Source organism: Thalia democratica, chromosome 7, assembly GCF_965202585.1.
Source record: "Thalia democratica chromosome 7, ktThaDemo2.hap1.1, whole genome shotgun sequence".
Classification (NCBI taxonomy): domain Eukaryota; kingdom Metazoa; phylum Chordata; class Thaliacea; order Salpida; family Salpidae; genus Thalia; species Thalia democratica.
In genome coordinates this window covers 44,910,967-45,022,411 of record NC_139171.1, presented here as the reverse complement: position 1 = coordinate 45,022,411, position 111,445 = coordinate 44,910,967, and the positions used below count along the sequence as shown (strand labels likewise).

General features: G+C 26.4%; 2 protein-coding genes across 5 annotated transcripts; both read right to left on the bottom strand.

Annotated features, from left to right (window-relative positions):
• Positions 1-14,084: 14,084 nt before the first annotated feature.
• Positions 14,085-78,079, bottom strand: LOC145840571 (spectrin beta chain, non-erythrocytic 1-like). Of its 3 annotated transcripts, XM_082947872.1 has the most exons (45): positions 77,991-78,079; positions 75,907-76,067; positions 71,083-71,234; positions 69,136-69,309; positions 68,857-69,029; positions 66,400-66,515; positions 66,225-66,337; positions 65,632-65,761; positions 65,105-65,280; positions 63,219-63,377; positions 62,788-62,951; positions 61,692-61,830; positions 59,260-59,419; positions 57,402-57,646; positions 55,972-56,172; positions 55,399-55,518; positions 54,843-54,896; positions 54,521-54,651; positions 53,932-54,062; positions 52,311-52,440; positions 51,945-52,167; positions 47,940-48,137; positions 47,598-47,717; positions 47,208-47,405; positions 40,891-41,172; positions 40,614-40,748; positions 37,523-37,732; positions 35,228-35,393; positions 34,928-35,066; positions 34,615-34,723; positions 34,300-34,448; positions 34,075-34,213; positions 33,292-33,627; positions 32,371-32,565; positions 32,032-32,211; positions 31,582-31,826; positions 31,092-31,315; positions 29,147-29,349; positions 28,613-28,795; positions 27,811-27,947; positions 23,372-23,554; positions 15,667-15,789; positions 15,508-15,601; positions 14,750-14,839; positions 14,085-14,442 (listed from the first exon to the last, which is right to left on the bottom strand). In XM_082947872.1, exons 1-45 carry the CDS (start codon positions 78,035-78,037, stop codon positions 14,386-14,388), a joined length of 7,194 nt encoding a protein of 2,397 aa, XP_082803998.1. In that variant the 5' UTR covers positions 78,038-78,079; the 3' UTR covers positions 14,085-14,385. The 3 variants fall into 3 exon arrangements, with proteins under 3 accessions (XP_082803998.1, XP_082804001.1, XP_082803999.1); XM_082947875.1 differs by lacking the exon at positions 23,372-23,554; XM_082947873.1 differs by lacking the exons at positions 75,907-76,067; positions 77,991-78,079 and adding an exon at positions 74,358-74,591.
• Positions 78,080-95,174: 17,095 nt separating this feature from the next.
• LOC145840286 (COP9 signalosome complex subunit 4-like) lies at positions 95,175-101,139 on the bottom strand. Of its 2 annotated transcripts, XM_082947484.1 has the most exons (4): positions 99,134-101,139; positions 98,474-98,572; positions 96,549-96,745; positions 95,175-95,489 (listed from the first exon to the last, which is right to left on the bottom strand). In XM_082947484.1, exon 1 carries the CDS (start codon positions 101,124-101,126, stop codon positions 99,900-99,902), a length of 1,227 nt encoding a protein of 408 aa, XP_082803610.1. In that variant the 5' UTR covers positions 101,127-101,139; the 3' UTR covers positions 95,175-95,489; positions 96,549-96,745; positions 98,474-98,572; positions 99,134-99,899. The 2 variants fall into 2 exon arrangements, with proteins under 2 accessions (XP_082803610.1, XP_082803611.1); XM_082947485.1 differs by lacking the exon at positions 96,549-96,745.
• Positions 101,140-111,445: the final 10,306 nt, after the last annotated feature.

The following is a 111,445-nucleotide window of genomic DNA, read 5'->3' as shown; positions in this document are numbered from 1 at the left end:
AAATACGTAATATTAAACCCAACTGTTATAAAACTATATAATGTTTGTAATTGCTAAGTCTAAATTAGATAAATTAAAGTAAAAATACAAAATAAAATAACAAATCATATTATAAACTACTTACATGAAACCAAGGAATTACTAATCATTCAAAAAATATTTAATAATTACGTTACAATATTAAGCTGTTATATATAGACATTAGGACAAGCTATTTAACTTATACTACAATGTTAGATAAGTTATATTTTATGTTTGGAAAAATTAGTAGAGCGCTTTAATTTAAAAAAGGCAATATGTAATCTATTGTGAGTAAAAAGGTAAAACAACAAACATTAATTATTCGATTAATAAGTTAAACAATAATAAAGGTAATAAAAGCTATAAAATCTTGGTATATTATATACTTTTATTAAATTTTTATTATGGTTTAATCTAAATTATAGCAAAATTAAATTAGATACAATTAAAAAGAAATTATATCTAAATATAAAATGTTTTAAAAACAAAGCACAAAAATCAAACTTGTTGTTAACCTTTCAAAGCCCTGACCAATAATTAAGTTACAGCGCCATACTTAAAACCACCATGACTTAAACTACATACATATTATACAATTAATAAAATAACTAATTATTGTTTTAGAAAAGAGCAGTTGGGTGTCTAATTAAGGATCTTTTACAGATGTTTTAAGTATTTAATGATTAAACTATGTAATAAATTACGGGCTTGTTTTTAATATGAAAGTTAAAATGTAAAACATAAAACAACAAGGTGGTTATATGCTAAGTATAAACCTGCAGTAAAAAGACCTCTAGCCGTTCTATTGGGCGTAGTAGGTAAAAAAACACGGTTTGTCTGTGACTTGAATACAGGTTTCCAATTAAAATTGGAACTTAACACATAAAAAGTATGAAAAAGTTTTAGTTTGAGAACAAAATAAAATAAAATTTTACTACGCCCAATAGAACGTCTAGAGATCTTTTTACTGCAGGTCAATACCTAGCATATAACCACATTGGTTTAATGTAAGTAGTTTATATTATGATTTATTATTTTATTTTGTATTTTTACTTTAATTTATCTAATTTAGACTTAATAATTACAAATATTATTTAGTTTTATAACAGTCGGATTTAACATTACGTATTTTATCTATTATTAACCATTGACCTATAAAATCTACAGCAATTATTTCTATTTTTAATGGACATATGTATATACCTATTTAAGCTTCTATTCTTTTCTTGCAGTATTTATTTTTTTACAGAGCTCCGTTGAAGTTTGTTAGTCTATTAAAAAACCGAAACATATAATAGTGTAATAAAAAAAGGTTTCTGTATAATTTATAATTACTATATATTCCAGTGAACTTGTTTCGCTAGGATCTTTTGTTAAAAAACGCTTGAATTTATATTTTTGAATAGTTATAATCTAGATAATCATAGTATTACCAAAAAAGAGCTTCTTTACAACAACTTTCAAAACATTTTGCCCGTCCTAAAAGTTAAACGAATCTCGGCTTAGGGTTTCAAACCTGATTTGGGGCAACAAGACCAACGGATATGCTCGAAAAAAGGTTTGAGCCACACTACATACTAGTGCATCGGCCAAGAAAAAGTCTTCAAGTAAACAACGTGTAAAAAGAAAGAAGCGTCATAATAAATTTCGGGGTGAAGTCAAATCAAAAACTGAAACTAAAAAATAAGCCAATCACACTATAGATAATAGATTATTTGTTAACAAAAGAGTGCCTCCTAAAACAAAAGAGCGTTTGCTTTAATTGCAAACTAATTATAACTATTCTTGTCATCAATGACAGTCAGCAAATAGCAAAAGAAAAAGTGAATGAAATTGCAAATTCAAAGCGCACTCGCTTTAAACAAAAAACTGCGACTTTTAACTACGTTTTAAAATTCTACTCAAAATAACTCTACGAAGGTTTTAAAGCTTTAATGCTATTGGCATTTCCTCCTTTTCGAGAGAGCATATTTGTATAAAAACTCAACGCTACGCATGATCTAGGCTTTTAGAGTTTTACTGTCTCGCAGTGAGCTGTTTAAGCTATCGCGGCTTTTCGCTGTACTTAGCTTATGAATGGTTTTAATCTTGTTTATCGAATTTAGATAGCTTTATAAGTTTAATTTAAACGAACACTTTGTTTTAAGCTTCTTTGATTCATGTTTTTTAGTCTTTTAAAAGAATTGATAATTAGGTTTATTGGCTTTATGTTGTATAGTATTTTCTTACCTTAATTTCGCAATTTCATTGTAAATATAACTCATTACCACAGACTCGAATTACGTTTAACATTAGTGTAAGTAATTTATTAATTAAACCTTTAGTAAATAGTAAGTAAATCATATTAGTTTATTTAGCAACTATAGTTTACTCGTTATCTTGGAGACATCTATTATACAAGTTAAAGCACACGTTGCGTTATAAACCAGGCCCCTAACATTGTATAAGTAGACCCCCGGTTAGCGATAAAACTCTACGTATGAATATGTATTAAACTCCTTATTTCAAGCCGCGCTCGGCTATATATCGTAATATGCTGTTATGCATTGGAAATGCATCCCTAATAATAAGTAGTTTCTTGAAAATCAACATGAAACTAAACGGCCAATCATTAATCAATAAACTTGCGAGTTGCAAGTCACTTGTAAATAATTGTAAAATGCATTGTTCCTGATGTAATATAAGTTAGATAAAATATTTTTTATAACTGGCTTGCAGTTATTTCACTGCTTAATTGGTCCACAGGTTGTATACTTATCTTTGAGCAGTTGAAGTAGTTCATTTATAGCTAATTTGTGTTGGAACTTACTGCTTATTGGAATACAAGTTCTGTATTTGGCTTTGAGTAGTTGAAGCAGTTCATTTGTAGCTGGTTTGTATTCAAATTTACTGCTTATTGGTACACAAGTTCTGTATTTGGCTTCGAGTAGTTGATTCAGTTCAATTATAACTGGTTTGTATTTGAATTTACTGTTTAATTGGAACATAAGTTGTATATTTGACTCTGAGTATTTGAATTGGAACCTAACAGTTTGTTTCCAGTTTGAAATAAAATAATGTTTTTAACTGCTGATATATGCAATTCAATTAGGGCTTATATTAGTTTGAAATATTATACTGCTAAGTTTTATATTTGACTAGTTTTCCAATTTCTAGATTTTTATTTATTTGTATTGGTTTTAAAGCAGAATAAATTCGTGATTTAAAATTGTTGCTTGTCTCGATTTTATTTATTGATTGAAATTGTGTTAGACTCAAAGCTATATCTAACATGGACCCTAATTATAAACCCTCTCCAGTCTGGATGTAGCTAAGCTACCTTCTAGAAAACCTTCACCACGGTTTAGCATGTCCACTAATGTGACCACCACTCCGGGTCCATGACTACTACACCTTCGCAAATTTAATGGCGTCCTCGACCAACACAAAGAGCTGAGCTTTGTTGACAGTCAAGAAGAAGTTAAGGGTCTAGATGAGTTAAATTTGGGTCAGTCTGGAAAGCCTGTTTCAGAAAATATTTATAAAGAAGTGCCAAAAAACTGAATGTCTGCAATTCAACATGACAATGAATTCAAACAAAGGCATCTTAAATATTTAATAAAGCAACGGACTATATTAGATACACTTAATAGTGAAATCAGTAACATAGAATTAGAAATTAAGAATATGTTTAGTAGTAACTCGAGTAGTAACTCGTCAAACACTTTTAATTTTGAATGTCCACCAATTTATAGGCATATAAACTCACGCAAGTATTATATAAATCAGAAAGTTGCTGAGCTAAAGAACAATTTGAAAGTAGACGAAACAAATTAACCAAGAGACGAGCTCCATTTTTTTGAAGAGTCATGTAATGTTAACGACATTCACAACACAAATGACAAGTATAAGATATTAACGGCAGTATGGCCTGCAAAAGACATCAAAAACTATTGGGCTATAACTGAGGGTAAAATAAATCTTATAAATCTTTAAAAGAGTTTTTACTATTCATTCATAGTCATTTTCGAAGAGTTTATAGGCTTAAACCAGAATGGACAACAGTAAGTGGTCTAACATTAGAAATTGAGGTAAAAGAATTAGAGAACGAGCCCAAAAAAGTTATTAACCGAACTAAGTTCCTTTATTTACATTTAGCCCAAAAAGAGTTAAAAACCAGAATGAAAAGAAAATTGTGCCTAGATGTCGAAAATTTAAGATCAGCTGTAAAAATACCTGTGATGTAAAACAACAGCAAGAGAGGGATGAGGGTAATAATCTGAACTATTGGAGAAGCCCCAACAAACATTTCAAAGGTTTTCTTTGCAAAAAAATAATCAATACATGCATTATCAAACAGATACCCAAAATCATGAATATGAACATAGAATGCATCAGGCTAATGTAAAGGATAATAGTAGCAATGTTAATTACCATAAATTCAGCAATGATGGTAAATTCTATAAAACTTTGGATAATTCATAGAATCGAAAAATCTTCCCAACACATCAAAGCTGGAAAGAAAGAACGTTTAATGATGATCGGCTTAAGAATTGTAACATGGCTGGTACATTTGAACCCTATAAGCCAAAAAAAAGGTCGACCCATCCTGTTCGAAATGAGAGGCAGAAAGGATGGGAGTGGTAAACCTCTCAATAAATTAGTTTCAACCAATACTCATTTATAAAATCCACTCAAACACATACTTTTGAAACTAAGACTAAAAAAATAGTTAGTAGGAAAACCTGATGCCAGATTAGGAAACCACAAAGCTACCCTACATCAATGTTACATTAAAAGTTCAGGTCCCACGAGCAGTGTCACTGGTTACAGCAATGTAATTAAGGAGAAACGATGGATTTTTAAAATAAAGAAACAATTGGCAATATATACAAATACTTTATCTCAAGGTCTTCAATTTGTAGTAGATTCAAAAAGCAATATTTGCTTTTTATTAGATTCGGGTAGTGAAATATCACTAATTCTACAGTCCCTTATCAATCGAATTAATAGATACTTTCCCTGTAAAAGTAAAGTAATTCAAGGGATAGGAGACAAGGATGTTATACATCCCTTAGGTACAGTAAGTATACTTGACATTAAGTGACTTGGACAGTTGGAACCTATTAAACACGAGTTTTAGGTTACTAAAGAACATATAAACTATGGCATTATTGGTTAAGATATTTTAGCAAATTACCAATTAACCTTTCAACATCAGAAATAAAGTCTTTAACATCTAATAATGTAACCAAACTTTTTAAACCATCAGAATTACCCGCGCAGTTAGTCATATATGTTAACAAAATTGAAAACATGGAACAATCTTACTGTAGCTTGGAAGAAGAATGTGAAAAACTATTGAAAAAACTACCTGAAGTCACCACAGAGCCAGATCATAATTTGCCACCCAAACACAATCATTTTCTGGGTATCATTCAGTACAAATACAAACTAAAAATGACTAAAGCTCGGAGATGCAACGGTACAAGAGAGGTAATAAGTCAACATTTTTCTAGTCTGTTAAATAGAGGTGCGGTAGTACGAGGAAGCGCTACTGCTGGAGCCTCGCCTGTGACATGTGTACCTAAGAAAGACAAATATTATTTCGGTATAGTTGGTTAATATATTCGGGTATAGTTGATTATACAAGTTTGAACAAACACATTCGCCCATTATCTTATCCACTACCTCGGATTAATGAATTGTTTGAAATAATTGCAGGTGGAACCAAGTTCTTCAGCACCTTTGACCTAAAGGAAGTATATTACAACCTCCCTATTGAGGAATAGTCTCAAAAATTAGCAGCTATTATTACTCATAGAGCAGTCTTTATTCCAAGGCGTTGTACGTTTGGCTTGAAGAATGCCTCAACCCGTTTTCGACAAATGATGGATGACATGTTTATTGATTGTAAAGGGTACACCTACATATATGTTGATGATATATTAATATTTTCTAAAATATGGCAAGAACATCTTCATCACCTAAAGCGGGTCTTAAAAGTCATTTCTTTAAATGGACTGTGCCTGTATACAGAGAAAAATGTTTTTGCACGATCTTAGGTAGAGTTCCTAGGACATAATGTTGAGATTGAAGGGATAAAAATACAAGAAAAAAAAGTACAGGTTATTAGAGACTTCCCACTGCCCAATTTAAGGAATAATTGAAACGTTTCATAGGCATGTTTTATTTCTATCACAGATTTGTGTCAAATTTAGCTGAAATAAAAATTTACCCTTTAAATGAAATTTCAGGGGGACCTAAATCTATTAATAAAAAAATAAGTTCTTAACACAGCTCAAATTTAGGCGTATAATGAAACTATGGCCACATTTGCCAACGTCGTGACACAATATTTAGAAGATCAGGACAGGCCTCTAATATTGACCACAGATGCGTCAAATACGCATGTGCGTGCTGTCTTTGAAAAAAGGGTGAGGAAGCGGAAATGCGTCCTTTGGAATTAAAAAAAAAATACCACCCCTTAAAACCGTCCGATTGCCATTTTATAAAGAGCTTCGCGAACTTTATTTGAGCTTAAAACACTTCAAGTACAGAATAATTGGGAGAAACTTATCATTCAGTTCAGATAACAAGGTACTGGTAGGGGCTATTTCAAACGGGTAGCTGTCAAATTTGCACGAGTGTACAAAATTGCACGAGCGCACAAAATTGCACGAAGATACTTTTGCACGAGGGGATAAAATTGCACGATGGGTCAGTTTTGTACGAAGACACTTTTGCACGAGCAGAAAATTTTGCACAGAGACTTTTTTGAACGACTTGTATTTTTCTTTTTTTACTATCACTGTTACCCTTAACCCTTACCCTCGGTCAGTAACTTTTTTTTCTTTTAATTATTTTTCAATTAATCTTTTAATTTATTTTTCTGTTTTTTTAATATTTTTTTACTCTCGTGCAAAAATGTAACTTGTGAAAAATTGATCCTTAGTTAAAAGTTGTCTTCGTACAATTTTGTTCCCATGTGCAATTTTGTGCCCTCGTGCAAATTTGTCTTCATGCAGTTTTGACAAGTTCCCATTTTAAACACAATAAAAACCAATAACCTATGGAGCAACGTTACATAATATTGATAAAAGAATTTAACGCAAAAATTGAACACATATCTTAGGTCAACAATAAAGTTGCAGATACTCTTAGTAGACCACCATCCTCCATGCACATAAGGAGTAGAGGGTACGACACTGATTATAGTTAACCCATAGATACTAACTCTGTAACCAGCGAAGCCGAAGATACATCAACTAATGACGAACCAAAGTGTCTAGGTCCTGACTTCTTAAACAAAAGAGAGATTGCGACACTCCAAGAGAAGAATCCTGGCCTACTAGACAACGCGTTGAAACTCAAAAATAATGTCGAGTATATTCACCCTGAAAATCTGGCAATCGTTGAGAAAAATAAGCGGGTTATCTTACCAGACCAACTTCGACTTATGGCATTTATGCGGCTCACCAGGTGCTACATTTAGGTAAAGATAAATTTATACTTGCTGTCTCAAAATATTATTGGTGGCCTTCTCTAAAAGAGGATGTAGAACATTTGGTAAGGTCGTGCATAAAATTTCAAGCAGTAAAAGTACCTAGGCACAACAAGCCAAAAACTGGTTTTTACCCAAACAGGACTAAAAGATTCCAGTTTTTACACATAGATCTTGTAGGGCCATTAGATTTAGCTTCAGCAGGCCATAAGTACGTGCTTACTTTAAAAGACAGAGGAACTGGGTTCGAAGTAACAGCACCTGTCCCTGATAAAAAAGCAGACGATTAAAAACGCTATTAAACAGTCTTAGTGGAGGTATTTTGGTGTTCCCCAAAAAGTGGTAAGTGATAACGGGAAGAAATTGGCAAATAAATTATTAAAATAGGCTTTTAATCGGTTGGGGTTAGATCATCGCCATGTCGTTTTCTAGATTTGTATTTATTTGTATTGGTTTTAAAGCTGAATAAATTCGTTGTATAACATTGTTACTTGTCTTGGTTTTATTTGTTAATTGAAATTATGTTAGACTCAAAGCTATATCTAACATGGACCCTAATTACAAACCCCCCTCCAGTCTGGATGTAGCTAAGCTTCCTTCTGGAAAACCTTCACCGCGATTTAGCATGGCCACTAATGTGACCACCACTCCGGGGCATTCCCTTCGCGAATTTAAACGCTTCAGTAAACTATCTTAATTTTTATTCTCTCGGTGAACAAGCAGACAATACTTACAACAAGGTTGGTAATATTTGAATTTATTCATTAGGAGATTTATTTGTGGTGTTACTAACTGCATAAACAAACTTTCTGGTATCCATAAAAAACCGTACCATTAAATTCGACCCTTTATAGCTTAACTTTTTTTGAAAGAATAAAAACTATTAGAGAAAAAAAATAAACATGCTTAGCAGTAGACTAGAAATACCATATAATAGCTTAATTTGTAAATAAAAACATATTTTATGTACAAATAAAGGTATAAACAAGGTTAAATGTTGTAAAATAGCTGAATATTAGTTTAACGAAACTTTTCTCAAACAGATTTTACTTCAATTATAAAATTCAATGTTTTATTATTATTCTTCAAATTATTCTGTTATCCATTTTATAAAACTTTTTTAACAAAATATTTTCGACATTTTTGTGTTTTATTCGAAATTAGTATTATAAATTTTTTTTCAATAATTTTTACCGTACTTTATAAAAAAGAAACAACTAAAATATTTTATAAGAGTTAAAAATAAGTCTGACAAAAAGGTTGAAATTCATAGAATTTTTCAGCTAAATTACATTAAAAAGAATAACAGTTTTTGTTTCTTAACTATTTTAGTTCTACCTATAAGCGTTGTATCAGATCAGGTTGCAGGGTTGCCACAGATAGAGCTGAAAAAATTTATAGACTTTTCTAAATCAAATTCTTATTAAAAACCGATTCAAAATTACATAATCAAAGTTTTGAAAGACTTTTAAGTAATTCATAAAATTCAATAAGACCCTGATAAAGTTAGAGTTGCGAAAGAAAAGTTTTTTAGATATAACATTTACAAAATTAAATTTTTAAAGATGATAAACTTTCTTATTAAAAGCATACTTATATCAAATTTCCTGATTTTTCATTAATTTTTTCCTGATATTGTGTTTTTTATTTAGGTTTTTCCTAAATTTCCTGACTTTGCTGCAACACTTAGGTTGGTAAAAAGAAGATTTTTTTTTAATTATTTTAAAACTTTTAAAAGTCATTGCACGGCGTGTCAATAAGTTTAACATGCTTTTGCTTACAGAAGGTAGTTTAATATATTATTATATTATCAACTACTAATGTTTTTAAACGGTTACTTTTTTTTGTATTCTGATAAACCTTTAAATTTGTTACTTGGTTTTTAAAACTACTAAAACTTATTGAGAAGAATAAAATAAAGTGAAACTAGTATAAAATAGATTAGAATATAAGCCTTAAAAAATTAACGACAACTAAGTAATTTTTTATGAACACTTTACTACTTGTACTGTTTATAAAAATTTACCTTATATTAAACAATTTAAAAAAGCATATTAGAGTTTATTTTATTTAAATGCAATTAAAGTATTGGTATTAAGCCATTATTAGCACTTAACAAAAAATTTATTAAGATAAGTTTGAAATTAACTATTTCATAACGTAATATTAAATCTTTTTAATACTTTAAATTAGTTTCTTTCAACTCATTTGTTCTGTACTTCACATCTTTTTCTTCCATTCATGTTCTTTAATGTGTCATTTAATTGTGTTTTTCTTTTTTTCTCAAGATTTTTAGAATTTCGACTCGCTTTTGAAAGTTTGATTTTTTTTCTCAATTTTTGGTATACAAAGAAATTTAAGATTAAAAAATGTCTTAATAATATATAATAACAATAACAAGTTGTACAGATCCTTTCTTTATTACACAAACAAATGTTTTGTGTGTTAACGGATTAATTATTTATTTTTATAAATTCTAGTGAACTTGTTTCGCTACGATATTTGTTAACAAACGCGCAAATTTATAATTTTAAATAGTTAAACAATTTATAAAAATATTAAATAGATACTGTAATACTACACTGAATATGTTTTATAGTAAATAAAATTTTAAATAATACAAATTAGATTAGTTTATATGAATAGATTTTTTGTATATAACAAAATTTTATAGTTTAATTAGTAAAATTCGTTTAAAGCTTTTTTATTTCTTATTGCTTTAACTCAAGTTATTTTTTCTAAAATTTTCGAATTTCAGTATTTTATCAGTCCATAAAAAATTATTCTCAGGAAGTTAAAAAAATTATACAGGGGTCAGCAGTCTTTATTAGTAAGCTAACTTTTCTATAAATAATTAATTTCTAGTCCGTGTTAAAAAAATTTTTGGAGGATCAACACAAAAAAGACTAGAGAGTCGATAATTTATAGGTTGATTATTTTAAACTCGATAATATTAGCTTAATCAGTTAAAATTTTTGCTGTTGAATTTTTAACAACTAAATTAGAAAATATCAAAAGTTCTCATGAAAATAATACAGCTTATAATTCAGTTTAATTCGAAAACATATTTGTTTTAAAATCTGCCTAACTATTAAAAATGTTATCATATATTAGTATAAGAACGGCTCTATCCTATCTTCTTGAAGCTTTTGCTATGTTATCTCTGAGAGAAAAATAACATAGTTTGTTATTTAAAATTCAATAAAAGTCTACTAGAATAAACTTTTTAATACTATTATTAACTTAAAAAGTCATAAAAAATTAAAGTATCTCAAACTTCACAATTTATTTTGTTTATGTAGATTCTTTTGTATTTGATAGATAGTTTTACAATTTCTTTCGAAAAATCTATAAATATAATTTTTTTTTTTTATGTTATGTTTAAATTAGGCAGTCTTTCTCACGTTTATTCTATAATTTATACTTTTTTGCTAGTAGTAATCGATAGGGCTGCGAAAGGTTTTTCAAAAAAAATAAAACATTCAGATTTTCTAATTTTAGTCCAGTTTATTTACATAATAAGTTTTCTGTTTATTTTTAGTAGAGAATTATATTTCTAAGTAAAAACCGGTCTTAATTAGTTAACAATATTGAAAAGATACTGTAAAGCTACATTAAATGTGGTTTTTTTAATAAAAAAGTTAGTTACAATAAGTTATACAAGACACACACTTTCAAAAACACTAAATATATTTCGATCAATTCTCTTCAGTAGAGTACAATGATAACAAATAATAAGATTTTACACACATATATAATAACCAAGTAATCATAAAGTAATCAAAATATTAATAAAAGACAAAAGCAATTAGTAAAAGTTGAAACCAAATAAGTCCATTTTCGTTATAATTGATCAACAGTAAAACTCAAAATAATAAAATGAAAACAATTCTTATAAAATGTTACGAAAATAAAGAAACAGTATAGTCAAAATCTTTTTGCTTACATAAAACAGGTTTCCTTAACAAAAGTTCTTATTAAAGAGAAAAGTAAGTTCAATAAGAACTTTGTGTCATCGGGCACACAAAATTTGTTCCCCAGAGTTGCTACTAATATAAATCAAACAAATCAAAACACTATTAAACAAAAACGGTTACCCACAAGAGTTAGTTAACAAAACAATACATTTACATGTGAAAAATTTAGATCGAATAAAGACAATAGGACCGGAAAAATGTGTAGTTACTTTAAAATTTCCATTTATTAATAAAAGCTCAGAGATGTTAGAAAAGAAAGTTAGACAACTAGTAAGAAATACCTAATATGCAGCGAACCCTAGAATTGTTTTTACCTCTAAACCAATAATAACACCAGGTGGTAAGGATCCAGTATCAACATTAAATAAAAGTGTGGTAATCTACCAGTACAGTTGCTGTTGTACAGCAAGTTATATTTGATTAACAACTAGACATCTAAAGAAGAGAATGAAAGAACACATACCAAAATGTGTAGAGAATTTTTGCCTGTCAGATAAGAAAGATGATATACCGGTTAAGCTTTTAAACGCATCTAAACGTTCATCTATTTCAGAACATTTAGTTTATAATCCAACTTGTGCAAACAGTTATACTATAGATAGATTTAAAATTATTAAAATTTGTAGTATTGTTTTTGATTTGATTAAATTAGAAGCCATTTGTATTTTGTTAAGGAAACCTGTTTTATGTAAGCAAAAAGGTTTTGGCTATACTGTTTCTTTATTTTCGTAACAGTTTATAAGAATTGTTTTCATTTTATTATTTTGAGTTTTACTGTTGATCAATTATAACGAAAATGGACTTATATGGTTTTAACTCTTAATAATTGCTTTTGTCTTTTATTAATCTCTTGATTACTTGGTTATTATATAAGTTTGTAAAATCTTATTATTTGTTATCATTGTACTCTACTGAAGAGAATTGATCGAAATATATTTAGTGTTTTAGAAAGTGTGTGTCTTGTATAACTTGTTGTAATATACTGGTCACTTATGTTCCAATATCTAAAAAAGTTAGTGATAACTTTTTTTAGTATGAAATATTTTTCGTATCTAATATAAATTCCATTACTTTACATGTAAAAATTATAAGCTATTGAAGTGATTTTTGTTCGAAGTTCCAGATTTTTTTTAAGTTTCTAAAGATCTAGGTTTCTTTACCTAAATTGTCGGATTCCAGGTTTATATAATAACTAAAATAAATTCCATAACTAAGTATAATATTGAGTTTAAAAAAAAGTGCAGCTTTAAAGTATTAAAACAATCAGTTTGATAATGCATTAATAACAGTTAGTATTAGTTGTTGATAGAGTTAAAACATTTTTTTCCGTTGCATAACTTATTTTAAAATATAACAAAACACATTTAATTTTTTTCTTAAATTTATTTGACTACTTTCGAAGTAAGTCTTGTCGAAAATTGTATTTTACTAAATTAAACTGAATTGATTTAAAACTGTATTGTATTTTTAAGTTTTAAAATATAAAAAACGTAATAATTTAGTTTAAAATTCTTCAAACCCTTATTGTCATCTCTCTTATATTAGTTTATATTAATTCCTTATTTAAGCTAAAGCCCCTTTCAACACTTGCCTGGTCATTGTGAAGCACAATCACAGGCCTCAAGGACTCTTCTTAATTCTTTATACTTGCTTAGGATGCCCAGTGTGTCAAAAGAAAAGCTGTCTAAACTGTGATTTTCATCAACAAAATTTTCAAAAAGTGTTGAGTGTTGGAAGAACTTAACAAATCAATGTATTGATTAATGCTGTCATCACTCTCTTTTGCTTTTAATATCTTCATGCTATTGAGTTGTGTGACCAACCTTGTAAAGTTTCTAACACAAGGGTTTTTACCCATTCCAACTAGATATGCAAGATTTAAAACAGCAGCCCTTTTTAAAAACTTCAAACCAACAGCCATTCTTGTTTTTATTTTTTTAATTATAGCAAATATAAAAAGTTTACATTCATTGTGATAAATCTAAAACTAAAAAACTACAATGCTTGAAGAATTAGCTGCAAAGCTAAAAAACTTCTAAATAAGCAATTTTAAACAAATAAAATTATTTTTTTTGAACAAAATATTGAATCTGGATCAACTAAATCTTATTCAAGATCGAGAAAAAATTTTCCCTGAGATTTTTAGAAATCTTAAAACTTCCCTGACATTTTTAGAAAAAATCAAAACTGCCTTGAGTTTAAAAAAAACAAAATTCCCCGAGTTTCCTTGAGATTTTCTACAATTTGAAAATTCTTTGAGTTCCCTGAGTGTGTGGCAACCCTGTGTTATACTAAATAGCTTTGATTTTCGAAGTACACTAACCAAAGTATCTAAATACTCCAAAAGGAAGAACTACTAATAGCTTGCATACTTCATTGAAATTTAAGTAAAAAATTATAGTTGGTTTATAACGGTCTGTAAACAATATAATATTTTGTTTAAACATAACAGAAATTCACTAGCTACATATTTAATTTTGAAGTAGTTAAATAATATATTTTCAAAAACACAAGTACATAAAAAGTATTATACAGAAAATGTTTACAAATATGGTAGAGCTAACTAATTATATACAAACTTACAAAATCAATGCAATTAAAACAATGACTTTCCATGTCTTTATTAAAAAAGTGTAAAAAAAACAGCAACAAAAAACAAACAGTAACTTAAAGTATCTACAAAGTCTCCACATTTGTACAAAATTATGAAATTGAAGTACGAAGTTTTTACCAGCCTTTTTTAAGTCACACAGTGAAAAAGTGTAAAGTTTAATTATATGTTGAAGATAATTTTAGTTCGATTATACAAGCGTTATGTGATACATCTTAAAAATCGACATTTTGATAAAACTACTAAATTTTTTTTTTAAATAACACAATACAAATTTCCAAGCAATTACTAATCTACTTCTTGTTACTTCTTAACAAGCTCCTTCTTTTTTTCTGTTTTGGACTTCCAATCTAAAATAAAGTAAATAAGAATAAAAAGGCTTTCTACAAATTATAAATACTAAACTAAACTTTTATTATGAGACATTGTAGTATAACTTTGTATACAGCTTTTGTTTCCTATAAAAACAATAAACACAACAAAAAGAAGTAGAACTATCATTTTAATCAAACAAAAAGTATTTCACATACTAAACTAACATTGTAATAAAACTAAATAAAGAAGAACATAAATCATGCGTGTTCTATAGGCACTGTTGAAAAAATAGAACTTATAAATCGTTAAAAGTAAGTTTTTTTATAATTAAAACAGGCTTACTTGAGAATTTTTAGAGGGTGTGCTCACTGCACTGTGTGTAGAAAATGTGTTACTTGATTTAAACTTGGACAACCATTGATGCATATCATCCTGTATATTTAAAAAAATACTATTATTAGTGACAAATTATTAATTTAAAATTGTAACTATAAATTAAACAATACTTTGAAAAGTTATACAAGTTACAGCGAGGAAATCGATAAGCTACGTTACTAGTACGCAGTCTCTACTATTAACCTACGCACTAAATATTGAAAAAGACATGGATATAAACATTTGAAAATAAAAATAGTTATGATAATTTCTAAAATGAACAAAAAGCGATCTTAAAAGGATTAATGCGAGTGTAATATTTTTAAATTCTAATAAATCAAAATTAAATAAATAATTAGTAGTTTTAACAAATAAGAATGTATATTGACTATTATTTGCTGCGAAAAAAGATAAAATTTGGCTCAATACTGTTTAACAAATAGTGCGTACTTTGGCCCAGGTTCGAGTTTAATATATACTTTTAAATTCTACTAAATCTAAAATAAACCAAAATAATTAGTATTTCTTTTACAAAAGAATGTATACTAACTATTATTTGGTGCGAAAGAGTAAAACTTGACTCAATGCTGTTTCACGAATGCTGCGCACTTTGGCCTAGGTTCAAGGTATGTACGCTACGATGTCCTTACAGTTTTTTGACTTATCACTTAACTTAAATCATAATTTATGTTACAAATTTTTTTTTTTTTTTTGATAAAACAAACTTGATCTTTAGCTTGAAAAAGAAACTCGGTTCCATTTTGATTACGAATTCGGAAAACGTTTTTCTTTTTTTTGTAATCCACAGCTAACTCACACCTGCTCACAAGATTAACAATTTCAATAATTCTAACTGAAAAAATAACTTTAAAACTTAAACTAACGTGAGATTTTTTATATCAATAGGTTGTTCATTGTGGAAATAGTTTTTCATTGAAGCTGATTTAGGATCTTTGTAAACATGAAACTTGTTGTCTTCCAACACACAAAACAAATTATTCCACTTTCTAAATTTTTGAATAAATAATCAATACAGCTTTTGTTATAGTAAGAAAACTTATTATATTTATAAGAAAATAATTTTATGTGCACCCAAAAATTTAACTTTTAATGAAATATGACAGATGTACGTAAACTAAAATATAATTTTCAGCATGATACAAGATCGTAATTACTAGCAAAAAAATCTAACGATTATACTACCTGCATTAAACATAAAAAAATTATAATAAGCGCAAAGTTTTTCGTAAATAACTAAGTGAGTAAGACTTTTCTTTACTAACATAAATGCAAATACTTTGATTTAATTTTTACACTCTTATATATCTTTTTTGTATACTTTTTTAAAGTCTTAAATTTTAAGTATACTCTTTAAATTTGAAAAGTTAAAAAGCAAGAATTTAGTATTATTTTGTTTATCTTAGCACACAATAAATTAGCTACCAGCAATGTGATTATTTAAACTAATGCTATTTAATATAATTTTAGTAAACAGAATTGTTTAATTTTAAATACAACACATATGATATTGTTTTACATGTATTTAAATTTATTAGTATTTCAATAAGAATTTAAAGTTTTATGATACTAAAAGTGTATAAATATATATGAAGAATCACATCATAATCAAGATAAAAAGCACACCTTAACTCTAAACTAGTGTTTTCATTCCTTTCAATTAAAATATATCAATTGAGCATTTAAACTTTTTATAATTAAGAAAACAAACAAAAACCATTCAAGTAAGTAAACTTTTTTTACTTCTATATCACAATAAATCGCTTATATTAGTCTATTTTTGCACATAGAACTTTCTTTATTAACATCATTTGGGTAGGTGTCAGAAAAGCACAGCGTCACTTTAGCACGGGGTGACACTTTAACACACCGTCACTTTAGCACAGAGTGACACTTTAGCACAGCGTCACTTTTTGCACGGAGTGACATTTTTGCATGTAAAAATTTTAAATCTTTTAAAATTTTGAATTAAATAATGTTTAATTATCTAAAAAAATTAATTTAACAAACAAACAACTGTGAAAATTTGTTTTAACACTTTTAAAATTTATGTCTTAAAAAAAAATATAAATAAAGTTTTTACTATGGGCTTAAAATTGAATAAGAAAGTTTTTAATCTTTATATTTCTCATTTTTTATTTAAACCGTACACTTAAAGTTTTATCTTATTAGAATTAATTAATGGGTTTAAAAATAATTTAAGAAAAAAAAATCCTAGAACTTGTATTTGTTGTTAAATTTATTAAAATAGTTTTATGTCTAAAACTTTAAAGTAAAAGTATCAAAAATTTTTTATCTAAAATTAAATAGTAGACAAATTAATTAAGTTTTTTAATTAAATTTTGTCTTAGTTTTAGGTAAAGCTTTAATTTGTAACTCATTAAAAGCTTGTTAAATTTTAGTTTACATGTTGCATAGTTCGTTTATAGATTTTTTAAACAATATAGTAGTACCTAATGTGATTTAAGCAAAGAAAAAAAATGCAAAATAAATTCTGTGCTAAAATGATACTCCGTGCTAAAGTGACACTATGTGCTAAAGTGTCACTCCGTGCTCAAGTGACCCTGTGCTAAAGTTTCACACCGTGCTAAATTGTCACACCGTGCTAAAGTGTCACTCCGTGCTAAAGTGTCACTCTGTGGTAAAGTGTCATCCGTGCTTTTCTGACCCGTTCCCATCATAGTTTGGTCATGTTTCTTCGAAATAATATAATAATTATAAAGCAAAATAATATTCAAAAAATATAAAAAAGAAAATTCACTTATTTAAAAAACTGCAAATAACTTCTATGCACATTACTGTGCAATGGTGCATTGAAAAATGGTTTAGATTAAGGGTGGGCAACGTTTTTAATCGGCAATCGGATCAGGATTTTTTTTGGCGGGCCGGAGCACTTCGAAATAGTAATCTCCCAAATCCAATATACGGACCCGGTCGGATAAAATCTTTTTAGATCCGGATCTGGCCGGATCCTAAGTATAGATAATTATTCAGAACTGGCAGGTTACTAACTTTATTAATCTGGTTGAGCACTATTTTGAATCTTTTTAACTCACAAAATTTTCTTAAGTATGACATTTTAAGTTAATTTTTATTAAGTAATTAGATTTATAGGTTTATTATAACCCTGGGCAGAATTGATAATAATTTTTCAAATGCAATAGTTATATTATTAAAAATTACTCGAGACAAACTTTAACTTGTTAAGTGTATCATAAATTTTGTAAATTTTTTCAGCTTTGAATTTTTCTATGAGGACATGTTTTACTGAAGATCGACGTCACATCAAACTCATTGTCAGCTGAAACTATGATATTAATGTACCTTTCTGTTGATATCACTGTTTGTTCTTTATTTGCAAGTTTTGTAAAATGCGTTAAGTTATTCTTACTTAAATGGCGAGAAAGTAGTTTTAACTTAAATCTTTATGCCTCAGCTATAGAGTACGTTTCGTGAGCAAAAGTACCCTTCCCCGTTAGTTTGGTATTCAGTTCGTCTAATTCCTAAACAAATTTACCACAAATGCAATTCTGAGAACCAACTGTTATTGGAAAATTGAGTAATCCTTCATACTTTTATACAATTTTTATAAGTTGCCGAATTTGCGGCTTTAGGTTCCGAATGCATCTTAAAACTTTTTCTAAATTTTGTAAAAATTTAAAGTTAAGCAGTTTGACTGAAAAACGTCGTCAATTACTTGTTAGAAAAAAATTTAATTTCTTAATATTGTTATAAACAAACTCATTACATATTAGGAGATTGTAATTTTTGACTCCAACATTGTTTATTAATGTCATTGACATAGTAGATTGACAAAGGTAGATATGTTAAATATCAGATTTAAAATAAAACATTTTGCTTAGGTTAACTTGACAACAGAATATTTTAACTGAGTTAAAAAAAATAAAATATTAGGATAAATGGTGTTTTTATTATTCAACATAAATTAAAAGATAAATTTGACATGTTTTTAAAGTCTAACTATTAGGTTAGGTTTTGTAAAAAAATTATACAAAGTTTTATACAAACTTTGTAATATTTACCTTTGCGGGCTGGTCATTTCTTTCGCGGGTCGATTACTGTAATCCGGAGGCTGGATTCAGTTAAAATTAAAAAATGTTTGGGGGCCGGTCATTTTCACTCTGCGGGCCGAATCCAGCCCGCGAGCCGTACGTTGCACACCCCTAGTTTAGATAATTGACGACAAACTTTATATGTCGAAAAAAAGATATAAAAACTTAAAAATATTTATTATAGGAAAATTAACTATTAATTTATGTTCGTTAAATAAAGATATTAATTTTTGTTAAGAAAAATATATATATAAAAAATATCATTAACGAAATTTTTACAACTAAAAATCTAACTATCAAATGAAAATTGCTAATGAGAGATAATATAAACAATGAAAATTTTACATCTATACTTTTAAAACTAATTACTGAAAAAAAAATTAAATAAAGTTTTGTACTGAATAAAAGCTAAGATTTAGAAAAAAAAACAACAAAGTGGAAGTGAAGATATAAAGCAAATTAAAACATTTGTAGGTTTAGATCAAATCTAAATAACAATTTCAAAATTCTATATTTTTTATGTAAATTTCTATATTCAGAACCGATATTAGATTTTATGCTTTGAAGTCATTCAGAAATTAACAACATTTAAATAGTTTACATTACAATGATTTTGGTAAAAATAAAAGAAATCCATAATCATTGCTGATAATTTTTTTAATGAGAATAGTCATAAAAATTTATCATTTTGTATTTATTATTATTATTATATTGTTTATTGTGCAATGTTGTTTTATTGTGCAATTTAGATAAACTTAAATAGTTAAATAACTTTTATGAAGATAAATCAAGCAATAATTTTGAGTAAAAGTTTTTAAAACTTTAATAATATTTTTAGTTTTAAATAAAGTTGACTTTAACTAATTAAAAAAGTACTTATACTGAATAGTTATTTTTTATCTTTTAAAAAGTAAACGGTTGGTTGACTTTTTTCCAGGTTTTTGAAAGAAAACGTTTTGGGTAAATTCAATTTAAGGTAAAAAACTACTTCACAAATATAGCAACATTAAAAAGCTACTTTAAAACTACTTTAAACCAGTTTTTTTATAAAATGAATTTTAGTGATAAAAGTTAGTTATCTATATGAAAGATTTTCACATCTAATTTATATTTCATCACTTTACATGAAAAAATAGTTTAAAGTTCCCAGAATTTTTTGTTATTTTTGTTCGTAATTTCATTTTTTTTTGCCAAAGTTGTCAAACTCTAGATTCTAGGTTTCTTGACAACACTGTAAAGTAACAAATAACTATTTTTTAAGAAATAAAATCAGGGTTGCCACTCTTTGAGCCAAAAAATCTTCCCTGAGTGACCAAAAATTTCCCTGAGTAACCTTAAATTTCCCTGAGTTTCCCTGAGTATTTTTCAAATCTAAAAAAAAATTTTTCTCTTCTAACACAAATTATTAATACCTCATTCTCATTTTTCTTCTTTAATAATAAAAGGAAGGTTGTATGTGTATGCTTCTGCATTAAATTTATGAAAAAAACTGTTTTCAAAAACTCAATCTTAAAAGGTTTAAACCAATTTCCTGACCAGTTTTCTTTGGTACACTTGAGAGCCCAATAAATTACAGCAGCTGTTGAAGAAGTTGCAGCTGATATACTAGTTGAACTATTAGTCCCACCAAAATAAGAAGTAATTGCATTATTTTTACTCTTAGAGGCTTTCAATTTAAGATGTTTTTTTGACATACTGTGCGATTTCAATGCCCTTATACCCATGTTGGATAAGGCCATTGGTGTATCATCACCACACCACTTACATTTAAACTTCTCTTTGTCTACATCCTCAAGTAACCAATCTTTGAAGTCTTCATGGTTAAGCCAACTTTTTTTAAACAAGGTTTTAAACTGTACTTTACTCATAATACTTAAAAAAGATTTTAAATTAAATCTGCAAAAAAGTTGTAAAGTATATTAAAACATTCACACTAAAAAATTAATTACCATTACTGCTACTACTTTTGAAATTATTATTTACAATTATAAACAAAAATTTAACCTCTATTTTTTTAACAAAAGTAATACAACACTAATCTGTATTAATTTTAATTTTTTTTACTGAAAACAAGTAGTTGTAAACAAATAACAAATAACTTTATTATTTAAAAAATAAGAACTAATAGTACAACATAGTGTTTTTTAAACTACATAAGTAACTAAAAATAAAAAGTTTATTAAAACTTTTCAATGAATAGTTAACAACAACTTTCATTTCTCTAAACTGTTTGATTTTACTTAAGTAAATATAAATTTAAAACTTAAAAAAACTACAATGTTAATACTAAGAATATTGAAGAACTAGCCGCAAGGCTAAAAAAAATTCTAAATAACCACTTAAATAATAAAAATTACTACTTATGAACAAAATATTGAAACTGGATTAACTAAACCTCATTCTAGATCTAGAAAAAAATTTCCCTGAGATTTTCAAAAACTTCCCTGAAATTTAGAGAAAAAATCAAAACTTCCCTGAGTTTCCCTGAGTTAAAAGAAAAATGCCAAAATTCCCTGAGTTTCCCTGAGATTTTCTACAGTTTGAAAATTCCCTGAGATTCCCTGAGTGTGTGGCAACCCTGTAAAATATACCAAAAATACTTTTCATTTATTTAGGGTAAGTTAAATAACTAGTTTGTAAAAATCTATAAACGAAATTACTCTAAATTTATCTCGAAACGATATTTTTGAAACTGCTAAAAAAATTAATTACAGCTTTAGAATATAAATTAGTCTCGCTGTAACGGTACCATGGTTGCCACAGATCAAGCTGAGAAAAATTTCCTGACTTTTCCTGACTTTTTACTCAAATTTTCCCGACTTTTCTAAATCAAACCCTTAATTTAAACCTATTCTAAGATACATAATCGAACACTCGAAACTATATAAAGCTTTCAATCTAATTTTAATACAGGTAAAAGCAACAGTTTTTATGCTGAATTCAATCATCAAACTTCCATTACATCATTTGAACCATTTGTGTATAATTGATGTATATGCAATAAACAGCTCTACTAGCTAAATACTTGTATTATTACCTTACAAACACAGCTTGTCTGAAAAAAGACGCAATTTTTTAGCATTTCCTAACATAAATGTATATTTATAACGAAACGACATATAAAAAATTTTTACAATAAAAACCTTAAAACAATAACGATTTTTCACAATTAAAATCTCAAATCAATAACGAACTTTTACAATAAAAATCTTAAAACAATAAAGAACTTAATCAAACACGGTTTTTTTTTATGTGTACTTTTTTTTCTCCGTTTGTTTATTAGCACTTCAACCTCTTCATCTAATGAAGATATGGTTTCCTTCACCCTGTCCCCTCTCTCTTATAACTTATTTCAAAAATTTAAACATTTTGAAAAAACTAAACTCTTACATAAAGTACTAAACTAACTGCTTAATTATAAAGAACTCAATTATTTACTTAAACAAAAAACACTTTGATTCCAGAATTATGCTAGATAAACTTTTGTGTATATATCACAGTTTCACTAAGGAAGTGTCCTTGCTACAGATCATCAATACTAAAAAGCTTACAAAAACCACTAGTTCAAGTAGAGTAGTTGTTTAATATATTAATAGAAAAATTTTGCAGTTTTATCAAGAAAATTTTATTACTTTTACCAGATGAAGGTATTGGAAATTAAATAATTTTGTTAATTTCTAGGAAATTTTTGCAATTTTAGTCTGACTTTGAAGGATTATTAATTAAATTTTTACCATTTGAAGGCTTTGGGATTTAAGGAATTATGTAAATTTAAACTGACAAAATCTAACTTTTTTTTCTAAACTTTGTCAAATTTCCTGACTTTTTTTCAAAAACCCCCACTTTCTCCTGACTTTTGTCTTTTTTTTTAGTTTTTCCTGACTTTTCCAGATTTCCTGACCTTGTGACCCTGCGGTACATCAAACTGTATTTAAAACAGTTTTGTGCTTAAGGGGAAATCCCAGAGAGAAACGCATTAAAATACTGATGCAATTTTGTTACAGTTAAGATAAGGTTAAGGTATGTTTTTTAACAAACCAGGTAATAAATTTGACTTTACTTTATGCTAAATTAGTTTAACCCCTTTCATGTTTATACAAAACAAAAATTAGAATTAATGTCGACTTGCCAAACAGACGGCATCAAAAGAAAATGCATACAAAATAAAAGAAGGTTTTATTCGTTTTACAACAATACTCCGTAGAAATACACTATACTTCGGGATTAAATAAACATGCAGTTTAGTAATTAAACCAAAGTTTGAAAAATAAGATTGTATTACAATTTGTAGAGAAAATTGTTAGCAGAAATAAATTAAAGCTAAGGTAAAGCATTTTTAGAGTGCAGCAATAATTACTAGAAATTAAGCACTAAATAAAAACCTGCTTTATCAAAACAAAAGATAAATTATTATCCTTTTAAAACACTAGAATTTAATGGAATGCGAATAATAACAGATTATGCGTGTTTATCTAAGCATTTTCTTCCTTCAAAAAACCTGTTGGATGCTTTTTTTGTTGGACTAGACATAGTGGATTTTCGCTGCAAAAAACCATGTTTCTCTACTACTTCTCTTGTTTTTACAAGTTCCGATGATTTTTTACTTTCTTTTAAAACTGAGGCTACTTTTGTTCTTGAGGATGATGAAGTTTTACCATGATTTTTATGATTTATGTTATCACTATTGGAAAAAGAAAAGTTTTTTAAACCCTTTTAAGACTTGGATTAAATTTATGAGAGTTATCCAAAAAATATATTAAATTTTATGGGACACGTTCAAAATCCACCCGATCAAAATCTCCCCAGTAAAATTCGAGAACCGCTTACCGATCGAGGGTTAAGGTTAGGGGTAAGAGTGATAGTAAGAAAAAAAAATTAGAAAAAAAAAAGTAAATTAAGAAAAAAGAAATTGAACGCGGGTGGATTTTGATTACATACCCAACTTAACAAACTTACTGAAACAACTTTGTTATAAAACCTTTATGTACAAAACAATATGTTAGATTTCATAACTCAAAAAAAAGTTGTAGATAAATATTTTTATTGTTCTAAATTACCCTTTAATTCTTAAATTATTATAAATATAGTATTAAATATTTTTACACATCTAATTTATACAATAATTTTCCAAAAACTGCAACTATTTAAAAGTCTAAAGCTTTATATAATTGTTGTTATCTTTAATAAAGAAACTACTTAAATTTACAATTTTAAACTAAAAAGCATCTAGTAGGAAAAAAAAACTACTAAACGTATTTAATACATACAAGTTACACATTCTTTACACCCTCGATCTTTTTTAGATAGCTAAGTTTTAATCGAAGATAACAAAAACCTTCAATAGTAGGGATAGGGAGTACTTGGGTAATGCTTGCTGTACACATGCAAACATATGATTCGGATGTGTTGAGGCTTTATTAAGAAGAACTTATTTAGAAAACAAATTGCAAAAAAAGTCTTGCACCCGAAAAAACTGATTTGAGCACATTTTTATTAATTTTTCGGCTTGAATAGTAATAAAGTCATCTGTACATGTCCTAGACTTATAACTCATATTTTAAATGAAAGCTTATAATTATAGGCATTAATTTGAAGACATTTCAACTGCTTTTGATATATTATGACGTCACAATCACACAAAATATTCAAATTTTTCCTCAGAATTGTACTTTTTTTTAAATATAATAAGCAAGTTCTTCTGCTGTTTTTACTTTTAGTTTTTACTGTTTAGTCAAATGTGTGGAGTCAGTTAACTAGAAAGATTTTGCAATTGCATGTTCAATTGCATGCTGATATCGAAATAAAATACATTCTGAATCACTTTCAGGTATTAAATATTATGGTTGTTGAGAGCACCTGACTAAGAGTAAACAAATATGGACTTATATATTATAGGAACTGCATGTAAATGTATTAAAATCAGTGTAATTTTATTGTTTATATATAGAGAATTTTTACTTTATTACACAATACTTATTTATTCGTAACAAGTTAACTTTACTTAACGTAGCTTAAAGTATGTTATTGTTTTCTTGTTACCATTAGTTTAAGTTTTAAGAGTATTCTACTTCTAAATTAATTATAACTTAATTTGTAAGTTTGTTTAAATGTTTAATTCTTTTATTGAAAAGATTTGTACCAAATCCTTTTTAGTTTTCAACTCATAGCAGTTTATTATAATATTTACTTTATATAAATGCTATTTACAAGACTTAGCTCTTAGCAAGGTATAAACTTATATCTATAAAATATATAAAAACTTAAACCCTGCTAAGAGCATTTCACTAGGTACTGAGTTGATATAAACTATTTATTAATTTATTGTTGAAGAAAAAGAAGAAAAAAAGCATATTCATAATAAAATAATATTATTAGATATCTGAGTTAATAGTTGTTGTGGTTTACTTTTTTGTTATAGTACTATATTGTTTCTTAGGACACCTTTCATTTTTAAATTCCTTCGGAATTGCTCCACATACACTTTACTATAGTAATAATTTATTTCTATTAACAAGTTTCGTTTTACTTGGGTTTTGATAGAAGATATCCTTCAACAAGATTTTGGTCCGCTGTAAATTGAGGGCTTCTTAATATGCAGAAACCAATCTTGAATCTTTTTTGATTTTGGCGTACAACAAATGCTTAAGATATAAATAGCCCAGTCGACCAAATCATTAAGTGAAGGATATATTCTATCATAAACCCAAATAAAACGAAACTTATAATAGTAGTAAATAATTTTTTTAATAAAGTTTACGTGAATCAATTCCGAAAAAAATAAAAAATGAAAGGTGTCCCAAAAAACAATAAAATACTATTTTAACAGAAAAGTAAGTCACAGCAACCATTAACTCAGATATCTAATAATATTTTTTTACTATGAATATGCTTTAAGTATTTTGTATTCTTTAATAAAATATCAAACAATAGTTAATATCAGCTCAAAACCTAATAAAATGTAGTTCTACTATGTGTATAATATAATTAAGTGTCTAAAATGCACAAAGGGTCACTTTTGCACAAGTTAAAAATGTATAAATTTATTTATTTATTAACTTGAATTTATTATTTTTTTTACTATACCCTTACCCTCGGTAATTTTTTTTTTCTTTTTTGTTTTTTTTTTAATTTATCTTTTAATATTTTTTATCTTCTTGTTTTATTTTATTAATAATTTTTCTTAGGTGTTCTTTTTTCTATCATTGTTACCCCTAACCCTTACCCTCGGTCAGTAACTTTTTTTTTCATTTTAGTTTTTTTTATTAATTTTTTTTTCTAATGTTTTGTTTTTTTTATTTTTAATTTCACTGTCACTGATACCCCTAACCCTTACCCTCGGTCGGTAATTTTTCTTTTTTTACTCTCGTGCAAAAATTACCTTTCGTGCAAAAATGTCCCTTTGTGAATATTAGACCCTTCGTGCATATTTGACCCGTTCCAGTATAATATAGCTCTTAGCAAGGTATAAGCATGTATATATTATATAGATAAAAGTTTATACTTTGCTATGATCTAAGTCTAGTAAATAGCATTAATATAAAGTAAGTATTATAGTAAACTACTATGAGTTGAAAACTAAAAAGGATTTGATACAAATCTTTTTAAATAGAGAACTAAAATATTTAAACAAACATACAAACTAACAAAAAATATCGGCAAAAGTCTGCAGAGCAGAAGTCCGGACTTTCGTTTGTCGTGAGCTAAGCTCAAGTTTAACAAAAGGGTTGATCATGCCAATTCGATCATCAGACCACAAGTTTTGGTAGACTGAGACCGGTTTCGTCCTCATTAGGACTCATCAGTCAGTCACAACCGAAAAACTTGCAGTCGTCAATCTACAAACGGTTTATCATGCTTTCACATGAAACTTGTGGTCTGATGATCTAATTGGCATGATCAACACTTTTGTTAAACATACAGATTAAGTTTTAATTATTACAATTGTAAAACACTTTGAAAAATTAAACCAATGAAAATAAGAAAACCATACTTAAACCTAACTTAAAATTTTACTCAGTACGAATAAATTATTTATTTTTAATTAAAAAAAAATTCTTTATATATATACAATAAAATTACAATAATTTTAATAGGTTTACATGCAGTTCTTATAATATAGAAGTCAATTTTTTTTACACTTAGTCAAGTGCTCTCAACGATCATAATATTTAATATCTGAAAGTGATTCAGAATGTATTTTATATCTACATCAGCATGCAATTGAAAAGACATTACATTAGTAATATCTTTCTGGTTAACTAAACCCACACACTTGACATTAAAAATTAAAGAAACTAAAAGTAAAAATAGCAAAAGAACTTGCTTTTTATATTAAAAAAAGTACGAATTTACAATAAAAAATTGAATATTTTGTGTGATTATGACGTCATAATGAAACAAAAGCAGTTGAAATGTCTTCAATATAATGCCTATAACTACAAGCTTTCACTTAAGATATGAACTATAAATCTAGAAAATGTACAAGTGACTTTATTACTTTTCAAGTCGAAAAATTAACAAAAACGTGCTCAAATCAATTTTTTGGGGTGAAAGATTTCTTTTTTGCAATTTTTTTTATAAACTATTTTTAATAGAGCCTAAACACATCTGTACTATATGATTGTATATGAATTTAACAATATAACCAAAAAATGTGCTCTACTCCCACCCCTATAAAAAGTCATAAAATATAACACAAAAATCTTACCGATTATTATTTTCATGCTTAAACAGATAATTTAAAAGCTTAGTAAAGTTTTTTTTCAAAAAAAAAAAGAATACTATAATAATGTTATAAACCTAAACGGTATGGTTTTTATTTAAAATATTTATATATTTTCATAACCTAAATTTTTTAACTTTAAATTTTACACACAGCTTTTGCAAAAAAAAATCTATCTGCTTATTAATACAAAAAATACATTAAAGTTAATTTACCTATTTGAGGATTTTTTTCCACATTCTTTTTCTTTTTTCCGATTTAAACTTCCTTTTAAAGGATAATCAGTTTCGATAACTGACTTACTCGTTTTATCAGATATTAGTATGTTTTCTTTATGATTTCCATTAAGTATCTTCGTCAAAACAATAACAGATTTTTTTATAACATTAATAATAATTTTATTATACTTTTTTTTTTTAATTATAATAGAGTATTTAAAAAGTATGTATATAATAATTTAACCCAAAGCTAAGTATTTAATTATTAATTTTAAAAGTCAAAAAAAAAACAAGGTTTTGTTTTATTTTATTGCATTTTAGTAGTAGTATTACAATTTTATGTTCACTTTATTAAGACCTTTAAATTTTAGAAGTTAAGAAAGTTAGTGTGTTTTTCATACACAGCTTTTTGTAATCTGCTTAGATATAAATAAAAACTAAACCTATTTTACTGGTGAGAAATATTTAAATCTGAAATCACTTTTATTTTAAGAAAATTTTAATATAATTTTACGTAAAAAACTTATTGAAAAACTTGTGAAAATAGTTGTCTAGTCAGTTAGGAAAACTACTAAAAGAACATTAAAGTTAGAAAAATAGCTATTTTAAAATGTAATTGACGAAGCTATTTTGGTAGTTGAATAACTCTATTTGAAGTTAAAACTTAATAACTAAAACAAGTTAAAAGTTAAATTTTATTTGTATAAACTTCTAAATCTTAAGGTCGTTCTTAAAGCTACTATCAAAATTATAAACAATTTACAAAGTTTGCAATATTAAATAACCAAATTAAACTAACATCTTTATTTGTCAATTCATTGTTTATAACTTGCTGATCTTTTCGATCTTGCTCTTCCTTCATCAACTTCATCTTTTCATTCTTTTCTGCATTCTTTCTCGCTTCTTCAATTCTTTGTAGCTCTTCAACACGTTTTTCTTCCTCTGCTGCTTTCCTTCTTCTTTCGTTTTCACGAATTTCAATCTAAATATGAAAATAAACTAATAAAGTTTAAAGTATATATTTTTCATTAACTAAGAATATGTACACTCTTTACAAAATGCAAACAATTTATAAGGTTTTATAGATAGGATAGCATTTCTAAAGTGTGCACGGCATTTTAAATTATGAGCTTTTATTATAAACTTTGTTACTTTTAGATAATATTTAATTTAGATATAGTTCTTAAATTTACCATTAACATCATAAATTAAGAACAACTATACTATCAACGATTTTACTGAATCAACTTGGTTAGAACAATTTAAAACACTTTGCTTCATTCTAGAGTTTTTTCATACAATTAAACGCAATTCGCTTTAGTATATAAAAGACCTCAGTAAGTTTTTGAAGAGAACTAAAGCGTTCTTCCCAAGGTTTTGCTGACTTTTTCAAAGCTTGAAGCCTTTTTCTCAACTCCTCAACTTGCCAAACTGAACAAGCTTGTTCTATTGGCATGTTTGAAATTTGATGTTGCTGTTGTTCTAACCAACTCTCGCACATACTTGCATCGTGGTTGAATTGGTAAACTTCCATCACTGCAGAGCATTATATACAAAACTATTCTATTTAAAATAAAATGCTTTTTAAAATCTGATTTACATTCTCAAAAATTATCTAACTAGATTTTTCAAAATTAGAAAATAATAATACATTAATCAAACTTAAAAAAAGCAGAATAATCAATTACAAAGTTATAAAATTGTATGATATAGAGTGCTCAATATATGAGAGCTTTAATATTAAAATATTTTTTATTCAACGAATGTCACTTAACCTAACGCCGTTTCTCTGAAAAAGATCTTCAGAGCTTTTTAAGTAGCATTAATCTGAAACGAAGCACACAAATATAAATAGTATGATCAGGTTATGAGAGAGTAATTAAAGTATGAACTACTTAAGAAATTACAAACAACAGCCCTGGCTAAATTTACCACATCAAATAACATTGAATTCTCCGAAATCGAATGGCAAATGCTATTTAAAATCAACTGCTCAGTACCTAGAAAAACTTTTTAAGTAGCATTAATCTGAAACGAAGCACACAAATATAAATAGTATGATCAGGTTATGAGAGAGTAATTAAAGTATGAAATCCTTAAGAAATTACAAACAACAGCCCTGGCTAAATTTACCACATCAAATAACATTGAATTCTCCGAAATCGAATGGCAAATGCTATTTAAAATCAACTGCTCAGTACCTAGAAAAACAGATAATTGCTCTATCTGCAATCTAGAAGAATGGACATTGCCGAAACGGACAGAGATAAAGTACTTAATGTAAGAAAAGAACTAACTTCGACATGCCCCCCTTTTAGATCTAGTTATTTTTAATTTTATTTATTGTTGTAATTTTTGTTTATTATACCATCCTAAGTTTTATTTATCCGTTTATTTACTACTGTCAATTTATTTATAAGTATTTTTTTTTTTGATGGGTGTTTCTGCTTAATTTAATTTTACAATTAATTATTCAATTTACCTTATATTTACTCAAGCAAAGAATTACAATTAATTAATTAATCACTAGTTAATTACTTTCTTATTACCTGATCATACTATATATATTTGTGTGCTTCGTGTCAAATTGTTACTTTATTGTTACCTAAAAAGCTATGAAGATCCTTTTAGGAGAAACGGCGTTAGCTAAGTGATAATTATTTCTAATTAATTTCCCTTAAATTTACTTAAGTACATAGTTAGAATGACTAATTACTAATCATTTTCTTATTACTTGATTTTACTATATGTATTTGTGTGCTTCATGTTATTATTTTATTGTTACTTAAAGCTCTGAGGATCCTTTTAGGTGAAAAAGTGTCAGCTAAGTAACAGTAGTTGAATAAACTTTTGATGATTAAGCGCTCTTTAGTATTAAGAATTGTAATTCAAACAGTTTTCTGGTTTACGTATTTATAATTTCAACTTCTTTAAAATTTCAAGTTGGTTTTATGGTTAGTTTTGTATTTTAAGTATTTCAAACCTTAGCTGAATTTTACAAACATGTTTTTTTCAAACTATTGTTAGGCAAAATAGTTTATAACAGTAAGCTTTACTAAGTTTTATCTATGCTTAATTATTAAACAAAAAGATAACTTTTTTTTAATTAAGAATAAAACATTAATTCATTTTTATGGTGAGCTAAACATATTATTCATTTTCATGTATATATAACATGCTGAGTTTAACCCTAAAGTAAAAACACTAAAAAATATAGATTAAACAAGTTTTTTTCACAAATTATCTTTTTATAAAATAAACGGCAAAATTTTCTAAACCCAAATTGTAATACTCCCACTTTTCTTGCCATCTGTCAATAACTTCTTTTTTCTTTTTGGCAAGTGATTGAAGTTGACGTTTAATGTCCTCCTTGTAATAATGACCACTATTGATTAAATGTTCGCCAAGTCCTCTGCACTCGTCAAAATTTATTTCTCTTGCTTCAGTTTCTGCTTTTATTCCTTGATGGACGCTCATAGTTGTTTCAACCCCAGATACATCACTACAATTATCAAAATATCTTAATAACATTCAAATAATAGCTCGTGGATATAAAAATCTAAATCCTGGTACTAAATAAAATAAACTATTGTGATAGATTGTGCAGATTGTGAAAAAAGGTATATAAAACCTTCTACCCAAATCACTATTTAAAGATAAAGTTTAATAAGTTTTTACAACACTGAACTGCTAATATTGTCAACCTGTAATATAAAAACTTACAATTAAAAACATTATAATTTTATAACTAAAAAAAAGATAACCAACTTAGGTTTTGGCTGAGAGTCAATTTGAATTAATACGTTTTGCAGCCATGCTAACAAATGCTTGACAATGTTGAGGAACTTGTGATATTGCAATGCATCATTTAGTACAGCTGCACGTTTTTGTATGTTCGTAAGCAGTTCTTTCCAGGACTTTTCAACTTCTTCTCTTTTGCAAGCTATCAGCTGTAACTCACTGCCTGCGTAACTTTCTTCTAATTCTCTTCCACACTTGCATACCGCTTCAACCTAAATTGTTTAAACGTAAACACTTTATGACTTTAACAAAAATTACTTAATATGCATTTCTTACATTTTATTACGTATTCTTTAACTTGTCATTGTGAAACCTTATAACGTACAACAATTTTTTTATGAAAAATTTTCATTAACTTTATAAATACTAAAATAAATAGCATACATACAAGTTATAAAATTAATAAAGAAAACTCACTTGAGTACTGATTGCTTTAACATCCTGAGCAAAAATATCATGCTTCCTCTTATTGTCTTCGACAGTCTGGTAATCTTTGCCTATTTCAGTGCTGACTAGTTGCTTTTTTTCTTCAATACGAGACACAGTTTCACTTATATCATAATTGAACTTGTGGTATGCATACGATGCTTCCAAAATCTGTTCATAAAAAGAACTTAACTTATAATATTTTTTTATTATTATTATACAATATTCAACAAATAAAGTTTTCCCAATCTAAAAAATACTTACTTCTGAAAAAAAATAAACCGATTACAGATTTAACGTTTTAAAACTATAAAGTTATTAATAACAAACGTCTACTCTGGTTTCTATGAGATCTTTTACATCGGACCATGCTTCATTAATATTGTCCATTATTGATACAATTTCAGCAGAATCTGTGTGACCTGCATTAATTAGATCATCAGCTAACTTATTAGCTTGTGATAATCTTTCTGGACCGGTTTTCAAAGTCTCGTTTTTGAAATCGTTGAATTTTATTAGAAGAAGCTGTAAATAAAGACTATGGTTTAAAAAAAGTCTATAACATGGATAAAATAACTAATTTACATAACAAAATTAATTTGTACATAATAGGCACAAAGAATAAAGTACAAAAATAAGACTTTAACGCATACACATTATTAGTAAACAAATTAAATAAAAGATTAAAAATATACATACTAATTGCTACTGAAGTCAGGGGTTGTTCTAAAATTAATATGAGTATTTCAACGAGTTGTCAATGTTCTACATGTTTTATCTATATTTATCATGATCTATGTCTTTTTTGATAATTGTATAATAAATTATTGATTATAGTGTCTTATGTAGGTTAAATAAAATATTCTAAAAAGAGTACATATTGAACATTAAACGCAGTGAGACAAGTTTGTAAAAAGGGTTAAATATACTTTCAGAGAATTTTATTGAACAGGACTGATCCTACCCAGGGTAGGTCATCCAATTACCTACTACCTTATTTTTAATATTCGTGAAAGCTATTAGTCATTTACCAAGTTCTAACAGCTACTATTGACAAGAGTTTAAGATTTAGTTAAAAAAGAGTTGCATTTCTCTTTTTAAGTTTAAAACTAGAAAAACTACACTTTTAGCCATTTTATCAACAAAACAGAGTCTAAGAACTAAACTTAGTTTGAGTAAAAAAAAAATTTTTTAAGTTAAAACTTTTAGTTATGAGTTAAACCAGATTGCGCACAAACATCTAAAACTAACCTTAACGTGTTCAAAATCTTTGCCATTCTCTTCCGATAAAGCAACTAGCTCTTTTTGCGCTATCCACTCAGCTAGATCATCAGTTTCTCTTAAAAGTCTAAACAAATCAACTCTTTCATGCAACCTCAATCTTCTCTCTTCAGATAGGTCTTTTAAAGCAGCATACATTTGATCAACTTGACGTTGGCGAGACTGCAATTGCTCTGTTAGTGGATGATTTAACGATGCTAGTTCTAGACAAGTCGTATTTAAAGACTGAACAGTTGTAGCAAAGTCCTGTATACTAGCCTCTTGAGTTTGGTGTTTTTTTAACATTTTACTTGCTGATTGCCCATCCTGTACATGTTAAGTAAAATTGTTTAAAAAAAAATAACTACAGTAACCTGTCACGTAACTTTGCATGCTGAACAGAGGTCAAAGAAACGAATATTTACGGAATATGCAAAATACGTGGCCGGTTCGATTCTAGGTCTAAATGGTATAAAAAAATAATATTTAACAAAGTTGTTCGCCAGTTATTGTATGTACAACAAGGGTCGCCAAGCTGCAACCAAAAGACACACGGTTTATTTGTTTGAATACGAAATAGTTTTAGACAAGTTCTACAAGTTGTTTATTTAACTTTAAAACATGCATAGTATAACAACAACTCAAAGTTACAAAAAAAAATTAATTTTTTTTTGCTTTAAAATATGAACAAAAATAGTTACTTGATAGCTAATAAAAAAAGAAAACTTAAGAACTAAAATGGTTTTATTTACCAGATAAATTTTATTTACTTACTCTTGCTTTGTCTGATGACATCATGTACAGCTCCTGTTCATCCATCCATGAACAAGCTTGATCAGCATCATAGAAGTATTCATGAGACCTCTGCGCTTCAAAAAGCCTCTTTTTAAGGTCCTCCCCCGAATCAAGTAGACTAAATTATTAAGTAGCTTGTATATTTTTTTAATAACAAAACTTTAGAAAAACTAAAAAACTTTTTGAAAAGTTATAATGACAAACTTTTTCCATTCACAGTTTAACTTTTCTAGATTTGTACTGATCATATTTTTGTTTTCATCAGAATATATATCCTTATCTTTTAAAGTATCAGCCCTTATATTAAGCTCATCAATATTCTTCTGGTGCGAACATATTTCACTGATGAAAGTCTGTAGGTAAAAAGTTTTAAATAACTTTATAAAATATACCTTAATGTAAACTATTGGAAAAACCCCTATCCCTTATAAAGTTATATAAAAAAAAATATTTTGTGAAAAAAAAGAAATTTTATTCAAAAGATTACTGATTTTTATTATTTAAAAGCATTAAGTAAACCTGTTTTTTCTTTTGTAATGATTTTACTTCATTCAAGTTTTTACCAACGTATGTCGATTGAGCAAGAGGAAGTTTTTCTGCAATCCACATTCTGTTGTCCTCAATATCACTTTGATGCAAATAAATATTTTTAATAAATCAATTTAAAAAATAAAAATTATATTCTGAAATAATTATGAAACTTTAAAGTGTAACAATTAAATGATAAATCAAATACAACAACACATACATTAATACTTATAAGATATTACCGTAATTTTATTTCACAAATTTAAAAAAATAAGCAGTAACCAACAATGTGTTATTAACTTACCGAAAGAAAGCATTCAGACTTTTGCTGCATTCAAGTGATTCATGCCTTTTATTCCAAGGCTCATAAAGAGCAAGCAAATTTTCTTTTATTTTTTCATGCCGACTGCCTATTTCTGAGTTTTCTGCACCCAACTCTGCAACTAAAACCAATTATGAGTTTTTTGATTTAAACACTTAAAAAATCATTAGATATAAAATTGTGCCTCATTTTATTTAAATTTAATAAAATTATTCGCTTCTCAAACATTTATGATGTATGCTCAGTTGTTTAAATTGTTACTTTATTTTGTTTTTCATTAACCTTGACGTTCAAGCTCCTCTATTTCCTGCTTTCTGACATCAATTTCGTCTCGATGAGTGCACAACTTTTTTTCTAACGCATTCACACTTGCAAGATCTTTTCCAACATCTTCGTTTGACAGCTTAACTTTCATTTCTTCAATAAACTTGTCCAAGTCGTTACAAGACTACAACCAGAGAAATAACATATGCTTATCAAAGAACATATAAACAAAACATACGCTAATATAAATAAAATGTTAATTTAACAATTTCTGTAAAGTTTTATAACAAAGGTAGTGTTTTACTTAAGTAAGCATTGAACTTATAATGAAATATTTATTGGAGGTAAATTTATTATACCACATCAATTAAACCTTGAGTACATATTGTTCTTTTAAATCAATTAAAACCTTATCAGCTATAATATACGAAACTAAAATTTTAGTTCATTTTAAAAATATTATATACGTAAGGTTAGAAAAAATTGTACTACGACGAATACATACTTGGCAAAAAGTATAAACGTCATAGTATTTAATTATCAACAATAGCAAAACAGAAAAATACATTTAACGAAACCACTAGATAGTTTAGCTGCCAAGATCTTTAGAATTGTTAGCAAAAAGTTATTTTAAATTATAGTTAAGTTTTTATTTTTACAACTGAAAATTCAATTTTTTACTTCTTAATAATACATTTTGAGTAGTCATTTTTAAAATTATTTTATTATTGAAACAATATTTTTCATCAACAAAATACTTGATAAAACTAAAAATAAATTAATAAAAGTGTATTGTTAAAAGAATAATAAAATAGTAGCATACCAGTATCAACAATAAAATAAAAACATTGTTATTTTATCAAAAAGCTTGTGACAATAAAAAAACTAATCTAAGTTTATGAGTAAAAAAGTCATTTGGTTCAACTGCATTATATCGGCATTATAATAAACCTAAAAAATATGTTTTTTTTATGCCTACAAAGTAAAGGACTAGCAGTTAAAATTTAACATCCAAAATTTTTTGTTTGAAATCCCTAATGTTCTGGGATAAGCTAGAAACATTTTGATTTACTGTCGATTTACTAAAAATCTAAATTAATGTTTAGTAATGTTTCTGAGGAATTCGTCTTATTTCATAAGCTAGTAAAAATTTTTATTACAAAAACGTTGTGTTTTATTTAAAACTTATACAAGTATAAAATAAAGATTTAAATTTTAACTATATCTATAGCACAAATTATAAGTCTGAATAAACAATGTTAGTGTAATAAAAAACGAAATTAGCATTATATACGTGTATAATTTTCGGAAACAGCTTGATGTTTATAAAAAAGATAACTAAAAATGTGTATAGTTAAAAAATCAAGTGTGTTACAAAGTTAACAAAATACTGTAATAACCTTGAGAAGAGTTGTTTAAATAATTAAAATTAGTTTGTTTTTAAAAAGCACAATTCTTAAAAAAATAAAGTTATAACAAAGAAATTATTTTTTTATATAAAACTTTCACAATTGTTTTTAGCATTATTAAGCGATTAAAATTAATATAGACTAAGATGATTCTGAATAAGTAAAACAAAAATGAAACAATTATTAAATATGTCTTGGTAGTTTTTCACACAATTAATCTGACTTTATTTTTTGTAAAATATAAGTGAACTGTAAAAAATGTTTTAGCATCAAGCATTTAAAAACTTATATAAACCTTGAGTACATTAAATTAGAAACAAAAAGTGATTTTCGTAATATCAACAATATTGAAGTTCTTTGCTGCTTTATTTTATTTAAATTTTAATCATGTAAAAAATTAGTATCTTAATATAGCTATATACTAGTTCCATACTAATTTAAATTTATTGAAATGCAAACTATAAAGAAAAACCATTTATGATACATGGACCAATACAGAATCGAAACTAAACATTTTGTAGCATATAAATTTATAAAAAGTTTTTATAACCAAAACATTGATTTTTATTTGAAACAAACTAATCAAAAATAAAGGCTAAAAGCATAAAACTTGGTAGTTAAAAAAATATTAGTCCAAAAACTAACACTGGTACTTCTATTTGATAAATACTTTTTATTGGAAAGAATTATTTAAACTCCTTCAACTCTTTTACATTTTTATTGTTTCAAAGTATCTATGTAATACATACAAAGTAGTTAATATATATTTTATGATAGACGACAACTAAACAGTTTATTAAACTATGGTGATACAGTAAAAATATTTGCAATTATCGGTTCAATGCTTACTTAAATTTGCAATTAGCATGACACCAAACAACCAAATAACAAACGCAATATTCACCTGATTGAACAAATCTGCTTTGTTGGCATCAAATAGTTTTTTTTCTTTAATTAAAGTAAATTTATCAAGCTCAGACCATTGCAATCGTAACTCATTTAACTTTTGTTCTATTTCATCTTTTCTATGAGAATAAGACTCACTTAAAGCTTTACCACCATCTTCAAGAGTTTCTAAACGGTCCTTGTTTGCTTTCAATTCAGCAGCAAACGCCTAAATTCATTTAACACAAAATTAACAAAGTAATCCTAATTAACTTAACAAGTCACTTAAAAACTAAACTAGTGACATAAGTGTTTTCAGAAGTTTAAATTTAATGAAGTAGGTTATAGAAAAAAGCTAAGAAATTAAAATTAGTTCTAATTTCCTTTAAACTCCACGTTTAATAAATGTTTAGTTTTAATAAAAATAAAACAAACTTTAGTTTAATATATGCAATCAAGTGAATGTAAAGTATGTACTCATTTTTTCGTATTACAATATTAAGTCATTATGTTCAATGCTAGTTTATGCATATGTCAGTGCTCCAAATAAAAAAAATTAAGACTTCATGGTGGAAAAAAAAAATCAAGGGATTTTTTTTGAAACAAAATAAATCTGCCAGGGGCCTTAGTCAGCAATGTATTTGTTTTTAAATAAAACATGCATAGTCTCACATTTTAGTTCAATATAAAAACTACAGAGTAATCCGTAGCAGGCGGACTTAACTACCATCACAGTACTATCTACACAAAACTGAGAAGACTAATACTTTACAAATATTAGCAACAACTATTCAACTATACTATTTACAACGTTTAATTACTTAACTTTTTTAGGAAATTTAAAATTTTACCGTTTACAAAAAAAAAACAATTAATTGACTGAAAAAATCGCTTCATAAACAGTATTTTAATTGCTTTTCTTAAATAAGAACTTAAATACCAAGTAAGATTACATATGTTATCATTCCATCTAAAATATTATTGATTTCTTTTATTGTTTTCTTATAAAATTACAACACAAAAGAGTTACTAAAATTAAATCAAGTTTAACAAAGATTGTTTTTATATGGTTAATCTTTGAAGTTCTACTCAAATTCAAACTTTTAAAACTGATAATTCATTAATGAAACCTGATACTATACTATTTAAACTTTAAAAATCTTGTACACTATCTCCTTAAACATATTTAAATGTAGAACTCTTTATTCGCTTTTTTACTCTTAAACTTTAACTTTAGTAGACTTTGTTACAAAATAAATATATTTTATTGTAAACGATTATATATGTAATTAATAATTGGTCCAGCACTATGCAAAAAAAGTAAAATCTACGGATATCAGTGTTTCAATATCTAATATTACATAAGTACAATGTTTAACTATCCAAAAAGTTCATAAATCAAAAATAGTTAATAATATAAACATAAATTTAGAATTAATGAGTTTTAAAATGGACACATTAAATTTTAATAGACTTTCAAAATCATTTTGTATAAGATGTGAAAAAAAAAAGATAACAAATTCATAAAACAGGATAAGTAAACAATGGTCATTGAATTTATATATATTTCTTCCAGGTTTTAAAAAATACAAGTTTCCACCACGTTTTTTTGTAGAAAATCATATTTTAGGTAAAAAAATATAATTAAATTACTGAAAATACACTGTATACTACTTAAAATGTGTTTATAATTAAAAAAAACTTAAAATGATATACAATTTGTTTGTATATTTCTAATCTAAACTAAAATTCATTATTACAAAATTCATACATGCAAAACTGTTCAAAATTCTAGGTTGTTTTTACCTAAATTTTAAAGTTCCAGGTTTTTCTAGGGTTTCAATTTAATTGACCACTCTGATAAAAAGTTACTTACTTTTATTCAAAAACTTGCGATTAATTTTTAAACGCCATACTTTTTTATATTACAAAGAGTACAGCGGTGTGTTTAATAAAAAAATATTTTTTGTCCGTCGTTAAACTTTCCGGCTAATACTATAAGTTATATAGGAGTTTTGAATTTGTATTTGCTGTTATTTAAGGAACATTTATTCTATGTATATCTACTTTTAAACAATTTAAATAAAAAAGTTATTTTTATTTAACAAAAAAATCTACAAATTTATTAGTAAACGTTATATTGTCTAAAGTACTTTCAAAATCTTCTTCAGTAGACAATTAGAACTGATTAATTCAAAAACTTCTTGCATATAAAAGTTCAAAAAAGGATATTATTACGTAACTATAATTTTTTGAATTAATCAGTTCTAATTGTCTACTGATAGTTACGTAATAATATCCTTTTTTGAACTTTTATATGCAAGAAGTTTTTGAATTAATCAGTTCTAATTGTCTACTGAAGAAGATTTTGAAAGTACTTTAGACAATATAACGTTTACTAATAAATTTGTAGATTTTTTTGTTAAATAAAAATAACTTTTTTATTTAAAACGATCGATAAAGGCAAAAAAATCACAAAGAACTTCACACAACCAAGGGAAGATTTGAGACACTTAAAACTAAAATATTCTTACTGTACTTTTAAACAATAAACCTAATAACTCTTCATATTGCTTAATATTATCCAATGTTACAACCGTCACTCTGTAGATGAAAATTGTTAGTAAACCGTTACCAACTACCATGCAATTTTCTCTGCAATTGCAAAGCTTTGATTTTTGTCTTATCCTCTAACATTATATAGTTGTGTTGTGAAACATTACCTAGCTATTCATGTTTGTTTAAATAGATATAAATAAAGTACATAAAATTTTTAATATTTATTTTGAATACAGTGTTTTTTTTATTCGTGTAACTATGAGTATTTATAAACTTTCAGTAAAATATAGGGAATTCAGTGAACTAGGATACCTGATATATGTAGTTTATTTAATTATAACAGACTAATAAAATTTACGTACGTGCAATACACAGAAGACTGTTTTTAGAACGGTTTATGAAACTGTTTTAACGAAATTTAAATTTTCTTTCTTTAAAAACTATTTTTAAATTAACCACAACTAATTTTTTTTAAAGACTTTTTTTAATATGAAAAGGAGCATGTTAAAAAGTATATTGTTTAAGTTATAAATCAATTTTAAACTTTTAACCTTATGTTTTTGCCATTTAGAGTGCACATTTCGGGCATTGTCATATGTAGCCTCTTTAGCTGTCAAAAGTTTTTCACATATCCAATTTTTCATTTCATCACAATCACCGAAAAAACGTAACAACAAAACTTGCTCCTAAAACGAGATTTAATATACGTAAGTGTAAATTGACAAGTATAAGTGTAATTTATATAAAATTTGTATATACTAAGTCGCGTTTAATATAACAGTTTTAGTAGTTATAAAAAATAAAACTGTATAACTTTAAGTAACTAACTCTTAACAGTTTAACAATTTTTTCTGAGTCTGCCTCATTTTTTCTTCTCTTTTCGTCAATTTTATCTATCCTTTCCTGAGCTTTTTTGACATCTCGATTATCGTGAAGAATCTCTGCCTGTTTCTTCAGCTCATTTATTTTAAGGTCAACAGCAGGTATAGTAGCGCAAAAAGCTTCGTACTTTTTCTCAATATCTTCTGCATGGTCGGGGTTTGCTAGAGTTTGCAAAAGGCGGTCAGTTTTTTCAATTTCATATTCTTGTTTGCTTAAAAGCTGTTCAACCTAAAATAAAACATTTAGAAAGTTACAAAATCGTATTAAGATATTTATCATTATAAAGTAGTTTTTACAACAAAAAGATACGAAATAAAAATCAATTGTTATCAACTAAATTTAAAAAATAACCTAAAAAAACTATTATTAGATAGAAATTTTATTTCATACAAACTTTTTTAAGAATAAGATTTTCAAAAAAACTAATACAAAATATTTAATCGTGAAATTTTGATAGCATGATTTAAATTCTTTACTTAAACCTAAACAGATAATAATAAAAATGTAGTAAAATGTTATTAGCTTAGTAAAAGTGTCTACAATTTATGATGTTTGAAAACAGTTGCTTACAATAATGATAATTTTTTTTACAGTTAAAGAAAACGTCGGCAAAAGTCTAACAGAGCCTAAGTCTGGACTTTCGTATGCTATGAGATAAGCTCAATTTAATATAAAGGATTAATCATAAGAAAACAAGCTTTCGATAGATTGAGACCTGGATTTTGTTCGTATTGTAACTTGTCAGTCAGTCGCAACCGAAAAAACCTGCAGTCATCAATCTACAAACGGTTTGTCATGTTTTACCATAAAGTTCAGTTTGCTGGCATGATCAGTGATGACAGCTTTCATGGTTGCCACTGATCAAGCTGAGAAAAATTTCCTGACTTTTCCTGACTTTTTACCAAAATTTTCCTGACTTTTCTCAATCAGTTTTACTTTTATTAACTATTCACTTAGTTTAATAAAATATTACCCAAACTATTTAATATAAAATCCCTAAATTAAAAATCAATTAAAAAAGAATATACTTAATAACTGTGTAAAAAAGACATAAAAAAGTAAACTATATATCTGTTGTATAAAATATTTTCTCTTATCATTTAGTATAAAAATTGTAACAAATAAATATACTCTTATTTACTTTAAAAACTTAAGTTACTCTACAAAAAATACAAATAATAAGTAATCTTGGCATATACCTCTTTTTTAACTTATATTATAAATTTAAACAACTTTGAAAAAGTTATAAAGAGGTAAAGCATACACATTAACTTGTTACATAAAACACTAAACTAAATGCTTAGTTATAAAGAACTCAGTTATTTAACCAAAAAAAAAATTGATTCTAAAATTATGCTAGATAAACTATTGTGTATATATCACAGTTTAACAATGGAAGTGTCCTTGCTACAGATCATCAATACTAAAAAGCTTACAAAATCTGCTTGTTCAAGTAGGGTACTTGTTCAATATGTTAATATAAAAATTTTGCAGTTTTATAAAAGATATTTTACTAATTTATACCAGGTGAAGGTATCGGAAATAAAATATAAAAAAAAATTGTAAATTTCTAGGAAAATTTGGAATTTTTTTCTGACTTTAAAGTACTTTTAACTAATTTTTAGGCTTTGGAAAACAAGGAATTTTGTAAATTCAAACTGACAAAATCTGACTTTTTTTTTATTTTATCAAATTTCCTGACTTTTCCTGACTTTTTTTCAAAACCCCCCACTTTTTCCTGACTTTTTTCATTTTTTTTAATTTTTCCTGACTTTTCCTGATTTCCTGACTTTTCCTGACCGAGTGGCAACCCTGAGCTTTGTTCCTTTGCCGTACAACTTTTGATACATTGTACACTAGGCAAGACAGCTGGTACGCCCGATTACTATCACAATAAAAAACCGACAAAAGTCTATCAGAGCAAAATTAAATTATTGTAACAATAAATTTATTTTTATTTTTTTCCCTTCTGTATTCTACACAGAATAATATTATTGATGATGCACTTAACAGCTTGGAAAGTCTACCAATGATGTATGACCTGGATTGCGAACCAATTACAGAAGAACACAGTAAAACCATTGGTATGATGGCTACTTGAAAAGCACCAAGCAGTGACGGCATACCAGCGGACTTGCTTAGAAATTGTAAGTCATGCTTAAAACCTCATTTACATGACAATTTAGTCAAGTTTTGGAGGGAAAGTATGGTGCCACAAGACATGCGTGATGCTAAGACCATAACCTTATATAAGAATAAAGGTTCAGGATCGGACTGCAATATTTACGAGGAATTTCTCTTCTTGCGATTGCTGGTAAATCTTTTGCAAGATTAATTTTTCCTCAACTCCAGAAGCTGGCTGAAAGAGTATACCCAAGTCTCAATGTGGACTTAGGTCTAAACGATCTACCACTGACATGATATCTTCTGTACGCCAGTTTGAAGAGAAATGTAATGAACAGAACATGCTTTTATACATCACATTTATTGACCTAAATAAAGCCTTTGACTTAGTGAGTACAGAAGGATTATTTGCTATACTGCTTAAGATGTCTTTTAAATTTATTAAAAGTCTTTTTACACAAACACAAGGTCAACCACCAAATATGATGGTAGTGTTTTTGATTCATTTAAAATCAAAAGTGGGAAAAAGCAAAGCTGCGTACTTGCTCCAACTCTGTTTGGAATCTTCTTTTCATTGCTGTTGGTTCATCAACAACTGGTATTAGGGGCATAAGGGGTAAACACCCTTTTTTGGTTTTTGATCTTATTTTGTATAATTTTTAATAAGCTACAAGATGCTTTTTACAGATTTAAAAAATTCAAAATAATTTTTGAGATATAGCCGGTCAAAATCGGAGGCAACAATAGGGTCTTTATGGGAGGCGCAAACTAAAACGGCAAATAACTAGAAATCATAAAAATATATCTCCTCCTACGTTTTTTGAGAAAACTACCTCAAACTTTCAAGAAATGTTCCTTGCAATGTTTAAAAATTCTGTCGGAACAGATTTAAAAAAAATTATAAAATAAAATTTTGTAACAAAAAAACAAAAAAAAACTGTTTTTTTTTGTTTATTTGTTACAAAATTTTATTTTATAATTTTTTTTAATTCCTTCAGAAAGAATTTTCTAAATATATCAAGGAACACGTCCTGAAACTTTGAGGTAGTTATCTAAAAAAACGTAGGAGAAGATAGATTTTTAGTGAAATAGTCTATATTTGCCGTTTTAGTTTGCGTCTCCCATAAGTAACCTATTGCTGCCTCCGACTTTGACCGGCTATATCTAAAAAATCATTTTGAATTTTTTAAAAATGTAAAAAGCATTTTGTAGCTTAGTAAAAACTATATGAAATAAGATCAAAAACCAAAAAAGGGTGTTTACTCCCCCCTATGCCCTTAAGCTCCATACAAGAACTCATGGACGACTTTTCAATCTTGCAAGTCCAAGAGCAAAGCGAAATCTGAAGGTTGTCACAATACGTAATGTTCTCTTTACTGATGATGCTACATTCATGGCACACTCTGCACAAGACCTGCAAATTGAGTCAGTTTTCATTAGCATGATGGGATTTCGGCCTTACTATAAGTCTTAAGAAGACTCAAGTTTTAAGTCAAGGAACAAATGTTTTACCGTCAACCAAAATTAATGACAAGGATATCGAAAATGTAAAAAAGCTTTGTATATCTTGGCTCAATGTTGCGTCAAACGCATCATTGGACACAGAAATAATTAGTCGCATTGGTGAGGCTCAGGCACTTTCGCTCGCTTTAAGAATTTGGGATAACCAAAAGTTAAGCATTTGCACAAAGGCTAACATTTATCGTTCCTGTGTATGCAGTACTCTGCTATACGGTAGTGAAACATGGACGATGTCTAGCGTGCAAGAGAAGAAAATAAATACCTTTCACCTACGATGCCTTCTTAGCATCCTTAGAATTGCAAGGCAACAAAAGATCACCAACGAGGAAGTGTTGAGATGTACTAGTCTTACCACAATGTACTTTACCCTCAGTCAGCGTAGGCTTCGCTGGCTCGGTCATGTACTAAGGATGGATTCTAAGTGAATCCATAAGTCTCTGTTACATGGCCATTTGGTCGCTGGTTAACGAAACCGAGGTCGTCCAAAATTATGTTCTAAGGATGTCTGCAAGCACGACCTAAAAAGCTTAAATAAAAACTGATGAGTTAGACTTGCTTGAAAATGACCGCACCAAATGGAGATCTACTGAACACAAAAGACTAAAAAAAAGGGAAAAATAATACTTAGAAACCGAAGAAGATGAACATATGAGTACCAAAATGAATTTTATCTATTTTTATTTATTATATGTTTGTTATATTTATTGCAGCTCTGTGCTTTTGATATTATTATTATCATTTAATTTTGTTCTCTATGCACAATTACGCATAGCCGATACCGGCTGATAGCGGGCCTTTTATTATTTGTCATACTTAATTTAACGCGTACTTTTTGCTTTAAAGGTTGCAATCAAAGTTCTCGACTTAAAAAGGAGAATGATTCAATGATAAATTTTTAAAATTTTATTACAAAACAATGTTTCACTCGTTTAAAAAAAAAAAAAAAAAAATCGAGATCTTCAGTTGTTTAAAATCTTATTCAAATAGAATATTCTAATATTTAAATATTCTATTTGAATAAGATTTTAAACAACTGAAGATCTCGTTTTTTTTTTTTTTTTTTAAACGAGTGAAACATTGTATTGTAATAAAATTTTAAAAATTTATCATTGAATACTTAATTTAATACAAAAATAAAAATTGTACAAAAAAAACAAGTATAAAAGCTTATTTAGATAAGTGATGTACCGGACTCACTATCCGGGTCCGAATCCGACCGGATCTTGATATGAAAAAAAAGTCCGGATCCGGCCGGATTCTAATTTGAAAAAAAAATGCAGATCCGGTTCCGACCGGATCCTGATTTGAAAAAAAAGTCCGGATCCAGTTCCGGCCGGATCCTAACAGAGATCCGGCCAATTCGGATCTAGTTGTAAAAAAGAGCATACAGAAAAGTATTTTTTCAAAAACAAACCCTTTGTAAATTAAAAAGATTCATTTTCGTCAGTTAAAATTAAACACCTACCGTGATTGGCTCATTTTGAACAGGTGACTAATTTACATTTGTTTACATTTAAACTATAAAATAAACATTTTAGAAATGCAACTCTTTACTTAAGTAGTAAAATTAAAAACTTTACTACCAAGTTGTTAGGCTAGTTTAAATTTTTTTTGAAAAACTCAGGCTAGTTTTCTTTTAGATTTTGAATGAGTTTAAGCTGATCCAGTTTTTAATATTTTGTGATTTTCTAGTTAATTTTGTTCAAAAACTTGATTTTAATTGATTTTAGATTGGTAAGGTTTTAGGGGGGGTCCTCCTTGATTTTTACAAGTTAATCTTATTTAATAGATTTTAATCTTAGCTACCAGATATTGTTTCTGTGATGTACTTTATCTTTCTATCAATTTTTCTTATACTAAATTTAAAGTATTCATAGTTTTTTTAGCTTTTATACAAATGAAATTTTGAAACTACAAATGTAGGCTCTACTTTTTATGTGAAAACTAGTGATGTACCGGACTAACTATCCGGGTCCGGATCCGGCCGGATATTGCCATTTTTGTCTGGTATCCGGATCCGGCCGGATCTTGATATGAAAAAAAAGTCCGAATCCGGTTCCGGCCGGATTCTAATTTGAAAAAAAAGTCCGGATCCGGGTCCGGTACATCACTAATTTAGATATGCATTAAACTGTATGAAAAAAGCAAGTTTGTATGAAAAACTAAAATGTTGTAAAGATAGTGTTTTTAAATTACCTGTTTTTTATTAACTTTGTTTATTTTTATTCTATCAAAGTGTCCTAGAACCTATACTACTACAATGTACGTTGAAGTAGAATAATAACTTAAATAACTGTGTGTATTTAAAAAAGAATTTTAGTATTACTTAAGATTTTTTTACAGAAGTGCAATAATTACTGAAAAATATAAGTACGCCGAAAGTGCTATTAAAATAAAATAAGTCTCTTACCAAATATGTAGTAAAAACCATAACAACAACAAAGTATAAAAAAAATAAAGTATAAACGAGTACTAGTGTTCTGTCGTTTTTTCATTTTAAGTTTCACATCTAAATATATCATACTTTTATAGAATTCATAAACGTCAAACAAATTAAGGCTATTAAATTTGATAAACAAAAGAAAAATTTTAAAAGCCAACTAAATAATCAAACAAACGTGTGTGCAACTACTGGCGAACTCTTGATACTGCTTTGCTTCGATCAGAGCATCGTTTCTGCTTTCCCACATTTTTTTGAGATCCTGCCAACCTTCTTCTAATGCCAACAATCTTTGACTGAGAAACATAAACTGTGGATCGTCTTCATTGCCTTCGGTTATTTTATTTCCCAACTTCTTAAGTTTTTCATAGTCGTCCTAAATATGCACGTACTATTATTTACTTTTTTAACTATTTTAAGAAATTTCAAAAGTAATATATTATAGTCTAATTTCAAAGAATTGAAACCTAAGTTTTTAAAGAAATTGTAGCATTAGGACTACATTTCAAATTACTCAAAGTAGCTTTTCATAATAAACATTTTAAAAGTATTATGCATAATAAAAAACTTTATAGTTTGAGATTTCAATTTCAATTGCTTGATGTTGTTCAAGCAACTTGTCAGCTTCATTAACAGATTGTGGTATTTCTTCATTAGCTATTGATTTTTGGGTATTTGTCAACCATATCTGCATTTAAAAGTTAGTTTAAAATTCAGATTTTTTTACATTTCAAAACAAAAATACATTGTTTTCAGAACATTTAAATTTTCAATTTATCATCCTTAACAAATTAATAGGTTTAAAAGAAAGAAAGCAAGAAAAATTTTGTATGAAAATAACCAAACTTAACAGATAACATTAGTCAGTACTTCTTAGATCAAGGTTATATAAAAATATATTTTCAAATACCTGAAAAATATCAAGATCCTTAAAAAACTTTTGAAGATCACCAGCTTCTCCTAGCTTTTCTTCTTTTTGTTTTAGCGTGTTTTGCAAATTTTTCCAATCTTCCATGAGTCTATCATAATCTTTTTCTATATTTTCTTTATCATCTGGATGTTCCTCAATTAGCTTATCTCGTCGCAAAGCCAATTCATCCATTTTAGACTTAAGACAAATTTATTGTTTCAGAAAAAAAGGTCATTATATTGTATTTATTATTTCAGAAAAAAGGTCAATACATTACTTAATAAACATGTTAAAAAAAATTATGATAAAAATTTGTATGTACATTATTTTTTTATTTGAATACGTCGTAATTCATAGAAAGTATTGATATAAAACGAAAGCTAAAATAGAACTATTGAATGGTTTATGTTTTATTTGACAATCTGTTTTCAAACTTTTTATTTTATCTGCATTTGCCTCAATAAATTAAAAAATTACAATCTGTCAGAAAAGATGGATAATGAAACTTTGTTTTTGACTCGGTTTTACAGTTTTCGATAGTAATTTATGTCCAACAATCTACATTAAAATAGTAGCATAAACAAGTCATTTAAAGATAAATTAAAACAAACAGAATTATACAATAACACATATATTTTAAACTTAATATAAACTACAATATAAGAAACCTAGCTTTAATAATCATAAATATAGTACTAAAAATAAAGACTAATTCATTTTGGAAGTTTTCTATATCAGTATATGTAAGTCTGAACAAAAAATAAAAGAAACATTTTTTATTTAACTTTCACACTAATATGTATACGACATTTAAAGTAATAAAGTATTTAATCAATAGTTAATATCTTCATAAATTTGAGTTAGAAATCACCATACTAAAATATCTAGTATGAAACTTGAAACTTTTTTTACAGTTTTAATAAAAATATAAAATATTATTAACAGTTTAAATTGGTTTGAAATAGTGATCTACCGGATCCGGCCATTTTTTGCTTGGATCCGGCCGGATCCTAGCTGAGATTAGGCCGGATTCAAATCCACTAAGTTTGGAAAGACTTTGTTTTTCACGAGCAGCTTCTTTCAGTTTTATATACTTAGATTATTGTGTTTTGAATATTTAATATGTATAAAATAAGTCAAGCGAAACAGACTCGAAATAACATAAGTGTGTGAATAGCCAAACCCGTCAAACTGTTGGCCTTTTTTAATCATTCTTGTACAGCGTGCGAGAAAATACGAAAAAATTCAGGTCACTTTAGGTTCATCAGTGACAATGCAAAAAGACTTGCTACTTGTGCAAGATGTTGAAACAAGGTGAAACTTAACCTACCCTATGGTGAAAAGAATAGAAAAATTAAAAATAAGTGTCCAGAACTACGTGGCTAAGAAGAAATTTAAACCCGAAAATATTCTTACAGCTGATTAATGGAAACTTAAAAGCCTCCTTAATGAACTGCTAGAGCCTTTTTACATAGTAACGCAGCAGTGTAGTATAAACAACGCATTGATGAGAAGTGGAATCCCCCATGTAGCATGTAAAAATGTAAAAATAAAAAATTTTCCATCATAAAGCTAATAGCTTACTAGGTCAAAATTGTTTTACAACCTTAGCAACCTTGGCAGAAAATATAGAAGAAAATTTTAAAAGAAGGTTTTATACTACTAATAAAAGCACACAAACAAACCTTAATGATAACGACTTTTTTTTTTACTCTAAACAGCTGTTGATCCACGGTATAGACTTGAATTTCTCCCTGCTAATCTCAAACAGAAGTTTGTAAGGCTACTGAAATCAAAAGTAAAAAAAGCATAGTTGTCGTGAGACTGGTCAAGGAGGTCAAGTTCCTCTAATACCCCTAATAAATAAAAAGCTCAACTACCTAAAATTTATGTTCCCAAATTTTTTTGTCGTTTTTCTTTACATCTAAATCGGAAACAAGTGCAAACACTCACAAAAGTGAGCAACAAGATTCAGTTTATCAAGATATTAAGACAGAAATTAAGTTTTTTTTGGCAGAAGAAACTTTATCTGCTAAAAAAAATTAAAGAGGCTCAAGTCTTGTCTTAGTGGAACTCAAACAACAAAAAATACAAACATCTTTGCAAGAAGGTACCTTTCGGGACAACCATCTTCTTTTATTCTGAAAGGTTATTTTCAGAAGCTGGTAACTTGTACGAACAAAAGCGAAATCTATTACCTCAAAAAAACCCGCAACACACTTTTATTTATTAATCACAACCTAAAAAATAAGAATAGGTTTCTTTGTAGCTTAATTACTTACTTTTATATATGTAAAAATTTGCTAAAGAAGTTATTGTTCACCTTATAGTTCGAACTTTTGCAAATATATGTATAATGTAAAGCTTATCATTAAAAAATTACTAATGTTGGTTATACTTTAAAGCGTTGTAACGTTTAATTTCTTTTTGTTTTACGTCATACAAGGTACAAAATTCAAGTTTAGTCGTATAAGTAGCTTGAAATTTAATATTTAAACTGAGATTTCGTATAGGTAATTTTTTTTTACAACGTTCTCTTTTCTAGTGTTTAAATAAAATATTTAGACAATAAATAACATTGTGTTTTTTTAACAAATTTTCGTATTAAACAATTTTTACTAATTAATGGTATTATAATAATTAAATTTTATAAGTTTGTTCTCTATTGAAACTACATAAAACTTAAAAAATTTAGGATCCGGCCACTTCTTAAAATAAAAAATAGATCCGGATCCAACCATATATTAATTCGAAAATTATATCCAGATCCGGTAGATCACTAGTTTGAAATGCATATTAAAAAACTATAGTTATAGCATTTCAGAACGTTTTTGAAGACTAAAAACAAATAAAATCTAATTTGTCAGCTAAATTTATTTTAGTGGATTTGTTTAAGGGATAGACTTTAAATTGTAATTTTCATCTTTTAAATACCACGCTAAACTTAAGCACAAAAAATATACATGAAAAAATAGACATACTTTTTTGTTTTACTGTTGTAATGTTACACAAAAACGTTACTGGATAAAAGGATACTTTTTAGATTTATAATAAAATATTAAATTTGGTTAAATATATGGTATACTATCAAAATCCACCCGCGTTCAAAATCCACCCAATTTTTTAAAATATTTTTGTTATCTATTAATTTATTATATATATATTTTTTCATTTTTTTTTTAATTTCCTATTTATTTTTCATTATAACTGTTACCCCTGACCCTTACCCTCGATCGGTAAGCAGTTCTCGAATTTGACTGGGTGGATGTTGAATGTGTCCCAAGTATATGAATATAAAGTATTATTGTGTTTTGTCGTAGACGTCTTAAACGTTCGTAAATAATCAAGTTGTTCTCAAATAAATATGTATGCTAAAAAAGGAAACAATTTTTTACTGCCATATAAAAAATTTACTTTTTGTTCAGTTTGTAAGCCAGCCCGTTTGAAAGCGGTTCAGCTTGTTAGGCTCAGTTGATAAGATATTCTGTAAAGCGCAGATTTCGAAGAAATTTAGTAAGGCTGAGTTATAATATTTAAATGGTACTTTGTTAAAGAGCTGCTTAATTCATAGAAGTTATTGCTTATATCTTTTTGTTACTAAGGTTGGAAACAACTCTTGTTAGTTACTTTGTTTGTATTATTTGTGTGTATTGCTTACAAGTTTTATTTAGCTGTTATTTGTTGGGCAGTATATCACAAACTTTTTTATTTAATCTGCAGTTGCTTTAGTTTGTGTTAATAAAATATATGTCTAAACCAACCGTATTAAAAGTTTCATATTTAATAACAAAATATAACTAAATAAGTAAGCGCACGCAGAATGAACTCATACCACAATACCTTCTTTTAACCCTCAAGCACAACAACTTCATACCAAATTCCTTTAGTTTATAACTTTTGTTGCTAAAAATTAATTAACAACAATTACACAACTATATATAAAACTGTTTTATTAGGTTGTTAAGTAAACAACTTAATTTCAAAAGTAAGTTTTTTAACAAAGACCTGTATAGCTGTTAAGTCTCTTTCAGTAGTTGATAGCTTTCTTTGGAGCGTAAGGATACCATTCATGTCAAGTTGTTCAACATTAGCATCTTCTTTAAGCAAGTCAGATTTTTCTTTCATCCATACCTCCACTTCTTCACAATCTTTGTTAAAACCTTGAAGACTTTCAGCTAGCTTGAGTTTATCGAAGTATAAGTCTTTACTATCCCTTAAATTACTCCACCTTTGAAGTAATTTTCGATTAAAAAAATAAACAAAAACTACGTAAAAAACCTAAAACTATTTATCGACAAGACAATTGTAAAACTTTAATTTAAATCGGAACATCAAAGTAAATTAAGTCTACTGAAATTATAAAAGTCTAACTTTTTATTAACTTTATTTAACTTTTCATTGATTTCATCAGAGTTTGGATGTGATTCTTTATTTAAATGCCGAGCCAACTTGTTTACTAATGCAACAACAGGTGCATGTTTATTTATATCATTCTGAAATGCTGAAAAAAAAATTCAACCTTTAATTTAATAAAATACACACAACTATTAATCCTAAAATTTCAAACGAGGTCTATAACCTATTTCTTAAGTCAACTATATTTTTATATTTATTACAAGTTTACCATTTTTAATATTTAGCTATAAGTTACAGTATATATTTTATTTTTTAATGTGCTTTTAATGTATAACAAATTGAAATAAAAATAACAAAAAAAATACTTTAGAAACTATAAAGTTTTCTAACCCAGTCTTGTTTTATTACAATTTTTAAAAACTATATTTCTTAGTTTTTACATAACTATTTCTTTTGTACTAACAAGATTTAAACAATTTATAAACATTTTACGATAAAATATTTTCCTATGTCGATAAAACAACAAAAAATATTGCTATTCTGTTTTAATTTTATACTATAATAACTAAAATTTATTGACTTATAATTAGAAAGGGACAGAATATCCGATAATTAAATATTGTGCATTTTTATTTTATATTAATAAACTATATCATAGTCAAAAAGTTCTTTAAAAGTTATGCTTATAAATTTAAAACAATCCTTTTTTGATGTATTTCGCATAAATAAGCTGTATTATTTTTTTTTATATGCTTTTTACCTAAAAAACTTTTTTTAAAGTTTGATTTAAAAAAGTAAGTTTTGTATAAATTATTATTTGAAATAAACATAAGTCTTACTTTTTAATGTTTTTTTTTTAACTTTTACCATCTGAACTGAACACAGTTTTAAAGTTTCACAGTAAGACTAGAACGAGGTGGAACTACTATTCTTGACAAAAACTAAATAAATATAAAAACTAAAAAAAAAAAATTTAAGGGTCTATCGAAAAATCAGAGAAAAATATTTTTAAGGGATTAGACAACATTTAATAGACAATCACGAGTGTGCCAGTAACTACAAGGAGAAGAACTTGTTTTATCTTAATGCGAGCTGAGAAGGTATTAAATCATTAAAGCCCAGTTTAGTAGAAAAAGCTCGTTTTTTAGACAAGTAGTTTCATAATAATTGTTTTCTTAAATACTTAAAAAGTTTATTTTAATATTGTAAGATTTTATCGTTGATTCGTTTAAATATAATTTTTAATATGTTATATTTAAAATTAAACAGTAATGCTTGTCTAGCATTAACATTTATTTAAACTTTAAATCGAACCTAGCTCTTGATTATAATTATTCTATTTTTTATAAACTTTTCAACGTTTTGATTTCAATACACTTATGTTTCAAATTATTATACTGTTTTGACAGTCCAAAGTTGAAAATACTAATAATTAATAATAATGAAACTTGTGTTGATAATTTTTTTAATAAATTTATAAGATTTATTTCCATGTGAAAACTTTTTAAATATCGTAAACTTTATCCATTTACTAGATACTTTAGTATAATCTAGAGTAGTCCAAAAAATAATAAAACTCTTATATTATCCGTAAGGACTTTACGACAAAATTTTATCTATCTGAAAACATTTTAACCTTCATATCTATGTAGAATAAGTTTTTGATCTTCAATGTTTTCAGGAACTTTCATTGAGATCAACAGTTGCTCTTTTTCATCAATCCAATTCTCCAAAACATCTGATTCTTTTAGGAAATTTAAAAGAGCTCTAAAATATTAATCAAATATAAATCAATTTAACACTTTAACACAATAAATAGAAGTGTTCTGTGTACCAGCTTAAACTAAGTTACTTCTGTCATTTAATAAAAAATAACCTAATTAACATAAAATATATACAAATCGACAATGGATAAAAGAACCAACTATATAAGTGATTTAGGAATCTAACAAAGTAAAAGTTAAAGTAATTGAAAAATAAATTTTAAGATGAGAACAATTTTTTTTCAATAATTGCAAATATGTTTTTAAATATAAATGCTCGTATTAAAACAAATAAAGTTTGTATTGACTGTTGTTAATATTCACTCTAAGGTTAATAACATTAAAATATAATTTTAATACTCGTTTTCTGAGGATGTTTTTATGCAACAAAATAATTTAATTCTAAAACAAATCAACTATAAACTGAACTTATATTATACCTACTAATTACTTGGTATTTACTTTATATCGAGAAGTTTATTTTTCTTTACATCAGCAAGTTTTAAAATGTCATCGTACTGAATTTTCAGGTCCTTCAACTTTTTATCAATTAAATGTTTATCTTCAATGTCGTCTAAATTAAGTTTGGAAGCCTGCAAAAAATATATGTAGACCAAAATAACATTATTTCACTTATTTAAAAACAAGCTAAAAAAATATTTTTTCAATGCTAAAGAAATACCACAACAATTTATTATTACAAAAGAGCAAAATTAAACTTAAACATACGCATCTAGTAATTATATTTTCAAAAACTCAATAACATTATTTAAAAACAACTAACTTGTTCTTTCAATAAATTTATCGCCTTGGCGTGATTTTCCAGATCTAACTCAATCTAAAACAATTAAAATTAAATACATGTTCTATTTGAATAACAATTATTTAAATAACTGATGATCTCTTATATTTAATATAAGAATGAAACATTGTATTGTTTGTAATAATGTGTCAAAATAAATTCTAATTTGTTTCCTTAAGGATACTTAAAATGAGAAATTTTTTTTGTCTAAATTGAAGCAAACTACAATATCATTAAAAAAATAATAATAGTAATAATAATAGTAATATCAATAGTAACAATTATATAAACAATGATAATAAAAATATAATAATAAAATATAATAATAATAATAAAATATAATAATAATAAAATATAATAATAATAATAATAATAATAATAAAAATATAATAATAATAACAATAATAAAAATATAATAATAATAATAATAATAATAATAATAATAATAATAATAATAATAATAATAATAATAATAATAATAATAATAATAATAATAATAATAATAATAATAATAATAATATTAGTGTTCAGAATCAACCTGTTTATGTTTGTTAAGCAGGTTTTTTACAGACAGTTCATCACGTGGCAAATCGTCATTGGATATAATATTTCTTACATCTTTCAAAGATGTCATTTCATCATCCAAATCGGCAAGAAACTTTAAAGTAACAAGTATTTATTTTAATTTACAATATGTTGCTTATAGAATATTTTAAAGTTATTTATTATGTTTATTATATTTTATTATGTGAACACAAAAGTTCCTATAAAATTAACTTTTTTTTCAGATATTAAAGATCTATTTCTTCTAGTAAGAATTGTCAAGATAATGAGTTACAAATTCTATGGTAACTGTTTTCATCTAAATATGTTTTATGTAAATTAAATGTATAGAGTAAAACTAATATTTGTAATTAAGATAGAATTGAAAACGCATTCAAACTTTTTTTAAACAACATCTAAATAGGTTAGAATAAAAAAAAACTATAACTTTAGATAAATATTTACTTAAACGTATGTTTAATTACAATATAACTTGTTTTTTTTACAAAATTACACTTTAAAGCTGATGTGAATATTTAAAAGTAATCTAAAATAAATATATAAAAACCTGGTAGAAGTATTTACGTTGTTCAAGACTATTAGCACGATCTGAAGCCAAACTTTCTAAACACTCAAATTTTGCTTGCAAGTCCTCTATTTTTTGTTGTATTTGGTTTAAAGCAGTATGACCAGTGTTAATTAAATCTTTTCCATCGACTACAACTTTATCCAGCCTATTTTTTCGTCCACGGATTTCATCTCGCATAGTCTATTAAAACACAAAAGTACTGTCGTAAATAAATATTGACTCCACAGAATTATTTAGTGTATCTGCTAATGTAACATCACAATAGAGTTTTTACATATAGCTTTATATACATTAACCTTAAAACTTTGTTTTAATGTATAACAAAATAAAATAAAATTCACAAAATAAAAGCACTTTACTTTTTTTTATGTTAAGAAATACTTAACTTATCAATAACACTCATAACTTTAATGCTTTGTCTTTTAGTAACCTTGACTAAAACGCAGAAGTGAAAAAGTAACAAACAATTATAGCTTTTAAGTTCATCATTTAAGGTGTTAGACTATAATTTCAAACAATAACAAAAGTTTTGTGTACATGTTGAATTTTTTACACATCAACTATCTTAAAATCCTTATTAAAAAAAACAATAAAACATTTTTAAATTATTAACACATTTAACAAAAAACTATTTTCAATTACTATGTTACTTTGTTAGAAAACTATGTTCATCACTTGTTAAGTTTTGTAAGAACCACAATTTTTATATATAACGATTTTAACCTTTTTTAGCTTTGCTGACTAGAAGGTGACTAGACTTTTTTTAGCTAAGTTGACTTTTTTTAGCTTAGCTGACTAGAAACTCATATGGCTAGTTTAAAATTTTACAAAACCTTTGGATAATTTGAAACAGTTTTTGTTGTTTTGTAATTATTCTTTTACATTAAATTTCGTTAGAAAACCTTGTTAATAACTAACATTTTAAAAAAGGTAGTAATAATAACATTTAACATCTTTCAAAAGTTCAAGGACTTAAGTTTTTTTTTTATAACAAAACACATTTCAATTTTTCCTTAAATTTATTTGAGATCTCTCGTAGTAAGTCTTGTCAAAAATTGTATCTTACTAAATTAAACTGAATAGAAATTGGAATAAAATTATACTGTAGTTTAATGTTTTAAAATATAAAAGGACGTAATAATCGAATGTAGAAACTAACTAAGTGCTTACACTGTAGAACTTAGTACTGTACTAATAAAACTTATTAGATTGAAATCAAACTAAAATAAACCAACGATAAAAATGAATTAAAACTACACTTTAATAAAATAACTACAAACAGTTTTACAAAACTAAGTGAGGGAGAACAATTTCTATGTGAATGTTAACTATTTATATACTAAAACTACCTATTAATATTTTGGATAATAAATTTTCATACATTATTTCATCATATTTTTTAAACCAACACTGTGTTTCGTGACGAGCGACAAAGTGCTAGCCAGATCTTTCCCGCAGTCTTGGGAATTCACTTGCTGCACCTGTTCTTCAAGCCAGTCGTCTTCTTCAGCACAAGTGTCAAAAAACAAATAAAGTTTACGAGACTCTTCAAGTTGCTCATGTCGTTTTTTAGATATACCTTGCAGCTCATAAAAAGCATACTTCAAAGAATCCACCTTGTCTTCAACTACTTTAGTGTCACAAGCACGATAACCTAGTAAAAAAAATCGAACTTTTAAAAGTTGCATTAATTAAATTTTTACCAAAACATTTTTAAATAACTAAAAAATCATCTAAAAAATTATAATCATTAAGATATTGTACACAATGTCTCAGCAAAAAATTCAAAATCAAACAAATTCAAATTCAAATGAAGAAGTAAATTAATTTCATTTCTATTGGTTCAGCAAATATTTTTTTTCTTAGTTCCAAGTGTGTGAAACGGTAATAATGAGTAACTATAACAAACGTTAAAAAAATCGAGAAGAAACTAAAAATAAAACTCAGTAAAACTAAGCTAATGAAAAAAAAATTAGTTGCTTAACACTATATTTTTTTTACATTTTTTTATTGTATACATTTCTTACTAATTATACAAAGCACTAATACTAAACATATAGAGTTAGTCATTTTTGAGATACTAATAAATTTTGGAGTATATTTATTGTTTTAAACATACATTATATTAAACAAATTTTGAAATAATTACTACAACTTCAACTACTATTTATAATAAATAACATTTTATGTAAGTATGAAAATTAGTTATTAAAACTAATACAATCTTTTAGAAAACTTATTTACTTAGTTTTTTCCTTTTACAAACAAAAATATAACAAATATAACCTAAACTGTAGTAATACAATGAGACTAAAATGCTTCCGTTTTTTAAAACAGTATTTTTCATATAGAACAAAAGAATAGAATACAGGCAAAAAGCAAACATTTTCTTTAATGTAAATCGTGTGAAATATAAAAACAGCTTTGATCAAATAAGTCGCTTTTTATGAAAAAAAGAATTAGTGGTAAAAACGTTTAAAAACGTAACTTGACTTAAAACAATTTAGTTAACTCTAAAATACAAACAAAAAGGAAACCATTATTTTTAAATTTTGTTAATATCATTTTAATTTTAGACATTGTTCAAAAGTTTTGACTGAAATTAGAATTTTTATTAATATTAAACATAAATAAACTAGCGCGAAATCAGTTTAAATTAAATATACTAACATAACAGTATGTATGAAGTTTTTAAAATCTTTAATAATTTAAAATCATGAACGCAAATAATAACTAAAAACTTTAGAGAAAAATCGAATTATAATAGAAACTCTACTGACTAAAAAATATTATGCTTTATATGTTATCCGTCAAGCTAAGCTCTAAACTGTTTGATTCAAGTAATACACAACTATTAATTTGTCTACAAAGTTCATATAGTTTATTTTAGCCATACATTCAATAGTTGAGTAACAACTGTTATCAGCATTCCGATCGCCAACAACAGCTGGACCATACTTAATCAAATTAATTGAGACGTCCAAACTACTTACTTAACTTCATCAATTTAGAACTAAGTACAAGTCAAGCATTTTTTCTTACTCTATTACTTAAATTCACTTTTAGAAAACATTTTAAACAATATATGAACTTTTTAAAATTATTCTATGTTATTATATTTTTTGGTTTTATTCTATTTGAACAAGATTTATTTAAGCACTGACGAGGTCTTTGACCGAAACTTAGTTTGTAAAATAAATTCTTGAAAGAATAAATTCATTATTTTATGTTATATTACTGTAAAACTAAATAACAATCTTAACATACCATCTATTCGCTCATCAGAAATAAATTCAATACTCTGACTTTCAATCTGATTAATTCTATCCTCATTTACTTTTATGTCTTGTACAAGCAACAAATGTTTTTGCAACAAGTCTTCGACACCAGCCAAATGTTTACCAACATCATCACTTTCAAGGAAGCTCTGTAAAGCGTTACTTTTTATAACTTAAACCAAAAACTATGTTTTGTTTAAAATATTTAATTTATTTAAAAAAATGTTTTTAAGATTAATGAAAAATTTAGAACACCATACTTTTTTAGCTCCAATTTTTATTAGAAATCTAACTTTTTAAAAAAGATCATTTGGAATTTTTATTTAGCTTATAATTAAATTTTTTTTTTAATACAAGTGTCTAAACACAGGATAAAATAAAACATTTACAAAACATTGAATAAATTCGATCAAATAAAGTAAAACCATTTAGAAAAATGTTTTATTTTGATTAAGAATATAAAAATTAAAATATGGGTATAATTAATTCTTCAAAAAAAAGCTATAATTAAAAAACCGATTTGATAGGCTAAACCAGTGGTCGGCACGGTGTACACTGGTGCATACTAGTGTACATGAAATTTTTTCAGGTTGCACGAGACTTTAGGGGTGCTTGAAACTTATTTTGGGGTACATCAGTTTTTTTTTCGCGCAGAAACTAAATTAAAGTTATTTTTATATCTTTTTACATTTAAGACATATTCAACCTTAATATCTCATTGACCATTATGTTTCAATAAAACGACCATTTTTGTACTCTCCTAGTTCTATTCTGTTACATTATGTAAAATTTCTAGTTAGTATTTTAGACCTGGGTGATACAAGTAAAATATTATTGTAAAAATTATATCATCGATATTAAAAGTTTATTGAAATGGATAGGGTAAACTGGTAAATTTAAAGTTAGCGTGTAAAAATTAACTGGGTGTTACCGAATTATGAGTAAAAAAAAACGATTAAAAGTGTTTACATATTCTTAAACACTAGCGGCGCTAAAGAATGCAAATTGGGGTGCACAGAATTTTAATTTTGTGATTTAGGGTTTACGGATTTGAAGTAGCGTGCCGACCACTGGGCTAAACGACAAAGCTTAATTAATTAACTTAAACTTCATTGTTTGTTTAGGTTTTAACCTTTTTTCAAGTTGTAAATAAGACATACTTAAAGTATTAAAATTATTTTATATTAATACCAACATAAAAATATTCGTATAAACTAAAAAAAACTATACCATCAAATTGATATAGGACTTAAATGTTTTTAAAAGATGATCGAATACAACTTTTTAACTAAAATTTCCTATTGCATAATATTTTTTGTAACTTAAAACTTTACACAGAGTTGCCAAATGATTTTGGATAATTTCTTCAAGGTTTTTTAAAGTATGTACAGGTTTTTGGGCCTATTTTTAGTTTAAAGTTAAGTTTAAGGTTGAAAACTTTGGTAAGTAGTATTACAAAATTGAAAGATACTGTAAAGCTACTTTAAATACGTTTAAAAAAAAAAAAATTGATGACAACAAAAAATTGTTATTTTTATGATAGATTTTTGTGTCTAATCGAAATTTCACTACTTAATATGTAAAAATTGTTCAAAATTCCAGGTTATTTTTTCAAAATTTCTCAAATTCCAGGTTTTTGCAGAATTTAAGGTTTTTTGGCAACCCTGTTTACGACATATAAAATTTTATACATACTTTCAATAGTTTGTAAAACACTTTCCATGTTTAATTTAATATTTAAATTTGTTGTTTTTAGTGAAATAAATAGTTTACTGCTAATTTGTTTTATCTATTAGTATAATAAACTTCCATCGGATATTTAACTTTTTTTAAGAATTTTAGACTTAAGTTAATAAAACATATCTTTATATACAGAATGTTTTAAAAATTGTATTTGATTGTATAAAAATACAAAAGAATACTGTACTCTAAAAAGCTTCTTGATTTAGTATTATATACATTCTAAGATAAACAGTACTTAAAAAAACAAAACTATTTAAAATTCTAGCTGTTTATTATATAGCTTTTAAAAATACTCTAATAATGTATAGATTAAGCTTTAAATATGTCATATTATCAACAGGTAATATATTCAGTATTAACAGTTGATTTTAAATTTCAGTTTTGAGTTTAAAGCTTTAATACTAAAGGAAAAAAATAACTACTCTAGTCTCCTTTTTTACAACATTAAATCAACTTATTTGCTTTTAAATAAACTAAATATTTTAGCTACAAAACAAGTTAAAAAATTTCAAAAATGGTGTTTTTTATTTTTAAATTAGTACTCATAATAAAGTAAAATCCCCTTTTTTTTAATGTTATCTAACATTACTTAAAACAAGTCTAGCTCATACAGACTTTTTAAACAAATCCGTAAAAAAGATAAATGTAAACAAAAAACTTTATTTAAAATACATAAACCTTTTTATCGTCAATCCAATCTAGCATAGCAATCATATCGCTGAACATTGACTGAAGCCTAACATTTTGTTCTAGTTTATTCCTACGCGCTTTAAGAAGTTCCAACAAATACTCCCATAGACTTAAAACGTTGTCTTTTCTGAAATAATGTTCAACTTATCTATACTTTAAAACTACTTTAGAAAAAAGCTCAAAATACTCAGCAATATTTTTTTTTTCAAAAAGTCATACAAAAAGAATTATTTAAAAAATTAATAAGAAGCTAAGAATATACCACATTAGATTATTCTATATATAATAAGTAGTCAGAAGATTTATAAAAAACTATATATGTAAACTTTAATAACCTAACTAAACATGTTATTGTTATAGGTTTTTGCTAGATGCTACTTTATTTATACTTAAGTATTACACAATAGAATAACTGCACTATTCTCTGTGCAAAGACAACTATTTTTGCGGATGGTACATGTTAAATTTAAGGTAAAAAACTTTTTTTTCTGCGTTGTGATGAAAAATCGCACACTGTGTAATAGATTTATCACTAATAACATTAAACGAAAATTTCGTGATAGTGTGTTTTTAACAAAATTTTTGATTAAACTGGTGATTAAACTAGTATCACACCATCTATTCTTAAAAAAACAAGTTAAGCCAATTTTTTCATAAAACAAAACTACAATTGTAATTTAGCAAAAGCTAGGAGCTAATGATCCAAATAGTGGAGTATAAACATACAGTGTTTTTTATTGAGTACAAGAAATACTTGAAAACAAAAGTAGAATTTATAAACATTTATTTTTGGCATCTGTAAAAATAAACATTTAAATAAGTATTTTATTTAAGTATTCAAGATTCATTGAACTTAACTAGTATTAATCCGGTTTGTTTAACTTTTTAAATTTGATAGTTAACTGCAAGTAACTATTTATATTATGACTAACTAAAAATTGAAAAATCAATAAAAAAGTGGTCTGCATTCAGTGTAATAAAACCATATAACTTTGTTTACGGCAAAACGTCCCATTATAGAATAAACAAACGCACAAGGTAGAACTTCAAAAAAAACATAATTATTTTTATGCAAAAAAAAAACCTTTGCAAAATTCTACTTATGTCGTGATAGTTTTCTTGTTTTAATTCGTTAGCGACATCAACGACTGCTTGCACTCGTTTTTCACAAGCTTTTACATCAGTTTCTATTGCTTCATGCTTCTTTGTTGCTGCTTCTACGGCTGCAAGATCCGATCCAAAATTATCCTAAAGACTTAAGTAGTAAAGAATTTTAACGTCATAATTAAATTAATAAATATAGTTGTTTTAACATAACATGAACTTGAATAAATCTTTTTTTGATTAAGTTTGTATTTAAGTTTTTTAGCGAGTAAACTTCAATTAATTTTGTTAAAAAAAAACTATATCTATAAATTTAAACTATAATCATGTTTTTATAAAAATATTTGAATAATAAACATTTTATACACTTCAAAAATTCTAGTTGAAAAACTAAAAACTAGATTAATTTACTTGCGATACTAGTTTTTGATTTTCACTGAGCCAGGTTTCACGAATCGTTGCTTTTTTATTGAACACACTTGCTAAATGATCCAACCTTTCCTGTCTAGTGAGCTCTTCGTGGAGGGCAAGCTCTCTACCATGCTCTGCCTTTTCTAAACAAGACCACGCCTGTGGATCAACTTTATATAGTTAAAGTTTTTATGAATTCAACTGTATAACTACACAAACTTCTTTTACAGCAACATAAAAACATTAAAAACTTAAACTAAATAAGTATCACCAGTTATTAGCAAAGTTACTTAGTAGAACATTGTAGTTTAAAATCGAAAATTTAAGTTTAAATAATCGCAAATCACAGGTTATATAAGCACTGCTTAAAGCTTGAGTAAATTAAATATCGTTTCTCAACACATTATGTCTAATTCTTATTACTCCTTTATATAATTTTTTAAGCATAATTAATAGTTTGTTTGAAAACATTATACAATGCAGTAGTTTTTTGAAGTTTTCATCTTTGCTCACTACAAGCTTATGATTTTATAATCAATTTGTAAAACCTTGCAAAAATTTACTTTAACAGTGTACGTTTAGTTGTTTTTTAATAAACATATAATACAAAAATACTCATTTTTGTTTAAAAAAATAGAATAAACTTTAACAATTCAATTATTTTCCTTAGTTAAGCGATTAGTAGTTTAGTACACACAACTTTAACATATATAAAGAAATACTGTTGTAAAGAATCGTTATTAGCTTGAACATCTTCAATGATAAGATTTAAACTTTGAATATAACAATTATTTTTTAATTTGCTTCTTATATTCAGAAAAATATACATATGGAAATACTTTAAATTAAGTTTATCAGTTTGAAAACTTTGCATCATAAACAAATTATTCGCTTTTTGTTTTTCTCTACTCAGGTTTCAGTAAGGTTAATCAAACTTTTTGGAACTTTTTTAAAGGTTTGGATAATTTTTTCTACTTTAAAGAAATTTAAAGTACTGTAAAGAAAAAATGTGTATACTAGCTCATAAATTTTAAGAATAACAAAAGTTTCATAACCAAAAGTTTAAAGTTGTAATTAAATTTAAAAAAGATCCGGTAAAGGATAACACCATCTATTTTTTAAAGTTTTAGTTGGATGCAACTTTCTTCTCATCTAAGTATTTTACTCAGTTGGTCGTGAATAATTTATTTATGACGTATAAAACGTAAATCGATCTGCCTAAATGTTGTGAAGTTGAGTAAGATTAACTGATTCGTTTTAAAACTAACTTTTCATTTTACAAACCGTTGAAACAAATTTGGATAAAACTGTTTTTCAATTTTAACTTGTTTTTTTTAATATTATATTTAATTTAGTTATGTTCACTTGCTAAAAATATTTCTTAGTAATTCTAACAGAAATTTAACGAAGCAAATTTTCATATCAAACAAAAAAACAAATTAAATAAAGGTTTCAAAAATGGACGATTAAATAAAAACTTATATCATCAAACTATAATAAATTCAGAATATGCACTTAATCTTTATATTTGATTTATCTTACTACAATGCAATGAAAATAAGAAGAGACTAGGAACTTTTTTTTGCTAAAAAATTTAGAAGTTCTTAAACATACCTTAACTAGATTCTAGGTTAATTATATTTAGTTTAAACATTTAACTAAATATTATAAATTTTAGTCACATATGTGGAAAACACTTAGCACAAATAAACTAAAATTATCTAGAAAAAATTATTAATTACAATACTTTTATTTTGTATTATGAAGTAAATAAAAAAAGAGCATTTCAAAACCGTATACAAATATATGATATAGAAGAGTTTAACTATAAAATTATAAATACTTACAACTACATACTTAAAGCGATGTCTTTAAATTAATGTAACCTTATTTATATCAGCTACGAGTTTTCCTTCACTAGGAGTAAATGGTTTTTGGTTGTTGGCGCGCATTTTACTCTGAATGCTGTGCAGAAGTACTTCTAAGTTTCCCTTATCTTTGAATTTTTCTGGTTTTTCAACAGTTCTGTATTGCTTAAAAGCATGCAATTGGTCAGTTACTCCTGTAAAGTTAATTTAATTAAATAAAAGCTTATAAACAAATTACGTATGTGAAATAAACTATTACAAGTTGTAAAAAATTTCTTAAGTCATAATCAATATTTTATACATATAATCATTCGAAATCAAATTTACAACACAAGTTATGCTAATAATAGTGTTTATTAAAAGTGTTTTTATTTTTTAGTTTTACTTTAGATAAATACATAGTTATTTGGGTTTCAATATAGAATCCAAATCTATTTTAATTACTTTTTCATATAAATTTATGTTAAGATATTTCAAGAGAGACCATTAACTTTAGTTTTTCAAACTATTTCTTACTCATTAGATAAAAAATATGTTTAATATACCAGGTAATGAGTTTGCAAAAACTCTGTCATTCAAATTAGATATCTGATTTTGAACCCATTCAAGTAAATTGGATGTTATTTTATCATACTTTTCCATATCCTCATGAGAGTCCATTACACTTCCTAAAACCTAAAGGTATAATATTATTTGATAAAAAAGATGTATGATTTAACAAAAAAGTTTATAAACTATTATTTTAACTTAAAACAACTACCATCACTTTTAATTCAAAAAATAGTAAAACTTAACTTTCATTTTAATTGTAGTATATAAAGCTAAACTAAATTACAGGATAAAAAACCATTAGTGTAAAAAATCTATAATATAAATCAAATTTAATAAAATACAATAAAAAGCCTAAAAACCATGAATCATGCTTAATTTTATAAAGTTTATACTTATGTATCCCACATTTTTAAAAAAGTTTCACTTAAGTTATAAATATGTTTAATTTTTCAAACTGTTTTTGTTTTCTAATTTCAAACCTTTACTGAAAACTCTCAAAAATATATAAAATAAACGATAGTAAGTAATTATGATATTCATTTATAAAGCAAAGTACAAAAAAATTATTAACACTTTAAGTATTTACCTTTCCTACTCGCTTGCTTTCGACTGCAACAGCTTTCATTTTAGAAAAATAATGATAATAGGTCACAACATATGTCATGATTGACTTTTCATCAGGCCGGTCAACAAAAACATCTGTAATAGAACAGTGCATAAAAAACGCTTGCAAGCTTTAAAATAAGCAACAGATTACTTACCCTCCGGATCAAGTAGTTTACTGACACCAAGTTCTTTTTCAGCAATGTTAAATGCATCAGTTAAGTTTTCCATAGCATTTGCTTTTTTAAGTGTGTCATACTTCACTAAATCAGGTCTATAAAACAATATTTTACAATTAACAATTAATAATTATAAAACAATTTACAACATTTAACAATTTTTAAACGGAACTACTTGTGGTTTAAATTTAATTTATTATGGTTAAAGTTACTCAATTGTTATACTTATGCAGCTAAGAACTACAAAAACATAAGTTTTTTAAAACAAACTTTATTGAATTATAATTTAAACATAACCGAAGACTCCTACAAGACAAAACATTGTTTTGTAAAAAAAAATTTTGAAATATTAAATTTTTTTTTCTATGAACTCAAAATGAGAACTAACTCTAATTCATGCTCCTAAAAAACCAAAAGGATATAAAAAACAAACTACTACATATTTTACTTTTTTTAATTATTTAATACAAAAAATAAACAGTTTGTGCACAGTAAAACTATTTCTATGAACACTACTGTGTACACAGAAACACGGATCTAAATCATAGTTGTTTTGATTCTGAATAGCAATTAAAAATCATTGTTCTTTAATTATACTAGAATACTATTTCATTCTACAACTAAAAAACTTAAGTAAATTCGTTATGTTTCCCTACTTAAGGTTCGGTCTCAATTACGGTCCTTTAGATTTTTATAACATAATTCTTTTTAAACAAATATTAGGTTTGTTTAGTTAATGACATTAACAGTTTCGTACAATATATTATCTTAGTAGTAAACTTTTCATGTTCTATTATTTTATTATATCTATCTAAGTTTAAATTAATAACTCTTCATATCCGCGTTTTACCTGTATTTGTTATAACCCTTTATAAATGACCCACCTTTTTCGCCTCTATCAAGTTTATTTAAGAGCTTTTTTAATTGTGCTTTATCTAATAAAATAGAACTTTATCATCTAACTATTTTAATAACTTTATTATGCATGAATGCTTTTTTTTTTTTTGTTAAAACTAAATTAAAATTAATATTCTTGTAAATATTATCTCAAACAATTGAATTTAAATTAAACTCTTGAGTAATAAAAACAACTTGAAAATTCCATTAAAGAATATTTTTATTTTGAGCTACATATTTTAACAGCCTGTTCTTTAGCACTATAGCACAGTTTTGAAAACGTTTTTTAAAGGAATTCTTAAGCCTTGTAATAGATTTTTTCTTTAAAACGCCAATATATTTAACGATTCTTATTTCTATAAATCTCGTTATACAACAGCTTTTAACTAGTTCCAAAATATTAACCTATTCTTTTTAAAAGCAACAAAACACAGTAAAATATATATTTGATAACTATGCCCAAATCTTATTGAAAACTATTTATAACTTAGTTAGTAACATCATTTTTATGTCTATACTTATGTAAAGATCAGTATTTTTTAGACAAGTAGTAAAAGAAAAAGCACTTATGCGTAAGTTTCATGATAATAAGTAATTTTCTCACACTTAATACGATCATATAACAAACGACTAATTGACTTTAAAAGCTTCCTGTTATAGGATACTATCACCAAACAAAATGATTATTAGATTGAATTCATTATAAACAAAATTTCACATCATTAACTTATGTAACATCTTACTAAGTTATTAATTGCATTTAAAATACACCAAACTTTGAAATTATAATAACAAATTAAACAGTATTCTTCCTTTATTACACTTATATTATATTTTTATATGTAATAAAGAAAGAATACTGTTTAATTTGTTATCATCATATATTCCAGTGAACTTGTTTCGGTAGGATCTTTGCTAGCAAACGCTTAAATTTAAATTTTTGAATAGTTAAACTTTAAAATACTTACTTTACAGTCATATATACGGCTATAGTCAAGCTTTTTTACAAAAACTAACTATGATTGGAAAAAAAAATATAGTTATGATATACGATTGCTTAAAGTATGAACTAAAGTCACCTTTATAGAAAATAAGTTTCAATTAACTTATAAATTATAACAGTTTTTGGAAAAAGTTGTTAATACAAACATAGAGACTGCAAATTTCGTTTAGAACCTGTTAAACTAACATTATTTTCTCAACTTTAAAAAATTATTTCGAATTTTTTTAAGATATAAAAAGTATCTGGTAGTTCAGATAAAATCCTTTTGATTAAGACCAATTTCAAAAAAAAAACAAGTTTGAACCCTCTCAGATATAAGTTTTGTTGAAACTTATATCATTAAAAATATTCTAGTTGTCATATTATTTCACTAACATATATTATAAACTCTTATAGGAAAACTTTTAAATCGATAACTATTTATAACATTTGACTGCTTAAGTTGCTAATTATGCTACTGTAGTTCATAAATACGCAAAAGAAAATTTGCATATCTATACTTTTAACAGAATAATAGGACTTAAAAAAAATTAAACCTGTGCTTGTGAATAAGTGCATTGAACGCGAGACCATCACGCCAGCTTGTTGTAAAATTGTTTACTTTAACATTAGGGTAGTCTGCAGTTTTCATCTGACACCATAATAATAGAGCATCTTTTGCAGACTTTGTTTCTTTATTGTCTTCCATCTCAACTTGAATATCTTGTATCTTTTAATAAAAATCAAATATAAAAATACATTTACAATTCAACCATATATGAGCTTTAATACATGATAATAACTTAAAAATATCAATTTATTTGCAAAATATTAACTTGGAAACGGAGAATAATAGTCCAAATAAGTCCAAGCACAAGACGGTGGTTGCCATCTACAATGTCGTGGGTACCAACATTTTCAAGATGAACCTTTTGTGACTTTAGAAAAGTAAGAGCATTATTGACGTTTTCCAAACAATGAATTCGCATTTTTCCTTTACCGGGTTTAGGCTAAATCATCAAAAATAATAAATTAAGTTCAATAAAAAACTTTATTCATTTTAACAGTACACAATAGGGTGCTTATAAATACGGCGACCTTAGTATAAATATGGCAAACTGTATGGGACCCAAAAATGCGACCTTTTTAGCTGGAATTTTTTTTTACATTTTGCAATAATCAAAAAAACATATTATGCACAAGTTAAGACGACTTAAACAAAGTTTTATATGGGCGCTTCCTAATTTTCTTAATATTAAAAAAAAATTACAAAAGGTGACAAAAATTACATAAAATCGATGAGCGCCTTTATAAAACTTTTTGAAGTCGTCTCAAATTGTGCACAATATGTGACAATTGCAACATGTGAAAAAAAAAATCCAGCTAAAAACTCTAAGGTTGAATGTTTTGGGTTCCATACAGTGTGGATTGGGGTGGTTTTTAGTAAAATGAATTCCAACAAGGTGAAATTTTCTTCAAATCATCTAAAATTTTGCACAGAGTGTTTTTGTAATGTTTGGCAACTGTATAAAAAATTAGCTGAAAACTCAAAGATCGCCATATTTATAAGGACCCTACTATACAACGAATCAAGAAATATGGCAATGTTTAAAAATTTTAATTTTTTTTTATACAGTAAGATATAGTACTGCAAATATGTTTCTTTTCGTACTAAACACGTGACTAAGACGTAACGTTTTATATGAGTTTAACTTAGTATTTCAAAAAAATACAATAAAGCTAAGAAGTTAATAAAAATTATGGAAATAAAACTTGTTAAGCATAAATATATAAATAAAAACTTAATAAATTAAAAGGTTAAGACAAAAAAATATATAAATTTTTAAAATTATACAAACGGTTAAACTACACCAAAAATAATAAAAAACGACTATAAAAACGTATAGACTTAAAATTATAAATATCGGAATTTAGTTGGTGAATTTATATAAAAATAATAACATAGCTTCAGTGTTATAAATTTTAAATTTCAAAACAATTGCAATAAAATTCACACTTTTTACAATTAAAAATTTACACTAAATAAATTAAACTAAAATGTATATTTCATTACATTTGCTTAGAAGTTTTAAGTACGACGTACGTAAATCTTTTATTGTAATAACCTTTAAACATTTTAAGTTTCTATAGACTTAGTTATGCTTAAAAAGTCTTGTTTATATAATTTTATTAGATTTCAAGTCAAGTATATTGTAATAAAATGTTCTTTAAATTTTATATAACTGAATGGTAAAACAACATGTGTGTTATAAGCTAAAAAATGCATCTAAAAGTTTTATTAGCAACTAGTATAATATACTTTAAATCAAAAAAAAGTTTTTAAAAACCTACTCAACAGTTTGTATAAAAAAAAACTATATCATGCAAAAAAAAACAGAATTAAAATACTCCTAGCTAGTTACTAAAAACCAATATTTTACAAAAAATTATGAATTTAATTTAAATGAATAAAATGAATATAATATGCTTCATTTTGGCAAAACTTGATTTTTTTTTTTAACTTAAAAAATATATCGTTTTAGATTTTAGAATTTTTAACTGAATTCAATAATAATTTAAAAACAAATCACAATTTTTCAAAATTATTGTGTTTGATACTTTTTATAAGCTAATAAATAAAAACTATATGAATCTAATAAAATATAGTGAATGTAATTGTTTAAGTAATTGAAAATTGACCTTTTTTTCTTTTCAACTTATCAAATTTCAAAATATGTATTATACTACTTTTATTCCTAAGATTACAAAAATAAATTTCTTACTAATTTCTCTCCAGATAAAATTTCAAGCAAGCTAATCAGCATTCTACCATCCCTCAAATCTTTGTATAAATCGTGCATTCTGAATTGAACTCTAACTAAATGTGAGTTGCACCATTTTGTAAATGTCTTCTTTTGAACTGCTTCTCTTTCATCTGTTCATTAAACATTGAAAGTGTTAATAGGGTGTAAATTAAAGCTATAGAAGTGAAAACCTCCTTTTTACAAAATGCACTTATTTTTTTAATTTATCTTACCCTAACAGATGTTTATCTTTAAGTATAAATTTTATACTAGTCTTCGATACATAAAACAATTAAGTTAGAGATATCAAAAGACTTCTTAAGAAAGGTGCAAATTTAAAAATAAATAAACTATTTCAAAATATTTTTTTTTCTTTACAGTTTTGTTGAAACTATCTTTAAACTTATTTAAACTTTTTACAAAATTGTTTAAATTAAGGATAGTTCATTTAGCATTTTGTGAAATATTTTATGTTCTTGTGTTCTAACACTTATAACTTTTCTAACAATATTTCCTCTAAATTTAAGATGTAGGCTTTAAAAAAATAGAAATAATATTTTAAGTAATTTTTTTTTCAAAAAATTAACTATAAAATAACTGCACCTTTTATGTTTGTAAAAAAACTTTTTTCAATCTGACATTTTCTAAAAAACTAAATGAAACTTATGTATTTTATAATTAGTGAATATGATTTAGAATTAATATTTTGTAAAAAAATTGCATAGAAATTTTCAGTGATAGACAATATTAAAATAACAAATACACACTTAGAACTTTTAAAAAATTATATTAATATAAGTACAGCATTTTTTTCAATTACAAAAGCTATATACAAAGCTACCAATCTAACAGCTTGTGAAAATTATACAAAATAAATACAATTGATAAAGTAATTATAATCTAAATATCTTTTAGAAATTTTCTATAGTAAATAAATTTCTAATAAAAACTTAGACTAAAATTGGTTTATTACTTAAATACTTAATTAGATACATAAGCAGCTAGAGTAAAAGTAGCAATCCTCTCAACTAGGATACATAAAAATAACAGTACTTTTGTGTTTCACTGCTAGAACAGCACGTCGATCAATAAAATACAGCTATATAAGTTTCATCTTTTTCAGGGTTGCCAGTCTTTTTTTCGAAATTTTTTCCAAGTTTTTCAATTTTCTTCCAGGTTTTTAAAAGTACACATTTTTGGGTCTATTTTTAGTTTTAAGTTAATTTCTATATAAGAAATTGTGTTAAATAGTATAAAAATATTGAAAAGATACTGTAAAGTTATTTTAAATATGTTTTTTTGTAAAGAATGTTTTGATGATCACAAAAAAATCTTAATTATATGATAGATTGTTTGTGTCAAATCGAAATTTTACTACTGAAAATGTTAAAACTATTAAAAACTCCTGGTTTTTCCAGGTTTTTTGATCAAAATTCCAGGTTTTTTAAGGTTTTTTAAAATATCTCAAATTCTAGGTTTTTACAGGTAATTTTTGCCTAAATTGTCAAATTCCAGGTTTTTCCAGGTAAAGTGGCAACCCTGCTTTTTATTAAGTTGTTTATCGTTTTAATAGAACTTCTATTTATTATATTGTTGTATTTCTTGATAAGGTGATCTAGCAGCGAAACACTGTTCACAGAATAAAGTTCCGATAAATACATATGTATAATTTAAATACATGATAAAAAAAACTCATAGATTTTTAGTTTGAACTGTAAATATCTAACTAGAAATAAGTTCTCTTGATAAGTTCTCTTGATACAACTATACAATAAAAAACAACATGTAAACATTTTTCAAATCCTTTTAAGTGGAAGTGTAAGTTTTTTATTAATCTTTATATTATCACTTTAGTCTAATAAGTTTTATTTTGTTAAAAATAAAAAATTTACACTTTATTTCAAAAATATATACTAAGGTGTTCAAAAGAACATATAATCAGTTCAAGTATAAAAAGTAAAAATAGTTTACTACTTTACATAAAAATTATCAAAATGTAGTACAGTAACCCCTCGCTTATTTACGCACATTGTGTCCACAGAAAAAGTGCGTAAAGATATGAGAGATCGTAAAGAAACGAGAGGTACCAAATATACTACTATAACGGCTATTTTTTGATATTGCTTCTAGTTAAAAGCAGACTGGGCACTTTCCCACTTTTAACTATTTGTTTACTTTATTTGTAAATATGATAACAACAGAAAAAACTATACATATATAAAAAAAAAGGGTTTGAATTTCTATAAAATAATAATAATACGAGTAGAAATAATTTTACTATTCTAATAATAAGTAGAAATTATCTTTATCTTTATTTATACGTGACATTTATATTCTATTCTACTAAGAAAATTCAATTTATAATTAAGCGTTTCTTTACAATTATAAAATGGTGTTTATTAATATATAGGGCAAGACTGCTATATTTTTTCTTTGTGTTTTAAACTCTCATTATTTCATTATACTTTCGTTATTAAACACAGTCATGTTTATTTCAGAATTTTGATTTAATCTCTTATTGTTAACAAAATTTCTGATATACTGAGGTATAACTAAATGTTTATCAATTAGTCAAGGAACATAAATTTACAAAGTCTAAAGATATAGAGAGGTGTGTTAGCATTCAAAAACATATTTTAATTTAAAAATATACATTAAACCTAATTTGTGCAATATAAAAAAAAAATATTTTCAGTATTTTATAGAATTCTGAAATGCGTAACTAAACGAGAGTGCGTAACGTCACGAGTTCGTAAAGATCCGAGAGGTGACTGTACAACATTTTTTTTGTCTACATTTAAGTAAAACACAAAAATATACAATGTAGCTAAAACATATAAGATACAAAATTACCAAACTATTGAACAATGTAAAAAATATTTCAATAATTATTAAAGCTAATACTTTTATTAAACTTAATACTATTCAACAATATTTTCACAATTAATACAATTAAAAAACAAATCAATAAAAAGTATTAAAATAAAAAACAATATATAGAAACGATTTTGTATCTAAATAAAGTATTATTAAGACATTGTGTAACAGTTTCTGACAAATTTTGTACAAGTTTTATAACTTTTTGTTTAATTTAGCTTTGCAATACTAAACAAACAAGAATATACAAACTAGAATAAATTCTTACAGCTTAAATATAATTTTTTCTTAACTTAATGAAAAAAAAATTAAAAATGAGTAAACCTTACTTAAACTTTCAAGAAAATAAACTATTTTAGAATATTTACCCTACGCACCTTGAAGTTCTTTAATTCTCACAGAAGCCATATCAACCCCGACTGAAGCAAGACTTCTGTTTTGAAAATTACTTTTTGATTTTAAATCAGAGCATAAAACATCTTCGTCCGAAACAGAATTTGATGACATTTCGAACTTAACTTAAATCTTTACACTATTTTTTACTTTTCTGTAACACTGGTGTTTGTCTCATATATAGCTTTCATTTTACAAATAAATAACATTTTAAATATCTAACTATAATCAAACAACGCAGAGATATGTATTCACAAAACTGTTGCAAAACTTAACTTAAACTTCAATATTTTGTCAGATAATAGAGCACCATTGAAATATAACTAAAAAAGAACAAAAGAGAGCACTTGAATGTTTACCGGGGTTTAATTTTTCAAGTGTCTCATCTCAATCATCTACACAACTGTTCTTTTAATAAACTTTTACTATTTGTACACTTATTCGTTTATTTCTACATAAAAGATACAAAGCTTTCGTTATGTACAACATTTTTAGCAACTTCAAGCTTTTACACAAATTTTATAATTTAAAGTAATATAAGTTTTAAAAGAAACCTGAATTATTAATCTTTTTAAGAAAAATGAACTGAAATATATTCTTAACTATTTTTAAAGTACACTTATAAGTTTAAATAATCTCCTGTCACGCTCGATGATTTAATGGGAATTTTATGTACAAAATTTCTTAAATCAACCTTTTTTTATTATTTAAAAAATTTAATTAATCAAAAAAAAACTAGATTTAAAATAAAAACACTAGAAAAAAAAGCTGAAAAGTATTGAAGTTAAACAAAAAAGTAATTTTAAAAATAAACAAACTTTTTATACAAATGTGCACAAAAAATATTAACACGCGTAGAACTTTGGTGAATAATTAACAACTTCCTTGTAAGATACTTTAACAATGATGTTGCAATAAATATTCTAATGAAACTTTATTTCAAATTTAAAGTTATTTTAACAGTAAAAAAATTTAAAAATTCATAGATATTTTTTTTGTTTGACTACTTGTATTGTTATTGCTTTTTATTTAGTTAATAATAAAGAATTTTAATTTTCATTTGATTTATACATTTTCTTATATTTACAAATAAACATTTAATTTATGTTTATTACACTTTAAAAATCTCACTCACTTTAGTTTTATAAATAAAAAACTTATTAATGTTTAAAACTTAGAAAAAACTAACAAAAAAATTAACAATTCAAAACACTACTATAGATAAACAAAGTAAACTTGTAAAAAATCTAAACAACTAATTGAAGCTTAGTTCAAAAAGTAAAGTCATGGAACTTTGGTTAAACATTACCATATTATTTAGATAAGTGTATATTAAGCCCAAAATTTTCATAATGTGCCTATTAAAGAATATTACACTAAAAACGTTATAACAGCGGGAAAAAATAATACTTCGCAGAAAATGAAGAGAAAATATTTGTACAGGCCTCTACAAACAAGAGTATGAGCATTATTTGAACAATTATTTGTATACAGTAAAAATAAACTAAAACAAGTTTTTTTTTTTGTATTAACCTGCAAGAGCTTTGATTCTTTCTCGTTCAAATAAAAGTGCATCCTCATTGTCAACGTTTTCAGTTTTGTTGTTTATTTCGTTTTTCCACCTTGTGTCATTAAAGTCTTCCATATCATACTCTATAGATTTACAATGAATTCCCTTTGGTGATAAGCTTGACCTGCAAAAGTTTGAATTGGATAATTTAATTTAGAATAGTTTAATCATGTATTATAGTTGTGCAAACACATTTTCAAAATTAATTTAAATTATACTAATAAATTAAATTTAAAAAAGTTACACAACAATTTTCATTTTATTTGCTAAAAATGCGTTTCTTTTAAACAATTAAACTATATACAACAAGTAAAGCAAAATGTAGATATAAAAAATTGGTAAAATAAAAAACTTACACATGTGTAGTGTCTACTAAAGTAAATAAAGCTATAAAACTTAAAGTAGTTGAAGTTTTTGCAAAAAAAAAAAATATTTTAAATTAAACTAGATAATATTACAAATTACTAACTAACTTATACCTTTTATGGAAAAGGAAAATATCATTATTAAAACTATCTAGATTTCTTAGTTGTTTAATAAAAACTAAAGAAAGATTATTTTTTTATAAATTTCACATTTTTTTAATAAAATTATTACATAAAATAATATAAAATAACTTTTAGTTTATTTTAAAAATAAACTTAACTTTCTTTAATATCTAAAAAATAAAAATAATTAAGTTTATTAAATATATATTGCCACAAAATTAAATATAAACAATAAATAAAATGTTTTTATAGTTGCAAAATACTTAAAGACTAAACTAAAATTTCAATACTTCAGATCAGGTTGCCACTTATTTTTGAGAATTTTTTTCCAGGTTTTCTGAATTTCTTCCAGGTTTTTGAAAATACACCTTTTTGGGTCTATTTTTAGTTTAAAGTTAAGTTTAAGGTTAAAAACTGTGTAAAATAGTATAAAAACATTGAAAAGATACTGTCGAGCCATTTTAAATGTGTTTTTTAAATAAAAAAAATTTTTGATGACGCCAAAATACTTTATTAATATAATAGATTTTTTGTGTTAAATCTAAATCTTACTACTTAACATGTAAAAAAAATTTTTAATTCTAGGTTTTTCCAGGTTTTTAGTGATTTTTGATCAAAATTCCAGGTTTTTTAGTGATTCTTGTTCAAAATTTCTGGTTATTCTCAAATTTTATCAAATTCTAGGTTTTTCTAGGATTCCAGGTTTTGTGACAACCTTGTTCAGATTTTAAAATTATGTTTAATTACAATGTCTTAAATTTGTTTGAAAAGTATATTTAGCATTAAATATAATTTAACTAAAAATTAAAAAATATTCATTTTACAAGTCAATAAAATTAAGAATCAGCTTTTTAAAAATTCTAGATAACTTTTGTTGCCTTTTGTAAGATAACCTTTGTTTTGCAAACTAACAAAGTCTTAAATAAATAAAAAATAATTCAAAAAAAAACTGTTAAAGGAAGGTAAAAAGGTTAAATTGACTAAAAAAATTTAAATACAAACTATAATAAAATGAAAATAAATATACTAAAACCAAAATTACATTTTACTTGAATAACTTAATTTATTTTTAAAAATAATAAAATTCATACACTTTAGTATGATCGCTACTAAACACAAGTTTTTGAGTAAAAGAATTCAATGATAAAAACGTAATATGTAAGTTCATCAAACATACAACAACTTATAATTTATAAACAAACAAACTAAGTTTATTTCATCATTAACTTTATTTAAAAATAAAAAATTAATACTTTTGTCTTTTTTAATTTAACAGTAGATCAAAAATTTATAAAAAAGTTTATATATAATAATTCATGGACATATTTCAAGTAGGTGACTATTCACTTTAGTGTAAAAATATTCAAGTTAAAACATTTAGATTAGGGGCTATTATATTTCAGTTAAATAAACTTTATACATTTATAAGTTTGATTAAAATATAACAAAAAAAACTTAAATAAATATAAATGTATTAAAAATATTATATGATATTTTATTGTAATAGCATTCTATATACAGAGTTCTGTTTGAATAATGTTAGTTACTATTTAACTTACGGTTTATATGAAGAAGTAATTTCAAAGTTACATTGTGTTGTTTCCATTTTTATAGTAATTTTATTTGTTTTGTTAAACGCTATGGTTAAAAAAGCTGTAAAAACAATTTAAAACTATTAAACAAACGATACAATGTCTGTCCTGGACATGATATTAAACTGTTCTGGTATAGGACTTAATAAGTAAAAGGTTTTTTTGTACAGAGGTCCTTTGACCAAACTTTTTGTTATTCAATAAACAATACTATAAAAAACAAGAAAACAAATTAGACATTTTGTTTGTAATGAATACTAAACCATGTTTAATTTATTATTAAAGTTTCAACAGAGTGATTATTAAATTTATTTTAAAACTACCTAGAAATTATAAGGTTTAGTAAACTAATTTTAGAAACAATTTTTTTATGTATGGGATAGATTATTGAATAATCACAAAAATACTTTTTAAGCTAGTCAACTCACTTTAGTTTAAGAGACTTCAACTTGAACTAAGAAGATTTTAGATTAGGAAAATAGATCTATTAAAAGATTAGGACTCTCTGTATTTAAAGCAGTAATTATTAAATTAAGAGGCGGTTATGAATCAATGAATTTAATTTTAAAGTTATATTTTTTACTTAAAATATTTTAGTTAAAACTGTTTAAATACTTAACACGTAAGTAAACATAATAAAAACTTAAATATTTTTATTACCTTAAACAAAAAGTTCACAAAATTTAAAATTTTATTCAAAGTTAGGGCATAGGGGGTCCACCTTGATTTTTACAAGTTGATCTTATTTTATGGAGTTTTATCTGTGCTATCAGACATTTTTAACCACTTAAAAAATTTAATGTATTTTTTGAGATATGAGAGATCAACTTCGGTTACCTCAATAAATTCCTAATGGAAGGCGCAAACTAAAAACTTAGCGAAAAAAGACCATTTCACTATAAATCTATCTCCTCCTTCATTTTTTAAGCAATCTGTTCAAACTTTCACTGAAAGTGTATTATTAAATTCTAAAAAGATTGAATGCTGGATTTTTTTTAATTTTGAAAAATAAATTTTTTATTAAAAAAAAATCCACCTATTGATTTTGTTTTTTTATCTAAAATTTTTATTTTTTAATATTTTTTAAATTCCAACATTCAAAGTCTTAAAAACTATAAAAGGAACGTTTTCTAAAAGTTACCTAAAAGTTTGAGGTCTCAAGCTCAAAAAATGAAGAGAAGATAGATTTTTAGTAATTTTTTAAATTTTCGAGAAAAATGACCCCAAAAAATTTGCAGTTCATACATTTGTATTGGAAACTTTTTATAAAAATTACAATATCTCAAAATTTAAATATTTTTTTTAATTCTATAAGAACTGGCTTGTAGTTTGTACTTTATGCTTTTATATAAGATCCAATGTTATTATTAGTAAAAAAAATGTTGGACCCTACCTATGCCCTAATTTAAACTATTGTCAACTAAACAGTTCCTGCCTATAAAATGAATTACATTAGTCTTTATTTTAAATGTTTAAATTATAAAAAATGTGAAAATGTAAAAGTTATATTGTAAAAAAAAAAGAATGCTAGACTTTTTGTACCTAAAAAAGAAAAAATTTTAATTAACAGGTTGTAATAAACTTTTTTAGCAATAAATTTTGATAAATATATTTTGATAAATAAAACAATCTATTTTAATAACTATTTAGATCATAAATTTAAATGAGTCATTTTATTAGGGGTAATTAATAAACTCGTATTTTATTAATACCTAAGTTTACCATAAAATATGTATATATATATCTTTATTAATAACTTGAATAAATTGTAAATTGCAATTTTTTATCAGTTTTGGAGTAATATTTTTTTTTATGGTAAAAAAACATCAGTCTCAAACTCTACCCCTTGCAACAATAAACGTTTTCTGGGTATGTATATTATAACATGTCTTTATTAAGTCTAAATACATTTTACAACATTAGATTAAAAACATTTTTAATTATCTATCTTTATTTTAATTTGTAAAACTTATTAACGTTTTTTAATTTGTTTTTAGAATATTTTACAAAAACTTATTAACTTCAAGCATTTACATTTTTAAAGTAATACTTTTATGTTTTCAGTATGATGAATCTTTTGGAAAGAAGACATCAGAAATAATCTAGTCAATTTTAGTTATAAATTGCAATTGTGAGACATACCTATGCATATTTTTTTTTTTATTTATTTTCTACTACCTAAAACTAAGACTGAAACTGATATTTTAAACTTTAACTAAGTTAAAATCAGTTTGATGTTTAAGTTAAATTTTGCACAATATACTTGTTGGAAATATAATATACAATTTGGAAAGTCTTGGTAAAACACATAAAAATTAAACTATTTAAAATTTTATTTAAAATTAAAAAAAAAATCAATGAAATGATAGTTTAATACTACACGTATAAAGTGTGTAGTTAAAGAAACTTTTTAAAATAAAGTTCGTTTATTTAGTAGAATTTTTTCAAGCTACTCAAAAAAAAGTAGTGGAAATCTAAAGCCATCCCATATAAATTGAACACACTTTGCAATATAATTACTTGTTAATTTTTTATATTATATTCGAAAAATACATATTATTCACTCACTGAGGGGCATTTTTTATTGATATACTACATTTATACATGATCTTACTCTTACAAATACTTAGTATGTTTTGCATTGACTATAATAAATATGCAATGTGTTCAAAGCTTTAAACGAATGGCGGGCAAAATATTAAGATCTCTCTGGTCTGAAAAGCAACAAATTATTGCATAAAAAAATAGTACTAATGAACGAACTTTATTTTCAAAAGTTACTATAATTTACTACACACTTTATACATGTGGTACATGTAGTACACTACACAGTAATATTAGTACTTATTAAACTATCATTTCATTGTTTTTTTTATTTTTTAAAAAAAATTTTAAATAGATTAAGTATTTAAATTTTAATGTGTTTTACCAGGATTTTCCAACATTACGCAGGCGAAGTTTAAAAATCTTCGGGCTGCTAGGGGTTTGAAAAATTTAAACTAACTAAATTAAAAGCTATTTTAAATTTAATTTTATTAAAATGGTTATCTGATAAACATTTAAATTACGTATAGTTTAGTGCATTAAAATTTTTTAATAAAATTATTTTACTTTTTAGTACTATTTACTTTTAAACAAAAAATTGTTGCATAGCAGACTAAAGAAATATCTGTAAGAGTTAGATAAGAAATGATTTGCACACAAATGCTTTTTTTTTTAGTTGTTCGAAACATAATAAATAAACTTTAGTATTATTTAAACAGAAAACTATTGCGGTTTATTTTTTTATGTTTTACAATAGTTTTTAGGTGTCATGTCGATAACTCTTAAATATTATTCGATCTAAATTCTACAAATGTGAAATTCTAATAATTAAGAAAAACGAACCGTTTGACCCGCTTGACACATTAATCAATAAAACTAAGATACCATCAATTAAAGTTTTTAAGGGTTTAGGAATATGAACTTCTGAAAATTTAGATCAGAACGAATGCATAAATTATTTATATAATGTTGCACAAGTTTCATCCTATCAAACATCAAAAAAAAATAAAACTAAATCAGCTACTATTCTGACAAAACTATTTAAAATATACGTTCGTCCCAAGATTAAATACAATATACAAATTTAATCGGCCTTTTAAAAAAGTAATTAACAAAATTGAGTCTGTTCAAAGAAACTTTACCCGGTTGATATGTAGTCGTTCTAACATATACCATTCATCATACATTGATAGATTGGCTAAACTTGGGTTGAGGTTGAGGTCTCTCTCTACAGCAGGGGTCGGCAAACTGCTTAATTAATTTTTACTTGTATCTACTATTTGTTTATTTTTTTATTGCATCTTTTATCACTGTACTTTTTTAACCTTTTATTATAATTTATTTTTATTCTCTTTGCACAATTACGCAAAGCCGATGCCGGCTGATAGCGGGCCTTTTATTATTGCTTATTGAATGACAAAAAAGATATTCTCAAAAGGTTTGGCGCAAGGACTTGGTGTTTAAAAACCTTTCGGTTATCAAAAAATCAACCAGAACAGTTTAACGTCATGCCCAGGACATATTAAGACTAAGTCAAGCTTGTATATTCATTTTAAAACAATTATGAGTCTGAAAAACCATGTTTTTTTTTGTTTAAGTTTAGCAATTCTTTAAAATCTGAATTAAAATCTAGTTCTTTTAGGTAAATAAGTTATAGTTATAAAAGGTTTTGAAAAAACTTGATTGCCTGAGGATGTTACTAATTTAATGACAAAGTAAGAGTTAAAAAGGTGTAAAAACGTTTTGTCGTTAATAATAAAAACTGACTGTCAATTTTTTTATTGAAATATTTAGTTAAATGGTTACATCTAGTATAATAGTTTTTATTTATATTTGTAATAAATGTTATTGCTCTAAAAAACTAATATTTTATTTATTATAAAAAAGTTATTAATAAAAAAACACAACAGTATTTTTTATAGTATCTTGATTTATGCTTTATAAAAGTTTAGTTTTATTTTAAAGTAATTAAGTGAAACATCTTTTCTCCCTTGAAATGTTTTTATATCACTCATAAAAAACATAAACAAAAACAATTTATAAATAAAAAATAAATTTTATAACTAGAAGTATATAATATGAATTTATATTAAAACAAAATTTGTTAGATTATGTTAAAGTTTTCGAGTCGTACAAAAAAAAAACTTACATGTTTTTCTTATAATTTTATTTTATAAACCTAATAATGCTTAAAAGCTATGACGATATAACAAACTATGATAACAATTAAAGCACAGCATTTTGTTTATAAACAAACTCGTTGTGTAACTTTTAGGTTTTTCAGCAGTAACGAAGGGTCTTTTTTATAAAACAAAAAGTTTTGTTACAAAAAGATTCTTCGTGAACTAAAATTAGTTTACTTTAATCTATAAGAACTTTACTGTTTACATAAATACTTCGAAAAAACATAAATTGTTTAGAACGGATTTTTTTGGCACAAACTAGCGTATTTATAAACCTATATCAAATATGAACAAAAACAAATAAAACAATTTATGTAAAAATATATTTCTTTATAAAATAAATGCTAAAAAATAAACAGCAATGTTACATATGATTAATTCATATAATTTAAAGTCTACAAGTATGTATAAATGGAAAAAATATTTATATTATATATAATAAAAAAATACTTTCATATGTACTGTTACTTATACTACATTTAAAAAAAACCACAAAATTAAACTCAAAATATAGATTTAAGTGTTTGTTAACAAAAAATCCTAGTGAAACAAGTTCACTGTAATATAAATAAAAACAAATTATACAGTAATCTTCCTTTATTGTACCAACATATGTTTCTGTGTGTTAACGAATCAACACACTTCAACTGGATTCTGTAAAAAATTAATACTGTAATGAAAGAATAGAAGCTTAAGTAGGTGTATACATGTGTTCAATAAAACTAAAATAATTAATTTCTACATATTTTTAGAGGTTAATACTTAATAATAGGTAAAATACTTATTGTTAAATCCGACTGGTATGAAACTATATAATTTTTGTAATTATTAAGTCTAAATTAAGTAAAGTAAACTAAATACACAACAAAACAACAAATCATAATATAAACAAAGCACTTACTTTAAAGGAAAGGATAACTAATCAAAATTTATTTTACCGTTGCCATTGAATTGAACAAAAAACATCCAATAATAATGTCACAATATATATGAACATTAAGACAGCTATTTAATTTGTATTGTAAAGTTAGTTAATTTAGTCTTTATGTTTGGGAAAGCAGCAAAGTTTTTTAATATGAAAAGTAGTATGTAATCTACTTTGAATAAAATTGAAACAACAACCATTAATTAGTGAATCAATAAAATTTAACAACGGTAAAGACAATAAAAGTCAGTCACATGAACTTGATATAACGTGTATTTTATATATTAAATGTTTGTAATGATTAAATCTAAATTATAACAAAATCAAAGTTAGATACAAATAGGAAGCAGATTTAGTTTAAATGTAAAAATAAAAATGTAAAATTTAAGAAAACAAAGCAAAAAAAAAAAACTTGTTATTAAGCTTACAAAGCATTTACCGATAATTAAGTTACAGCGACATACATAAAATCACAATGACTTAAATTACATATATATTGTATATAATATCTAGTAAAATAATTGATTGTTGCTTTATAAAGGAGCAGTCGGGTGTTTAAATTAAAGATCCCATACAGATATTTTTAATATTTAATAATTAAACTGTGTTATTTATGAAAGTTAAAATGTAAAACATAAAACAACAAGGTGGTCATATGCTAAGTATAAACCTGCAGTAAAAAACCTCTAGCTCTATTGGGCGTAGTAGGTAAAAAAGCACGGTTTATCTGTGATTTGAATACATGCTTCCAATCAAATTTGGAACTTAACACATAAAGATGTGAAGAACTATAGTCGGAGGGTAAATTGAATGTATGAAATGTCGGAGAATAGAAAATGACATGTGTGAAATAAATATATGAATAATAAATGAATAAAACTATATTTTACTTAGGATATATAATTATATTAATATATATTAAGTGAATGAGTGTTTATGTGAAAGGTGAATGAAAAATATGGAAGGTGAGAAAGCGCCAAAGTGTTATTTGAAGCTCACAAATGGACTCAATAGATATTTTCCAACCTAAAGTAGAACGATTCCGGTAATAAGAAAGGGCGTAGTCCACCCTATTGGTAGCGCCAAGATTACCTTCAAGCTAGGCGATTTGAACGCAATCAAGCACACTTTTTTAATCCTCAAGGAACCAGTAAACCATGGTATCTTTGGTTTAGACATACTGATGCACCATCGTCTACCCCAGGGGTCGGCAAACTGCGGCCCGCGGGCCAAATTCGGCCCTCGAGAGGTAAATTTGAAGCCCTCGAGCACGTTTTTTTTGAATGGAATGCGGCCCGCGAATGAAAATTTTGCGGCCCACGAGCATGTTAATGTGGCCCTTAGAGCAAAATTAATTTTATATTCAATTAATTTGATTAGTGTCGTTTTAAGTCTTTGTATAAAATTTTACAACAATTAAAATACTTTACTGTTTTAGCTTAGAAATGTGAAAAAAAAACAGATTAGCATTCCACAGGGTTTTTAACTTTCCTTTTACAACAACTAGTTATTATCTGAAGAAAGAGTATAAAAAGTGCTTGAATTTAGTAAGTTAGTTATATAATACTTATTTAGTAAATGAACTAAATGCAAATGCTTTCCATTTTGTACAAAAGTAATGCACAGTAATACTTTAAAATGTAATTTCTTTACAGCTTAGTTTTTTAACATGTTTTTTGTACCTAAGTTAATAAATACTATACTAAGTAGTCACAAATACTTTTAAAATTACATAATAATAAGAAAAAAGGTTTACTTTATTTTGGTTTTGACACATTATATGATTTTTATAAGTTTCCGTTACACGTTAAATTAATTCCTTAGCACACCATTGTACAAAATGATCATGTTTTAGACATTTTTATTTAAAACTTAAGCTAGATTAGTTTAGTTTATGCATTACTTTCTAACATTATTGTTTCTACATGTAATATCTAAGTGTGTACAGACACATTTAAAAAAATATATATTTGACATAAATTGAAATATTTTTTGTTAGATATACTTTTTAATATTTAAAACAATGTTTTTAGGCAAATAAAGTCAATTTTTATAAGTTGCATACTAATATACACAATTGCTTCTTTAGAACTACTTATCTAATACAAACTAGATTGAGGGATGGTAAATTTAATAATTTTGCACATTGTTAATCAAAAAATTTGAATACAATCAATAAACTATTTAAAATTGCCACAAACCTAGACTATGACTATTTGAAGACTTCTAATCTCAGGCCAATTTAGTCAGTTTTTTAGTTTTTGTATACTAAAATATTAAGCTAGATTTTGGTCACTCAGGCCAGCTTTTTTGCTTTAAAGAGTTGCAAATTAAATTTAAGATGTATGTTTTTTCAATTTACAGTGTTGATTTGAATTTTAATATATTTAAAATTTTAAGTCTTGCAGCAGATATAATTTGAAAAATAATTTATATTAATTGTATATCCAAATGTGTAAATAATCAGTGTTGTCAAAAAACTTGAATCCCGGAAAAACTTGGAATTTGACAATTTATATTCAAAAAATCTGAAAAAACCTTAAATTTAAGAATTATCGAAATATCTGGAACTTAAAACAAACTTTACATTTAAAGTATTAACATTTCGATTCAATACAAAAAATCTAACATATAAATATTTTCAATTAAACACAATTAAAGTAGCTGAACAGTATCTTTTTGATTTTGCTATATTACTTAAGACCATTTTTTTTTACCTTAAACTTAATTTTATACTAAAAATAGAAGAAAAATTGTGTTTTAAAAACTTAATATTGGTGCAATGCACCTTTCCTTTTAAAATATCTTTACCTATTGTTGTGCTTTGTATTGGAACTAAACCTCTAAGTTCTTCTAAATTTTAAAATTAACAAAAACACCTCTAATAAAAAATTCTCCGATTAACAATATCTGTTGTATCAGTGCTCTTGTTGGACACTTGTGCAAAATTTTATTTTGCCTTGTGTCCAAATTATGATAATTTAAAGAAATTAATGTTTTTCACTTGATTTTATATTTTTCCTTTAAAAAAAAAACAACAAATAAATATAGTAAAACTAATTCCCAAAAAAAACTAGTTTTTACAGACAAAATAAGAGCTAGTTAAAAAGATTTTTGTTTTTAATTTCTTGATTGAACTGGAAATAGCTTTTTTGTGCGTGTTGGCTAAGGAAAATAAGAGAATCAAATGAGAGATCAAGTGATCTACAGTCCAAAGTCCAGGAAAATGAGAGTATCAAATGAGAGATCGCGTGACAGTCCAAAGTCCATCGGAAATTCTAGAAAAAGAATCAAAAAACTATAAATACGCCCAATCAGAGCGTGAAGCGGGCATTCCACCTCGAAACAAGCACGAAGCGACATTCTGATACACAAAAGAAATAACAGCCGCCGCCATCTTTGATAGAAGATATTTACCGCCAATCTTCAAGCAAAAAGATTTCAACAACCACCTAATCGAAGAAGCCCACGCATTCTGTGGCATCGAGAATCTACGTACTGCAAGTACTCTTTCATCAAATAACTCTATACTGAATTCCACGATTGAGTCCACAGTGTTCAAGGAAACAAACTGAACATTCATCTTATCGAGTAAGCCCACACAGACTGTGGCGTCAACCTTAGCTACACTTCTACGAACAAGTTGTTTTCGTACTTTTAATTAATTCTGTCGTAATATTTATACATATTTATATTATCGTATCTACTTACTATTGTACTTGTATTGTAATATTTATACATATTTATATCATCGTGCCTATTTAATATTGTATTTTATCGCCACGCTCCGATTACGGAAAGGAACCGAAAGAAGACCAAGCAAACATTCATCAAGATTCTGTACACGAGACGGATCAACGTCGAGTGCCAGAAACTGAGCGACCGGAGACCAGAGTCAAGGAGGGAATCCAGAGCACGTTTCCCTTTTAATTATTAACTTCAAGTGTTTAGACTTATTGTGAGCTGTCATTGCGTTTACTTGTACATTATAAAACTACATTACTTAGTTTTAGTATATTTAGTTATATAAATTATATAGTTATGTCCTTAAAATCCCTAAAAAAGGCATTAGTCTTAAAAGTGCTACGCACAAGTTCGCGAACCGAAATGAGTTGTTCCGAGACTACTGCTAACCTGGAATCTGATGAGATTGTCGAGCCTGAGACCGAGGCAATTTTGAAGGAAATCAGAGAGGCTCCTAGTCTAGGTAACAATACTCTCACCTTAACAGAATGATTAAAGTCCTAACTTGATTAATGCGGCATTATAATCTTCAGAAATTTCCTAAAAAAGACTTCTTGTTGTCATTAAAAAAATTAACAAAAATATTTTACTACGGCCAACACAAATTCTTTAAACAAGTTTTTTATTCTAAACGGTATCTTTTTGTAGTAACTAATTTTGTTACTTTATAACTTGCCTTAACAATTTTTCTGATCAGTCTGTAGTAACTAAAAATAATCATGTGCTTTGTTGAAACTGACGTAAGCGATTTGTTTTTTTTTTCGTTTCTCGCAATAACTCCAAACTAACGGTTTTTAATTCTTATACCTCGTCTTATATTTCACATTTACGCTTTTAAATGCAATATTTTTACTGCAGATATAGAATTGCTATAATGTTCAATAAAAAGAAGCTTTTCTACTTCATTAAGGGCTTAATAAATTTTTATATATATGTTAATAATATCAAAAAAACTTTGTTAACCATTCTAGCTGACTAATAATAATTTTTATAGATATATAATTCATTCACTGTTAATAAACTTCGATATTTCATTATTTTGTTAACTGTATTTTTAAAAAGGGTTGCCAAACAAACCCACTAGTTTAAAAATTTCAAAAACTCAGACTAGGTCAAACCTGTTTAAGACATTAAACTTTTATTTTAAACACTTTGAATTAATCATCTAATTCACAGAATAGTTTTTATGACTATAGTGTAGTTTACTAATTGTTTTTTTTTATCTTCTTAAATGTTGTACACTTTTTTGTAATTATTATATTTTAATTAGGTATTTTGGCTTGATTACAAAAATTTTTTGGCATTTTCAACTTTTAATAAACTTAAGGCTAGTTTGATATAACTCAGACGTTTTTGCTTTCAAAGTGGCAGCCATGTAAAAGACTATTTTATTAGTGATAAGGTATTACTAAAGTACTCGAGCATCAATTAATCAAGTTCAAAAATTTGAAGTAGCTTATCTACAATATAAAAGGACCTTATTTTATTTAGCTAAGTAATTATTGAATTTTCTAAAAAGTGCTGACTATTTAAGACGGAAAAATATTTTTTTTAAATTAATATTTTCTAGAATATGAATAGATGCGTCGAAATATAAAAAAATGTATAAAAATGACCCATAAACGTAAGCAATAGAAATAATAAAAGTATTAAATTTAGTTTATTGAGTTTTTAAGAATGTAGATGTTTTATTACGACTTGTTTATATTATTCATTGTAAATTTTATTGCAAAATATTTTTATAATTTAAATAGGTATTCTATGTGTAGCCACAAGTCATTTAAAGTAATAAAGTGAGTAAAAGTAAAACTTTCTCTGTTGTGATTAAAACTAAAACCAAAAGATTATTCTTATTTCACTAAAACTAAAACTGCGGCCCGCGAAGATTTTATAAACTTGAAATTTGGCCCGCGAGCACTAACTGCCTGCCGACCCCTGGTCTACCCGTATCACCTGCTACAGCAGAACTATGTGAATTTGGGTCAAAACGAGTAGCCAAACTGTCTTATCAAAACGAATCGGCCAGAAAAATGGTAGTCACTGACCAAAAATATTCCTCATTAGAAGAGAAATGCAGGAAACTGGTAGAGGGATTTCCAGAAATCACAAAAGAGCCAGACTATAACAAAAGTCAAAAACACAATCACACTCTTGACATTGTTATGGATAACTACAACTCAAAATTTATTAGACCCGAAGATGCTGGGCCAAAGAATTAGAATAGCAGAGCATCTCAATGACCTATTACAAAAGGAAGTTGTCAAGCGAGGTAGTGGGGACATGTGTGCCTCTCCTGTCACTTGTGTGAAAAAGAAGGACGGGGATCAACGAATTTGTGTAGATTACACCAAATTAAACTCCTTCACATGGCCTTTATGTTACTCACTTCCAGAGATCGATGAGTTATCTGCTTTCATTCCATGTGGAACCAATTTTTTACAAACTTGGATCTTAAGGAGACTTACTTTAGCTTATCTTTAGCTGTTTATTCTCGAAAGTATGCAGCCGTGATAACTCACAATGGAATAATTGTTCCGTTTATTTTCAATTTGGGCTAAAAAACGCCCCCATAAGCTTTCAGAGAATGACGGAAAGCCTACTAAGAGGTTGTGATAGTTTTACATATGTCTATTTGAATGACATACTCATTTATTTCCAAACTGAAGAAGAAACATCATGCATGTAAAAAAAGTATCAAATATATTATCTCATAACGGTTTGTTTCTCAATACATCAAAGTCGACTTTTGCAAAACTACAACTTGAATTTCTTGGTCACTGCGTAGGGTCATCAAAAGTTCAAGCTATTAGGGAGTACCCCTTACCGTTAACCTGCAAAGACAAAAGGTTCTTAATGTTAATTAATTGTTACCACAAGTTCATTTCCAAAATTGCAGAGGTAACAGCACCATTGAACAAGATCTCAGGGGGCTCCAAAAAGACCAACAAGACAATACTTCAACTGAAAGAAGAACATGTGCGATCTTTTGAAAATGCAAAGTTTGAACTTGCTGAGGCAGCTACTTTAGAGTACGAAGATCACAACAAACCCCTAATATTATCATCAAACGCTTCTGACATTTATGTGGGGTAGTCTTAGAGCAGAAGATAGAAGATGGGAAAATGGTCCGTCTTGCGTTTTTTTCGAGAAGCCTACCAAGGCTAACTAGGGTACGGTCTACTTTCTATAAAGAACTTCGAGCTCTTTTTTTTAAGTTTAAACTTTTTCAGTCAAGAATTTTGGGTCGAAAACTCATAATTAGATCTGATTGTTCAGCTTTGGTAAATGTGGTAAGAAACTAGCTTAAAGACAAAGATATGTTCAAAGAATATGACCCTCAAATTGTACACATACCAGGATCAGTAAATATCGTCGCTGATGCACTCAGTCGGCCACCCCAAGCAACGTCAATGTACCTCAGACGTCATCAATCAGAATCAGATTATGAAGATTTATTTGACCCAGAATCAGAAATTGAAGAGGAGCCGCTCTCTCATTTATTAGATGACCACAAAAAAAAAAATTGGCGCAGAGAAGATTAACAAGGAACCGATTGCAACATTCCAAAGAAATGAGACCAACCGGATAGAAACAGCCCGAAGTTTTAAGAAGAAAGTTGAGTTTCTCTTAAAATTTAGCTGTTGTAGTTGAGGAAGGTAATAGTTGAATAACTTTACCTATTGAATTACGACTGGCAGCTTTTAATGTAACTCACTAACGATTACATCTAGAAATAGACAAATCCACAAATATGGTTGCACAGGATTACTGGTGGCCAACTTTGAAAGAAGATGTCGAACATTGGACTCGGTCATGCTGGAGTGACAAGCTGTCAAAATAACTTGTCATAATAAACCTAAGATTGTTTTTTTTTCGCAGCAAACTGAATGTTTCCAGTTGGTGCACATTGACACTATAGGTTCAATAGATGTAGCCAAAAAAAGCAACAAATGATTTCTTACAATGAAAGATCGGGGCATATGTTTTTAGTCACTGTTCCAATGCCAAACAAACGGGCAGAAACAATACGAAACGCATTCATCCAACATTGGTGTGGGTACTTTGAAATTCCACAAGTTAACATTAGCGACAATGGAGGAGAATTTAAGAATGGTTTACTTAAAGAAGCTTGTGAGCAGTTGGGAATAGGACATCGAACAGTAGCACCATATAGTCCCCAAACAAATGGATTCATTGAGCGCCAGCACTGTGTGATAAATCAAGCTCTTCGTACAGAAACAATCAAGACAAACTGGGCATTAAGAGTACCGATAATAACAGTAGCTATTAACAATACCCCCATTTAAGGGACGTCATTTACACCATCACAATACGCACTTGGAGCGTGTGTGAATCTACCTGGATAAATTAATGAACAAAACTCAAAGGAAAGTAATGAACTCTTCATAAGCAGACATGCGGCTATTCCTTAATGTAATGGCAAACATTTCTAAGAAAAGCAAAGCATACAAGAAAAATAAAATTATTATGAACTAACACTGTTCAGTTGCAAAAGGGTTTGGCTCAAACGGGTAAACAAAAAAAAAATGAGTATCTTATATCGCAGGCCAAACGAAGTATGAACATACTATGCACATACTAATAAAAAATAGTGTAGAGAAATAAAAATGTTAAGGCTTTCATACCTCTTGAAAATCAAGAATTTTGTGATGATCAAGATGTTTTGCAACTTCAAACTTTAATTTTTTTACAGCTCTCAGAACATTCAATTGTTAAACTTACAGTTTTTTTAACAACCTTTAATGATGTTTCTTTAAAAATTGTTAGACATTTATTTTTTTTTATTTATAGATTTTGTGATTTTATTTTGATTATTATCATCGCTTTTCAAAACATTGTTGAATGTTTGTTAATTGAAATGTACAGACTTGTAGTATATATATATATTTTTGTTGTTTTGGACATATAAAACTCGCCCTTTTACAAACGTTAATTTACTTGGACTGAGAAACACTCAGTGGTGGACTACTTTGCCAATAGTTTGGGTCAACTGAGCCTGGAATTGCAAATTTCGCTGTCAATATGGCTCCACCTTCCAGGCTTCATTTTTCACAATGACAAAAAGGTAGCAATAATGTTCCAGCTGACGGCAAAGAGAAGAATTTTGTCGCAAAGAAAGCTTTATCATCTACGTGTACAAAGTGCTTAACGAAGTACACCCCGACACTGGATTATCCAGCAAAGTAATAAGATATCATTAACTCATTCATTGCCGCTAAAGTTTCACGGGTGGCTCAGTACAACAAGCGTTCAACCATCAGCAGTCGCAAATTTAAACCGCTGTTGGTCTGATATTTCCGGTTAGTTGGCCAAAAACGCCGTCCCTGAAGGTACAAAAGCAGTCACCAAGCCCACCAAAAGAGTTAAGCGAAAATGATGGCTCACGTCTATTAGTATATCATAAACCGTGTCAATGATGGGAAATGATAAGCAAATTCTCAACACTTAGAACAGGACGATTTCGTTCATTGTTATGTCTGTTCGTGTTAACAGAGAAAAAGGTTTGAGAAAAAGAGGCTCCAAACGCCATCGCAAAGCTTTTTTCGTGATAACATCCAGGGTATCACTAAGCCCGCCATTCGCCGATTGGCTCGTCAAGGCGGTGTCAAGTGTAGTTCAGGCTTGATTTACGAAGAAACTCGTAGTGTACTGAAAGTATTTTTGGACAACGTAGTTCTTGATGCAGCCACTTATACAGAGCATGCCAAGCGTAAGACAGTCACCGCTTTGGATGTTGTATACGCATTGAAGCGTCAAGGGGGTGTGTTGTACAGATTCGGAGACCGAGATGGTCCTGGGAGAGAGAGATAGCCAGTGGAAGCAGCAGCTAATGTCAAAAAAAGAAGAATTTCTAAAGTTAACGATTTTTTATGTTCGTTGTGATAGTTTATTGATTGAAGAAATTTTGTTGTTACAGTATAAGTATCAAAAACTTATGGTTTATCAACAGTTTTAACTTTCGCGGACTGCATCCAGTATAGAATAAATATTTGCTTGGAGACCGCACATCTACTTTTAGCAAGTCGAGGTTTGAAGTTTATGACTAAAACTAATAGTTTGCACTTAATGTTATTTATGCACTAGTCCTGGACATGACTTAAACTGTTCTGGTGTATAACTCGATAACCGAAAGGTTTTATCGAGCACCAGGTTCTTGAACAAACTTTTTGAGCGTTTTTTGTTGTTCAATAGACAATATTTATGAATAATTTTGAGCTCTCTAATATAACCTATGCAACAAAGAAAATGATAATCATTGTTTGACCTAAGAATATTTTGTAATGTAATTTACAACTATATAAAATTTAACTACCAAGTCAAATCAGATGACAAACCCGACAGAAAACCGGTCTTTTATTTTATTTGCCAGGACCAAAACTTGTTTAAATTATTTATTTTTGACGATTAAAATTAAATTATCACACATCCTGGTAGACATAAACTATGTTTTTTTTTGTTTCTGTTATTTTTTTTGATACAGTTTTATGAAGATGATATGTTGTCTGCCACAACCAAAAAATAACACATTGCCATTGCAGGTTTGGTCATACTACTTCAAGATATTTAACAAAACATACTATTTTAAAAATTTCAGCTAGTTATTATCCGGTCGGAAATTGCCTTTTCTTACTATTATCCTAATTATTGCCTAATCTCAATTAGGAAAATGGATCTAGTGGTTGCCAAAATTTGTGGATTTAGTAGACCACTAACTTTAGTTCAAATCAAAATGAGGCTATGTTTTGATTACTAAATGAAAATAAGCTTCAACATTTGAAACAAAACCTAATTACTGTATTAGTTTTATAAACATAGATATAATATGCAATTGAACATTATAATAGTTGGAACTGGTGATTTAAAATTTTACTTTTGTTTATGCTATATGTAAAAATTATTATACTTTAAAAAATCGACTAAGTTTTCATTTTATACTCATACTATTGCTTTTGATACTTTTGAACTCTTCTTCAGCAAACAATTCTTCTTTTATTAAAATTATTTTTAAAGTTATATAAGTTTTTATTAACAGAAAAATACCTCTAATGTATTGTTAAAGTAATTGTCTAAATAAAACTTCATAAATTTAAAATATACCTTTAAGGCTTACGGTAAACGACTATTCAATTCTTATAGTTCTGTGTAATTCTTAATATATTTTCATTAAAAAAATTACTAATATAATCTTATATATTAGATCTACTTCCGTATTTTTAATTTTCTTAAAGTAAAAACTGGTTTTAAGATGTGTCTGAAAAAAGTTTTTGAATATAGTAAACAAAAGTCTTTTTCAAATTTTCCTTTTAATTATTTTTTAAAATTATTTTAATTTCTAACGTATTATTAAGACCTGTAAGAGCTTACTTTTTTCAAATACAATATATTACTTTGTCTTTTTCAAATGCTGTCCTTAAAAATATTTTAAAGAATTTCAATTATCATATAAACAAAATACCGTTAAGGCTTAATATTAACTACAATAATTAAAAAAAGTGCTTTTTTAAATCAAGCGTAATTAAAGCAAAAAATTATCTTTTTTAAATAAATATAACTATTCTAATAAACATAACTATTCAAAAATAAATATGCAAACGACTTTTTATACGAGTTCAAACCAGACTATTATACTGGACTACAAACAAATAAATTCGATATATCTTGTAAACTTTTTTCATTAACGTTATAATATACTTTAATAAACTAATGCAAATTAAAATTTTGAGTTGTATTTCTTTATTAGGTCTATGACTTTAATCATATAGATATCACATTTAAAATACATACAAATGATGGATAAAAAATAAATTAAAATGAATTTTTTTAGTTAAATACTTTTGTTCACAATTTTAATTGGAAAGGTCTAAAGTAAAACATATAATAATGTTCAATAATCTGCCGTTGTTCCGTATTTACTATTAAGCTTGGACGTAAAAAGTTTAACCGTTTAATAGCTTCTTTGTGCGATATTCTTCTCAGCTTTATTAAATAACAAGCTAGAAAAACTCCAACTTGCAATGTGTCTGTTTCCTGGCACTCAAGGGCTACAGCCTAAAATAAAAAATTTGAAACCTGTATACTTAGCATGCAAAACTATTCAAGAAAAAAAATTAAGCTGTTAAAATTTTTGAATTTTTAGTAACTAAAACAATTGCATCATTTTTATACCAATTGCATACAGATACTAACGTAGTCTACTTGTATAACTATTATTCAGACAACAAAAAATCGTAGCATATAAGAAACATAATTTTAGTGTGGTCATGTTTAAAAACTTTGTGGATATTTTCATAATACTTTGATAACTTTTAACTTAATTTAATGTTAGGAAAAATCATTTCAGCAGGAGTTCCAAATGTTTTTGGAAAATTTTCTCCAGGTTTTTAAAATTACACGTTTTAGGGTCAAATTTTACTTTAAAATGAAATTTAAGGTTAAAAAATGTGTTCAATAGCAAAGACATTGAAAAGATATCTTAAAGCTTTTATAAATGTGTTTTTTAAATAAAATTTTTAATGAAAACAATTAATTTTTATCTATTTGACAATTTTTTTGTGTCAAATCAAAATTTTACTACTTACAGGGTTGCCACTTGTTTTTTTCAAAAAAAATTCCAGGTTTTACAAATTTCTTCAAGGTTTTTAAAAGTACACATTTTTAAGTACATTTTTAGTTTAAAGTTAAGTCTAAGGTAAGAAACTGTGTTAAACAGTATAAAAACATAGAAAAGATAATGTAAAGCTACTTTAAATATATTTTTTAATAAAAATTTTTGATGATGACAGAAATTTTTCATTTATATGATAGATTTTTTGAGTCAAATTGAAATTTTACTACTAAAAGTGTGAAAATTGTTAAACTTCTAGATCTTTCCAGGTTTTTTTAGTGATTTTTGATCAAAATTCCAGGTTTTTCAAGGTTTCCAGGTAAAGTGGCAACCCTGTACTTAAAATGTTAAAATTCCAGGCTTTTTGTCAAAATTATTCAAATTCCAGGTTTTTTGGCAACCCTGTTCAAGGCTACTTGCATCTTTAAAATCTTATTTTTTAATGTTATAACTAGTTTAGCTGTATTAAGTATATCTATGGCTGCAGTAAGTTCAAAACAAACATCTTTCTCGTTATTAGCTTGTTCAACCACGTCAATAAATCGATCGATTTGTTGTACAGTCAGTGGAGAACTCCGATTTATTCTTATTTGAATTCGATTTAAGCGAGGAGATATAGACTGCAGTTTACTTCTAAGCTCTTTTCGTTTAAAAAAAATTAAATGACGAATTCCTGTTTCATACAAGTACCTGAAGTGAGCTATGGAAAATATAAACCATTTTAATTTTGTGAAAATAAATCAGCTAAGCTTTCTAAACATGGTTAAGGTTGCGAGAAAATAAAAAAGCAAACTATTTCAACAAAGAAGAATACTATGGTAAATTCTATGCTGAGAAACAATATTACCAAAGAATTAATAACTATTTTACATACCATTCGCAACTTAAAATATACAAATTAATCTTTTTTTTAATTTTAACAAAAGATTACGAAACTATACTAAATTTCTCTATCAAGTGACAAATGAATTTATTTATATATTCATATTTGAACTCGGGTGGATTTTGAACGTGTCCTAAAGAAACTTAGTATAAATTAAAAAAAATAAAATGAGTAATTTTAATTAACATTTAAAATTTAACGTTCATAAATTGTATATATTTTAAATATAATGTACTTTTAGTAATTTAAATATTTCAAACTACTATACTTAACTATATATTTAGTCATTTAAAAGTTTTATATATTTTTTTAAACAAAGAAAGATTAAACACCAGTAACTAATAAATGCTGCTGTTGTAGTTGTTACCAAACTTTTGGGTAAAATTGGTAATACCAATTTGGTATATAGAAAATATTTAATCTCTAAAATGAGTGAGATTAAAATCTTATTAAATTTCATGATGTTTTTCAAACGAATAACATGTTTATAAATGTGAGGTGAAAAAAAAAAACATTATCCAAATAAAATTAATCAAAACAAAAAAATCTAGCAAATCTTGAATAAAATATACCGTAACTACTTAAAAATAATTAGATAGTACCTATTTTTTGATGTAGAGAGATATAATGTATTTCAAACTGTAAGGTACGCACTTTTGCCTGGGTTTTAAGTAAGTACCTTATCGATGTCCCTAATGCATTTTAAAGGAGATATCCTAGTTATTTACGAAAACCAATATAAGGAAAATGTAAGTACAATTGTATTCTGATACTTATTAACACGCAAAAATCTTTTTTCAAATCCGATTTAAAAAAATATTCTTTACAGAAAAATAGTACACTTTTTTAGCAACTGATGTGATAACAAACTAAAGAGTTTGTAAAAAACAAAGACAGCGTAGCAAAAACAGTGTCTAACGATAAACAGCAAATTTATATTAATAACTAAAAAACTAAATCTATTCTATGAAAGCACAATTAAAGCGCAAAGATGATTTATTTCGAACTAATACTATGTTGTGCTCTATCCAATTACATACTTTCATATACACTGCTAATAAATATCGGCAAGATGGATAACATTAATAGACAAATATTTGATTATAGAGCATTGTTTCAAAAATGCCACTTGAGTTAGATAATATGTAATTTAACTTTTGTCTTTGTAAAATTTAAGATCTACATGCTACCACAAAATATCTGAATTAATAATAGTTCCAATTGATTTAAATAGGAACTAAACTATTTCCACAACTACATACGATTTGTTCGACTTGATAGACGAAATTAACCAATAATTTTTCATTATATTTTGACTTTAACAGTTCATGTGGTCAACTAATTACCAAATAAATAAATAAAAAAACATATTTAATATATCATGAATGTTTACAATTATTAGACTAGCAGGTTTAAAAACTTTCCTCCTAGTATCATATATTAACAGTATACTAACAAACTAAGCCGAAAAATTGAAAAAATCTCGTTTCACGTTAATTAAATTGCGAACAACAGAATCTATATCTTTAAAATCAAAAAACTAACACGGCTGCGTCGGAGTTGAACAAACACATAACCATTTATTATCAATCCATATGAAATCTTTTGGTGGAAGTAATTGCATCAATTTTAAATGGTCTTGTGCTATAAATTGTTTAACTGGTTTAGTACAATAAACTTCTTAATATGTCATGTCAAATGGTCAAGGTTATAGTACGAATTTAAAGTTATAAAAAAGCTTATCAAATAATTGAATAGAAATAAAAAGAACTGTATACAACTTTTGTAAATCATAATTATTTATACAAAACTTACTAGCAAAAAAACCCTTAACTGTGAATTTATGGTTATAACCTATTGGGACAGTCGTTTTAGTCTAACATATAGTTTGATGATAATGAAAAACGCTTTGAAAATTATTTGGTAATTACTTATACATTAGATCACTAATGGACTGACTAGCGCACCTAGTATGATAAGCACACTACTTTTTGTATACTAAGTTTATTACTCGAACATATTAAGTATAATTTTTTAAACATAATCCTACGTTTAAGTTATCTAAATTTAGAAAATTTGAAAAGTATCGTTTTCTAGCGCAATTTGAAACTAAATGATACATTTCAAAGAACAAATATTATGCTTTCAAGTAGTTAATCTTAAAATTACATTAAATATTATATCTACAGAGTTAAATATACTAACATCTAATAGCACTTGGTGGATGTTTTTCCAGGTCAAAATCTTTTACTACAAAGCTTCCCAAGACAGAGGAAGAGACGCTGGTCTTTGACTTATTTGTCATTAGATGTTTTATTGAGGTAATAAAAAGTAAACTTAGTACTGAACGCTAACAACAGAGCAAACTAAAACATAGTTATTTTTAGACCAAAAGCAACAAAAATCAAAGTTTTTAAAACAAAACTAAATGTTTATCAAATACTTATAACAGGGTTGCCAAATATTTTTGTCAAATTTTTTCCAGGCTTTCAAAATTTCTTCCAGGTTTTTTAAATTACACGTTTTGAAATCTATTTTTACTTTAATATTAAATTTAAGATAAAACACTGTTAAATAGTATAACAACATAGAAAATATTTTATCTATTGAATAAATTTTTGTTCCAAATCGAAATTTTACTACTTAACATGTAAAAGCTGTTTAAAATCCAAGGTTTTTTAGGTTTTTTAGTGATTTTGTTCAAAATTCCAGGTTTTTTTTTAAATTTCTCAAATTTCAGGTTTTTCCAGGATTCCAGTAATTTTGGTAACCCTGTTATAACAAGTTATAGAGTACAGATTTGATACAAACTTTAGAATCAAAACCTTATTCTTAGACATTTTAACAAAATGATAAACGCATGATTGAAGAATATCTAATGTTTCAGTCTAATAAAAAATTAACTATTTTATATTGTTCACCAAATTTACTGTTATTTAAAAAGAAATAAACAATTATCACAAAAAATTATCTAATTCATTTCAGCATGATACTTGGTAAGCTGAAGTTCTACCCAATCTGTGTGTACTTCCTTGATTAGATCAACAACCTGATTAACTTCAGAACACAATTTTTCAACTTGACTATGCCACGATGGTAATACTTCTAAATGTTTAAAGTAAAGTACGTTAGAAACCTGATCAATTGATCCTTCCATTCGATTTTCACATATCATTTTACGGGATTTTTCCTCTGCTACTGAGCTTGAAACTCCTAGAAGAAGTCCTAATTTGTTAAAATTTATATTTGTAAAAAGTTTACTTGTTGACAAAATGTTATGCTCTGTTATAGCATTTGCTAGAACTGAAACGTCTTTTAAATGATGGGGCATAAGCTGTTTTGAAAACTGTTCAACTTCTTGTGGCCTAATTATTCTTTCAAGAAACATATTTTCAAGTATTGAAAATGTACCAAGGTTTTGGCAACGCTCGTCTTTGTACAGTACAGCAAGCATTCTACCTCTTTTAGGTCCAGCAGGCGACAAGATAGCACAATTCAAAGCTTTCTCAATCGCTTCATTTTGGTCTGAAATAGGTAAACTTGTTACATACGAGAGTTCATTATACTTTTGTGCAGCATCTAAAAATTTGAACTGGTAGTCTAAAGCAAGAGCAGTGCAAGCTTTACCTCTATTTTTTAGGCTAGCTGAAGTATTTTCATCCATTTGGTGGATTGCTCTTTTAGTGTAAGACTGTGCTATAACTGGTTTGTTATCATTTAAATACAGTTGGGCAACATCTAGTAATCTAACAATTCTTTCTTCAACTGTAAAAAGTTTTTGACTGACATCATTAACAGTGCCAGAAAGCATTTCAGCAGCTAAAGACCAGTTTTTTTCATTACTGAATACAGTACTGAGAAAAATTCTTAATTTTGTATCATGCTCTTCAAAAGTCACAATTCTATTACGAATTTTCTCAAGCAAATACAAAGCTAAATTTTTACCAGTTATTATATCAAAACTATATAGCTCTTTACAGACTTTATTTAACAATATTCCAGCTAAAACTGATGATAAGCTGTCTTTAAGTACTGCGTTCACAAAATCTTGAAGAGCAGCTATTTTTTGGTTATCATCTAGTTGCTGACAGTTATGAAAAACTTTCATGTACTCCTCCTGTAATTCACTGTGATTACTACTATTCATAGAGTTGATTATTACAAGCTTTGATAAATGCAGCTGGATTTCTTTATCCATAATTACTTTTAAATACGAACTAGAAAATGCAAAATTAACTGTGATTTTTATCTTGATCTATTTTTTTAAGAATTTCAACTTTTTAATAAACTTCTTACTTATTTTTATTTTTGGAATTAGTTATCCTGTAAATTGAAAAATCACAAAAGTAAACAAAAATTGATTAGAGTGTATTGTTTAGATCAGGGTTTCCCAAACTTTTTTTTTCAAATTGCCCCCTTTGAAGAATTAAAAAGGCTGTTGCCCCTCTTCAAACATCTAAGACCTTTTTTTTTTTTATCTGTTTTTGAAACTCAAGAATATCTAGTGTAAGTTTCAAATCTACTAATAGATACACATAAGACCTTTTATTTTTTTTTGGCCTTCATTTGCAACCCAAGAATATGTAGTGTAATTTTCAAAATTTAAAAATTTCCCCCTTTACTAAATATTGCCCTCCCAACTTACTAAAACCGCCCCCAGGGGGGCAGTACCGCCCACTTTGGGAAACCCTGGTTTAATTAGACTAAAAATTTACAAATTAAAGCACAACACATGGATAAAGTCATGGGAGACCAAGCAACATAAACTAACTTAACTGCAGTTACTTGTTTTAGATTTTATAGTTTAAAATAAAAATAACAACGTTAGAGGTAGTTGTTTAAATTATGAAGCTCCACTATGATAATAATATAAGTTGCCCCTGGTAATTATACACTCTGAGAAAATCTACAGTATCCAAACAACTTAAACACTTCATTGGCAACATATTTTAAAACTTAAAATCATAGGGAAGTCAATAAATTTTAATTTAACTTAAAGTTTAAGTATAAAAATAAAGTTTCAATTATTTATTGAGATGTTGTCTTTTTTGTTTTAAGTTTTAGCCGTAGGGGGAGTGTAACTATATTCAATAAAATAGTTTTTATTGTACATAAAAATTTTAATAAATTTTTGGTTATAGTTAGCTTAGATTTTATTTTTGCAGATTATGAAAAACAATACAATGTTTCACTCTTAAAATAAACTATAAGAGAACGCAGTTGTAAATTTGAAAAAAAAAAACATTGCACAAAATATTTAGTCTTTTATTTTGTTTGTTTAAGTACTTTCAAGTAGGACTCGTCAGAAATTGTTTCCTACTGGATTGGAATGAAAACAAATTGAAATAAAATTATACTGCAGTTTAAAGTTTTAAGATATAAAATGACGTAATAATCAAATGTTAAAAATTAAACAAGTTCTAATGCTAAACAAATTTGGTATACTAATAAAACTCGGTAGAATTAAAACAATGTAAATAAAGAAGCAATAAAAATTTTAAATTATAACTATGCTTAAAAATAAAATTTAACAAGAAACTAATTACTTTAAAATTACTAATATAAGGATTTAAAAAGTCTAGTTTGGTAAACGAACTTTTTCTGCTTACATAAACTGGGCCTTAAAGATTGAATTTCAATTTTATTTAAATTTTATTTTTAAGCATAGTTTTAATTTAAAATATTTATCGCTTCTTTATTTACATTGTTTTAATTCTACCAAGTTTTATTAGTATACCAAATTTGTTTAGCATTAGAACTTATTTAATTTTTAACATTTGATTATTACGTCATTTTATATCTTAAAACTTTAAACTGCAGTATAATTTTATTTCAATTTGTTTTCATTCCAATCCAGTAGGAAACAATTTCTGACGAGTCCTACTTGAAAGTACTTAAATAAATTTAAAGATAATGAAATGCATTCTGTTATATATTTTTAGTAAGTTATGCACCGGAAAAAAACTATTTTGTTTGTGTTTTTTGCATGTTCAGCTTATTTGTTTTGAACGTATTATTTAGATTTAAGGCCATAGGGGGGGGGGGGGGGTAAACCATGTTTTTTACAAGTTGATCTTATTTTATAGATTTTTTTCTAAGCTTCAAGATGCTTTTTATCGTTTTAAAAAATTCGAATTATTTTTAGAGATATGATCAGTCAAAGTTGGGCCGCATAATAGGTTTCCTATAGGAAGGGAAAACTAAAACAGCGAAAAAAGACTATTTCATTTAAAATCTATCTCCTCCTACATTTTTCAAGCAATCTTCTTCAAACTTTCACAGTCTAATCTTTAAACAATAACAAAAAAAAACGTTACATTGGAATTTAAAAAAAATTTGTAAAAATATTTAAAAAAAAAAAAAAAAAACACTTTTTTTTTTTTTGTGATAAAATTTTTGGTTTTTTTGAATTATTAAAATTCTAAAGTAACGTTTTTTTCTTTTATTATAAGGAATGTTTCCTGAAAATTTGAAGAAGATTGCTTGAAAAATGAAGGAGGAGATAGATTTTTAGTGAATTTTAAAATTTCCAAGAAAATTGACCCCAAAAAATTTGCGGTCCATACGTTTATATTAGAAAATTTTTACAAAAAATTAAATATCTCAAAAGTTAAATGGTATTTTTGAATTCTATAAAAACTGGCTTGTAGTTTGCACTTAAAGCTTTCATATAAAAGCTAAAGTTATTTTTTTCAAAAAAAAAATCTTAAGTAATTTATCCTGATATAGTCTAATAAACAATTTAAAAATTTAATTTAACCATATATTTATTAATTCTTATAATTAACTATTTTGAGTAAAATATCATATTGAGTTTAGCTTTATTTACATGTTTTTTGTTCTTATATACTTTATTGTTGTAAAACTATGAATTCTTAGAGCTAAACATTGTGACTTTCTTTGGTTTATAAACAAAAAAGACAAACTAAATAGTTTGTGTGTAACTTATTCACAGAAATATCTTTCTACACACCAAGTCCTTTGACCAAAACAATTGAGCGTTGATTTTTTCTTTAAAATCAATAAACTATTAATATAAAATCTGACTAATAGTTTTTACTTTTAAGTTTTTGCTTTCATGCAAAATTCAATCTTAACTTACATAAAAAATGTCCTTACCTCTTTCTGACCTTAATTGCTAACTAGCAGTAAGACTTTTTTTCTAAATATCATTCTCACATTCTATGCTTTGCATTGATAATAGTTTTCAACTTTTTGCCATAATAATTTTATTAATCAATAAGTATAATATTTAAATAAATCAAGATCAGTTTATACTGTTAAGAAGCAGAATAAAAAATATATTAATTCAGTAATTATAAATATTTTTTTTTTTACATATTTTAACAATCTAAAAAAACGTATCGAACTTACTTAATAAGTATTTTATTGTTTTTGTGACCACGTGTTTTGTCACATATACATGGTTAATAAATGGGTTTTTGTTAATTTCTTATATGTTTTCTGAATTTCTCCAAAGTTAAAATAAAAATTAAGTTTGTTCATTTTTGTATAAAATTAAACTTTAGTTAAAAAAAATAGTACACTAATACTAAAAAGATACTGTAAAGAGTCGTTAATGTGTTTTTTTAATAAAAAAATTTCTTTATATTTTTTTTTATGATATATTTTTCTTATTTAGTCTATTCTATTTGAGCAAGAATTGACAATATTTATTTTTCAATAAACGAAACATCTTTTCAAAGTGTTATGTATAAGACTGAGACAGTGTTTTTTTTTTTTGATGGTTTGTAACCTTTTTTTTTATTTAGTCAAAACTATGTTACTTTACATGTATAAATAGTTTAAAATTGCAGGTTTTCTAGTGATTTTTGTTTAAGATTCCAGGTTTTTTTCTCAAAATTTCTCAAACCTCAGATTTTTTTGCCTAAATTGTCAACTTCTAGGTTTTCTTGACAATCTTGCATATATTATGAAAATATTTTGCATTTAAATTTCAACATTTAATAAATAACAATAACTACCTACCAAAGAAATAAAAATTATAATATAAATTTAAGACTCTTTAATATATTTTAATAATAATTGTTTTATAAAAGTTTTGTTTAAGCTAAATTTATTGCAAACATGAAACATTTCCCAGAAAAATAATTCAACTATAAAATTTTCTTGTTGCAAAGGGTAGAATTGTTGAGACTTTTTTTCACCATTAAATAAATCATGAATGCTTTGCTCACATTTGTTTAACTCTCTATTTGGCTTAACAATGGTTTAAGAATGTTAAGAATAACTTCTTTAATTTTAATTGTTTAAATACAAATTTGTAATTCTATTTTTTTATTCATAATATTTTACATAAGTATTTGGGTTACAATCACTACATATATATTTTTGTATATGTGTCAGCTATTGGTTTTGATTTTGCAACGTTTCAACTCAAAGAGTTTTCAAAGCTCAACACTTTGAGCTAAACAAGCTACATAACTGGTTGCAAGGAAATAACATTGTAATTCAAGAGTGTTGCAGATACTAATGAAAAAATTATAAACAACAGGATTAGTGTACTTCAAAAAATTGATCCAAATGTGGAAAGAGACCAAACTGGCACTTTTAGAAGAATGAAACCAGTCAAAGCAGAAACAAACTAACAGAAGAAGAATGAAAAGAGGATGTTTAACCCTAACTTAGTGTCATTTAAATCTAGGGATCTGATGGATAAATCATGAAGGAAAAAAGAAAGATGGCTAATGCCACTTTTAAGGATGTAATTGTTAAATTAATTTTCAGTTAATGAAAATCTGACAAAATCTAGTAGGATTCTTCTTGGTCATGCTAAGAGATTCTAAAAGGAAAATTGAAGAATCTAAGAGATTGGAAGTACGCTTGGGTTAAAAATTAGTGACGTACCGGACTAACTATCCGGGTCCCGATCCGGCTAAATATTGCCATTTTGTCTGATATCCGGATTTGGCCAGACCTAGATATAAAAAAAAGATTCGGATCTGGTTCTGGCCGGATCTTGATTTTAAAAAAAGTTTTGGATTTGGTTCCGACCGGATCCTAACAGAGATCCGGTCGATTCGGATCTAGTTAGTAAAAAAGAGCATACAGAAGCGTATTATTTCAAAAACAAACCCTGTGTAAATTAAAAAGAGTCATTTTTGTCAGTTAAAATTTAAACACCTACCGTGATTGGCTCATTTTGTACATGTGACTAATTTACATTTAAACTATGAAATAAACATTTCAGAAATGCAACTCTTTACCTATGTTGTAAAATTAAAAACTTTACTACCAAATTGTCAACCTTATGGCTAGCTGTTCTACTGATTATTAGATTAATGTAATTTTTTCAGTTTTTAAAAACCTCATTCTGACTCAGGCTAGTTTATACTCACTATAGCTAGTTTTTTTGACTTAAACAGTGGCAACCCTGCTAGTTTGAAAATTTTTGGGATTTTTTGAAAAACTCAGGCTAGTTTTCTTTTTGATTTTGAATGAGTTTGAGCTGATCCAGTTTTCAATATTTTGTGATTTTCTAGTTAATTTTGTTCAAGAACTTGATTCCAGATTGTTAATTGTAAATATAACCTTATGAATTGAAAAAAAAAGTTAAGACACTGCTGCAAATGGAAGTCAAAAAGCTTAGCAGCTGTGAGGCAAACAAACATTGTGCCTCTCCTACACATGAACCGTTAGAGAGTTCAAAGTCACAATCTTCAACGTTTGATCCAAATGACTTTCTTAGCTTTTATTCTACTGAAGAAGAAGCACAGAACAAGCAACAAAATATAAAAAAGACGAGGTTGTTGCTGAGATCAGCTTCTTAACCAAAGTAAATTTAAAAAGTCATGCAAAAGAAGCCAATGTTTTAGAATGTTGGAACTTAAAACGAGCAAAACACCCCTATCTTGCAAACTTTGCAAGGAAATATCTGTCTGCACCTCCATCTTCTGTGTATTCAGAACGATTGTTTTGTGAAGCTGGCAATTTGTATGAAAATAAGCGTAATTGCTTACTTCCAAATACCGAGGAAAGCTTTTACTTCTTCACCACAACTTAGAAAAAAAAAAATTTTAGTGTTTCTTATTGTTCTTTCAATTTGAAGTTTTTTTTACTGTTTTTTCAATTTTAATAAAATTTAAATGTTAACATTGTTTAGAAAATTAGCAAACATACCAGCTACTATTTTTAACTGTTAATCTTAACAAGACCTTAATAACATATCATAAACTTTCTTATTATATAATTATTTTAGCAGCACATTAATATTTTTAGTCTAAATTTAGTATAGTCACAAACTAAACCAGCAAAAATGAACTATTTCACTAAAAATCTATTTTCTCCTACGTTTTTTGAGATAACTACCTCAAATTTTCAGGAAATGTTCCTTGATATATTTAGAAAATTCTGTTAGAAAGAATTTTAAAAAAGTTAAGAAAAAAAATATTTTATATAAAAAATAAACAAAAATAAAAGTTTTTTTTTTTTTTTTGTTATAAAATTTTTATTTTTTAAAAATCTATTCCAACAGAATTTTTTAAATATTGCAAGACAATTCCCGAAAATTTGAGGTAGTTATCTCAAAAAACGTAGGAGATAGATTTTTAGTGATTTCTAGTTATTTGCGGTTTTAGTTTACGCCTCCTATAAGGATCCTATTGTTGCCTCCGACTTTGACCAGCTATGTCTCAAAATCTATTTTGAATTTTTTAAATCTGTAAAAAGCATCTTGTAGCTTAGTAAATACTATATAAAATAAGATCAAATTTCAAAAAAAATGTGTTTACCCCCCTATGCCCTTAAGAACAAACAAAGTTTTATATGTAATTTTTGTTGCAAAAATTCAAAAAATTGTTTAACCTTTTTTTATGCTTGCAAAAATGTCATGTTGAAAAAACTACTATAAATAAAATGAAACTAAGCCTATACCAAACACCTTTATTGTGATAGATGTAAGGAGTCTATTTTCCCCTTTTAGAATATTAATAACTTTGATTATGACTCCTTTTATGAATCTATTAAGCTTAGTATTTCTTAAAAAAATAAATAGAGTCACTTAGATTTGTATAGTGTGCAGTTTACAAAAAAAAAGTATTAGCATTGTTTACAGGGTTGCCACTCTTTGAGACAAAAAATCTTCCCTGAGTGACCAAAAATTTCCCTGAGTAACCTTAAATTTCCCTGAGTTTCCCTGAGTATTTTTCAAATCTAAAAAAAAATTTTTCTCTTCTAACACAAATTATTAATACCTCATTCTCATTTTTCTTCTTTAATAATAAAAGGAAGGTTGTATGTGTATGCTTCTGCATTAAATTTATGAAAAAAACTGTTTTCAAAAACTCAATCTTAAAAGGTTTAAACCAATTTCCTGACCAGTTTTCTTTGGTACACTTGAGAGCCCAATAAATTACAGCAGCTGTTGAAGAAGTTGCAGCTGATATACTAGTTGAACTATTAGTCCCACCAAAATAAGAAGTAATTGCATTATTTTTACTCTTAGAGGCTTTCAATTTAAGATGTTTTTTTGACATACTGTGCGATTTCAATGCCCTTATACCCATGTTGGATAAGGCCATTGGTGTATCATCACCACACCACTTACATTTAAACTTCTCTTTGTCTACATCCTCAAGTAACCAATCTTTGAAGTCTTCATGGTTAAGCCAACTTTTTTTAAACAAGGTTTTAAACTGTACTTTACTCATAATACTTAAAAAAGATTTTAAATTAAATCTGCAAAAAAGTTGTAAAGTATATTAAAACATTCACACTAAAAAATTAATTACCATTACTGCTACTACTTTTGAAATTATTATTTACAATTATAAACAAAAATTTAACCTCTATTTTTTTAACAAAAGTAATACAACACTAATCTGTATTCATTTTAATTTTTTTTACTGAAAACAAGTAGTTGTAAACAAATAACAAATAACTTTATTATTTAAAAAATAAGAACTAATAGTACAACATAGTGTTTTTTAAACTACATAAGTAACTAAAAATAAAAAGTTTATTAGAACTTTTCAATGAATAGTTAACAACAACTTTCATTTCTCTAAACTGTTTGATTTTACTTAAGTAAATATAAATTTAAAACTTAAAAAAACTACAATGTTAATACTAAGAATATTGAAGAACTAGCCGCAAGGCTAAAAAAAATTCTAAATAACCACTTAAATAATAAAAATTACTACTTATGAACAAAATATTGAAACTGGATTAACTAAACCTCATTCTAGATCTAGAAAAAAATTTCCCTGAGATTTTCAAAAACTTCCCTGAAATTTAGAGAAAAAATCAAAACTTCCCTGAGTTTCCCTGAGTTAAAAGAAAAATGCCAAAATTCCCTGAGTTTCCCTGAGATTTTCTACAGTTTGAAAATTCCCTGAGATTCCCTGAGCTCCCTGAGTGTGTGGCAACCCTGTGTTTATATAAATAAAAAAATTTTAATGCAAAAATTTATATAAATGAGAAATTTTTATAGTTTAGTTGAGGGGTCGCCTTATGTAGTTTGTATGTGTGAAACATGGCTAAGTAGTCTGATACCTTTTGAAGGTAAGTTGCATGGGTTTGATTTTGTAAATAAGTAGTTTAATAGTAATCAACCTGATGGTGTTGCATTTTTGTCAGAGTTTGTCACTCTTATCAGTTTGTAGAAGATGTGTCATTTGAACAGTGTGATGAAGAAGATTTGCTAAATAATATTAAATTTGAAAATAATAAGTCTCTTGTAATTGGTAATGTGTACAGACACCCAAGCTCTGCAATTGCTAATTTTAAAGGAAGTTTCCCTTGTGCCTTATAATTATTAAATGAAAGGGAAAATATATATACATAGTTAACAGTGGTATAAATTTAATAGGGATTAGCGTACTTTTGACTACTTGTATTGTATTAGTGATGTATTGTATTAGTGTGTTAACCAACTAGACATTCTACTGATTATCCCTCTAGCTTTTAATTAACTATTTTTATTCTAGTTTAGGATGTGAAAAGCTACATGTTGTAGATGGTGATATATCTCATCTGTTATTATATGCATGCTATTTGTGAAATTAAATCTAAAAACTTAAACATTACATATTGTTTCCAGAATTCTATTAAAGACTTCTGTGAGCTTTTTTGAATAATTTGAGTATGAAATCACAAGACATTAGTTTGTGTGCTGGTGAAAATGTTAATAAATTCTGGGATGAATTTGAAGGTATTTTTATGAGACAGTATTTCATCATGCTCCAATCAGAACTTTAAGTTAAGAAAAACAAAAGCTAAAAGCTAAAACATTGATAACCCAAGGTATAACTAATTCAGTTTACTTTTAAAAATAAATGTTTAGGTTTGCCATTAAAGTCAAAACTAAAAAAAATATGTTTCTTTTAGGAAGCACATATCCATTAAACAGGTAATAGAAAGCTCCAAAAGACTTTATTTTAAAAAAGTAGTTAAAAAAACCAAGAAGATATTATGGAAATTTGTGAATAGTATTGTTTTAAGTAAATCTACCTCTAATTGTAGAATTAAAGGTGTGCTTAATGAGTGTGGTAAAATTTTAGATGATCCAAAAAGTGTGGTTAATCTAATTAACAACTTTGTAAAATATTGTTGACAAACTGATATGAAAGAAAATGGATGATGTTGATATAAAAAATGGTGAGTATTGTTCTGGTTCATTAAACATGGTTGCCACTGATCAAGCTGAGAAAAATTTCCTGACTTTTCCTGACTTTTTACCAAAATTTTCCTGACTTTTCTAAATCAAACTCTTAAATTAAACTTAATTCTAAAATACATAATCTAACACTTAAAACTAAAAGCTTTCAATCAAAATTTAATACAGGTTATAAACAAAAGTTTTTTGCTGAATTCTATCATCAAACTTCATCATCTAAACCATCTGAGTATGATTGATGTTTGTAATAAACAGCTCTATCAGCAAATAACTTGTTTTATTACCTTATAAACACGTCTTGTCTGAAATAAGACACAATCTTTTAGCATTTCCTAGCATAAATGTATCTAGATAAACAAACGACATATAAGGAACTTTTACAATTAAAACCTTGAATTAATAACAAACTTTTACAATTAAAACCTTAAATCAATAAGGAACTTTCACAACTCAAACCTTAAAACTATAACGAACTTTTACAGTTAAAACATTAAAACAATAAAGAACTTAATCAAATACTGTTTTTTTAAATGTGTGTACTAAAATTTATTTTCTCCGTTTTTTTATTAGCACTTCAACCTCTTCATCTAATGAAGATATGGTTTCTTTCATCTGGTTTGCATTCCGCTTCAGTATACTCATTAAGTTGTTACATAAAATACTAAACTAACTGCTTAGTAATAAAGAACTCAATTATTTACTTAAACAAAAAACACTTTGATTCTAAAATTATGCTAGATAAACTTTTGTGTGTATATCACAGTTTCATTATGGAAGTGTCCTTGCTACAGATCATCAATACTAAAAAGCTTACAAAAACCACTAGTTCAAGTAGGGTACTTGTTCAATATGTTAATAGAAAATTTTGCAGTTTTATCAAG

Bases quoted from the DNA above. Each gene is read 5' to 3' on its own strand.
- LOC145840286 (XM_082947484.1), bottom strand. From the start codon at position 101,126: ATGGATAAAGAAATCCAGCTGCATTTATCAAAGCTTGTAATAATCAAC.
- LOC145840571 (XM_082947872.1), bottom strand. From the start codon at position 78,037: ATGGAAACAACACAATGTAACTTTGAAATTACTTCTTCATATAAACC. The intron at 65,762-66,224 runs GTAAATACTTAA...TTATACCTTTAG, and splicing joins AAAGCAAGCGAGTAGGAAAG to GTTTTAGGAAGTGTAATGGA. The intron at 63,378-65,104 runs GTTACATTAATT...GTTGATCCACAG, and splicing joins TCGTAGCTGATATAAATAAG to GCGTGGTCTTGTTTAGAAAA.